General features: G+C 40.7%; 4 protein-coding genes across 9 annotated transcripts; all 4 read left to right on the top strand.

Annotated features, from left to right (window-relative positions):
• The first annotated feature begins 34,803 nt into the window (after positions 1-34,803).
• SLC30A5 (solute carrier family 30 member 5) lies at positions 34,804-54,183 on the top strand. The gene is made up of 16 exons (XM_079330306.1): positions 34,804-35,070; positions 35,258-35,380; positions 37,796-37,862; positions 39,115-39,200; positions 40,579-40,666; positions 42,405-42,492; positions 43,942-44,018; positions 44,586-44,756; positions 45,385-45,673; positions 46,011-46,219; positions 47,236-47,393; positions 48,012-48,141; positions 48,467-48,686; positions 50,043-50,269; positions 52,152-52,280; positions 52,891-54,183. Exons 1-16 carry the CDS (start codon positions 34,997-34,999, stop codon positions 53,059-53,061), a joined length of 2,307 nt encoding a protein of 768 aa, XP_079186432.1. The 5' UTR covers positions 34,804-34,996; the 3' UTR covers positions 53,062-54,183.
• Positions 54,184-58,318: 4,135 nt separating this feature from the next.
• Positions 58,319-65,139, top strand: CENPH (centromere protein H; the record flags this gene model as incomplete). The annotated part of the gene is made up of 10 exons (XM_079330384.1): positions 58,319-58,327; positions 58,469-58,581; positions 58,669-58,724; positions 59,984-60,032; positions 60,405-60,479; positions 61,090-61,146; positions 62,045-62,108; positions 62,393-62,444; positions 63,603-63,760; positions 64,992-65,139. 10 exons carry the CDS (start codon positions 58,319-58,321, stop codon positions 65,082-65,084), a joined length of 726 nt encoding a protein of 241 aa, XP_079186510.1. The 3' UTR covers positions 65,085-65,139.
• An 855-nt stretch (positions 65,140-65,994) lies between these two features.
• CDK7 (cyclin dependent kinase 7) lies at positions 65,995-93,695 on the top strand. 5 transcript variants are annotated; one of them, XM_079330772.1, is made up of 14 exons: positions 65,995-66,083; positions 67,113-67,176; positions 71,037-71,239; positions 74,937-74,996; positions 78,000-78,033; positions 79,812-79,879; positions 81,512-81,580; positions 82,891-83,001; positions 84,136-84,254; positions 85,268-85,367; positions 87,097-87,183; positions 88,894-89,043; positions 90,594-90,741; positions 92,046-92,200. In XM_079330772.1, the coding sequence occupies exons 1-14, from the start codon at positions 66,045-66,047 to the stop codon at positions 92,084-92,086; spliced, it is 1,293 nt and encodes a 430-aa protein (XP_079186898.1). In that variant the 5' UTR covers positions 65,995-66,044; the 3' UTR covers positions 92,087-92,200. The 5 variants fall into 5 exon arrangements, with proteins under 5 accessions (XP_079186898.1, XP_079186895.1, XP_079186894.1 ...); XM_079330769.1 differs by lacking the exons at positions 65,995-66,083; positions 67,113-67,176; positions 71,037-71,239; positions 92,046-92,200 and adding exons at positions 74,608-74,737; positions 93,528-93,695; XM_079330768.1 differs by lacking the exons at positions 65,995-66,083; positions 67,113-67,176; positions 71,037-71,239 and adding an exon at positions 74,608-74,737 and having other exon boundaries at positions 92,046-92,202.
• A 10,594-nt stretch (positions 93,696-104,289) lies between these two features.
• SERINC5 (serine incorporator 5) lies at positions 104,290-143,711 on the top strand. 2 transcript variants are annotated; one of them, XM_079330203.1, is made up of 12 exons: positions 104,290-104,496; positions 116,991-117,158; positions 122,488-122,666; positions 122,960-123,042; positions 125,886-125,979; positions 127,567-127,778; positions 128,544-128,639; positions 131,426-131,552; positions 133,130-133,196; positions 135,939-135,978; positions 136,664-136,811; positions 137,077-143,711. In XM_079330203.1, exons 1-12 carry the CDS (start codon positions 104,470-104,472, stop codon positions 137,222-137,224), a joined length of 1,389 nt encoding a protein of 462 aa, XP_079186329.1. In that variant the 5' UTR covers positions 104,290-104,469; the 3' UTR covers positions 137,225-143,711. The 2 variants fall into 2 exon arrangements, with proteins under 2 accessions (XP_079186329.1, XP_079186328.1); XM_079330202.1 differs by having other exon boundaries at positions 104,369-104,525.
• Positions 143,712-144,179: the final 468 nt, after the last annotated feature.

Here is a 144,179-nt window from a genome sequence, read left to right as displayed (position 1 = left end):
TAGTGAAAAAATTACCTCCAGGAGAAAGATGGTTCAGGAGTACAGGAATCTACTCCTGGCACTCAGCTGGTGACTCTCTCAGTCTGCTGACAGGGCAGCAGGGCAGGGTGCTTTGCCCAGCCCCATCAGTGCTCCCCACAGCCATCACAGCTGTGAGCCCTGCACCCTGAGAGGCCCTGGCACCTCCCACCCACCTATTTGGACAGCTCTGCTTTTACCTGCCAGCACCCCTGGCCTGCAGTCAAAATGCAAATATTCTGATGTCTGATGGTCTCCCCAAGGGCTTCAACATCATCAGCCTCACACGCAGCTCCAGATGACCAACAGCATAGGGCATAAGTGCAAAAAGTAAATTACTTATGCAAATATCAGGCTAAAGTTGTGTTTAATTATGTGCCTGTCTTGTCTCTAGCTCCTGTCAAATGCCTCAACAGCCAATGTTGCCACATGCTGGCAACCTTCCTTGCAAAGGGCAATGAGCCTATCAGACCTGCACACCAAGCCAACCTCACAGCTGCACACAGCCATCTTCCCTCACCAGAGATTCCGTCCAGTTGTTCCCTTTAGGAAGAAGTTTCTAGAAGGTCTCACTCATCACCAGCTGATGGACTGCCCTGCTACATGCTTAGAAATCTTCTTTAATCGCTAGGAAGTAGAATATTTAAACCATTCCTTTTATGATTGTTTCTTTGCCAGCAGTGCAATTTTTCTTTGGATTGTCTATACTTCTTTTTCCCCCCTGAATTTTATTGTTTTCTACCCATCCCATCCAAGGGCAGGTGTTAAAATCTCATATTTGGTGTTACTTATGGATATGTTTCTTAAAAATAATAACAAGCAAAGAAAGTAACCTCATACATAGTATCAAAATGTATCATTAACTCAGAAACATAAGTGTAATTGATAAAGATACAAATTTATTTCTAAACAAAAATCAGGAAAAGGGTTCCTTCTAAATTGGAAGTGGTACAGCAGCCTCAGCAGACCAGCAAAATGGTTCCCTTGCTGAGCACAGGGACTGGGAAGCAGGTCCCTGCAAGGCACCTGGCTGTCTGACAACCACATCAGGAGGAGGGGGTGTCTGAGCAATTATTGAGGTGCAAATGGAGCCATGGTCCTTCAGAGGATGTCTTTGAGTAGCTTCAGGGACAGTTCAGCTTATAAATTCAGTTTATAAAAAACACTGCACCAACTTAACTTGGACAATATTTTCTACAGAGGATGCTGGGCAGGATTACATCCTCTACCTACTGAGTGCCTGAGACACCCAGGATAAAGAGAGCCTGCACCTCCACCTGACCTGAGAACAGCCGGTTTTGGCCTGACTGAGATATTTCAGTCTGTCTGGACATCCAATCTTGTTATGAAAACATCAGGAAATAGAAACTCCGTCTTCTGCCCCCAGGGTTTACCCCAGAAATATTACTCTCCCTGCTCTACAGCTCAAATCATTTATGCCTTTCTCCATCGCATTAAATTCTCTTTCAATAGCTACTATTCTTTCCCCACAAGTAAATCACCTGCCTGATAGATAACAAGAGGGCAAATTCTTTGATCCCATATTCTGCACACATTGAAGTGAGGTGAGCTTAGTGGGAGTAGCTTCTCCATAACATTCTTTTGAGAAGCCCCTTGGCTTGGAATCACTACCTTAAGTTTTCTCCGGTCAAATCTGGTGTCCGATGTGTCCCATTTAGTAGAGGAAGTACAGAAATTGGCTGTCTTTGGTGATGAATTAATTTTCATACACTAAATCTTATGTAAACAGGATTCTGATAACAGTGCTGAATAATATGAGGTTTAGGACAGACCTAAGTATTACAGCCACCCCAATTCTATAATGCTTCCCCATGACCAACCTTCTTTCCAGACCATTTTGTACAACCCAATTCATGAACTTTCCAATTTTTTTTTTTTTTTCCAAAAATGACAGATGGATTAGAAGACATTGATGGACTGTGAAGTCAATCACCTACATCTTCAGTGCCAGGCCATACAGAAGTGCCTATCTTTACATCAAAAGAGAACCTCAGAAAATCTTAACTAGAGATATATTAATCTGAAGCCATCTTTGGAAATTAAGTGTCTGTGACCGTATTAATGACCATTTCCTCTGCTTCCCAACAAGACAGGAGTGAACAAGTGTGTCTTTCTTTGCTGCTTCAGGTTCACCAGAAGATAATTAAAGTCCACACAGAAATTAGGACTAAATACACAGAAAATGCCTACACCCCATTCCTATATGTACAAATAATCTGGTGAAAATACACCAAAGCTCTTCTTGCTGCATGTTGCTTCAATCCACATTTCCTCAGAAGTAGAAACCAGAAGAAAATACAAATTCCTTTCCACCAAATGGCTCTCTTTGAGAGTCAAGTTTCCAAAGACAGAAGTCCTCACATGAGTCCAGCTGGAAGCACTGCCCAAGGGCTCTGCCAGCTCACACTAGACCCACATGGCCAAAACATTCATGTGTTATCAGCCTGTTGGTAAGGCTTTCCCTCATGTATAGAAAGTGTCTCTTCACACAGTGACGGAGGAAGAATGGTATAATTTACCATGAGCTTTGAATTTAGGATTTCCTGGCCCACAATAGCACTGTGATCTTCATCAAACCACTTATTAACTTCCAGGAAATTTTTCGATCTTTAAAAAATGTATGGATAAAAAACGCTCTTTAGTCATGGTATATTGGAAGGATAAACACAGCTCAGATGCTGAAATGCTGAGATTCCACAAAAGTATATGTGCAATGAAAAGGAAATGTCTCATGACAGAAGAGAGGAAACAGGTAAATCTTCAAGGAACAACATATGTCAGTCTAGTAATGTTCCTTCAGCTTATTCTGTTTCTGCCATGAATGGACTAAAACTGTGGCCTACTCACATCACCTGATTGCCATCAAAGCAAGAATGAATAGCAGTGAATAGCCTCAAAAACTTCAGAGAAGATCTTAACTAAAAACCAGTAGTAAAGCCTGTTACACAGATGCAATGGTGCAATAGAGAATTACTCATCACAGAACCAGCTGTATATCATGATCTCATGAAACTTCAGTCAGGAGAGGGCCTTTGTTGTAGAGGAGAGGATTACCCAGACACAGCATTAAGGCAAGTCGTATCTGCCTACTATAATGGCTGGGTCCCTGTTTGCCTTAGCTACAGAAATATTTAGGGCATGTTTTGAAAGATGAGAGATGCTAGAAAGACATGGAGTTCCTGGCAGCCTTTATAATACGCAAGTAAAATTTATAATGCTGGTAAAAACGATCTCAGGCGCATCACCTTGGGTCTTTTTGTCCAAAAATTACTTCTGGGTTTATTTTGTTGCTTATTGGCTTAGGTTATCCTGAGTCCTTGCAGTGTTGTACATCATTCAAACAGTGCAGTGTCTATAGGTTTGACCTTTACAGTGGAGCTATTCCACAACTTCCCAGATTGTCCTATTTGCTCTGACATTCACAGGATTTTAATAGTGATAGAAAAATTGTTGTCATGACTGGGGATAAGAGTCATGTTCTCAAACAAAATGGCCTGTGACAGCAGATACAAACAATAGATAAATGAAAATTCTGTTAATAATAATAAGAAAAATTTTATAGCAGAGCTTATGCAAATTAATTTTCAGGGGCCATAGAAGATAAGTTCCTAGAAGTTCCTATAAGAACTTCTTATTATAAGCCCATGAAAATAGACAAAAAGAATTTTGAGATAAACATGATGACAAAGTTCAAAAAACTTTGCAAACAGTAATAAAAGAAAAGTATTTGAGAAAGAGGTAAAAAACAAGACCACAACTGGTACTCCACTGGTACAAAACTGTTCTTGCAGGAAGAACATTAAGAATTTGTAGAGCAAGTCTGTATACTGATTGTATATATTGAAAATGAAAGGCAAACAAACACAATGAATAACAGCACAGAACACTGGACTTCATACAGCCAGATATGAACATTCACATCCAGACTGTTCCTGCAGCTTGAGGCTCCTTAGAATACACTAGCCTCACATTATAGATTGTGTAAAGAAATACTTTTGCTCTTCTTCTGTTTTTATCAGAAAAATGCAAGAAAGTATCAGACAAACAACAACACTTCTGGGAAAAGCAGAAGTTTTTCTTCTTACTTACTACTCTGCACACAAGAACATAAATTCTCTTGCGAAGCAGATGTATTTGGATCACATTTTTTCCCTTTCTTTGAGGAGAGGCACTTAAAACAGCTTAGCACAATTTTAAAATATATTTGTCATCTGTTTTTTTCCAGTTTCCCTTAAACTTTTTTTATTTGTGAAAATATGTGCATAGGAGGGATGCTTTGTCCTGGGTAAAGAAAGTGCCTTTACAGAGATTCAGGCATGGCCCCCTCATTCACCCATGCCTCAAGTTCATGGCTTCTCCCTAACAGAGCTCTTAAAAAACAATCTGGACTGCATTTTCCCCTTAATTTTTACAATAAGGACTGAAAATGCAAGCAAATAACCCCCAATCCTCAATTCACACAAATCTTTTGTTTACATATTTCTGTAATTTTAAAGGCTATTTCAAGTGGGTTGTTATTTAACATTTGCTGCCTTTCTAGCACACATTGCTATCTGGAGCCTTAAAAAGACTTATTACACCTCCATAAAGATGTCCCTCTAGATGAGCTTTCTGATCTTGTTTGTGTTGGTGATTGAAAGCCTTATGTCCCCAGACTGCAAGTGTAAATCATTAAAGTTTAATTATCAAAACTGTTTTCTCCTCCTCATAAACATTGCCTAAACAAGTCTATGTGACAGGTGAAGAAGATGGCAGCTTTTACAGACTACATACCCAGGTAATGTGGACAGCAAGCACACCTGTAAGACTTTTATGCCAGGAAGGCCTACAGGATCAGATCTTTGTACAGGAACAGGCAGGACATGGTGCACAAGTCCAGCACAGCTCCTCTGTCTTCAGAGGCTCTGCCAATCAGAACTGACCTGATCTTACCTAAATACACCTGCATGAGGAAACTGCTTTGTGGCTCCACCGGGATCGGATGCAGATCTCTGTGTCTGTGTTCAAACTGAGGACAACAAACTTAGCACTGTATGCATATCATTCAAAAGTTAATGTGGTCTGCAAGAAAACCAGCAGTTCACATCTGCCACATAGACAGCCTGAAGTGCTGAATCTCTCCATTCAGGAAGTCCAAGGGCAAAAAATGTGTATATTTGCTAAAACTCTCAGAATATTTTCAGTTAACAGGTTGCATTAATGTCTAAAAGTTAAATTATAGTCTTTACACTTTCTCTGCCTTTCCTCAGAATACTTAGCTCCATTTGTGCATGTACAGACAAGAGAGATTTTGAATTAATAAATGTGGTATTATGGTATGATCCTTTAAGCAACTGAGAGATGAAAGGCTGATTTTTGCTTTATTCCTAAGCACACTGACATCAGGGGTAAATTTGGAGATTGATGCAAGAGATTCAGCTGTGCAACTGACATTAAGGCTAATAGCAGCCACAAGAAAAAAAAAAACCAAAACATTTTCTTCCTTGGACAAGAAATTAAATACAGATTACAACTTATTTAAAGAGTTCAAAGTCGATTACTTTTCTCAGTGAAATCAATGAGAGGGACTTTCCATTTCAGTTCATCAGACTTCCTGCCAGCTGAGAAGAGTGACTTTATCAGGGATCTTTATCACCATTTGCCTTCTTGGGTTGTTGGATTTTCTTTCTTTCTTTGCCTGATTGATGATTGGTCTCATAAATACAACATTCTGGGTTTTTTTCAAAAGCAATTCAACGGCTTCCAATAACTAAATGCTAGAATTTTGAAAAATCATTAGAATTTTCCTTTAAGAAACTGTAAATGCCACAATGAAGACCAGTAACAGCTGGATGAATCATCCAAAGCCCCCATTCCATTTGCCCCAACAGGCCTGTGAAGTGTTGCTGTGGATCCGTAGAGAGACTCTGACCGGATAAACTTACATCTAGTGACATCTCTTAAAACAGAGCTATTTGGTCTTGACTTCATTTGTTTGCTTAAGGCAGGTGTCACTTGAAAGGTCCTTATCTTGTCCTATCAACAGTATCAGTATGCACAAGGGCAGAGTCACTTACAAAACCACTACAGAACACAGAGTAAATGTGCCTGGGGGAGATTAAAGTGATGGCTATGTTCAGTTCATTCCAAGATGTCAACACTATCTGTTTGCATGTACTGATCCCAAATTTTGTTCTAAGAGACTTGGTTTTGGCATCACCACCTCCAAGATCTGGCCTGGTTCCCACACTGACAACTGTCATTCATTCTTAAAACCAAATGTCCACACAACACAACCAAGACTAGTATAAAATTAGTTACCTCCCATATTATGTACAGCTACACCAGAGAACCTGAGGATTCTGCAGCCAAATCCCAGGACCCAACTTCAAACATTATTTAATAATCATCATAACATTTAGCTGCTAAGTGGCCACAGTGATCACATTGCTCTCAGATTCCCATGCCCTGCTGTTATCCTGCTCCCAGCTGCCATCACTCCACAGCAGCTCTGCCCCCTGGTATCACCCTCTCAAGCTTGTGCTTGTAAAGATGGATGTTTAAAATGCAGAGCAGATGCGTGTCCTGGTGGGGCAGGAGTGGGAGCAGGAGCTGATGGTGCAGCTATCCTGAAGGAGCAGGGACATGGGGAAAAGGGGGTACATGCAAAGTTTGCTATCAGTTAGCTGAAGAAAACTATTTATGTAAGTGTGCCTGTGAGCAAAAATTTCTTTCACTATATACTTTCAATATATTATTAGCAAATGAAAATATTAAGTTTAAAAGGGACAACGGCTAGATTACAACAGTATCCCAGGGGCCATTAACTCATGAGATTTTTAGAGTGTACCATTAGACCAAAATTACTTTAAATGTCTGATATACCATAAACAGTGTATCTCAGCAGTGGAAGAGAGTATGAAAGATAGTCAGAAGCAGGTAAGTGCAAGGAAAATAGCCTTCCCACTGTGGGAATCCTTAAAATCAGAAAGTTTTGGGAAAGTTGGCAAAAAGCAGGCCTCAGAAACAGCAGAACTGCATTTAGAGCTAAGTGGCAGCAGAGATTTGTCAGCACAAAAGTTATACGAGATGTAGAAATCAAGGACAAATAAAACAATGGTCTATGTATTAAAGCTTGACTGGAATAACACCTTAAGCTGCAGAAAAGTGTATTTAGCAAGATATTAGGGAAGTCTAAGCTTAATAATGGAGCGCTGTGCCTTGTATTTTAAGGCTCACAAGCAGGTATTGTATTTGAAATAAGCAAGCTTTTTAACCGAAGGTGCATGTACTTATAGTGGTTGGATACTGTCAATATGCTTTTGCTTTTTGGAATTGGTCAAAAAACTTTTAAAGTGTGCTGTAACATCACATTCTGTGGCTGCTGCTCAGGACATAAGCTGTTGGCATCTTCCCATTGTCCCAACCATGTAATGAGACTGATGCTGGAAAACAAACAGCTTGAGACGCATTCTGCAGCAGTCCCATCCCGTTCAGTATGCAGTGTTTGCTCTGTGTTAGCATTAGTAGTTACTGTGACAGTGCAAATGTTGTGTCCAAGCTGTACCAGCTGAAGGGCTGGAGTAATCACCTGTTGGGTTTCCAGGGTGGCAAAGAGAGAGGAGACCCCATGACAACTTCAGTGCTCTGCCAGCTGTCAAGGGGGAGGCTGAGGATCACTGGGGCCAAGGTTCAGGGGCTCCAGGGGACAGTCCTGCTCCCACTACCCTCAGCACCCCTGGCTGAGTCACTAGCAGATGAGCCACTGGGAGCAGCCACCTCTCCCTCTCACGCTTCCTTCAATGTTCGAGGCACTTGGGCTTTCTCCCGGGTAAGCTGGCTGGAGTCCAGGTCAGCTTTGGAAAGATTTTTCCCACAGCGGGTTTTCCAAAATCCTGTTCTCTATCCCAACAGCAATCTCAAAAGCTGTTCATCCCAGGCAGGCAAAGCATGAAGAGAGCACAGATCCCATCACCAAGCACAGCCCCCTGACTTCCTAAGCTTCCCAACCAGAGAAACAAGATCCACACACTCTCAGAGAGCCAAAGCCCACTTCGAGCCCACAGCTGCCCTAAATCCTGGGCAATTTTTACCCTTTACTTTAAATTTCATGATAACATTGGTAGAGGAATACTCCCAATCATAATCATGAGGGAAACCTCATGAGAGACAAATTTCTGGCTGAAGAAAAAGAAAACAACATTTGCTTAGGTTTCTTTACCCTGTCAGTAGATCTGTAAGGTCATACAAAACAGTACCCCTTCATAACTATATTAGGGGGAAAATGACATCTAAAAATCTGTGTGCTGGGAAGACAGTGGTGAAGGAAGTCCCCCAGGTTAGGAAAATCAAGTTAGGACAGTTTGCTACTGATTTCCTGTGGCAGATTTAACTGCTGAGTTAAAACCCACTGACATCAGAGGTGACATTAAAATGTAAGTCACTTGAAGGTGCTGCAAGAGGCTAGGGAGCAGAGGAGAGGACAAATTTCCCGTTCCCTACCCACACTGATTGTCCAGGTATGTGCATGATGAATAGCAAATTCACATACAAGACATGAATCTGAGCTTCCATTTGTGCCACACGGATTGTCTCCCAAGTGTTGGGTATGAACACTGCTTTCCCCCGTCTGCATTTCAGCACACATAGGAGTGTGCACATTCCATTAAGAAAATAGCGCCGCCTTTCAAAATTTAGGATTGAAATAAACCCAGGGGACAACACACATACAATTAGATGTAGTCTGGCAATGATGTGTGGCTGGAAGGTAATCAGTGGGGGGTTCCTCTCGGAGGAAGGAGGATCATACCCAACACAGCTTTATCGTAATCCTCTCTGGGATTTTGCCAATATGGTCATTCAGTTATCCATGACATATGACACAGAAAGTGAAAAGCATGAAAAGGGGTGAAGGATGCTGCACTTCAGGTTTTGCTATTAGCTTTCTCTAACAAGACCATACTAATATAAAAAAAAAAAAAATAAAAAAAACCAAACAAAAAATAAACCAAAAAAAACCAAACCACACAGAGAAACACTACATTGTTGATATACGGCAAGGAGAAGTACATGTGGGACATACTTACAATTTGTTGCAGTTTGAAACTGTGACAAAATATAATTATCTGAGGTAAAAATATGTTATTAATAATTTGCCAAGAGGTCAAGCACTCTACAGCTTCATGGTTTCCTTGCAAAGCTCAGCAATAAAAAGTGAGAATAAATTGTGTGAAGACTTTTTTCTCACTACGACCAGACTTTTATGTTCACATATTGAATTTTAAAACACTTAATTTGGAGAGGGAGCCTTTATAAATTGACCTATTCTCTGCAATGCTGGTTTCCTATTTTTCATCTTTACTAATATAATCAATAGTAAAGGACTGTAAGTAAATTGCTCATGTGGGTAGTCAATAGACTGAGAGGATGTTTAAAATATCTTAGTAACAACTAACATCTCAGGGAGGGTGCTGCAGCCATCAGTGGGGCTGGTTTAATGCAGTGTCAGCAGGAACCATATCAGTTAAGCCACACACCTCTGCAACACCACAACAGCACCACTTCTTGGTTTTTCAGAAAATGTAGTGCACTAGGTATGAATTCAGCAGTGGTTAACTTCCTTTGTCCCAGAGCTTATTCCAGAGAGAGGAGCTAATTCACACTGTAGAGAGGATAGGATAAAAGAGGCAAAAGTATCAGTGGACCTCAAACCACCCACATCATGAATAGTCATTGCCAACTGGACTTTTACAGGGTACCCTTCCTGATCATCCTCCATTAACCACACCTTCCCCTTCAGTGGATTTGTGAAGAGATCACCAAACCATCAGAAATTATCCCCAGACCATGAAAACTCCCTGCCAGGGGCCAGCACACAAGTTTCTTTGATCCTTCAATTGGGCACAAGGCTGTTTTCATGTCTTCCAGGAATGTCAGCCACACCTGACAGGATCTGTGCTGCAGGAAAATACCACAAGCCTCCTTTTCATTGCCTACACTGGGAGCCCAGATGTTCATCTAAGCACCATTTGCAGGTAGTGGACTATCTTTTTTTAAGTAATCTTATTCCTAGAATTGCAGTAGAGACCTCAAAATTAGTTTTATCAGTGTAATTTTATTTACTTATTAAAATCCAAAGTTTGCACTTAAAATAGAGAATGCTTTCAAGCTGTCAGCTATATTCTGCCAATTTATTATTCATAATCTGATATTAATTTTTTATATGTTAAGCTATTGTTCCAACAGCTGATTGTGATATTTTGGGAGGGTGGGGAATGGAAAATAATGCCTTTGGAAAAGGCTCAGACTCACAGTACAGGAATTGCAATTGCAAGGACCCTCACTGCTACTTACTGCTGGCCTACTTCTCTTCTGCAATGTGATTTATTGTATCCAGCCTTACCCAAGAACCTCACTTGTACCCATTTGTCTACCAATGCTTGTGAAAGGGACAGAACTTATACAAGATTACTTGGCCTCTGCTCTGGAAAATGAGTTACCAAAAGACACCAGACTGGAACAGGTTACTTCCACAAACTTTCAGCAGTGCCATGTAGTGCTGATGGGGTTTTAATCATCTCAGTGACATCACAGTAACATGCAAGGAGTTAGCAGAGCTGTGGCTTAACTATGCTCCAAGAACTGAGAAACTGGAAGGGTTCCACACAAGCCTCCTAAGAACTGGAGATACTTGGTGCTGCTCAAACAAATGGTTGTTGCACAGACATACCATGGGGAACTCACTTCTGCACCTGAACCAGTTTCATTTGGACTTTCTTTTTCCATTTCTTGGTCTTATTTTAGCCAGCGTGTTCCAAACTACCCATTGCTCTGTGTGACCAAGAATTATCACGGAAATAACCACACAAGAAAAGAGATATTCAAAAGCACAGATGACATGGGAATCTTGTTTGTGGCTTTGAAAATTTCCCTCATTATTATTACAAGCCTGTCTTGAGAAGGATGCCTGATAGAGTCAGATCATATGGTGAAAAGAAAGAAAATATTCAAATAACAAGATGTATTTAACAGAAACCAGTGCAGAGGCCTCATCACATTATATCCCAGGTGTTAAGTGCATTGACTCAGGCAGTCTCTGCCCATACACTTCTGCTGTATGTCAGATCCTTAATCAGCACCTTCTTCAAAGAGAGAAATGAAACCTCTAAGAAAGGCTTGGTGAAAGTTGCTGAAGAGCAAGAATGAAAGCCTTGTGAGACACCTAGGATCAGTGTTGTAACACAGCAGTGCCACCCCTTTGCAGTGTCTCCAAATGCACCCAGAAAATGCAATATTCCTCTTGCTTACTCATCCCAGTTTCTACTTGCTCTATGAAACTAAAATTTCATTTCTACTTGTGCTTTGCTCTACAATTCACTCTCCAGTCTCTGTTTAAAACATGCCAGATTGTAGCTATAAACTGCTTCAAATATCCTGAGAACTTCTGCGAAGCACAATGCAAATTTGAAAAGTTCAAGCCTAGTGCTAATGCAATAAAAGAAGACAAACATGATTCCAGATATACAGTTGGTGTAATGCCTTTAGGAAGCGCTCCATCAGTTTGATTTAGAAAATTATTGCATTATGTTAAAACAACTAAATTGGATAAGGGGAAGAGGGATTTGTTGACATAAATCTTGTCTTTGGGCTTCAAACCCCTCCAAGTAAATACAAATAAGAAAATATATACTGAGAGAATTGCCAATTTCCCCTGAAAAAATCTGTTTTCAAGGAAGTAAAAGTCTATATTGGAAATCAATTCAGTTAAGAAACCTCTATTGAAAGTCAGTAGGAAGGAAGATTTGAAGCAAACCATCAAATAGCAGAGAACAAAGTGAAAAAAATGACCAAACTACATAGCTAAAACTATTGTTTTCAAATAATTCTATGATTCTGGCCTCATCTGCATTAAATGTGGAATAATTTGGCATGTGGACACCACCAACTCAAAGGAAACAAAACACGATGTAAGAGTAACCAGGAGCAGCCCAGTAGTTTTAATAAAGGTTGCCCTGAGTGATCAGGGCAGGGAAGAAACAAGGCAGAAACAACTTTACGCATTGGAAATCATCTGAATATTTTGCACGGACCTGATATGGTGAGCCAGTGTTAATCTTTAGTCTAACAATTGATTGAGATAGTAATTCACTTTAATACTTCTCCTGCCAAAAGAATCCTATCAGTCTAGTGGGAACAGGGGAGCATGGGCACAGGCCAGGGTAGGAGATGAAGGATTTGCCTCCCTTCTGCTTTTCCCTGTCCCTACAGCTCCACAAAATTGTGAGGAAGGCAAGCAGGGAGCATAGCCTGATGGAGGCACCTTTCCACAGTCAGCTTTCATTTAACCAATCAATTCTTCTTCCAGCTCAGCCTTGTTTGTCTGCAATCTCCTCTTTAAATAGGTAACTGAATATTGCTTGACTGAATTAAATAGAATATCTGGGATATAAGTGCAGCTTCATGATGTAGAAATGACAGGAAAAATTATCAATACCTGCATCTGTGAAATGCTAAACAGCTGTCAATAAGTGAAAAGAAACAAATCTGAAAAGCCACTGTTATACATCCTCAAACAAAATTAATTCCCCTTAACAATTACTGCTCCTTTATCTGTTACACCAACAGGAAAAGATTTGCTAGGTGATGGATTAACTCAGAAGGATTATTCAAAGCTTTGATTGTTGAGCAATGGTCAAAGGCTGGTCACTATCCTCAATTCCAAAGGCTGGTGTGACCATAGCAATTGATGACAGTGCTTTGTCCAGTTGGACAGCACTGGCAGTGATGGTGGACAGCTGCTCATGCTCAGTGAAGGAGCAGGCACAGGTGAGGGGAACCTCAAGCCATTCCTTGGACTTGGGAGAGTCGGATCCATTTTAGGAATTGCCAGCCTGGAAGTTCCTGGATCCCAGCATCAACTCACCCTTAATTTCAACGAAGTCTTCACACAAGAAAATGTGAATAAAGTAGTCATACATCTCAACGGGTAGCATGACTGCAAAGTTATTACAGACAGAAATTGATAGAAATGGAAAAAAATACATGCTTTATTTCCTCATATACAGAGTGAAATCACAGGAGCAACCTGCCCTCGCTGTGAAGTCAAAGGACATTAGGGATTGTGGGAAATGAGGTGCCTTGGTCAGCAGCAGTAGTGAACCAACTCTGGTGCCTATGGCCACCCAGGCACCATTTCAGCCCTTTCCCCCACTGAGTGTCTGCTTTGACTTCTCCAGAATTGTTCTCATCTTCTTGACAGACTGGCATTCTCATTTTCTTCTCCTACTGTATTAGTACCTACTGCAGTGCTTGACTAAATCCTGAACACACTACTGGTCCACAACAGAGTAAAATCCTCTGTCCTGCTTGGCACTGTAATGGACTGCCCATAATGCTTGCCCTACACTGAATTAGACATTGTTTCTGACCATATAGCCTAGTGCCCATATAATTTTTAGGTGGGTAAGGCAATCCCTGTGCAGAAGAACTGAGAAGAACTGACTTTTGAGGAAAGTAATCATTCTTGTAGCAACAGCTCCTCACCATCTCCTGCCCTTGCCGTGGGCAAAGTCAAGAACAGCAAGAGAGTGTGTCTCTTCATTCTCTCTTAGTAACATACTGCTCAGTCTTAGACATGGAATCACACCTTAATACTGAGACTCTGGTCTGCTGAGGGCAGGGATGAAGCTAAGGACTAAAGATCCTGCTGATCAAACTGTGAGAGGAAAGTAAGGAGGAGAAAGCAAGCTGCCTATCTGCCTTTCCTCAGACTTCTCAGGCCAGGAGAGGTGCAAGGTTTCTTCACAGAGAAGGTTGCTGAAATTGAAGCAACTAGAGATTAAAAAAATGACCTTCCATTCAGACAATATTTAGCAAAGGATTTTCCCCTTGAAAGCCAGTTCTCAATGACACTTATAGATATTCTTGCATTGTCAGCTCATCCTTGCCAGGGGACTGAGACAATCTTACTAGCATTAGATAATTTTGTCTTCTACTAACCTGTTCAAACTGTGGCCGTTCCACAGCATGAGAGTACAAACTGCAGATGCAAAGGAGCTGCTAAACTCACTGCAGGTCTCATTTTCTTTCCACAGAAAGTTCTGTGGGAAGATATCATGTCATGCAAAGGTTTGTCATTTAATTTTCATTGCAGGAGAGGGAGTTGGTTGGCATGGCATTAGCACAACTCAATTTTCCCCTCAGTATGGTCTTAGCTTCCACCAGCACTTGTTCTCTAATCTTACACTACCCTGACAGTCTGCTTCCACTCTTGCAATGTCTAGGATCAAAAATGTCATGATTATCCTCTGAGATGTAAAAAGGTTTCTCCTTGCATTTGGAAATCCATAGATCATTGGTACATTGCCATGACACTTCTATAAGGGAAACGTTTATCCAAAATCCTCAGGTGCCAGAAAGAACAATTTCCATCCTAGACCATCCCACTGTTGCCTTAGCTGCCAAAAAGAGTCATTGTGGCACTGCACATGGCCAGTTTTCATTCCTGATAGTGAACGTTTTTCCCAAAGTCACCTGCTGGAAAATCAGAAATAGGAATTAGACATCCTGACTCTCAATCTTACACTTCAATCATACGGCCATTGCATGCCTCTTCTGCCTTTGCCAGTTTTATAGACTACTACTTTCAATGATATTCATGCTCTTCAGCACCTCTCTTCTCCAAACAAAATCAATAGAAGTCACCGCTAGTTTAAAAAATTAAGGAAACAATATTTTCAGTACCTCTATTGCTCAGAAAGCAAAAAAGCACTCCAGACACCTGCACCACATCAGGCTTTTAGTAACTACTGTTTTGGGACTGATCCTCTTCCCTTTGCCTTTTCTGCCATCAGAAAAAAAACCTGAGATATAACACTTTACTTGACGTGTATCAAGATCTGTAACAGCCTTGCTAAAATATGGAGGTGAAGTAAAATAGGTGTAATGATCAGCTCTATGTATATAGCAGCCAGCCCTACACTGCTGTATAAATATACCTTATAAAATCCCTGGGAGATGAGCGAATGCAGCAACCACGGCTTATCTGTATGGTATTTGATAAACGAAAAGAAACTAAATAAACAGTGATTTCTTTTTGACTATCTGTTCTATTTTCTCTTAGTACTTAAAAAAAGAAAGCAAAATGCCTATTTTTAGATACATCAAGTTCTAAATGTCAATGCCCCAGTGCTGCATTCTGGGCAGCTGCCACTCACCAAAAGTTTGGGGAAGGACAGTGAGCTGCTGAAAGGGCTGGGAGCCTGGATCCCTGCAGCACCCTCACAACACCACCACCACTGCACCAAGATCTCCCAAGGGCAAGAGGCAGAAGGCAACTGACAAAACCCCTAGAAATTAATGGCAAAATTTCTACTGATTACATACAGGTGAGCATGTGTGTCATCCAGACAGTTTTGCAGCAGACATTTCTGATTTCTCACATTTCTGACTTCACCTATTTCAACTAATCCTCACCTCACCAGCACATCATGTTGTCTTGCTTGGCACCACAGGTGAACAGGGTAGAGCAATCCACCTTAGGGATGAGGAAGATTCTGCTGGCAGCCTGGGATGGAATCCACACTGAATTAGTACCCACATGTCTGCATGAGACAAGATCAGAATTCCATAATAAAGATAATTAAATTCTCCTCTAAAAGAAAAAAAAAAAGGGAAAAAAAACCCAAAAACAAAACAAAAAACCCCACACCAAGTTAAAAACACTGAAGTACATAGAATTCATGCCTGCCCTTTTTTTTTTTTTTTTTTTTTTTTTTGTGCTAAAAGTCTGGTTTCAAGGCATGTATAATGATGTAAATTAGAAAAACTCTGTTTGGATGAAACAATCTCAAAAAATCCCCTTCATATTAAAAATATGTGTCTCTTAAAAACTGAGAACATCCTCTAGAATGCTATTTTGTATGCATCTCAGTCATTATATTATTTAGATGCAGTTGGAGATGGCAGAACTTCTCAGGCAGAAACCAACACAAGTATTTTAAGGGTTGTTCTTTTCTATTTTTTTCTTTACTGTTTTCTATGTGCAAAACATAGAGGCTTGTTTTTCTCTTTGATAGGAGAGAAAAAGATGATCCTGATTCAAAGCAGCACTGAAGTACAAGGCTCTGCCAGATGTTACATAAACGATGATGTAATGCTGAAGTATTTCATTACACATGCAGGTCTGTTCCTCAGCCCAGCAGTGATTTATTACATTTTGTCAATCCCATTTTATGTACCCGCATCATTTTTAGATGATTTTTCTTCATGGCATTGTTACATTCTCACAGAAGCACCTAGAGATAAGATCATAACAGTGCAGCCAATGAAGTTAGCATTTTACAAATAATGTTACTAATAAATAAATATACCAGTGAAGGGAAAATGGTCTTTCTGAGAGAGTGAAAAGCAAATTTACCTTTGAATAATCTGACGGGGGGAAGAGGCCATAAGTCCAATAGGAAAATTGAGTTTGCATCCTCTCGGAGCAGCTCCTGCCTTCATGCAGAACAGTGAGGAAATGCTGTTCTTGCCTCTTTTTTGTTTAATCTCACATACCCTTTGTTCTCCTGATGTGTTCTGCCAGCTAGATCTTATGCACCAGCTGCTTGGTTAAACAGACACATCAGCAGGTGAAAGAAGATCAACATATAAAATCTGTTTTGACCCTGAGAATATCAAGCCATTGGACACACCAGCTTTTATTCTTGAATATCCATCTAGATTTATTAGAAAAAGTACACCCAACAACATTACTTCTTAATGGGAGAAAAAGAATTCCAGAAACTGGAAGTTCAAATGATATGAAGGTTATGTCAAAATAATGCAGCAGGCTATTTAAAAGATGCATTCCTACCAGCAATATTGTTAAAGAAAATAATCCTTCTAACAAGCAGTTTGCCAAAAATCCCACTAGACAACTGAAACAGAGAAATCCTCTTTTTTAGCATTTACTAACCTGCATCAAGCAAAATGTTGCACTGAGAACCTGCAGTTGAAAAGAAATTAAAATTTTCTTCTTCTTAACAACACAGAGCCAGATTTTGGTTTTGCTGAGTCAGTGGAAAACAACAAAAAAAAAAACCACCCTTTATTTTAATTTTTTTTTCTTGACATTTTAAATAGTAAAAGGCAAATCCCTGGTGTTTCCTAGGTGACTTTTTTTTGAGGGAAACTGAGGCTCCCATGTGCCAAAAGGTGCCATTCCACAAGGAAATCTGCTGCCTCCCTGGAGCTGGGTGGGAGATGTTACTAGTAGATTCCCTGAACTTCTATGAGTCAGCACACTGATTATTATTAACTGTTGTTGCCCAGGTTGGCAGTAATGACACTGTGGAGATAAGTCCTAGGGCAATCAGAAAGGACTTCAGGTCACTGGGATAACTGGTTGTAAGGACAGGTGTGTAGATGTTGTTTTCCTCAATTCCCTCAGTCAAAAGAACAGCTACCTGATCAACACATTTGATCAACACTTTAAGGAGTGGTGCTACCATTGGAATTCTGGGTTTTTTTCCTCATGGGGTGTTCTATATGGTGCCAGGCATGCTGGAAAGAGATAGTACTTGCCTGTCTAAAAGAGGGGAAAAGATTCTACCCTGTGAGTTGGCAGGGCTGATTGAGAGGGTTTTAAACCAAGTTTGAAGGGGGAATATGATAAAACCAGGCTCAGCAGATATGAGCCTAGAGCAGGCATGGCAGCGTTGGGATTGAAATCAGTAGCTCAGCTGAAGAGCATCCACAGCAGTGCACATAGTACAGGTAACAAAGCAACAAACAGGAGAAAGCCATTGGCAGGAGGAAAGCTGTGACAGTCACCATTACTGAAAGGTGGGATGACTCACATGGCTGGAGTGCTGCCACGATGGTTATATTGGCTCTTCAGAAGGGACAGGTGGGGACACAGGCAGTGGACTGTCTTTGTATATTAGGGAATGTTTCACTGCACAGAGCCCAAGGACAGTGATTCCATGGTGGAGTGGCTATGGGTAAGAATCAGAGGGAAGGCTGACAAGGCAGATATACTGGTGGGAGTCTGTTACAGATTACGCAACCGGAATGAAGAGGCGGATGAAGTATTCCATGAGTGGCTAACAGGTCCCACAAGTGCTGGCCCTTGTTCTTGCGGGAGACTTTACCTTGCTGGATGTCTGCTGGAAACTCTACACAGCTGAGGCTGCAGTCCGGGAGATTCCAGAGTCTGTGGAAGATAAATTCCTGACTTTATAAGTGAGCCCATCAGGGGCAGTGCCCTTACAGACATGCTGTTTGCAGACTAAGAAGGACTGGTGGGAGATGTGTATAATTTCAAAGACCATGAAATAATTAGGTTGAAGTGAGGAAGGGTAACAAATCCTCTACCTCAGACTTCAACCTGTTCAAACATTGGGTCATAGAAACCCCTGGAAAAGAATCCTTAATAACAAATGGGTCCAGGACGGCTGGACATACTTTAGGAGGAAATCTTAAAGGTGCAGGAGCAGGCCATCCCTATGTGCCAAAAGACAAGATACTTGGGAGGAAGACTGGCCTAGCCGAACAGTGAGCTTTTGCATTAATTCAGGGAAATAAAGAGAACTTTAGACCTTTGGAAAAACGTAAAGGCAACTCTGGAAGTGTATGAGGGTGCTTTTAGGACAGGTAGATAGAAACTTAGAAAGGTGAAAGCTCAGCTAGAACTCAATCTAGTCACTGCTTTCAAACATGATAAAATGCTTTTATAAATCCTTCAAACAAAAAGAGGTATGAGGAAGATCTCCATCCTTTATTAGACAGGGGCAACATTTTCACCAAGGATGAGAAAAATGCTGAGATACTTGATGCCTTCTTTGCCTCAGTCTTTTACAGAAAAATCAGCTATTCTCAGGGCAGCCAGTCCCATAAGGTGGTAGGCAGGGACAGGGAGCAGAAAAGATCCCTGAAATCCAGGAATGCGTAGTTAGTGAACTGCTTTGAATAGTGAGCTATTCAGATATTCGTAAGTGTGTGGTACCAGATGAGATTCATCTAGGGATACTGAGGTAGATGGCAGATCTCGCCAAGCTGCTCTCCATCATTTATCCGTCCTGGCTAACCAGAGAGGTCCCAGATGACTGAAATCTGGACAGTGTGATTCCAATCCACAAGAGGGGCCAGAAAGAGGATCTGGGGAATCCAGCTTGTCAGCCTAACCCTGTTGCTGGTGTAGGTTATGGAATAAAGACCCTCTTGTAGGTGATCATATAGCACATAGAAGACAACCAAGGGATCATGTCCAGCCAGCAGCGGATTGTGAAAGGCAGGTCCTGCCTGACCAACCTGATCTTCATTACAACCAGGTGACCTGCTTGGTGGTTAAGGGAAATAGGTATTATCTCCCTGGACTTCAGTAAAGCCTTTGATACTGTTTCCCATTGCATTCACCTGGAAAACTGGCAACTTTGGTGGATGCAGGCTGCTTTTTTCTTCTCATCAGAATTTTAAAAAAAGTTTGTAGTTCAACCAGCTATGAGATTTAAACTGGGAAAATAGGAGTTTGATTTCTTTTCACATAAAAGAGATGTTACAAATAAGAATTTTATCTTGCATGGAGGCATGACAAAGTATGAGACAGAATCCTTCTTGATTACAATCTTCCATCATTTTGATTTTATAATTACTGAATGGAATCAATCAGCTTTCAATTGTTACCTTGGTGAAAGATTAAAACATCAGTACTTGTCATACATATTTCACACTTTAGCAAATTTTAATAAACTGAATGCATGAGAAATGTTCATATTATCTTTCATAGTACTCGGATGCTAATGACATTTCTATTGATTTGAATTGACCCACATTTGTTGGTAAAAATAACTCAGATTCAGGCAAGGCATGGACTTCCACTATCAACACTAACAAATGGAGACTGCTGAGCACTGAAATGGCTAAAATAGAATCATTAATCAGAAACATCTTAAAACAACTGGCAATGTGCTATGGCAGTCTTATCTTCCTAATGACCAAAGTTTTTGGTGTATTGATGTGTTTGTAAAGGATACATATTGGTGATCTCTTCATAACAGCACTAGGGAGGAGGTAAAGGAGAGCACTATGAGGCAGACAACACAAGACAAGCAAGGGAAGCTATCTCAGACACAGCTACCATCAGCCACAAGAGCCTTCTTCCCCACCCTGGTACTTCGGTATGAAGACAGATGCCTTCCTGGGAATCTGGCCCTTGCTTGCTATGGCAGAAATCTTTTCTTTCTGGTGCTCATCACCCAGACCAGTCAAGACAAATCCTTGGACTTGCCATCACTGTGCCTGCCAAAACCACGACTGATGCTAGCACCAGTCTTCACTGTGACATTGTGATGATCAATGTCACAACACTGTGTATATGCCAGGTCTAGTTTATGCTGCTCCAACCTGGCCAACATAGGGTAGCAAAGACTCTTTCATGAAGAAAGTGATGGGGAGCAAATCTGGAAGATTTTTGTGGGTTCTGAATACAATAAATACAAATTGCAAGATAGTCTGCTCTTCTTACCACAAATACTGCAAGTAAATCAAGACTCCAGGTTATCCATTTAATTTAAATAACCCCATATATTAAGACAAGTGAAAATACTTGCTGCTCAATATTCCTAAAAGTTTTAAAAAGCTAGTGCAACTGGCACTTTTTTGCTGAATCATATTTTGCTGTTTAAACTTATATTAGTGCTCTCTCTTCTAGTTCTAAGCACAACCTAACAGCAAGATGATGTAATCAGATCTTGAGAATTACTCAGACTTCATTACTATTATCAATATGTTACAGAACAGTTACTAATATACTCTGAAATATTATAAATAATTAAAACTTAAATACATTTGTTGAATTAATATGATACATTTTGGGATAAACTTTTTTTCTTCTTCTTCTATGGTCCAATACTGGGATGCTATTAGCCTAAATACCTGCAAACTTTTATAAACAATTCATCTCTAAGCACTTCAGAAGTGCCATTAATAGCAATAGACATAGACACAGCCCTAAAGCACAGCACATGCAACAGTGATTGGAAGAACAAGATTTAACTTTATTGTCTCCTACTGATCTTGAGTTCCCATGTCAGTCAGTGAAGGAAGCACATTTACCTTTCAGTAGGACAATCCAATAATACTATTTATGGTTTCAATGCATGCACTTACAGGTATATTTATTCAGTATATATAAATACATATGAATATGTATGTATATGTATTCAGCAGAATTCCATCAGCCACAGAATGCATTAGCAAAACTGCAACTTAGCTGAATTACCAGCTGGTTTCCAAAACTACCATCAGAAATCTTAATTGTCCCTCTCCCTGTTTATCACCATCTTCATGGGTGGGTTTGTCATGATTTTAGCATGTAGAATGCAAAACACTTTATTTATCAGTATACCTCCTCTACCAGTGCTGTGTTCTTTCTTTCAGAAGTCTCCAACATAGAACTATGGATGTGATGTTGTATCTCTGTATTATTATACCCAGCTTTACCAGGCATGGGGAATGCACAGCCTCTGTGGTAACCTTTAAAAACCATGCTCATCCTGTCACATAGTACATGCACACACATACATGTTCAACAGTCCCATAAAACTTGCTAACTCATTTGCAATGCATCATCCAATAGCAGATAGAGTGGTTTACACATATCATTTACTGTAGATCATTTAACTCCATAAAGGAAGTGAGATAAAGATATTTAGAAAGCAAAACTGATTGCAAGCCAGGGATTTAGGCCCACTTCTACAGTATACAATACTGAATAAAATCCAGAGATTTCAGGAGGAATGGATAAGACTTCTTTGAAGTTTGGCACAGATGAGTAGGTATTTATGGAATAAATACTGAAATGCAAGAATGAGTTGCACAAAGTTGCACTGGCTGAGAGTTTGACTTTCAAGGGTTTTAAAAATGCATCAGAGTGAGTGCATATCACTGAGTCATGTTACAGGCTTGGGCACCACATTTCAAGATGGTTCACATCAAGTTTTCCTGATACTATATCCCTCTTCTATCAGACAGAATTGTTGTGTAAAACATTTTCATAAGCAGCAGACACATTATAAAAGCCTATTGCAAATTACTATTTTAAGATCTAAAAGATACTAATACCTTACTCTACTAAAGGTAAAATACTTGTGTATATACCAGGAAAATTGAGCTGAGCTTGGAAGGCCTAATGAAAGGAATCTCTGAAGCAGCAACACCAAAAACCAATGGACTGCAAATCACATTTTAGGATCACAGAATTCTGACTAGGAGGGGATCTACAAAGGCATTCAACTCCAGGCCTTGCACAGGACACCTTCAAGAATCAAACCACACTCCTGACAGTGTTTTACAAATGCTCCTTGAATCTGGCCAGCTTCCTGTCATGACCACTTCCCTGAAAGTCCATTCCAGTGTCCAACAACCTTCTGGACAAAAAAGCTTTCCCAAAATACTCAAACCTAAACCTATTCCGACACAGCCATTTCCTTAGATCCTGTCTCCCATGATAAAACATAATTCCTTAACTCCCTGCACCTTTTCAGAATGGGAGATAGGATAACATTCAAATGTTTTTGCAGAAGTTGGGATTTTGTGTTTCTTCATGCTTAAAAATCAGAATTCCAAGCAACACCACTTGTGCACTTGCTTCAGTTCAAGGCCGCAGGCAAAATCTCCTAAATAACTTGCTCACATCCGTAAAATCAAGATATTCCAGTCTCTGAACTTCCTTGCAGTGAGTGAGCAGCCAACAAAACATTCTTTGATATCAGCCCACAAGACTTCACATGCTCACCAGGAAAGCTTCATACCAAGAAAACCACACTAACTCCTAAGGAAATCAGCAGCAATTTTCTTCTGATTATATTGTCTCAGAACAATCAAGCACTGTCCCTCACATTCAAAGACAAGAAAAGGGAGACTTTTATCTTGTTGATGATTTGTTGATTAATGGCTTCCAAACAGTTGAGGTCATTTACTACATATCCAACATGACTGATGAAACCCACTGTGGTAATAATCTCAAATCAGAGACATCAAAAATGAGCCTCAAGGACAGAATTCTCCCTCTTCTATTCCCACATAATGGCCATTTATACAGCTACAATAAGCCTCAAAGTGCATGGCAGAAACACCAAATTTAAACACAGGAGGCTGACTTGCAAAGTGAAATGAATGTAGAAGATTTTACTTGCTATATGTTTTAGCTTAAGAGGCCTCTTATGGAATCACTGTTAAAAGAAAAAAATCAATAAAATTATGACAGTGACACAAAACCAATAAAGCAGATAAATTTGGAATCAAGGAATCACTTTTACACTGTATCACTCCCTAAGAGAACAAAATGTGTTGCTAAACTAAATCCCCATTAAAATGCCATCTACTCACCCTGTTTTTCTTTCAATGGGCACTGTTTACCAGGGTTTCTACTTCTTAATCAGTTCATTTTAATATCTTGCTCATACCAAGGGAAGTATTAGCTTTAGAGCCTCTGTTCACTTTATGAGGACCAGGACCTCACACTAGGATTTTATTGGGCCTTGGCTTGCCATGACCCTGTGGGAGCGCTGCACCTATGCCCACTACCTCCCCATCCCAACCCTCTGTCCACCAGATATCTCCACAGCTTCATCATCAGCAAGAAATTCCTACCTCTTACTGAGCACATGTACTTACATATGCATGTATGTATATGGAAACAGAAACATATACATAAATATCTGTATGTTTATCTATGAGTCCAAGAAGATGAAGTGTATACAGATAAATTAAAGATTTCAAATATGTACAGGTCCCACTGACCTATCAGCTCACACAGTTGTCCTGCCCAGCAACCCAGCTGCACAGCCTAGGTTATACTGGAGCACCACTACATTGCAGAGATATCATCTCCTGGTCCCCCAGTCTTCTCTTCCCCCTACTTTAAATTAGGTGGGAAGTGGACTGCAGAAGCTGCAGGTCTGATATGTGGTCAGGATTGTGGGTATGATTCCTGTCACCAAGGGTCATGGTTCAGCTGGGGCTCTCATGTTGAATAGTCCTCTACTTGCCTGGTTGTAGACTGACACAGGTGAACTATCACAGGGAAGAGAGAGACATGGATTTCAAGGCTTGGGAGGGGTTGCAGGTGTTTGGGATTCTCTCTTGTAACCTGCTGATTTTGCCCTTCTTTTTTACAACAAAATAGACTTTTAACATCTTTACAGATGTATGTGGAAATGTGAATTCCACATATTGTTGTTATGTATTGGTAAGGAAACTGTAAACTTACAACTCAAGAATCTCTAGCCAGAAGAGAAGAGCTTAAAAATGGAACAAAATTGCTATCTACAATTTTAATGAGCAGCTCTCCCACTGAAAAATGCTTTTCAATTTAAACTCTATTAGCAGGAAATTAGGAGATCACCCATCACAGTTTTTTTTTTAAATTTTCAAATGAAAAAACTAAGAACATCAAATTGCTATCAGCAGAAATGTTTGATGGACCAGAAATAAATTAAACCATTTTATTACACTTTTTTACCCCCCATGTTTATGTTATAGTCCCCAGCAATTTAAATTTAATAGACAAAAGCATTAAGAAGGTGGCGTAAATTGAGATTTTGGGCCAACTCCTCATTGTTCTGGAATCAAGACAGAACTGGCACTGATTTCTATATGATGAGCATTTAGAGTAGGATGTTTGTATTGACAGTACATACACCAAAAAAAGAGGCTGACCCTTGATTCTTCACTTGACCATTCTCTGACTGGTGTCAAAAGGAGAACACCACAATGACTCTGTGTTACAAAATTCTTTCTAACTTGCTGTTTCAATTCCTTTGTAAAATATATGTCTAGATATGCATGTATCATGTATACATTTTAGGGATTGTGTGTAGTTGTGAGTGCAGCTCTGTATCCGCCCGTATGTCAGTGTTAAGTATTGCCCTGCACTGCCCAGGTGGCAAAAAGGATGTCATGTAAATGGGAATTTAGTCCATGTTAAATAGGTGCATGTGCAATATATGGCTCAGCAAAGCAGGTAGTACAATATTCCATCATAGAGAGTCCTGTGACTTTATTTGCAGAGCAAACAGTATCTGAAGCATAGTTTTCAAGTGTCCAAAACTACTTAATTTAGAAAAATTACATCACCCCATGCCTTTTCTTCCAGGAAAAATTCTGAAAATACCTTCTTCCAGCTTGGCCAGAATTACAGTAATCTTTCTCATAATTCTTGACTTCTTCTGTGGTAATGTCTGAAACCAAGAAACATAAGGTTACACAAAAAATGAGAAAAAAAAAGCACTACCCAGAATTTTGCAAATCTCAGGAAAAACACAAACTGCAATTATATTCACAATCAAAATGTTTCAAAACAGTGCATTAAAACAAAGAAAGCTTGTGTCTTTCTTTGGTTGAGTACTTTTTATTTTCATATGAACTATATTGGCTCAGTCCTTCCTTGATCTAGTTTCCATCAAAGTTTGTTTTTCCAAAACCGTGTTTTTAGAAAAGAATTTCCACATGTTTACAATAAAGAAACGTGACTTCTTGCAGTATGAGGCTGCTTGTCTTTCTAGTTCATACCCCTTGTCATGTGCCCTGAGGGCTTGGTCTCTGTGAACCAATGAAACCCCAAAGAGCACCAATAAAACCTGACAGCAACTAACATTGTCAAAATATGCAGGCAAACGGAACAATGCCCTTCAGTGAGCTACACTTCATAGGTGCAACCCTAAAGAATGTAGGATGGGGTCGGGTCTACCATGCCTTCAGAAACAAAACCTGCTCCATCCTGGTCCTCCTCTCCCTCCTGGCTGCTTCCAAGCCCAGCTCACAGCTTACCTCTGGTGCAGCAGTACTGCAGATGAGGTGAGCTTCTCTGCCTAGTTCAGCTCCTGCAGGGTCAGGATCCTTAACAATTGTGCCAATCTCACTCTCAGCTCCGCATGCCCACTAAAAAGAGCAAGGGAAGGAGGAAGGGAGAAGCAGCACTGGAAATCACTGAGCTACTGGTGTCTGGTTTCCTGATGCTTTGTCTCTCAGGCTGGGGTTTTCCAATCAAACACAAGCTCCAGATAAAGATTTATTTTATAAGAAATACCAAAAATATACCTTCCACATGTAAGTTTTCTATGAAGCTCAATAAAGGGTGAACACAGAGAAGCACAGGCCCTTCAAAGGTGCCCCCCATGGCATCTCTTCTCTCTATGCTGGCTGTCATTTCTAGTAAAATTATTTTAAATAGGTGCTTTTATATCCCCAGCTGAAATTATTCCATAGGTCCTGATGAGAGGTGCAAGCATACAGATATTAATGCACTCTGCATGGGTAAACAGGCCAATTTTTGTGGGGAAAAGGTGCAAGAAAGATTGGTTTTGGCTATTATTGGTAACACTGCCAAAGTTCCTGAAAGAAACACATATATTGCTGTCTTAGCACTGCAGAGGATACAAAGCTACAGCATGTATAAATTGTCCCGGTTACATTCTCAGCTTTTCTTCAGATTCTCTTGTGGAATGTGGCTGCCATCAGAGCTGAAATCTCTCTCGTGGCAGCTCAGATATCTGTACTCCTCTGTCACCCTCATCATTGTATCCCCTCTGAAGCTTCATGTTTCTCCAGCAGCTACATCTCCAGAGTTTACAGGACCAACACATCTCCCTGGTGAGATTCGATACTCCTCTGATATCACCACCTTCACCGGTGGAATCTGAAGCAGCTGGCAAGACTGAAGCCAGAGTCGTACCAGCACTGATATGTCTACAGGGTAGATTGAAAGGAGGAACAGGCCTGCTTTATCTTCCTTGGCCGCAACAGGTTGGGAAGGGTGTGGTATCAGTAGCCTGATGATTAGCTGAGCAAGGATCCTTCTACATCCATGTAGCACACTCTTGCTCTGGCTGAGCCTCTGACCACAGCATGCTAAGGTTGAGCTGCTGGATACCCAACCAGTTCTGAGCACAGGCAGAGGTAGCATTATCCCCACAGTCTGCCTGTGGCTGTGTTTTTTTATAGCTTGACACTCAAGCTCTCCATGTCATGGCAGACTTTAAGTGCTTCCAGCTGGTTCAGTCATGAGAAAAATGAGCCTTCTTAATAGAAGGACTGAGACACACCATTTCCCTTGGTTCACAATCACAGTTACTGTTTATCAGGAGACACAGAGAAGTTTGATTATTTCCAGTGAGGACTAACTACTTAGCTCAGTGCTTTTTCCTAAGTTCTGATAATCTCCTTCTTCCACATCCTATATGTTTTGTACTCACTACCAAATCCAAATTTGACACAACAGGCCACTCCCTTGGTTTCAGATGACCCACACTTGCAGATGCCAGTGTCAGATCCTGCTCTTCATCATCCATGATACTACAGAGCCACCCATCATCTGCTGCTCTCTGACTACACACAAAGCAACTGTTCAAGCAGTAGCATCCACTCTGAGTGAGCAGGTTGTTTCAATAACTCTTACTAAAATCCTTTCTCCTTTTCTTTGCTAAATCCACCTACTGAAAGAAAGATCACTTCAAAGGGAGACACTTGTTCTGCCCGCCATGATGGCATACTGAGATAATTCAGAGCAGTTATGATAAATGTTCTGACTACTGCCATCAAAAAACATACAGTGGTCTCACAGCAACATAAGATTAAACACGTTTCCACAATTATCTGGGGAATTGTCCAGCTGACCATACCCCTTTCTTGATATTTTTTACTGCCTGAAACAAAGAGAGTACCACAGAGAGTTGTGTGAAATACAGCTGCAGTGCTTTATACTGCCCCAAAAGTCAAGGAAGCTCTGTTAGAGAAGGATTGTCAACTGTCAAGTAAGAAAGAATGTTTGTGGCCCCATAGAGGCTTGCCCCACTTGGTCCATGAGGGAGAGAAGAGTGCTGAGCAGTATTTCCTGCAAGGGCTAATTTTCGCTGCTGAAAGGGTAATGCTGCACTATTAGCTGGGTGGAGGGAGATACACTCAGCCAGGTAGGAACAAGTCTGGGTGGTAAAAGCCAAAAGGATTTGCAATGAGAGGAAGCATGGCCTGCCAAGCCAGAATGCAAAGCAATCCTTGATCCCAGCCACCAGCTGTGCCAAAGAACCTAGTACTCTGTAGCCCAGTCATGAAAGCACTCAGCCTTGCCAAACAGCAAGTGGGAGCAGAAGAAGCAAGCTGAGATGTACAAAAACATGATTTCAGAGCTGTAGGCAGGATCAGATTATGAAAGAAAAGGAAGCAAGTAGTCCATCAGAGCACCTCCATTTGAATTCAGCTGTTGATTCCCTCAAGATGCTCCCCACCCCCGCAGTATTTCTTCTGTTTGTTTCCATTTCCATTGTTTCTCCAACAAGAACTTACCCCTCAGGCTCCCTTCCTCCCTCAAAATTATGAGAAGACAACTCATTTGGTCCCCAGCAATTCCACATATTCCCCTCCCATAAGCAAGTCAGCCAGCCACCCTCCATCATACGAACCCATGAGATCTCACAGAGTGAATTAGCTGTGAGCAGGCATGTTGATGAGTTCCCTTGAGGCTAGAGCCAAACCCATACCTCAAGAGTGCCTGGCCACATGTGCGAGAAGCCAGTCAAACCATCTCACAGCCTAATTTCCTAGCTAGGCTCACTGTTGCTGGGTCCCTGAAAGTCTTCACAGCCAGGCTGGATGGGGTGACCTGGTCTAGTGAAAGGTGTCCCTGCCCATGGCTTGGAACAAGATGACCTTTAAGGTCTCTTCCAATCCAATCCAATCCAATCCAATCCAATCCAATCCAATCCAATCCAATCCAATCCAATCCAATCCATGATCTTCTGTGTGTTTTCCTACCAGACTGCTCTCCCAAGTATTGTGTACAGGTAATTTCAGTGGCTTTGCTTTCATCTCCTCCTAAGATACTTTCACTTGTTGGCCAGCCTTTGCTACTGATGGATCAACAGGAGTTCTAGAGACATTCAGTTCCCAGCATTTGTAAAAATATGCATCCAGGTGGAGGAGAGAGATCTAGACTGGTGTCCCAAGAGGGAAGTCTTTACTTTGAGTTTGACCCAACTACCAGACAAAATAGAATCCACACACAGCAAGACCATCCTAAATGCTTCAGTAATAAATAAAGCTTCATTCAGGGTTAATTGATGATTAATTAGTTAGAATGTCATTCCAGATAACCTGCTAGTTATTACTCACTTGGTTTTGGCAATAAAAATGTTTCTTTTTTCACAGTGCTTTTTTAAATTGCTCTTCCCTCCTCTCTTCACATTACCTGCTGTCATAATTAGGTTTTTAATTTAAAATAAAATAGAAAACTGTATGTTCCAATATGAACAAAAATGCATCTTCAACCCAAGTCCTGGTTCTCCAGAGACCAAGTCCTACTATACAACTTGTCAAAACAAGACCTGATGAATACCAGTATGGATGTTAACTAGTAACAGTATGGAAAAAAAGTGTGATATATCCCAGGACAACATAAAATGTAAAACACCCGCCTGTTCAAGCAGTACACATACATTCACACAAGAGCTCAGCAATGGTCAGATACCTTCCACCCTCCATCCTGATAAAGTAGTCCAGCTGTCCCCTTGGGGCCTGCAGAAGAGGAGATGAATGTGTAATGTGAATTCTGCCTTCAATTTATGACTTAATTTTAAAATAACTGGAAATAAAACATGAAGAGGAATATCATCCACAGAGAATAGTCTGAACTCTGCTTTCTATCACTTTTCTACAGCTTCCATTTATCTATGTCAGTATGGATAGCTTTCTGTATATTCCTGTACTGTGAGCTATGCATTGGACCAGGCTTGTTCTCAAGGCAGGGCTTGCCCACCATCCACATCATGTCCAGTCCATACATCTGTAGTCCTCTGTGGCCAGGAACTGGAGGTCCAAGCAGTTACTTGTGGGTCATATATGGCTGGCACCAGCACAAAGTCAGATGCAGTGAGGCACAGTCAACCAGTACAAAGTCAAATATAGGGGGTTTAAACCATATTTTATTATATTTTTCTGCAACACGTGTCAAAGAGCTTCTTTTTTAAGCCCCTGGTAGTTTCTGGGGGAAGGCAAGAGGCTGGTGAAGCAAGTCACAGGTTTTGGATTATCTATTGCCATAAATTTACCACATCTCCACCATATCCCTGCCTGCATCTCCAGCTCTCTTCAATTTTCTACTACTTTTAGAAAACACAGGTGAGCCGACAGAAAATAACCATTAATATCTCTGTATCCTCCTGGAGATTCAAGAAGACAATGCTTTATTGCTAATGTTTACAAGATTTGGAACCCATAATTGATGCTTTCAGTCATGCTGGGAAAAGGGGAAATTTGAGGCAAAATGCCATAAAGGATGTTTATGTTGTTCCCTTTTTCAGCAACACAAATTTCTTATCACCCAGGTCTGGCACTGGGAAGACAATATAAAATGAGAGCTAACTGAAGCTTCTGGTTTTAGACAGGAAGCACCATGTATTTGTCTGTACTCACACTAGCCATACTCCATGGGTTTCCTAAAGCAGAACAAACTCCATCAGCAAAACAGAACATGTGCTAACTTACATCTTTAGAAAGCAGTGAATAATTTCTAATGATTCAGTTGCTCGACTCATAACACCTAGTTAATTCAGACCAGAAAGTTGCAAATAATTATCTAAGACAATTCAAGGTATTTATTTCAGATTCATTATTAAATAAGTTTAAATGAATGAGGAATTGACACACATAATTTTGTGTGTGAAATCACTGGCCTACAGTGGAGGTAGTCATCGAGATCCCTATGAAACCACATCACTTACCTGGTGCTCGCTATATGGGTTCCTTTCATTAAACATTTATAAAACCACACACATGACCTTGGTAGATGCTTGGCTCTCTGCATGCATCACCACTATCAAAAGGACAAACCCTGAAGGGAGAAACACATAAGATGGGACTGATCTCTGGGGGCTCCTGCTTTCCAAGGGGAGAATCCAGGTCAAACTGCAGAAGGGCTACACACCTGAGCACAGAGCTAGAAGGAAGAGGCTGCCTGCCCTCTAACACAGCAGTGGTGGAACCAGCCAGATCCCCACCAGTGGCTCCATCTGTGCCAAGCATGGCACAGCCTGAACCACACCAGGAAGATGGTGTAAGGCTGCAGCAAGCACAGGGTGAAGAGGGAAAACTACTGCCAGAGTAGTAATCTGTGTTAACAAGTGCAAGTAAAAAAGGCTGCTTATATCTAAATTCAAACATTCAGATGATGCAAAATTAAAGATTCTGCTTCTTCCTGCTGACAGGCAGCAGAAAACATGATAGAATACAGCCTAACATATATTTTGGTATGCTTTATGCAAATTTGAACAGGCACCATCCTCTGTGAATTGTTTGATACAGAACACAACTCTCATTCTAGCACTTGTATCTGTTTCCTTTATTTTCTGCTATATTGACCTCAGCTACTAATTTCCCAGGAAAAATACATTAGGTGGTTTATGTCACATTACAGAAAAACACAAAAGCCTCTAAAGTGACCCTGATTTTTAGGCACTTCTGATTTTTTACCAGCCCTTTTTCCCTTTTCATAGTTAATATTGGAGCTTTATAACAGAAGAAATTACACTTTTAAGTCACAATTAGGATTTCTTGCTGTATCATTTTCTCTGAAATGTTACACCAGAGGTTTTTTTCACATTCTCCTCTATCACTATAATTTCACTAGTTTGTATAGAGATATGTATATACAAAAGCAGCAGCACAAGAAGAGATGGAGATTCACAGCAATCTGAGTCACAACGTTATTTCAGAGATAGCTGTGCTCCTTTCCTCGCTTCCTCAGACACAAACCATCTGAAATTTTCTGCAAAACTATTTGTGTCAGTTTAGTATGATGATGGGAACCATGGATATATGTGCACTTCCCAATAATGCCACTTTCTACTTAGTTGTTCTCTGCTAGCTGAAAAATGAAGCACCACAGCTCGTGCTAGAATCAAAAGAAGTGCAGAAGCAAGTCTTAACAAAGTCACTGTTCTCCCATGCCGAGTCAAAGAGAAAAGACATTTTCTGCCACTCCAATTACTCAGTTAATTCCAGTGAGCTTTTCCTGGAACAGATATCTGTGTCACCATTACTCAAGAAACACAAGCCTATTAAGATATTTTCCAAACAAAACTCTTCATAAAAGCACGACTTGAAATAAATGCCCATTGTCAGCACAGCTCTACCAGAGCTCCCTCACCAGGACATTTGGCACTATCCTGGGTGTGCCTCCTCATAGACTAAAGTCCAGAGCCAACTCCAGGTAACTCCTGCAGTTGGTGGCAAATGAAGACATCATTTCTTTCAGTGCAGAGGGAAAAAGCTTGATGTCTCTTGACAGACCAGAAGCCCAAACTTAAAATGACTGCAGCTCTTCATTGAGCTCAAGTTTGAGTACTTTTGCTTTCACAAGGAGGGGAATTTTTTTCTTCTAATGTCCTATAGTTCACTGTAATCCCCAAGTAGCAAAAAGTAGTACATTTCTTAGAAAGTGAACTTTTTTACTTCCTTAGATTTTGCTCCAAGACTTTATTTAGTGGAAAAAATGCAAAATTTATCCTCCCAAATTCCTCTGAATCTCCCTTCCAAGTTTCCCCTGGTCTCATTAGGTTGCAATAACAACCAGCTTTATCATTTCACAAGAACATCTGTTAGGCCTGTACTATCCTTACAATATCACATTTTCACTGAGGAGAAACACAGACACCTTAGGACCACTGCTAACACTTCAACTACTCTTTTCCACAGATTTATAACCTTTTAGATACTCTGATTTCACAATTTAAGTATTTGGGAGCATGCATTATTTTATGTCTTGATTTTCTCATGTTTTCTGCATGTTTTGCAGGGTTTAAATAAGAGTCCTTTCAAATCCTATCCAAGAACCCCATACCGTGCACATGTCTTCTTTTTCAATTGTGAAGTCTGCAGGTTTAGGTCTATTCATTCTGGGAGTTCAACTTCTCTCTCCTTCAGCTGTTCCTGCAGACACCAACTTTGCTCTCCTTAGTAGTCACTCATTTTCATTATTCCCTTGAACAACTTTAAGAAGTTTCTCCATGTGGTTTTTGATTCTGCAATTTTTTTAGGTATCTGCCCCCCCCCCATCTTTGCAGTGGGATAGTAACCACCTGAGTGTGCAGAGGTGCTCCACTGGAATGTATGAACATCCACATCTGATAGGCCCTGGCAGGTGTATTTTCAAAACTAGTGAATTTATTATATGTTTTCACACATAATAGAGTTCACATCCTGACACCAAGACACCTCTTGGCTAAACCTATTTTCAAAACTAGTGAATTTATTATATGTTTTCACACATAATAGAGTTCACATCCTGACACCAAGACACCTCTTGGCTAAACCAAGTCCAACTGCACCAGGCTGGCAGGCCAGGAGTGGATTTCTGGTATGTCAAAATTACACCAGGTCTAAGTTAATGTTGGAGGCATGTTTATGTATGTACAGGTGACACAGGATTGCTGATGTGGAAGGACACGTCCTTCCAGGAGTTTCCTTTGAGCAAGGGGTCCTGCTGGGGTGCAGAGCCTCAGCAGGGATGTTGTGCCACTAACTCCAGCCTGGGATCCCCCAGCAGCCAAGAGGATGTCACAGGTGCTTGAGTCATATGTTGGGGAGGCACTCGGGGGAACCAGTTCAGTGAACTGTAATACCACAGGGCTTGTACGTGCAGGAAAGCCACAGACAGGCAGCAGCCTGACCCAGTATGCCACATATACCCACCGTGAAAAAGCATTGAGGATGCATGTCTGCATCCTCTGGACTTGGCAATGCTGTCATTTAATTCACACTTTCGCTTTTTGTGTTTTCCCCGTTTTGGTCCTAGAAAGCGCTCCCTTGTGCCTTACTCTTCCCTTTTGCCCATGTTTCTTGCCCAGAGTGCCGATTCTCACCTTCTGCCCTCTCCCGCAGCCCTCGGTCTCCCACACGGCTCCCGGGCCATGCAGCTCCCCGCTCGCCCCGGTGCGCGGGCAGGCCGGCGCCGCTGGCCAACACCTCCACCTCCCGGACACAGCGCACACGGCACCAGCCACACGTCTTCTCTGCCCTCCCCTGCTCACTAACGTGTTGGATCCACGGGCTTCAGGGACTCCCAAGTTGTTAACTGAAGGGTTTGTTGACAGGAGACAAGACCCGTGGATTAAACTTTGAAGGGATCTTCACAAGACTGCTGGAACACTGAGACGGCAATACGCATGAGGTTTGTGCTTGCCATGCCGAGGTCTTCACCTGCACAGGGAATAATATGAAAACCTATAAATAAATTTATAAAATCTTTGATCAATGAATTCTGAAAATTTAATTTGCTAGCACTCATACGCCTCTGAATTCCTATCCCTTCATCTGTTCCTAACTAAAGTCTGTTACAAAGAAATCCAATGTGCATCTGACCATTGCTTAGCTAATTCAATACATCAGTACATTCTTGATTTCTTTTTCCTGACTCAGTGCTGAACTATGTACCAAAATCACGTGCTGGGAACCAAAACCAGAGTTTAAAACACGGCTGGAAGAGAGCAGCCAGCTCACATTACGGACATTTCCTATTTTCCGCCTCAATTTTCCCATCAGTTTCAACTGGACGTTTGAAGCCCTCGTCAGCGAAACTGCCTCCTGGGAGCTGATACTAACCGACAGCCTTGTGCCAGAGTACAACAAAGCAAGCTGATTTGCTTTAAAGAGAGGAAAAATTTCCACTAGGGCCGCCCCGCGCCCCGCCCCGAGGGGAGGGACCCGCGCCCCTCAGAGCCCCGGCCCCGCCCCGCGCCGCCTGCGCCCCGCGCACGCGCACGCGCTCTGCGGGAGCTCCCCCGCACGTACTTCCCGTTCACCGGTCGCGGTGCCGCTCCCCTCGTTCCCAGCCCGCCGCACTGCCCGCGGGCGATGCGGTGCTCCCGGCGCAGGGCAGGCGGGCCGCGCCTGAGCCCCTGAGCGCTCGCAGCCGTTCCCCGCAGGAGCTCCCTCCCTCCGTCCCTCCATGGAGCAGCCGTACGGCGGGCAGGCCCTAGCCGGCGGCGGCGCGCTGGGGCCTGTGGATGTGCCCAGCGCCCGGTAACGGCGGCGGGGGGGAGCGGCCGCCCTGCTGGCTCCGGCCCGTCGCCGTCCCTTCTTCAGGGGGGCAGCGGGCATCGCCCTGCGGCCTCCCGGGGGCGGAGGGGCCGGTGGCCTTCGCTGAGGCGCCGGGGCCGGGCCCGGGCGGCGGCGTGGCAGGTGCGAACCGGCCTCTCTCCTTCTGCAGGCTTACTCGCTACATCGTGCTGCTGTGCTTCGCCAAGGTTTTGAAAGCCGTGGGGCTGTTTGAAGCCTATGATCTCCTGAAAGTGGTCCACCTCGTGCAGTTTATCTTCGTAGTGCAGCTGGGGTGAGTGTGCAGGGGATGGAGCCTTGTCCCCCACGCGTAATACTTTGGGTATTCTTTGAAGCGTCAGGGTTGTAACCCGGTTGTTGTTAATTGAGGAGGAGAAGGCATAATAGTGAATCCAGGAAGCGCTTTGTTCATAGCAGTGTTTTTTTCTTCACATTTCTGTTCAGTGTAATTTCAGTATCTTGGAATATCTCAAATTGGAAGTGACCCATAAGGTCCGTTGAGTCCAACTCGCTGCTTCTCACACAGCTACCTGAAACTGAAACATGATCAAGAGTGTTGTCCAGACACTCTTTGAGCTCTGGCAGGTTTGGAGCTGTGACAGTCCTGGAGAGCCAGTTGCAGTGGCTGTCCGCCCTCTTAGTGAAGAACCTTTCCATAGTGCACAGTGTGAATTTGCCCTGATGCAGTGTCATTCCGTCTCAAACCCTGTCATTGGTCACCAGATATTACATCTGCTTCTCCCCTGCTCCTCTACTGTAGAAGGTGCCACAAGGTCACCCCTCAGCCTTCTCTAAGCTGAGCAAACCAAGCAGCCTCAGATGCTCCTGTTGCCCTTGAGACCTAACACCATCTTGGCTGCCTGCCCCAGACAGAGTCTAACAGTTTGATATCCTGCTGATACAGAGGCACCCAAAACTGCACACAGGACCTCAGCTGAGGCTGCATCAATGCATTGCAGAGCAGGACAATCACCTTCCTTGAACAGTTGGTGGTGCTGTGCTTGAATGCAAATGCACCCCAGGACACAGCTGGCCCTTTTTGTTGACCCATATTCAACTTGCCATCGACCCAGATTTCCAAATTTCTTTCTGTGAGGCTGCCATCCAACCTTTTGTCCCCTGCTTTGTGCATATAAGCAGGGTTACCCCACAACAGATGGAGAATCCAGCACTTGTTCTTTTCATATCACTGGCAGTTGTCCAGCTCTGTAGTCTTTCCACATGTTTCTCTAAGGCCTCTCTGCCCTCAAGAAACTTCAGTGTTTTTCCAGCTTCAAAGTTGGGCCTGTTTTGATAGTGCTATTGTTCATGGTGTGATTGTTGCTCCAGCTGGAAATCCAGTACCACACAAATGTGCTCTCACCTTCCCCCACCCCAGGGGGCTGGGGAGGAGAAGGAGGAGGAAAACAAAAAATAAAACTCACAGGCTGAGATAAGAAGAGTTTAATAATTGAAATTAATAAGGTAATAAATTATTGATCAGTTAATAAGCGAAATATAGTGATGAAAGGAAGGGAGAGAGAGAACACAATAAAAACAAGTGATGCACAGTGCAGCTGCATCAACACGATGATACTTGGCCCATCCCCAAACTACAATCAGTCCCCTTCTGGGGACTCAGTTTATATACTGATTATATGTTATTTTGGTATGGATCATCCCTTTGGCCTTTTCAGGCCAGGTCTCCAGGTCTCCATTCTGCCTCCCAGCTTCTGCATCTGCTTGCTGCCAGGGCATGGGAAACTGAAAAGTCCTTGACATCACATAAGTGGCACTAAGGAACGGCCAAAACTGTGTTATCAACATTGTTCTCACTCTGAATCCACAACAGCACTGCACTAGCAGTAGCACTGAAGTAGCAGCTACTGAAAAAAAGTTTATCTCATTTCAAGCTGAAACCAGGATTCTCAGAAATGTCCAAATTTTGTTAACAAGGGTGTAGAAGAAAAGTTTTCATTAATTTCTACAGTTTGTTTTCCTGAAGTTCTTGTGTGGTTCAGCTGCTGTTTTTCCCAGATTGAGGGGTGAGTTACAAAAAGGGATATGAAATACACAGAAACAGTCTTTGCAGGCAAAATCCTGCTTCCTGTTTACCTGATGAGATGTGAAAGAGCATTTATGTAATAAACTTGACAGAGTTGAAACATTTGGAATTTCATTTTTTCGTTTTATTTCATATTCATGTGCATTTATGGGCTTCTCTCTTGCATGTTCCCAAGCACCATAGTTTTTTTTTGTCCATCACTTTTGATCTCACTTGAGTAAGTTATGTGTCTTCTACTCCTACAGGACTGTGTATTCAGCATTGTATATATGAGTAAGCCTTTTTGTATACCTATCTTGCTAATAAAAATCAGGATATTATTTCTCTTCAAAACTTCTGAGGTTGCCTATTTTGATTTTTGTAAATTACAAGTCAACTTATCGCTAGCGATTCTCTCAAGTACTGGCATTTGAAGTACACCAGAACTAAAGTTCATTTGTCATCACTGTAGTACTGGTATCTGACACTGGTAATGCAGCAGGAAAAATAAAACCAGTGACTGTGTCAGTATTGCCTGTTAATGAATAAAATGTATAGGAAGCCATTAAACTGAACCAGATATGAGATACCTAGTTGTTTAGATCTGGTTTGAATAAAAAGCTGACTGCTAATAAACTAATAGAGAAAACTTTCTCCTTTTGACAGGTCTGCTTTTTTCATGGTTTTGTTTCAAAAACCATTTTCGTCTGGAAAAGTGGTAACCAAGCGTCAGGTGAGTCGATATAAGTAAAGAATAACTCACATCCTTGTAAATATTATTGGCAATATGAGTCTCGCCAGAATTGAAAGGCAAACAAAGATTATGCCAGTTAGAAGATGTGGCTACAGATTCTAGAGGATACAGCTAACTCAGTGTCTTGTGGGCTAAAACATGCAGTGTTCTTAGTTTTTCTCAGCTTCTTTTGAGAGTGTAGTGAGGAAGCTTGTCCTTATTGCCAGACAAGCATCTGCTGTAAGGAGTGGATTTTCAAAAACAACTGTCTACTTAGCTGACTTGAACAGTTAGATGGGCAATTTCTGAACTGCCAAAATGGCAAAATGCTCCAGTCTTGTCCCTCAGAACAGAATAGTCACTTCTGCACCTAATGAGGGCCTAAGCTAACTGCTCATCAGACCTTTGTGAGTTTCCACTATCCCAGGGAGTTTAGAGTAGGGCCAGGTTGGAACTGATTCGTAGTAAATAAATTTTCTTCACCTGCTTCATACTTATCTTGGGTTTATGTAATTCTGTGCACAAAAACTTGATCCAGTGCATGCACTAACTAGACAGAATCTGAAGGATAGCCTCGAAGTATTCCTTCATGACCTAGATGTGTGTAGCAGAATTTTAAAAATGTGAACGGCAATAAATGGCATATTTGATTTGAATTCAGAAAAATCTGTTCATATGTGTGGTTTTACTTTTGCTAAAAAATATCACGTTCTGGATTTTGAAGGTGTTTGTTGTAGGTACTGCACCTTGTTTAGCATATTTCCAGAAATAATTTATTCTAAAACTTGCATCTGAAGTTAATAATGTATTGAATATCTGAGTTAAAGCCTGCTTCCTGAAAAAAGAATATAATACATAAATATTTGTAGGCATAAGGTCTTTGCCTGAATTTGTACATTTTATCCAGTTCCTTTTATGTTTATCCAATATATACAATAGATTACAAAATAGGTAAACGAACACCAGATTTTTTCAACCATTTTCAGGCAATTTGTTAGAGAGAACTCAGATGATGTTACAAAACCTAGTACAAAGGTATAAAAAAATCTGGTTCATAGTATGTCCAAATAAGTCTTAGTTGCCTGGCAAAGTGTCTAGAAAGATAATCATGCTTTAAATTATAATTATAGGACTTGCAAAGCACATGCTTTCCCCTCAGTTTCTTCAGCTATTGCACTAAAACAATGCTAGTAATAGAGTGTTTATTTTGAAACTCCATAGAAAATTATAATGAAATATCTTTCTTTTGTAGTGGATCAAAATTTTTAAGCATGCTGTTGTTGGATGTATCATTTCACTCTTGTGGTTTTTTGGCCTTACTCTTTGTGGACCACTGAGGTAAATATGTATCTACTGTAAATACTGTTTTCCTTTTGTGATTCTCCCCTGTCTTGCTCCTTTGTTGTTTGTTTTCTGTTTGTCGGACAATGCTGCTAGCCACTTGATGTGTATCCAAAAACTCACTGAATTTTTATGAACTTTCCTGTGAAATCTTTAGTGCTTGAGAAAAAAGTACATATAATTTCTGTAGAAATAGTAATTTTCTTCTACCAGAAGAACTACTTTTATGAGATGCCAGTGAAATTCTTGATAGCACTTGAAGATTTGATGTGAGTGATACATCAGGGTCACTTTTTTTGCTTCCCTACTCTCATTAATATAATGCCAACTGTTTATTTACCTGCTTGAAGTCCATGGCTTGATGGCTAATGGTAGCAGCTGGTATTCCTCTGATAGGTGACTAGAAGCAATTTCTGCACTTGTTGCAGAGTACTTTTTTATCTGGTTTGCTGTGTGTTCTGTGTTGAAATTGAGTAATGTTAGTGCATATCCAGGTAAAACCATTTGTGCTGTGTGTTAGTACTACTGATTAACTACAGCCTGGAGTACCTAGACTTCCAGAAATGAAAGTTAATATACTGGAAAGCATGCTTCACTAGAGAGAGGAAAGTAAAGCCTTAAATGATACATTTTATGAAGGTAAATTTTTATCATCTACACAAGAGAAGGCATACCTGAGACTAATAATACTGTGATTAATTATATTAATGTGGTTAATACTCTCATGTCTTTTTGGATGCTGGCAGTCTTCCCTAACAGAACCAGTTACATGGATCCCAGCATGTTCTATTGCTATGCGAAGATTGCAAAAGCATTTGGTAAACTTGAGAGCAATAATAACTTTCATGTTCTGCTCAGGAATACAGCTTTTTAGTTAGCCTTTGCTGTCTGAAGGAGGTAGCATGTAAGCTCTAATTTTTTGTTTTCAGCAATTAAGAGGTTTTGAAATGCCATAAGCTATTTAGTGATCAGCACCTCAGTGAACAGGACGCTGTACTACAGAACAGTACATCTTCTTTTCTTTCTGGGAGCAGAAACTGGTTTGGAGGAAATATTGTAGTGGGAATAACTCCATCTTGAGCAAGTTGGTATCTTGTTGTGTTGCTAGAAGAAAATACAATTTAAAGTTATCTATAAATGAATAATTTTAATCTGTTCCTTGAATTAGGAAGTTCTTATTTTATAACATATAGTTGTCTGCAGCTAGGTCTATCCTGATGAAGGCAAATTGATTTGTATTTTCTCTTTTAAATTAACTCTGGTGTTATGATCACAGGATAAATCTTTGTTGTGTCATTAGTTTCTGCTGAAGTAGTGTATATCAAGGTTGTAGGTAAACTCATCATAAATGGAGTATTTATTTCATTCTTTATAGGACCTTGTTGCTGTTTGAGCACAGTGATGTGGTTGTGCTGTCACTCCTTAGTGTCTTGTTCACAAGCTCAGGTGGAGGACCAGCAAAGGTACGTAAAAATATGTTTTACCAAATGTAAAACATTCTGTATCTTATAAATTCAAGTATGTCTTTGCCTGGAACAAACTGTGGTTTGGATCCACATTCAGAGAAAATGTGGTTTTTTAGTTTAATTAGTGGTAAAATTCTAAGATGTACAACTAGAAACTATAAATACAGCATTGAGAGAGAGAAACAGTAGGTGAAGCTTTTGAATATCCACAGCAGATACCTGAGAAGTTTTTCTGTTTATAGGCATAGAATAACCTTGAGAGCTATTTTTGCACTTCAGCATTCTTTGTAATGGGATTTTGGATTCAAACTGGTGAAAGAATACCTGTGCATGTAGTGGTTCTGACCTCAGATATGGAAGTCCAGCAACATTGTCTCCAGTTCCTGGCCTGGAATCTTCAATGCATTTAGCTTTTCACATACATTGTTTCTTTCTGCCAGAAAGTCTTCTAGGTACTTCTATGTCTGTATGAATCCTGTGTGTGCTGAATACTTAGGCCCTTTCATTTAATTGTAGACCTGTATTTGAGGCATGCTCTGTCTCAAGTCCCATTGCACATACTTTTGTAAGATGTTCTCTAAATGTGCCCAATCTGCCCTATATGGAATGAGCTTATTCCAATATCTAGCACTCTTGAGCACTTTCACTCAAAAAGAGTAACAGATAGAGGAAAATGCCTCCTCTTATATAGCTAAGCCTAGAAGAGAAGTCCCACTTTGGTGCCATCTCAGGCTGGGAGTTCTGAAATCTGCATCTCATCACTGCACTGGAGTTCTCTAAGCACTTTCAGGCAGCCCTGGGAGTAAAGTCACAGTCAGTCATCTGTACTGATACTATGTGCTCACCCCCTGCAAATTGAGAAGCTTAAGGCTTCCAGCATGAACATCATACTGAAGAAGACAAGTTACTTTCGCCATCAGATTTCAAAAAGGATAGAAAAAAAAAAAAAGCTTCAGAGAGATTCTTTGTCACTCTCTATCTTAGTGGGCCACATTTGGCAATTAAACTGCATATCTTATAGCAGCAGAAGCAAGGGAGCAATAATGCTTTCCTCTGAATGTTTCAGCTTTATGAAGTGAACTGGTCAACTGACTTTCTGCAACAAGAATGTGATAGGTCTGTTTGCCTTTAAAAGATCAATTGTGATAGTATTTTTCGGACATAGAACTCAGTATCTAGCTAAGATGATGAATTGCAGTCTGGGTAGTAAAAGCTCTAGGAGCTGGGATTTCATAGCTACCTCTGTCTTTTCCCCACAAAAGCACAGGTGTTTTTTCTCATATCTTTGCATAGTTCTTTAGCTTTTAGGGTCCTGTAAGACAAAATTAAACAGTTTGTACAGATCTTGTTTGTGGCTCATTGATGCTACAAAATATTAAATCATCTGGCTGAAATAGCAGTGCATTCTGACAGGCAGAAATACACCATGAAGAAAGTAATCACACATTTTATAAGATATTGGCATCTAGCTTGCTACAGTGGTGATATGTTCTAAGTTACGTGGTAGTCTGAAAACCAGGAAAAATATGAAATTATATTTTCGAGGTTACATTCTTTAAAATAATGGGGGTTCCTTTCATGATTTTCTTACTGAAGTACGTTGATCAGGAAACAGGGAAGGAGGGGAATGATTTCCTAAATTTTTTTACAGTAATCTGTTGTAGTAGTTTAGTAATACTTGGGGTTTTTTGATGTTTGGTTGTTTCTTGTTTGTTTGTTTGGGTTTCTTTTACAGACAAGAGGTGCTGCATTTTTCATCATAGCTATCATCTGCTTACTGCTTTTTGATAATGATGACCTCATGGCTAAAGTAGCAGAACATCGTATCCTTTCTTGTTATGTGAAAGAGCAAGTGACTCTTAGTACTGGAGCAGAGGAAATGTGTACTGAATAAAATTATAATTAGAAGTAATTTAGAAGTATGTTTTCAGTTGATCACCTCATCATAGTGTACTGACAAAAAGTGGTACATTTATAGATGGGCAGTAAAAATGAACAAGGAGAAAGTAAACTTTTAAAAGGAAGAATAGAAACATGGAATAACAGATGTAAATAGTATATTCTGGAACCTTATTGATGAATTTGCTTAGTTTTCAGTGAGTAGAATCCTAAAATAGAATCATAGAATGGCCTGGGTTGGAAGGCACCATAAGATGATGATCAAGTCCAGCTGGTTACCGAGCACTGCCAAGCCCACCACTAAATCACATCCCTAAGTGCTACATCTGTATGTCTTTTATAAACCACCGGGGTGTTCAGCCACTTCCCTGGGCAGCCTGTTTCAATTCTTTATAATCCTTTCTGAAGAAATTCTTCCTAATATTCAATCTACTGAGTGCTAATTCTAATACCTTATGTGACTTACAGCCATTTCTTCTTGTCCAGAAAGAACTGACCCCTACCTGGGTTCAGCATCCTGTCAGATAGTTGTAGAGAGTAATAAGGTCTGCCCTGAGCCTCCTTTTCACCAGACTAAACACTCACCTCCATCAGCTGCTCCCTGTAAGTGTTCCCCTGCTCTGTTGCCTTTCTCTGAACATAGCTCAGCATCTCAGTGTCTTCTTGTACTTAGGGCCCCAAAACTGAGCAGGATTTGAGGTGTGGCCTCAGCAGTGCCCAGGACAGGGGGACAATCCCTGCCCTGCTCCTGCTGCCCACACTATTGCTGATCCAGCCAGGATGCCATTGGCCTTCTTGGCCACCTGGGCACACCCTGGCTCATGTTCAGCTGCTGCCACCAGCACCCCCACGTCCTTTCCAGCCTCTCTGTCCCAGCCTGTGGCACTGCCTGGGGCTGTTGTGACCAAGGCCAGGACTCAGCATTGGCCTTGTTGAGCCTCACACCACTGGTCTCAGCCATGATCCAGCCTGCCCAGATCCCTCTGCAGAGCCTTCCTGCAATCCAGCAGATCAATAACCCACACAGCTTGGTGCCACCTGTGAACTGACTGAGGATGCATTTGATCCCCTCATTCTAATCACTGATAAAGATACTAAACAGCCCTGGAGTCCATGCATGCACAGCTTTTCCTCCATTCACTAGGCAGGTCACTTCATCATAGAAGATCAGGTTGGTCAGTCAGAGCCTGCCTTACACAAATCCATGCTGAGGGCTGGGCCTGATACCCTGGTTGTCATGCACGTGCCAACACACCATAAAGCTCAGTTTGCTTACCTCTGCTTTCTATGTTGTGCTACCTTTGCCTGTTCTTGTTCTTGGTTAAAAAAATAAAATAAAATTTATTGAAACTCTTCCTTAATTTTTAATTTAGCTGAGGGGCATCATGACAGTGCTCTTACTCATGTTCTGTATACAATCATTGCTTTCCTGGGAGTTGCAGATCATAAGGTAAATAATATGTATTTTAGAATCTTTATCTTAAGTTTTGCAGGTAAGTACACCAATTCACCAGCTCAGAGCTAATCCAGGCGTGAACCAAAACCTAAAGGTTGAACATCCCCACCCGATATTGGAATGGAGCTAGCACTGTAATTTTTGCACACTGATTGACATCATAGGAGTTTCAATACAGCAAGCCAAACCATACAATGTTCAACCTCTATAGCTGATAAGGACTTTGCTGTAATGCAATTAACAAATTAACAAATCTCATTAAAATTACCATTAAATACTCTGTCATCAGTGTTCCGGGTGTATATAATGCTTTGCCAACAACCGCTTCTTTTGGGATTGATGTTTTGTTACTGCATCTTTGGCTTTCCCCAGTCTCTCCTTTACATTAGACTTGTATTTGAAGACACAGATTCTGATACTTCTCAGAGAGATAGTCCCATTGTAATTTTGTTTCCAGTTTAAGAAAAGCACATTAATATTTTCTCCTTTTAAGTGTTATTGTGTTTGGAGTTAGGTTTTTGGTACTTAAGAAGTGCTAATGGAATCCCTTTCTATCTCCAGGGTGGAGTACTGCTTCTGGTACTGGCACTGTGCTGCAAGGTTGGTTTCCACATGGCATCCCGAAAACTATCTGTAGATGTTGGTGGAGCCAAGCGTCTTCAAGCTTTGTCTCATCTTGTTTCTGTCCTTCTGTTGTGCCCATGGGTTATTGTTCTCTCTCTGACAACTGAGGTAAGATAATAAGTACGAAGATAAATCTTTTTCTGTAATGCCTGTGAATTGCAATTTAAATCTTTCCTTTGAAATATCTCTAAAATTACCAATGTTGCTGTCTTTATTTTTGTAAATAGTAGTAAGCTTTGTTTGAAATTTTTCCATTATGCTTTTCTTCTGTATTTTTTTATCTGTGTGATATTTAATTTCTTCTTTTGTATGATAACTGTATTTCATCCTTCTAGCTGAGATGTTATTTCTTGGATTAATCTACTAATATTGCACAGGGGTTAATGATTGCATAAATACAGTGCTCTTTTATCACTAAGAAGTAGATAATTTATTGTAATTTTAAAAAATGCTCTTTATGCTTGTGCGCATAGGGATTGTAGGCCATTGCAACCATGGCATTGTATATGGAATTCCTTTTACAAACACTAAAGTATTTAAAATACAGTATTTTAGTGCAATTTAAATATATGTCTCTTTATATCTGGAATGATGTGTTTTTATGATAAATTGAAAGTATAAAAGTATTTATGTTTTATAGATCAGTAAAAACACTTGTAATCCAAGTGAACTACATTTAATGCTGTGAATACTCTTTTAGTAAGCAGTCCTGTTTGAAATCTGTTTTTTGTTGCAGAGTAAGGTGGAGTCTTGGTCTTCTCTCATCATGCCTTTCGCAACAGTCATCTTTTTTGTTGTGATCCTGGATTTCTATGTGGAGTCCATATGCTCTGTGAAGATGGAGGCTTCCACATGTGCTCGATATGGATCCTTTCTCATTTTCATTAGCGCACTGCTTTTTGGAAACTTTTGGACACATCCAATAACAGACCAGCTTCGAGCTATGAACAAGCCACCACACCATGAAAGCACAGAGCATGTTCTTTCTGGAGGGGTGGTAGTGAGTGCAGTCTTCTTTGTTTTATGTACGTATTCTTGTCTAAACTGTAGTAAATCTGTAGTCTATGTAACTGGGAGGCCAATCAGAAAATTGAGGTGTGTGGAATTATTTTGGATGAGCTTTTGTGGACTATTTTGAGTAAGGCAGCCTGTAGGTTTTTGCTTTTCTACTGTTTGTTTACAGAAAAAAAGGGAATGTGATCTGTTGTGGAAGGGATGATCTAATAATAAACCTCAAGATGAAGCTGACAGTCAATTTGCTGCCTGAACATTTCATGTAAACCTTGATTGCTGATTAGACACGTTTTAAAATAGCTGTGAAGCTTAGAAACAGCAACAAAAACTTCAATACTTCCCTTGCAGCTGCCAATATCCTGTCCTCCCCCTCCAGGAAAGGGCAGAAGGGTACCCTTATTGGCTATTCCCCTGAAGGCACTCCTCTCTATAACTTCATGGGTGATGCATTACAGCAAAGCTCCCAGTCATTGCCCCGGTTTATCAAGGAGTCACTGAAACAAATCCTTGAGGAGTATGATTCTCGGCAGATCTTCTATTTCTTGTGCCTAAATCTGGTAAGTGCATGTTTTTTTTCTTCAAACCCAATTACAATAGTGCATATATAATACAGAAAGAAGAGTTATTCTTTGAAAGATTCCTATAATCAATTGGTTTGAAAGTGACCTTTGCCAGAGCAATTTAAGTAGTGGTCACTGATTTGTTGTCACAGTGCAGCACTGGTTTTATGTGTAAGGGTTATATTAAAAACTGAATACTTGTATGATAGTATGTTTAAGGTTGAGATACCTCAATGTTGCCAGCAGATAAGGTGAAACTGATAAGGCCTCAGTTAAACTGATAAGGACTGGGACAACAAAATAGAAGGTGTGAGGTTGATTAGTGTCATATTGGAGCAGGTTAGTTTTATTTTTAGCTTCTCTCTTTCTTGAATAGGAAAAGATGATGCAGTAAGTAAAATTGATAGACCTTCATTTACAAATATCTCCAGAAAAATAAGGGGAGAAACTCGAAGTATCTGTATTAACTGTAAGGAATTCCACGTTGGAATATTAAAGATTGGAAAAAAGTTTTTAGGCTGTTGGATTAATAATAGTAAAATGAACAGGGTAAATGTAGGTATTAAAAATGTTTCCCTGTGTACCTTTCTCAGAGCCAATTCCTAAGATTTAAACAGTCAACTTACTGGTGAAGAAAATGTTAGCATAACAGATATATAGACAGCATTACTTTTACACTAATTATGTATCAGATCAGAGATCTTACATTTTTAATGATAAAATGCCTGGAATTTTGTCTGTAGAATGTAATTTCAAAATTCAAAACAAAAAATTTACTCCTGTAAAGAACTGGTTTTTTATGTGTGAGGCTTTAAAGCAGTAGGTTCAAAAACGTCTCTTTATAGACTTGGAATGTATCACCAAAGAAAGGAGAGAAAAAATGTCTAGAAATACTTAGAACAATATCCTTGAAAACTGGTTAGTATTCTATGAAAAGAATATCCTTCCATCTACCAAAACATTAGTACACAAGTTGGTGTTTAAGGAAATCTTGAAACTCTGTTTTGTTTTAGGCTTTCACTTTTGTGGAGCTTTTTTATGGAGTATGGACCAATAGCCTTGGTCTTATTTCTGATGGATTTCACATGCTTTTTGATTGTTCTGCATTAGTGATGGGGCTTTTTGCAGCTCTGATGACAAGGTGGAAAGCAACTCGTATATTTTCATATGGGTATGTATCTTGGGTTCTTTAAGGACCATTTAGAGCTTAACTCTTCTTGCTCATTTTCAGAATGTCCCAGTATGTGTGGGATATTTTACTAGTGCATGTTTCTGTAGGTTTTTTGCTTTGTCTGTTCTGTTCCATTTGTGCTCATGCTATTATTTGCTTACCTGTGCAAAAAATGTGTCTGAATTGTAACTTTTATTTCTACAAGTAAAACCTTTATCACTGAATATTCTTTAGAATTACCTCATGCTAGGCATTTATGTCAAACAAAAATCTATGTTAAAAATCAGTGTCCATATGAAGATTTAGATTTGGCTGATACAATTAAACTTTATATGCTAATTTAGCAGTTTGAAGCCCTGAATGGACAGTATATATAAGAGAATACTTCTATATTGTTTTATTATAATGGAGTTTGGAGCTTGGACGGTTGGAAAGTGGCAATCTCTTGATCAGAACAAAATAACTCAGAAATTGAGGCATGATTCTGTGACATTGAGGAGAAAAATCACAACAATCTTAACGTTATATTGAAAGAATTATAAACTTATTTATTATGACTTTGACATTTGTTCAGAGTAGCCATTCTTCATTCTTAAAAGCATATATGATTATTTTTAGATATGGACGTGTAGAAATTCTCTCTGGATTTATTAATGGCCTCTTTCTGATGGTGATTGCTTTCTTTGTCTTCATGGAATCAGTGGCAAGACTGGTAGATCCTCCAGACATAGACACCAATATGCTAACTGTAAGTTTTGCCCTTCTGTTTCAATGTAGTTTTGCAGCTAATGGTTAATTTATTTTTTTTGCCAGGGCATTTAGTGGACAAGGGGAAATGGCTTCAAACTGAAGCAGGGTAGGTATAGGTTAGATGTTAGGAATAAATTAGATATTAGGAAGGAATTCTTTACTGTGAAGGTGTAAGGCACTGGAGCAGGTTGCCTAGAGAAATTGTGGGCTTCCACAGTTCTCCTTAATTACATGCACGGCATTTTTGGTTACCATGTTCTAGAAAATAAGTTTGAATACGTGTGAGGATGCAGTGAAGTTAAAGACTCTTCTCCCTGTCACAGCCGGTCTCTGTTGGAGGGCTGATTGTAAACCTTGTTGGTATCTGTGCCTTCAGCCACGCTCACTCCCACGGGGCTTCTCGGGGAGGCTGTCCCACTCATGATCACAGCCACTCTCACCACAGCCACAGCCACGGGCACGGCCATTCGCACGCTGACCATGGCCACAGCCATGGACACTCCCATGGATCTTCTGCAGGAGGCATGAACACCAACATGAGAGGCAAGTACACACTGTTGAATCACTAGTGATGTATGTGATTTCTAGGAGACTGAAGATTTTCAGGATCAGATTTATGCAGTATTATGCCTCAATCTAAAAATGCTCTCAAGGAGTAGTGTGACAGACATTAAATGCCCTATTAATTATTAAATTAAATGGCCCCAGGAATTGCTCAAACCATTTATGAATTTAACTTGAAGAAACATGGAATATTTCTGTGCATATGTGTGTAATGCATAAGGAACAATAAAAACAATAATCTATAGTACTCAGTTATATTAATAAAGGTCACTGTAAACCTTATTCAAAAAGCTTTAAGCCCTTGTTTCTAAGTTCAAACTGGAAGTGAAAGTACAAGGTCTCTGTCTATAAAGATACTACTGTTCTTCTAGGTGCCATGTCACAGCAGGTTGTAAAAACAATAGGAAGGGGATAAAAATCAGGAGAACAAATACAGACCAGCAATAAAATACGCTTTTATTTGTGATTCAGAAGATGAAGTGGTAAAGAAAACCTTTCAATTCTGAAATAATAAGCTAACTAAGAAGGGCACTGTATATGAAAGTTCAGCATAGAATTTTTTATTATTTACCAGCTGTCTGGATTACAAAAAAAAAGACCTTTAAAGTAATGTTTTCTATGTAAACTTGTCAGAATATGGTGAATAGTCTCATCTTTCATAGGTTATTTTATATCTTAACTCAGTTGGTTATTCTGGTTTTCCATATTAATTACATCTGTAATTTTTTTAAGTCTGCCTATACTTATGTTTCAATATTCTTTAAAATTCTTAGCTAGCACTAATCACTTAACTAACACTAATCTTAAAGTTGAAGAGTATTTCCTGTGCCCATTGAGAATGAACCCACAGTTAAACCAATAGAAAGTGAAAAAAAATCATAGCAGTAAAACAAAGGTGATTCTCTTGTAAAATTGGAGTAAAATTAGCATACAGAAGAACAACCAGTACATTCATGTGTGTCCACATTAGCAAGTCAGTGCATGTACACTGATCTTCTAACTCTCTGTTAGGGATCAATGAGTCCTTATAAACAGAGTTAAATAATTATGCTATTTTGTACAAATTCCCACTAACAATTTAAAGACTATTCACATATACTTTAGTCTGTGGATGCCTACCTAGATCACTGCCCCATAGTTTAAAAATTTTTTTTAATATTGATTTGCAATTAAATATTAGACCGGCTAAATATTTACTGTATTTTGTCCCAGGCAGGGCAAAGAGTCATCTCTGTTTAGCTTGAGGATTTAGTAAGCTGCACTAAGTTTCTGCTATGGAATATATACATGCATTTTAGATAGAACTGTTAATCACTCTGTTTGTTTTGATTTTAGGTGTGTTTCTGCATGTGTTAGCAGACACTCTTGGCAGTGTTGGTGTTATCGTATCCACGATATTTATTCAGCAGTTTGGATGGCTCATAGCTGATCCGCTGTGCTCTCTCTTCATTGCTACACTGATTTTTCTTAGTGTTATCCCACTGTTGAAAGATGCCTGTCAAGTGCTTTTGTTGAGGATACCTCCAGAACAGGAGAAAGATCTGCATGCTGCTTTAGAAAAGGTACAATTATAAATGGTTTTGTATGCAAACATAAAAAGCTGTAACAGTTTTTAATGATTATTAGACTCAAGCAGTTCAGTCAGATAGCTTCTGTTGTCTTACACAACTTCATGTCTCAAGTTGTTTAAAATCTATTTTGTGAGAAGTAACAGGATGACTAGTTCTAACTATAAAAGTTGGTTTGCAGCTAAAAAGACTTCCACTGGTTTTTTGCTTTTATGGGTAGCCCATAATTTCAGACACATATGGTAACAGTTTGGTAAATGTACCACACTGTGGTACTGAGAAAGTAATACAGCAGTCCCCAAACCTGCAGCCCTTTTAAACTTGTTACAAACATTCAGGCTACAGGATTATATAATGAGCTTATGATTCCAAGTTTTCTGATTTATCCATATCATGAAGGGTATACCAGTTCACAGGTGGGATGGCAAAACTTAAGATTTTTTTTCTGATTATTTTCTCATTCTAGACTGTTCTCTTCCTGTCTGGTGCAGTATGGCATCTGCTTTGAGGCTGTACCTAGTCTTTGCTGTTGCCTCATTTTAAGTTCCTGCCCAGAATTGTGGACCTGCATATGCAGAGCTCCTCACTATAAAAGAATGAGTTAAAAGTTCTTTGAGGGTGTCATCAACTAGAGGCTTCAAGGAAGACTATACTTATGGTGTCCTGTCAGATACTAGACAGGAAAATGTGTTCTTGTCTGCATGCAAAAGAAGAGAACAAGTGGGAAGTCTGGGAGAGATTCATGTAGTGAAAGTAACATGCAGTGTGATTTCACTTTTTGATGGAGGAAGACAGTAATTCTGAGAGACTGGGGGAAAAGAAAGTGGTTTTTTTGAGAACAATCCAAGACCAATTGATTAAAATAGCAAAAGCATTTTAAAAATTACATTGCAATACAACAATATGCTTGCTGTAGGTTGACGCCATCCAGCAGCCAGGCTCCCTCCATACAGCCACTTGCTCCCTCCCTTTACCACCATCACCACTGCCAGTGGGATGGGAGCACAAGCAGGAAAACTCTGAGAGTAATATAACAGGTGAAGAAAGAACAGTGGAAAAAATTTTAAAAAAAAGCAATGTACCACCTCGCACAAGCAAACTGATACCCAGGCAGTCCCCAAAGAATGGCCAGCCTGGAAGCCAAAATGTCCTTCATCCACTACTCCAATTTTTACTGCTGAGCAAGATGTTACAATGGTATGCAGTATTCCTCTGTAGAGCTTGGATCAGCTGCCCTGGCTGTGTCACCTCCCTGCTTCTTGGCCATTCCCAGCCTACCCACCTGCGCAAGTGGGAAAAATATAAAACTTGCCACTGCCTGGTAGAAAAGAGAAAGCCTGAAAAGTTCAGCAACAGCCAAATCATTGGTGTGTTATCAAAATTATTTCAGGCAAAAATCCAAAGCACAGCGCCTTATCAGCTGCTCTGAAAAACCATCACAGCTAACTCAGAACAAAGATTAGTTTGAAAAAATTATATATTATGAAAAAGAAATTGTGTCTCTGAATAAAGTTCAGCTATGATAACTAAATATAGCTGTTAAACAATTAGGTAACAAGTGCCCTGGTAGGTGCCAGAAGAGTATTCTGATTGGTCTATCCATTTATGTTTCTGTGATCTGTTCATTAAATCAGGGATTTTTTCCTCATCCTATTTAGTTTTGCTCTTCTGAGGTCTTCATTTAGTTTGACTTTTGCCTTCTAGAATTTTACAGTAGTATCAAGGTAATCTTTCAATACAAGATATTTCTGAATATAGCTTAGTTGGAAAGCTGCTGTGCTACAGGTTTTTTCCTTGTGAAATATTATCCACCAGTAGCCATGTGCATGTACAAGTGTAAAATTACTTAATTTTTGCTAATGAAATTTCTTCACAGATTCAAAAAATAGAGGGAGTTATATCCTACAGAGATCCTCATTTTTGGTGTCACTCAGCAACTGTTGTGGCAGGCACAATACATGTGCAAGTGATATCCGATGTGATGGAACAGAGAATTGTACAGCAGGTAAAATGCAATGTTTTTAGACTCTTAATTTCTTAATTTCCTACTTGGCATCTCCCTTTTGGCCACAGACTGAAGTTTTAAGTTGACATGTATGATTCTTTTTTTGTAGCTGTCTGTTTTTGTCTCAGCTCTGTAGAGCTGTATTGTCTCTAACGCTGTACTGCCCCTTGCCTGCTAGCTTGAAAAAAAGAGTGTAAAGTGTAAAGAGTTGTTTGCTAGAACATCTGCCAAAACACAGACTGAAAGTGCCACTACATCTGCTCTGAGAAAAGGAGAGGTGTAAAAAAAGGCCTACAAAACAGGGAATAAACAATAGAGGTATCTGGATGCAAATCACGTATCTTAAAATTGGATTACCACTACCTATCTGCCATGTGTTTTTCTTTTCCTCAAAAAGGTACATATTTCCTTATGTTAGACACTGACAATCACCCAGTGTGCAGAAGTTGCAAAGCCATACCCTCTTAAGCTACTTTTTGCTTTCCAGAGAATTGAAGTCTTCACAATAATATGTTGGGTTTTTTACAGCATTGCAGAGCCAGCATATGGCAAGTTACTATGAGATACATGTGAAGTGCAGTACTAATGTTACTTGTACCATTCTGTTCAGGTCACAGCAATTCTGAAAGATGCTGGTGTAAACAACTTAACTGTCCAAGTGGAGAAGGAAGCTTATTTTCAACACATGTCGGGACTCAGTACAGGATTTCAGGATGTCCTTGCAATGACTCAGCAGCTAGAATCCATGAAATACTACAAAGATGGTACTTACATCATGTAATAGAAAGTTGTATTTGCCAAAGGAGATGTAAATGGTCAAGCTGTTGTATTCCATATGTGTATTTTTGCCGGGAGATCTTGCACATACATGTACAGAAACAAATGAACTATATATTTTAATTTTTGTAAGTATACTATCTTGTTAATTGGATTGAGATGCTTTTATAAAGGAAATAAGGACTTGAGTACTTACTGTAAATGTGAAAATAATCGAAATCTTATATACTACTTGTTTATTAAACAGAAGTCTTGAAACCTGTAGATGAGCACAGATATATTCCACATTTTCTCTAAAGTGGGGAACATCAGTATTGTAATTTCTTGTTAGCAGTGGGAAATAGAAGTAGTTTATATTGGAATGTAAACATAATCAACTAGGCACTGTTTTTCTTTCCTCCAAGGATAGCTTGAAATTGAATGAAAAAAACCACTTTATTTGGGAAGTAAAAAACATCAAGTCCTGTGTTTTGCATACTTTGTTAGATAATAGAAATATACAGTTTTTATATTATGTCTCGGCATACAAATCTGATTTCTACATTAAATGTACCAGAACAAATATATGTTACCATTTTACATTCGTATCAAAGTACTTTTTTTAAAAAGCAAAATCCACAGATCTAACAATGCGAAATAGGGAAGGGGCAAAAAATGAAAACACTTCTTCCTGGGAAGACTCAGAATCGTAACTCAAACCACTCTGTAAAATAAAACTTCTTGTACTTTTTGTATGAATAACTGCAAATGCAGTATTTGAAGTCTAGAAATAAATCAGTAAGCACCCTAGCATTCAACTAAACTTCATCTCTTCAAGATATGTTATCCTGTACTTTGCTTGTTTTTTTTAGTAATACCGTGACAGCTTCAGGTGCACTGTAGCCAACTGTGCCTCCATGTATTACCTGGGGAAGAAGCTCAGGTTTAGAATTATAAACTGTGACAGTAGTCTTGGACTTGACAAGTTGCTGAAATGAACAGTAAATTGAGACTTCTTGACTGGAAAGTGAAAGAGTGCCCTTATGTAAGAATTATGGATGTTGAGGACTTAATACTGCAAAGGAAACAAATCTCTGTGTTTAGTGAAAATCTATCCATGAGGTAATAAAATACATCTTCAGAGGTAGTTGTGCTGGCATCTGTTTATAGGCTTCTAGTGCCCCCTCTACTTGTCTGTAGCATGTCAAATTTTTCCTTGGAATTTAAGAAATTAATTCAGTGGTTAACAAGAACGAATACATCTTTGATCGTCCCTTCTATTATTGTCATACTGGTTTCTTTTTTCTGGTATTCAGTGGTTCTTGAATACCATAATAATAAGAACAAACTTGGTATTAGTGAAATTATCTAAACATTCCAAAAACCTATTTATCTACATTCTAAAGGTTTAATTTACACTTTACTAATTTTGGTAGCTTGTTTCCATTCCCTCTGTGTTGGCAATTTCCCCCAGGGGTTAGAATTCAGCACCTGAGACACCAGGGTCTCACTCAGGAGTCTTTGAGACCCTCTCCAGGGGGGTTTTGAGACCCCCAAGGAGGCCAGGGGTATGCCCTGGGCTCCTACAATCCAGCCCTCTGATTATTACCCACTGCTGGTACTCCAGGTTGGCAGTGATGAGATTGAAAAGAGTGTCAGGGCAATTAAATGGGACTTTAGGGCACTGGGTCAAGTGGTTGATAGGACAGAGGCACAGGTAGTCTTTTCCTTTCTCAGTCCCCTTAGTGGCTGAGATAAACAATGAAAGGAATAGGAGAACTCATATCATTAACAAGTGGCTTGAGGGTCATCGGCAAAATTTCGGATTTTTTGATCATGGGGAAACTTTTATGGCACCTGCCCTGCTGGAACTGGATGGGCTCCATCTCTCTGTTAAGAGCAAAAGGTTTTTAGCTCATGAACTGGCAGACCTTGTTGAGAGGGTTTTAAACTCCTCCTACACCCCCTGCTGGCTGGGTCTGATCCCCTGGCCATCCTGCAAGGGCTGTGTGATGACACTTAGTATAAACTGTTCTATTACCATACTGGGTATTGGGGTCAGGCTAACTGGCCCAGGATCCTCCTTCCTACCCTTTTAGTGAAAGGGTGTCACATTGGCCAGCTTCCAGTCACCTGGAACCTCCCCAGCGAGCCAAAACTGGTAAATGATGGAAGGTGGCTTCACAAGCTCATCTGCCAGTTCATGAGCTAAAAACCTTTTGCCCTTAACTGAGGGATGGAGCCCATCCAGTTCCAGCAAGGAAAAGGCAGAGGTGCTTAAGACCTTCTTTGCCTTGGTTTTCATTAGAAAGACAGGTTGTCCTCAGGACAACAACTGTCCTCCTGGTTGGTGGATGACGCCAGAAAGCAGAATGGTCCCGCTGCTATCCAGGAGGCAGTCACAGAAATGCTGAGCCACCAGGGTCCAACCCTGCCCACCTCCGAGCCAGCCCACTGAGATCCTTGCTGGAGCCCTGTCCAGCCCTGGCCCTCCTGCACCATCCCCTCAGTCGTGTCCAGTCCCTCCTGCCCCATCCCCTCACCTGTGTCCTGCCGCCTGGCATGCAGTGGGCACTGCCCCGCCCCGTGGATGACGATGGCACTTCCCAACCTCCAGTGGTATCTTTTTGTCTCGGCCTCCTCTCTTTCTCACTCTCTCTTCGCCCCCCTGTCATTCCATTCCTTTCCCATTTTTCTTCCTCTTGCTCTATCTTTTCTAGTTTTCTTTAGCAGTGTCACTCCCTTTGATTTTGTTTTTCATTGTGAATAAATGATTCTTAGATTCAGTGTTTGTCTTGTTTGACTTAATTTTGTTCTTCACCATCTAATTTTAAAAGAACTCCTTGCAGTTTCCCACAGTGGAATGTCACTGATACTGCAGGTAACTGCTAGACTGCCGTTGAAAGGGTGATTCTAGACTATGTGCAGCCCAATATGACACAGAAGTGTTCTGTGATTAAGCCACTTGAATTTCAATTCTGTACTCTGAAAGTGTTCTGTAAGGAACTATTTCTTCCTGTTTACCTAAACCAAGGCTTGACAGGATGCTCTTGCCCTGGAGATAGCCAATATTCAACTCTGACTTAGTGCAGATAAACTAAACAAAACATTCTGGCTTGATGGAGTTGTGCATTGTGAATTATGGCATGGTTCACTTCCCTCCATCCATGATTGCAGCAGCTGCCTTCTGTTTGTCTCTGAAACTCCTTGATGTATGTTCTTGTCTTCCTGTGGACCACTAAAAGGGTGCAGCAGTAGGGCAGTATCTTTGAAATCCTCCCACTGTGACACAAGAGGCCGTAATTGTCCAAGCAAAACTGAAGATGAAGAGCCCAGTGTACTTGGAGTATTCTAATAGGCTTATCTAATGGAGTCCCTTCCTTTCAGTTATCACTTCTGCAGTGCTACACATCTTACACTGAGAGTGAGATTCTCTCAATTATACAGTATATGACCAAGAATGTCATCAATATGGACAAGTGTGCTGCCAAGAAAATGTAAGAATCTTAGGGTGTAGGGATGTGGGGGCAGTATGTGTAGTTATGTGGCACACTGAGGCTGGTTCAGTTGAGTCACTGGAGACAGACTTAAATAAGAACTGCTCATTTCTGAGCTGAAGACCTTCATCTTGCTCAGGTGGGTGTGGACCATCCAAGAATAGCCTTTGTGTACTAGGATGGGCCTGGCTTGATCACCAAGCCTTAGATGAGCTGAAACAGTGTTAGTCAACAGACTAAAGATAATCAACCTGATTTCTCTGCAGGCAATCATGAAGAAATATGCCACTATTTCCAGAACTACTTTTGCTGTTATACTTCCTTCATATACATTCATAGCTCTGTAGATTATTGTTGTACATAGTTCCTAGCTAACCCCCAGTACTTCTCCCTACCTTGATAGGCAGAAAAACAAAACATATTCCAGAGGCTCCAAACCCTGGAGGTCCAAGGCCCCTATCCTAACTTGGTTCTTCCTGGAAGCTGAGGTTGAAACTAGCTCTTTGAGACATGTTTTCGAACAGAAAATTTAGCTCCTATCTAAAAGCAGGGAGTAGGAGAGGATTCAGAGAAGTTTGAACAGGTGGGAATTACTTCATAGCTTGTGCTTCTAATTGAGAATTCTTGTCAGTTATGTTAATTTGCTAAACTTATAAAACTGTATACACCCTGGGGCAGGGTGGAGGCACATTTTTCCATGTGTGCCTCTGGAGGTCTTCAATAAAGATAAGCCTTTATATTATGTCCTTTGTATTATTAATATTTTACTGACATTTCCTCAAAAGTGTATTGATTAATTTCTAAGTCTTTAAGACATCACCACCACCAACCCCAAGATAAGCACCATTATACTCTCCTATTATATAGGATCTGGCTAAAATTTTTAACTCTAAGAACTTAAGCAGAATGCTGCTCACTGTATATACAAAGTACCTTATTTGTATTAAACTTATTAAAGCTACTATAATTTTTTGATTTGTCTTTTTTTGGTGGGGAGGGCAGCACAGTTACCCTGCTCGCACAGCTGAGGCATCTTCCCGGAGCCTGTGACTAGTGCTGAGAGTTTGGTGAGCTCTGGGGCAGCTCCAGTGCTGTGGCGGGTCACGCAGGGTGGTGTACGGACAGGAGCATTGTATGGACATGAGCCCTCCTGTTCTGGTGGTGGACTGATTAGACTTGGGGGCAGCTGTGTGAGGTGGGTATCTGCTCAGCCTGGTGGCAGAGCTCAAAGAGGAAGGAGAAACTGTTGAGGACTCCAAGAGACTGGCTTGTGGAGCTGTACTCTCCCCTCCCTTAGACAATTACAGAGGCTGCCCAAGGCAGTCAGATGTTGGAATATGCTGTCCAGAGTTGTGCGGGGGTCACCATCCCATGGCACGTCAAAAAAAAAGTGTGAATATTTTGAGATCATGGTTTAATGGTAAACAGAATCCTTGTGCTGGGCTGACAGCTGCACTTGCTTTTAAACCCCATAAGTCTTTGGTCCATGCAGTGGCTCTCTGCATTTAGTGCTTCCATTTTGCAATCTATTTTTTAATCGCGTTAGTAGACTGCACCTATTGTTTCTATCTCCACGCAAGCACTAGGTCAGACGGAAGTATTATTGCGCTTTACCTAGTGCCCTGCCAAAGTTTTTTTTTTTTTTTCCCTTCATGTACTGGAGCAGAGCCGCTGAGGGCTGGGGGCTGAGCCGCTGAGGGCTGCGCCTTCCCGCCCAGGGCCGCTGCTCTGCGCAGGCGCGGGGCGCGCGGGCCGCCGGGAGCCGCGCAGTTTGAAGGTGCGGCGATGGCGGCGGTAGAGGCTGTGCTCCCTGATCAGCCCCCGGCCCCGGCCCCGGCCCCGGCCCCGGCCCCGGCCCCGGCCCCGGCCCCGGCCCCGGCCCCGGCCCCGGCCCCGGCCCCGGAGCTCAAGCCGTCACCATCACCGGCCCGGGAGCTCGAGCCGTCTCTGGCTCGGGCGTGCGCCCATGGGGGCGGCGGCGACGGCGACGGCGACGGCGATGGCGACGGTGACGGCGACGGCGACGTGAATATCCTCACTCTGCTCCAGTTAGTGCCGACGGGACGGATAGCAGCTGAGGGGTGGGATGAAGGGATGCGCAGCCTCTGACCGTTGTCTCTTTACTCCCACCACAGCATGAGAGACCAATTGAAGGAGCAGTTCATGGAGTGCAACACTTCTGTTCTTGCCGGTAAGCATATCCCTCCTCGCAGTGGGATGTTGGGATGTTGCCCTAACAAAGAATGCGAAGTGGCATATACATGTATATACATATATACAGATGTATATGTATATTTTAATATTTTTAAATTATTTATCAAAAGCGCTCCTTACGATGATGATGTTTTCTTTCCTGACTGTAGATTTTAACGTGTTTTCTAGGCAGCTCTTGAGATTTATTTGAATGTTTACAAATATGCCATAGAGTTGTTGGCCACTGCCGTTTCCCTTCTTTACTATGTGTGAACTTTAGACTCCAATGACGCGTGGTGTTGGTTTTCAGAAATCTGGTCATTGGTATAGAATTATTGCCAAAAGCCTGCCAGTATTGCTCCTGTTTGGGAGCAATACTGATTTAAGGTGTTTCCATTACTTGTAGAGTCATGAGATGATTTGGGTTGGCAGGGACCAACACATCTGGTTCCAAACCCCCCACTATGCACAGTGACACTTTTCACTAGACAATCTTGCTCAGAGCCCTTTCCAACCTGACAACCTGATCTTGAACACTTCCAGGGATGAGGCATCCACAGCACCTTTGGGCAATCTCTCTACTAGTGCCTCACCACCCTACAGTATATCTAATCTAAACCTACCCCCTTTCAAGTACAAGCCATTCCCTCTTGTCCTGTCACTACATACCCCAGTGAAAAGTTCTTCTCCAGCTCTCTCATAAGCTCCATTCAGGGACTGGAAGAACTCAGCAAGATCACCGTGCAGCCTTTTCCAAGGTGAGCAGCCACTGTGTCAGCCTTTTCCTCATAGGAGAGGTGCTCCAGCCCTCTGATCATCCTCATTGCCCTCCTCTGGACCTGCTCTAACAGATCTATGTCCTTATGTTGGGAATCCCAGGCCTGGAGGCAGCACACCAGGCGGGGTCTGCCAAGAGAAGAGTAGATGGGTAGAATCACCTCCTTGACCTGCTGGCCACATTTCCGATACAGCCCAGTGTACAGTTGGGTACATGCTCTTCCAACTGAGCCATCCAGTGGCATATATAGACAAATGTCATGAACCAGCTCTAGCTCATCTAAAAAGGGCTAAATTAAAATATTTTAGAGCCTGATTATTTCTCTGATACAGCTGTAATAATTAACAGTAAAAGATAATAAAGCTTAGACATAGGAGTAAGAAATAACTTGTTCACACCAAAAATGCTAATCCTTTATGCTTTTAGATTGTATTTGAAAGTCTCTATTATGCTTGTTTTAGTGGCATTCTCTTTTGCAGAAAAAGAAAATTTCCTTGATTATCCAGTTGGAGAAAATTTTATCCAGAGGTATGTCACTGGATAACTTCAAAATTCTGTTCTAATTTTTCCTTCTTTGTGAATTGCTGAATTGACAATCAGTACTTTGGAGAAGATTGGTGAAAATAATGGAAAGTAAAAGAAAATGTGGGGAAGAAATGCTTTATTCATTCTCCCAATGTACTTCTGTATCTGATGTGTCTTTTAAATTTGCAGTTCTTTATGTGATGGCTAGAATTCACTAATATAGTTCCAATGCTAAATTACTCCTGGCCCTAGTTATTTGTGGCTCACTTGAAAAATTCTTACATTAGATATGTAGAAATCAATTAAAATGTGATGCTTTTAAAATCGGTTATCTTCGCACTCAGGTTGTCTGCCTTACTGCTTTTTCTCTTTCAGTGCCACAGAAGATTTGCAAAGAGATATAGAGGAAGTAAAAGTCTCTTTCCAGAACAAGACATTGGCCTTGCAAAGGTAGAATTTTCTTCACCCTTTATTTGGAGGTTTCCTCTCTGTGTGTGCATACATAGATGCATACATACATAGGTCTGATTAAAACAGGATTATAAAATTATATAGAAGATTGGGGAGATTATAAGTACCATTGAACAATAGGAATGCAGATGGATATGCTGTAGAAAATGAAACAAAAAAAAAGCCCACCAAAACTAAAGACTTAACTGTTGAAATGTGTAAACCTGAAAGTTCCTTTACAGTTGGGAAAGAGTGACTGTACAGATGAGTAAGCATATTTCTCGACAGTACTTTCCAAATGCCCAGCTTCCTTTCTGCAAACTCTGTGATTAATGGTGTCAAAATACGTTGATCAAGAGGAAAAGTAGTTGTCACTCTCACAAATAATTATTGATTATTCTTCCTTGTCCTGAGAGTTAAGCGCCATTATTTAAGAAGAGTGATATTTAAAAGGTACTGTATGTTTTGTTTATATAATTCCAGTGTGAAAGTGGAATCCTGAAAATTATCTTTTTCTATTACTTATTTGAATCTGTTTCTCTCTGTTTGCTGCTTCTTTCCATTTCTTTTGAGTTCTCATCAGTCACATGTTATTTCTTACAATACGCAGAATCCAAATTATGGATGCCCTGAGAAAGAAATTGGAACAAAAAGATGAGGATTCACGGTAAGGTGTTCTTGGAGGTCAGATAGCTAGAAAGGAATGAACTTTGCACAGTTTATTTCTAGATTATTTCATTTTACCTCTTGTGAAAGCAGGCTTCATTTTTCTAGATTTGACAGAATCATACACTGTCTACGTTCTGGCTCAAATCAGCATGATCACACCTCATACACCCATGGTAGATTCACAGTTGGGCTCTGAAGTCACCTATCTTTGATTACAGAAATCATAACTCTTGATTCACTAGTGAGAACTGCTTGTAGCTAAGAGAGCTTTCTGTCTTTAGTTACCTAGTTTCTGCCTGAGTTACCTGTGTTTATAATAGCTGAGCACTTATTACAGGGTTGTAACAGGGCCTTGTCTCTGATTTGGAGCCTTTATTAATTAGCTGTGTTGGAGCAAATTGTCTTGAAAAAGAACTGATAGCTTAAACATATTTAAAAGTAGCTTTTAATTTCCTACCCATTATTAACAGGTGAATGCGTATGAAGTGCAATATGAGAAACTTAATTTCTGTCAGAAATACAGCTAAGAGATTGCATCTCTATGATTGAGGAGCTTTAATTCATAGCCATTTCCAGATGGCTAGGCTTTCTTGATGCCCTACAAACTCTGTGATGTAAAATGCTGGACAGATGTAAATGAAATCTTAGGGAAACTGAGAGATAAGTAAGGGAACTCTTTGGCCTCTATAACGATACTGGGTATATTAAAGAAGTGTGCAGACATGTAATATTATTTTGCTGTTAGGATAAATGAGAAATTCTTTATTTAACCCAAATAGGGTTGATTTAAACATTTATGATATTGACTTATATTAGTGGTCTTAACTAATTAAGTAAAACTGATTAAGACCTACTTATATTAGTATGCCTTAACATTCAACTGTTTGCTTTCTTAGGCAGATCTTGGAAACAATGAAACACATACTGTTGCTTAGCCGGACAATAGTTGAATATCAGCAGGTAAGTGGCAGTTGTAGCTTCTCTTACTGTTATGCCAGTCAACCAACCTCAGCCTGGGCAGGAGTGCATTTTGAAAGCAGCAGGATTGCACAAGTCATTCACAGCTAAATATGTGATGACATGGGTGCAGTTCCTACTGCTGTCAAAACTATTGAGTGGATTACTTAAAGTGAGCATGTAAGTAAGTCTGTTTTAGAGTTGCCCTTACCTGTTTATGTTTATTGAATTAGCATCTTTCAGTATTTTTGAAGACAAGAGTCTGAAAAATATTTTTTTTCTTTCAGCGAGCACATGAGAAGGAACAAGAGTTGATTGACATTAAAAAGAAAAGACACTGTAAGTGCGTTATCTGTACTGACTTTGGTTTGTATTTTAATGCAGAATACCTATAGTTCATATTTTGAAGTTGTTCTTGTAGCAATATTAATTTACATGGGAAGTAACAAAACTCAACATAGTTATAACACTTGATAAAAACACTTGTAGAGATGAGCTGGGGTGTTCCCTACTTGAAGGTGAGACTGACATGTAGGAATGAGATGCAAGACAACACTCAAAAACAATGTGGCAGCATTTTCTTATTTCATGTAAGCTCATCAGAAAGTTACACATTGTTTAGTCATTTAAATCAACCCTACAGCACATAAAAAATGCTCTTCTGTCATATTGCACATTTATGAGGTGTTTGCTTAATAGGGAGGGGATTTGCTTAACAAAGAAGTGTATGTATGTTGGTATTCACTAGTTCTTGTTACAGTGGATCAAATTTAGATGTGACATCAGTATTCAGAACTTCATATGGCATATATGTTCTTTGAATGCTTGCATGACCAGGTTTGCCACCAATTTTAACAGCTGATTCAAGATAGGGATTTGTGTATATCCTGACAGTAATGAACAAACACAGTTTGTTGAAATAACTGTTCACATGGGAAAAATGGACATGTTTGATATCTCAATATCTTTGCAAATAAAAGAAGGAATGCCCTGCTAGCATTCTTTCAACGTATGAGCTGCTCGTAAACACTTTTAATCAGTCTAATTTTTAGCCTGGTTTCCTATAAAAATAGTAATATTCACTGGTCATGTCCATATGCTCTTTGTACAACTTTGGAATTTAGTTGCAGTGAAAAGGGAGTAAAGGTCTTTGGGAGGTATGAAAAAAGATCTACAAAAGTTGTGGCACTTGAAAACAGGGTATGGGACAGAGATGCAAATTGGTCCCTGTGTGAGGGAAATGCAGGCAGCATATCATATGTATTTTCTGTTTTGCTGTCGGCCAAGGAGCCAATTGATATAGTTTGATACCAGGTAGACACACCATATGTTGCCTCTTTCACAAAAGAAATATCTTGAGGTATATTGGAGAGAAGGAGTGGAGTGTGAAATTAGGGTTATTTCAGTTGGAAGTGCTTTAGGCGGCTGTGAGGAAAAAGAATATCTTCAGCTCTATTGTTCACCTAACAAAGGTTAATTTTCCTAATAATGTAACAGTACTAAAAAACAAAGAACAGAAACTACAGGAAATGCACACCACGATGCAAAAGGAAAAGGAGAAAAAAGAAAGTGTGAATGACATTGCAACACAGGAGATGCATGAAACATTAGAGAAAGTAAGAAAGAAAACTACAATACTCCAAAATGTGCTCCAGGTAAGGTTGTGTGGCTTTTAGAGCCAAGTTTACAATTTTTCATTATACTCAAGATAGCATACTATGTGGCAAAAATTACTTAGCAACACAAAACCTTTAACAGTGTTAATGGAAGAATGTATATAGAAGGAAGACTTCTATTGCTTTAAAGGCGAGGAGCACGAAATTATCACAAGCATCTTTGCATTAATTTTTTGCAGGGTTTAGAAACAATCTTTCAATCTTTGTTTCCTTAAAGGTAAAAAAATAATGCATCTTTCTTGAAGAATGTCTGTCACAGTAGTGGTTGTATTTTTTTTTTTTTTATTCTGAGTCACCACTGCACCCTACCAAATCAGTTTCCCCATCTCATAGTTAGAAAAAACAAATGGGTGTTAATCCCATTCTACCAATGAGCCTCCATCTGTCCCTTCTGACCACAGGCCTTCTCTGTTTGTGCCACCCCCTACAGCCCTGTGAAAGCCTTGGCCTGCAGCCACAGCCAGTCTCCAGATCCTCTCAGCAGCCTAGCGTTTGCCCTTTTGGTTATCCATGTGTCAGGGCCTGCTAACTGGTCTGTATACATGCAGCTGATGATAGGCACCTGGAGTGTGGAGTCATGCAAAGTGAGGAAGAAAACCTCATGGTTTGGGTTAAGGTAGAAGGATCTGTCCGGCTGCATAGGAATGTCAAGGACGAAAGGAGTGTTCTGACCTCTTGCTCTGCATGCTATGGCTGCTACTATTTTGTGTTGGTAATACTGTTACCAAATTCAGAATGAGAAATTGAACATTTTACTGGGGTTTAGATTAGAGTCTAAAACTACCTCCTCCTGGTTTTGTATTCCTGAAATTTTCTTAGCCCTAAGTAGAACAAATCCTCTTTGGTTAAATGTAAATTCCCATTTTCAATCCAGAATGGCTGGGTAAGAAAGTTAACTCTGTTATTTTGTGTGTGAGGCAGACTTTATTAAATATTCTCTAGGTTTCTTTGTTTAAAATAGAGGTAGTATGCAAGCCTCTCTAGGAAATCAGAAGACATGGATTTGGGTTTTTTTTTGCCTATTTATCAACAATATGATCTAAACCAATACTTCCCTTTCTCCTTTTTCTCCCCTATCCTACTTCAAACACTTGTGAATTTCAAGGCCTTTCAAATTAAAAATTTAAAAGGAGACTTTCTTTGAAATATTTTACTAGGAATTGTCCTTTGCAAGGTCTTATTTTAACCTGTAACTCTTTCTCATTTATAGAGCATCATATTTGGAAGCACAGTTAACTGGGCAGAAGATCCATCTTTAAAGGCAATTGTTCTACAGCTTGAAAAAAATGTCTATCTTCAGTGAGTCAGGAGACATGTTATATTTATAGGTTTATTTTTAAAGTGTATGCATTTTAATTGAACTCAATAGATTGAAGTGTTTTTGAGATGCACAAGAATTTTAAAATTTTAATTTTCTGAAAGGTGTTGTTCTCTCTAGAGAACTAAAATGTGTCGAAGCCATTCTTTGAAATTAAATTTATCTTCTGGTGGAACAACAAACATTTGAATAGGTGGTGGAGCTGATGAAAAGAAACTACCTGAAGACTAATTTCTCAAGCATGTCCTGTCTGAGCGCTCATTTTCTTCTAAAAGGCAACAATAACACAATAAAGGTTTCAAGGTTTCATGTAGAAATTGACTTTAACTGAGGCTTTGCTGTACCCTTTTCCTGGGGACCAGCAGGCCGTGGAGCTCAAGCAGGATGCACGACCCTGCTCTGTCCCAGTCAAAAACTCAATCTGGAAAATTTATTAGCAAGTCCGGAGTTGGGATTATTTTTGTTTTTAAGGCATTTTATATAATTTTAAAACGCCACAAATTTTGTGCTCTTGTTAGCAGTGACTCTTATCTGCAAAAGTGAAATCGTGCCATCAACTGTGCAGCTAAGCAATGTTTTAATTATATGTCTTGACTAGCATTTGCGCTTTTCTCATTTGGTGTTGTTTGATGTTTGAAGGAAGTGGACTCTTGGGATGTAGCACATTTTGGGAGTGTGTAGTGTACCTTGTTGTCTTTGTTTCTGATCTTCATTTTTAACTTGGTGAGTGATCACTTTCTATTTTTTAGCTGGGTGCGTTGATCTTATGATAAAAATAAAACGCCTATTTTCCTTGTTTTATTTGGCTTGGAGGTGTTTTTTAATTCGCGATGAAGCGATTTATCCGGCAGGCCGGGCCGCAGCTGCGGGCCCCGCCCACAGACGGAGGCCCCGCGCGCGGCGGGCTGTGGGCGGGGCCTGGGGCTGCCCCTCGGGCTCGTCACCATGGGCAGCAAGATGGCGGCCGCCACCAGGGCGGTGCAGGTAAGGACGGCCCCGGGACGGCGGTGCCTGAGATAGCCGGAGCCCTGGCTCAGGCCGCGGTGCTCGCTTCTCCTGCTGTCGCCGCCGAGCAGCAGATCTGAGGCGGTCGCGGCTTGACACGGCGCCGGTGCGGTCGATGTCCTTGGGGAGAGCCGTGCAGTGGCGTGCACGCTGTGTCGCAGGTGCCCGATGCTGCGATAGCAGCGGGTGCGGAGCTGGCTGGCAGCTCCTTCCTAAGATGAGTCTCTCCAAGGTGAAAGTGCTTTGTACAGGCAGAGCACAGCTCGCGATTGCGTGTGCTAAAGCGCTGTGGAGCCATGGCATGATTTGCATTGGAAGGGACCTCCTTAAAGGTCACCTAGCTACATCCCCACCCCGCCCCCCCTCCCGCAGTGGGCAGGTTGCTCAAAGCCCCGTCCAGCCTGGCCTTAGACACTTCCAGGGATAGGACTGCCACAGATGTTCTGGGCAACTTGTGCCAGTGCTTCACCACCCTCAAAATAAAGAATTGCATCCTAAATCCATATCTTTCTAATCCAAACCTGCTCTCTTTGGGTTATAAGGTCTCCCCATAGCCTTCTCCAGGCTGAACGCCAGCTCTCTCAGCCTGTCCTCACAGGAGAGATGCTTCAGCCCTCTGATCATATTCATGCCCTGCTCTGGACTCACTCCAGTACGTCCATGGTTTTTTTGCTTTAGGGACCCCAGAGCTGGACACAGCAGTCTGGGCGGGTTCTCACCAGAGCAGAATGCATTGTGATTGCCTTCATGCAATGGCAGTGGCTCTTTCTGCACACACACACACACACTGATGAGAAAAGGAAGACAAAGCCTGTACCTGCTCTGGACATCAGGATGCAGCACTACTTTTTAAAATAAAATTCTTCCTGGGGTGAACTTAGAATTTCAATAAGTAGTAAGTGTATCAGAGTAGTGGTGCAGAGAGCAGCTGTTGCTTGATACATTGTACATTCCATTATATTATTCACAGTAACCTGTGTCTGTTTCTCCTGCCTGGTCTTGTTCTAGGTAGTCAAGCCACATACTCCGTTAATAAAGTTCCCAGACAGAAAAAGTGGTCCCAGACCTAAAAGTAAGTATTTTGGGATATAGCTTGTGCCACATTTCTCTACATGGACTGTTTTATTTAAGACCCAGGATCCAATTTCTCTCTTTCAGCTATACAACTGAACTGAGTTGGAGTGGATTTTGAAACATTCTTGATTTAATTTGAAGTCAACTCTTGAACTTTCTTCACAACTTCTTTTCTGTACAACTGTGTGTAGACACATAATGCATGCACATCTTTATTTTTTTACTCAAGAAATATTCACAAAGATTTCCAGTGTTTGTTTTCTACTTTATGTAAAATCACATTTTCCCAAGTACTAATATTTACTGAAATGACTGTGCTTGAGTCAGTTTGAAGCAGCTTTAGTTATTCACTGATATTTGAATAAATTATGTCACATTTTCTGTATTTTTTCTTAGTTGAAGCATGTGATGCATTTTCTGTTGTATTTTCAAAACATGATTATAGCTGGGAGATCCAGCCCTCTGTACATTTTAAGAAGTATTTTCTTTGGTTACTAATTAATGCTGAGGGAAAAAAAATATTTCATTGCAATCTTTGACATTAACTCTTACACCTATGTTGATATTTATGGTATTCCCAATACTATTATATTTAAATAACACTTTTATATTAGCAATGTGTTAGTTTAGAAGTTCTTTTGGGTCAAAAAGCAGCTGAAAGAAAAGTAGGAGTTGTCTTTAAAAGCTCTGTTCTGTTATTCTCATTTCTGACATTATACTGTGCCTACAGTATTTGCCACAGCACTACCAAGCCTGCAGTTTAGCTTTGTTTAGTTTAACATTTGAAAGCCTTCACAGTTCATAGAAATGCTTCTTCTGACTTACCTGTGAACTCTTCAGGAACTATTTTCTGCAGTACTTTCTGTCAAAATTCTATACATTTTGCACAGTTCAGCCAAATACACCACTTCTCAGGCCAGTGAACTACTTTCTCAAAAGCCTGAAAATGTGTTTCTGACCTCTTGTTTATTTCTGTGTCAGAACATTCTTGTGACTGTATCTTCTTTTAAGTACATTAGACCTTCATAGGATCTGTCATCTTGTTAGTAAACTGCAACCTACTTTGTCTTGCTTGAATGCTGTAGCAAAATCTGCATTTAATTGTACCAGACTGTTGCTCTCACATAGCTAAATGGCGCCTCAGGGCAACTAGGGATGTGAAAGGCCAGTCAAATTCTAGTGGGCCTATTACTACTGCAACATTATGGTCTCAGGGAAGAGAGGGATATGGTAGAAACTGATAGAACTAATGCAGTAGTAGTAAAATTTCAAATTACTGCACTCCTGATGTTTTTGAGTAGCTAATGAGTCTACTCTGACTACACTTCAGACTGAAACATACAGTAGAGAAAAATCCTTGATAAATCTCTAGACTTTTCTGCACTAGATGAAACAAACTTGGAGAAAGTGCTGTGGTGGGGTTTTTTGTGGGGTTTTTTTTGTTTGTTTTTTTAGTATCAGGTGTAATATTTTTTGAAACAAAAATACTTTGTCCCCTATTCACAATATGCTGCTTCTGATGGGCTCACTTCTGCCTTGCTCTATTTGGGATCTTCAGTTATTTCTGAACCACCTTGGGACTTTCAGACCCAGTCTTATGACTGACGGTTTCCCAATATGCCTCTCAATGCTGGCTTGGTCATAGTCCTGCAGGTGTTTGATTGTTTGTCCCAATCCTGCAACTACATCAGACTCATTAAAGCTAAAACTGTCTCACTCTACTTTGTGGTGATTGGTCTTGCTAGAGCTAGGAAGGACAAAGCCAAGCAAAACAGGGGTGTTGTAGCAGGTCACATGCTTTGTTTCATGCAGTTTTCATGCTGCATATTTTATAGTTATATAGAGCCCCTGTCCAGCTGTTAGATGTTGCACTTGTCTTGCTTATTTTTCTGGAGCACTGGAAGGACTGCTGTGGAAGTATTCTTTGTTACGTGTTTTACCATTATACAGAATGACTAGGTTGGAAGAGACCTTCAGGATCATCAAGTTCAATGCATGCCCTAACACCTCAACTAAACCATGGCACCGACTGCCACATCCAATTTTTTTTAAAATGCATCTAGGGATGGTGATTCCACCACCTCTCCAGGCAAACAATTCCAGTACATTATCATTCTTTCCATAAAAAACTTTTTCCCAATATCCAAACTATATTTCCCATGGCACAGCTTAGGACTGTGTCCTCTGGTTCTGTCTGGAGAAAGAGACCAACCCCCACCTGACTGCAAGCACCTTTCAGGCAGCTGGAGAGAGTGATACGGTCACCTGTGTCTCCTTTTATCCAGGCTGAACAACCCCAGTTCCCTCAGTCATTCCTCACAGGGTTTTTATTTTTGCTTCTGCTTCTGTTCAAGCCCCTCACCTTGTTGCTCTCCTCTGGACATTCAAGCATCGAAACGTCCTTCCTAAACTGAGGGGCCCAGAATTGGACACAGCACTCAAGGTGCAGCCTTGCATTTTCCCATTCTTTCTCCAAGGGGAAGAATTAAAAAAAAAAAAAACTGGCCCCAGCACAGACCCCTGTGGGACACCACTGGTGACTGGCCACCAGCTGCATTCAGCACCGTTCACCAGCCCTCTCTAGGCCCAGACATGCAGCCAGTTCTAAACCCAGCAGAGTGCTCCTGTCCCAGCCACAGGCTGCAGCTTTTCCAGGGAATGCTGTTCCAGACAGTGTCAAAGGCTCTGCTGGAGTCCAAACAGACAACACCCATAGTCCTTCCCACATCCCCCAGGCAGGTCACCTGGTCATAAAAGCAGACCAGGTTGGTCAAACATGACCTACCCCTCCTACACCCTTGACCTACCCGGATCTGATCCCATCCTGTAAGGGCTGTGTGATGGCACTCAGCATCAACTGTTCCATTACCTTACCCAGTACTGGGGTCAGGCTGACTGGCCTGTATTTACCAGGATTCTCCTTCCTACCCTTTCAGTAGATGGGAGTGACACTGGCTGCTTCCAGTCACCTGGAACCTCCCTAGTGAGCCAGGACTGTTGGTAAATGATGGAGAGTGGCTTCCCAATCTCATCTGCCAGCTCCCTCATCCCCCTGGGATGGATCACATCCCATATTTAGGTCTGAGTGCTGAAATGAACATATTGCTGTGATCTCTGTCCTGCCCAGTGGATCAATTGCATACTTCCATTGTAAAATCAGCTATAGTGGGACAGACCTAAGGTGACTGTGACAACATAGCCGTTTTGTCATCTCTTCTATCTGTACAATCAAGGCAACTTCTCTAATATGAATTCCTGAAGCTTAGCTCCTGATCCTCATCTGTGAAGAACTTCATGCACTCCTCGCTCTTTGCATTTCATTAACGTTGACTGTTGATGCCTGATTCTGCACATTATTAACAAAATGTGATAGGATGCCATTTTGTAATATTAAAAATGAGTACAGCACTGCATTGCATGTTGCGGCCTGCTGTGGTTTAGAGTTTTATCTTTCTATAAACCTCTAGATCTTTTATATTTTGTCCATTTTTTTCAGTTGCAGTAAATTAAATATGTCAATTCAGTTATCTTTCTACATAACTGCCCGCACACAAACATTTACATAACTTTATGATTTTTTCCTTAAGTACAGTGGAGTGAAAAAGCCATTGTTAGGGTATGTGCTGATACATCTTCTGTTTCCACATCAGTGTTTCTGCCGTTCAAACTACTGTTAGAATTTTTTGATTCTGCACCTCATATATTTAACAATAAAAGCAGGTTGTGAGAAGTAGAGTGACTTCATACTTTTAGGTTTTTGTTATAATGAGTAAGATTTTCAAGCAATGGTAGATTATATTGGCTGCTTATTAATTTTACAGTCTAGTAATATTTCTGGTTTTGAAATCTGGGTTTCAGTACAGGAATCTCTACAAGCAAGTATGCCATCTCCCCTTGCTTCAAAAGCACAGGAATCTGTAGGAGGCATATCACCGGCCTTTCAAAATATTTCACCTGTTAGTAGAGTACAAGGTACACCAGACACTTCTGAATTAACAAGAACCTTACCTCAGAAATACAGAAGGAAACAAATGTCAGATGAAGAGATTGAATATATTCAAGTAAGTTTTAGTTTTTAGCTTTTTTCTACATCCTCTGGTGTGGTATTAGATAGTAATTCTGTGTAAGAGTGCTCTGGGCTTTTAGTGGTTTTCATATGCAATACCCAATGTACCAATACAGAAGGTGTCCAACTTTCACTGTGGTACCACTGAGTACAGAGATTTGGACTTAGAACAGATGTGCAGGTAAGCTGGTGATAGTTACAACCTGCATTAACTACCTGTTTTATAACAGCTGTTTAATGTTTAATTTGACTGTGCTGTGCAGGAGCACAGACATCTGTTCTTACACCAGGAAAGGCTATTACCAGGTGATCCAAGTCCAAAATATTTCTCAAACTAGTTTTGTAAGTTATGTATTAGTAAATTAACTCTTGTGTTTCTAGTAGTCGAAACATTTTATTAAACTAGACATAAATATTTTCTGCAATACTTGTAAATATGGCATTGTACATGAAAGGCAAGAAAAACCTGCTTGTGTTCTGTAACAATTCTCAGTTGTAAAAACTGGTGATTTAAAAGTGTGAATGCACAAAATGTGAAGAATTTGTAAGGTGATTGTGAGTTTGAAATGAAAAGATGGTTGCAAAGCTTTACTAAATGGTAAGGACATGTATAAGGTAACCATGTTACTAGAGGAAATCAGTTTTCCTTCATGCATGCAAGTAGGGTGCATGTATATAGTAGAAATAAAATTAGTTATTTCCCATAGAGATACATTTCTTGACTTTTTGTGTAAGTTTGTTTAACAGTGAGGAAAGTTGTAAAATAATTCCGTTGGGAAAATAATCAACTGAATACCTTTCTGATTTCTCATTAGGATTGTAATGACTCAGCCTAGATTTGTTTTTACATTACACTTGGAATCTAGGCAGTGAAATTATTTTAAAATTTGTGTCTGTTAGCATTGTGTTTGTCAGATATTTTTAAGGTTAAGAGGCAGGTTTCTTTAGATAAAGACATGGAAGCAGCTGTAATTGTAGGAAACGTGTTAATTTTTTTGTTTTTTTCCTTGAAAAAAATGTTGCCATGACTAGTATATGCTGATATTCGATGCTCTATACCTGAAATTAAAACTACAACTATGTCTCTTAGTCTATAACAGTGCAAAAGATAATTTGATCTCAATTCTCCATTCTGTTAATGGAATATATTTAACTGTATGCTTTTCTTTTACAGCGTGGAGGTCCAGAATAAATGCAGAAGATAGTTTCTTGGCCATCATTGAAGAATGATCTATTATATTCACAATAAAGGCATTTCCTTAATATTAAAAATTACTATATACTAATAGCTTTAATAAAATCCCATATGATGGGTGAGAAGATTGACACAACATACAAGATACTGATTTGTGACTGAGAAGGATTTTATGTTGATGGCTAATAGCAATTGAACATATATGATCTCTGCACCATTAAAATATTTTTCTAATTAGCCATTTGAAAAATCAGCAATCTAACAGAGTCATTTTGTTTTTCCACTGGTTGAGATCACAAAACCACATAATGGGTCAGATTGGAAGCAACCACAGTGGGTCATCTTTTCTGACCTTCCTGCTTAAGCAGGGTCATCCCAAAGCAGACAGCACAGGATTGTGTTCAGATGGTGCTTGAGTATTTCCAGTGAGGGAGAATCCACACCCTCTTTGGGCAATCTCTTCCAGTGCATGGTCATGTGCACAGTTACAAACTCCTTCCTCATGTCTAAGTGGAACTTCCTGGACATTATTATCTGCCCATTGCCTCTTGTTCTATTACTCAGTACCACCAAGAAGAGCCTGGTCCATCTTCTTGGCAATTTCCCTTCAAGTACTAATAGAAATTGATGAGGTCCCCTCTCAGCTCTTTCCCCTTGAGGCTGAACAGCCCCAGCTCCCCCTGGCTTTCCTCATAAGAGAGATGCTTCAGACCCCTCATCATCTCTGTAGCCCCTGCAGCCCCACCCCAGCAGCTCCATGTCTCTCCTGTGCTGAGGAGCCCAGACCTGGACACAGCATTCCAGGTGAGGCCTCACCAGAGCTGAGTGCAGGGGCAGGATCACCTCCCTTCCCCTGCTGGCAATGCTCCTGCCAATGTCCCCCAGGATCCCGTTGGATTTCTTGGCCACCAGGACACGCTGCTGGCTCATGGGCAGCTTGTTGTCCAGCAGGAGCCCCAGGCCCTTCTCTGCAGAGCTGCTCCCCAGCAGGTCAGCCCCAGGCTGTGCTGGTGCCTGGGGCTGTTCCTCCCCAGCTGCAGGACCCTGCTCTTGCCTTTGCTGAGTATCACAGGGTTCTTTGTTCATCTCTCCAACCTGCTGAGGTCCTTCTGAAGGGATGCACAGCACTCTGGGGTATCAGCTGCTCTGCCCAGCTTTGTGCCCTCTGAATTTGCTGAGCAGGCATCTGCCCCTTCACCCAAGTCATGGATGAGTAAGTTAAACAGCACAGCATTGAACCTTGAGGGATAGCACTAGGGACAGACTCCACCTGTGGCCAGACCCTGTGCCACTGATTTTGACTCTCTGGGATCTGCTGTTCAGCCAGTTCTCCATCCACCTCACTGCCCACTCATCCAGCCCACACCCTGAGCATCTCTATGAGGATGGTGGGAAGAGATTGTTGGAATCCTTACTGACATCAAGTAGACAATACCCACTCTGTCCCCTTAGCCATCCAGGCAGTTGTTTCCTTGTACAGGGCAATCAGGCTGGTCAGGCAAGTCTTACCTCTAGTGAAGCCATGCTACTATTCCTGATCACCTCCTTGTCATCCACATTGAGATGGCCTCCAGTACAAGGCATGCCACCACTTTTCCAGGGATTTAGGTATGACTGACTCACTTGAGTGTTTCACTGGCAATGATTTTACACGCAGGAAAGAGACATTGAAGTGCTCTGAGATGATGGCTGTTCTTAGTTATACAGTTTACACAGTTAAACAGTTACACAGTTTTGTTGATCTTAGAGACTACTTTAATAAATAACAGCAAAACGGGCATGTAGGGAAATTAATTTTCAAGTGAGAATTTCTCCAGTATTTACCTCTGATGGCTATTGAATGGTAGTTTTAAGTACTATACTGTAGGTGATTGTTCATAATGAAGAAACTATATAAGTATAATTAAGAATTTCCAGTAGAATCTAACACAGTGCCTGAGAGCACGCTTTCTAGAAAATAATAATTATTTAATTAAAACCTTTCTCTCTACGCAGAGAGCATACAGAAGTGTCCCCGAATGTCAGACGCGAGGGCAGGCTCAATGCAGAAACAGCGGCTGGGACGAGCCGCCGCCCGCCTCAGCGGACATGCGCAGTGCGCGCCCCGCCGCTCCGGAACTGAGGCGCGATCCGCGCGGGAACTGCGCATGCGCCTGGCCCGGGGCCGCGCCGGCCGGAAGCGGCGGAGCCGCGGGGTTAAAGCGCTGAGCCGGCTGCTCCCATCCGCATCCCGCCGGCATGGATGCGCGGACCCGCGCCAAGCGCTACGAGAAGCTCGACTTTCTTGGGGAGGGACAGGTGAGCGACTGCGCCGGAGGCTGCCCGCGGGGCTGCTGTTGCCCAGCTGGGCCCGGCCCGTGTCGCCGCCCGCCCGCGGCGCGATGGGGACGCGGGGGGCCGGGTGGTGCGCACCCCGGGCCTGAGGAGGGCTCGGTAGCCTCTGTCTCGCGTGATCTGTCAGGCCCTGCGCACGACAGCATCTCTCTCTATTCCCTAGTTCGCCACCGTCTATAAAGCTAAGGACAAAACGAACAATCAGATCGTGGCTATTAAGAAGGTAAGTGTCAGAATGTCTTCTCAGTGTCTCACCAAGTGTCTGGTTGCTCTTGACCTACCTAACGGCTCTTTTTTTTTTTTTTTTTGCTACCTTATGAGAAATGTCATAATGCACATTTTTGTTTCTAGAGAAGTTTGTTTAAATTATCTGGTTAACCTGTCTCTAATACTCACCCACCCCACAAGAGGGAGTGGCTTTGCTGTATTTCTGAGTTTCTGAAGGGATGTATGGTCTGTGACTTGAAATTCTAGTTATTTGTTAGGTTTATTCAACAAACAAACCAACACACACACATGTCCAAACTGCAGACATTACTGTACCTTGAGAGTGGATTTTTTCTTTTGTTTTATATCTTTCCTGTTGCTGTTCCCAATTTCCTTCAGTTCAAAATGTTATCCTTTATGAAGTTCCTTAAAATTTATAGAATCATAGAATATGTTGAGTTGGAAGGTACTTACCAACGTCATTAAATCCAGCTCTCATCCCTGGGCCTGAGACCACTGTCCAAACATCTCTTGGCTCCTCATGGCTTGATGCCATGACCACTTCTCTGGAAAGTCTGTTCCAGTGCCCACCCCCTCTGGATGAAGAATCCTTTCCTATTATCCAGCCTAAACCTCCCCTGAATCAGCTTTATGCTGTTACCTCAAGGCCTGTTATTTTTAGACAAATGGTTTCCTGAATAATTGAAATAGCGAAGCCTGATTTCCTGCAGCCTTGTCCATGAGGCTGGCATCTCATGTTGACTCCCTTTCTAATAAATACTGAAATAGCAAGCAGCAACTCTGTATTCTTCCCATGTTGCGTGACCCTGCTTCCATTTTTACCTTACATTCAAGAGGACATCCCTGTTCAGCCAAATTGGCCTTCCGCCTCATCCATTTGACTTGTGTCATTTGGGCGTTGCCTCATCTTGTGCCCTTAGGAGGTTTACAAAGTAGCCAGCACAGATGGAGCCCAGCACCTGTAGAAATGTTGTCCCAGGGTACTTTGCTTACTAGCTCCTGAGAAGCTTGAAATCTGGTCTCCTCATGTCCAGGATTGAAGTCTTGCTGGCACTTTCCTTTTGTCAATAGAGATTTTAAACTCAATGGCTGTGTGATTGCTGTGGCCAAGAAGGCCCCAATTTCCACTTTCCTCATGAGATTCTCTCTGTTGGAAAGCAGCAGATCAAAGAAGGTGTCTTTTTGAGTTGGTTCCCTGACGACCTTTTCCACAAAGTTGTCCAGTTTTCAGGAATCTTCTGACCCAGACTGTACCTGTTGTGTGATGCTTCCAGTTGATTTCTGGCAAGCTGAAGTTGCCCATAAAGACAAGGACAGTTGGTTTGGAAGCATCCCTTTATTCCTTAAAGAAAATTCATTGAGGTCGTTGTCCTGTCTGGGAGGTCTGTAGCAGACTCATACAATGACATGCACATTGTTTGTCCCTGATTCCTATCCAGAGGCTCTCAACTGCACCGTTGCCAACTGTGAGTCTTGTATATTCCAGCCCTTCCATTACATGTGATGCCACCCCCCTGCTTCTTTATCCTGTGTGGGTCTCCTGAAGAGCCTGTAGCTGCCCAACAAGCACTCCAGTCACCAGATTTCGTTTAAATCAGTGATACCAAATCTCTGGGACTGAGTCAATGCTTTCAGCTGCACTGGTTTGTTCCTCGTGCTGGATGTTTTGAGAGAGAAGCATTTCAGGTGTTGTATTTTGTATCCAACACCTCAGGAGGCAGATTGAGGTAACCCTTTAGTGTTCACTTCCTCGAGTTTTGACACACCATCCTTTGGATCACCACTGGTGAGCTGGGTATTTTCCTTTTCTCCCTTCCAAGCCAGTTTAAACTCTGTCAGTGAGCCCTGCTAGCTCCTGTGCTAGAGCTCTTTTTCCACTCTGAGAAAGATACGGCCCATCAGGTATAGTGAGCAGGTGCTGAATAGATTATCCCATGGCCATAGACCCCAAAGTTTTTGTGATGGCACCAACCTCAGAGCCACATGTCAGTCTGATGGGTCTGCCTGTTCCTGTCAATATTATTTCTTGATACCAGAAGGAAATCACTATCTGTGCTCCATATCCTTCTGTCAATTGCCCAGAATTTGAGTGCCCTCAGTCTTTTATTTGTTGCTGTACTGCTGCCAGCTTGAAAAACCAATAGTGAAAATAATCAGAGGGCCTTACTAGACTGGAGAGTTTTCCAGTAATGTCTCTTATCCAGCATGATATTTTTTTGATAAAATATATGACAGAAGTGATCTTGGATCTCCAGCAATGTTTGTTTGCATACAAATGATGAAAGTGTTTATGTTGTCATGAAGTGTTTCACTTGTTACCATCTGAAGGGATTGCAGGAAGTTTTTGTATTCAAAATGGGTCTTCAGTGGTTCTTTTTAAGGGATGAGAATGCATATTAGTTGTTTCTCTAGTTAAAGACTCAATGAGTTCAATTATGTCAATAGTAAATAATGTTGTTTAATGCACTAATCTCTTTTAGCATTGCAATACTTTTATGGCTGCTACTGGTAGAGGATGTGGTGAAGAGCATTCTTTGTTGCATCAGAATATTTTCTTTTATCATATGGAAATATCGATGGTAGGATTCTGGACTTGATATTTCAGCATTGGATGATTGAGACAAAGGTCCTAGAGTCAGCCCAAGTTTACAGCCTATGCTAATTTTACTAGAGTCATTTTAAGATAACTGTCAATTACTTAGCTCTCATTTCTCCCTGAGGAGAAGCTCATTAGTGATATAATAAAGCTTCATGGCTGCAAAGCACTTTATACTGTCAGTTTGCATTATGTCTGCTTGTAGTGCCATCGTGGCTATTTTTTGTAAAAACTAATGCTGTAGAGACAATTATCTTTTAAGGGGGAAATAAACACCAACTAAATTCAGCCCAGCTGTAAATGCTTCATTGTACTAAAACTCATTCTGTCTTGGAAGAGAAATACTAAAAAATGTATTTATCACCATCTTAATTTTACTTAACATTAAATGTTTATTTTCAGATTAAACTGGGACATAGATCAGAAGCTAAAGATGGTGAGTTTTAAAATAAATTCATGCTGTAGAAGTTGTGTTTTGTTTGCTTTGTTTTTGTGAATTAATACATTAATTTCCCATACCTTTGGCTGGTAAAATTGAGCTCAATACCTGCCATAAGGCTTTTGCTTCACAAACTGCAGGGACAACCAAAAGCAACATAGATACCTGCATGCATGGTATGTGTGTGAATATGGGTATATAACTTCCCATTTTTAATGGAATTCAAACATGAACGTAGCATAGAATAATAATTGCAACAGTACCAAGTTTAGAATTTGTTTTTGTATCAGTACATCTCTATGCCTTAAATATTTAGGACGAGAGTATTTGTGTCTGTTTTCAAATGTTTCCTTTGTTCCATTTTTGTGATATGTGCATAGGATAAAATGGATTGAAACAAGATCAAAATTCTTGTCCCTGTGTCCTTTATATGTTCAGCGTGGTAGAGCATTTTCTGTGACCAGCCCTGTGCCTCTAGGCATGGATATGGCAAATTGAAACCAAGTAATCTTAGTCTTCTCTCATCACCTGAGTGGTGCAGCTGAATTTTGTGTACAGGCTGCTGTCCTTCAGGACTCTTTCATTAGGTTACCAGCTTTCAAGTGAAGAGTCTTTGCTATCAACTCTCCAGTTCCTTTTAAAGAGAAACTGGTCACTGATCCCGGTGTTTCACAATTGAGCCAGCTGCCAGAGTCACGATCCACCTGGCCTTCAGTGGGTCTAATGACCTTTGGGAACAGTATTACTTTTGGCCTCTACCTTGTCTAGCTGTAGATGAAAGAGATTATTAAATGTAATGATCAGATCTGCTTTCTCTGTGTTATCTGATAGCATGGCATACTTTTTGGTTTTCCTCTAACACTGTGCCCACCCAAAACCAGCCTTTGTTCATTTGATTCCAAAACAGGTAATTAAAACTGGCAAAGCAGGAATGTGAAGTAATCCATGTGGCTTAGCCCAAAACTTTGCTAGTCTTAGCATTGAATCATATACTGGGTTTTAGGAGAGCACTATTTTTCAGCTCTTATGCAGCATCCTGCATTATATACCACAGGAACATTTGCTTACCGGTTTTCATACAAGCTGCACATACTTGCATTTTCGAAGGAGGAATTGGTACCCTGCAGGAGTCATGGTCTGATAGAGTGCCATCAGTTTGACTGCTGAAGGGCACCATTTTCTCACTGCTAGCCCCTGAATTTTTTGCTCAATAAAATCTGCTTATGAGAAGATTCAAGCAATAGTAAGCGTGCTTTAGTCACTCTCTTTTATGCCTTATATATGCTATAGTATGAACATAGAAAAATATGTGCCTTGCATTGTTAGTTAATGCTGTATCAAAAAGAAAAGAGATTTATTCATGAGGTTTGACAGTATACCTCCTTCTGGAAGTGAGACTTGTTGAGGGACAAATGTTTGCATAATGGAACTTTTCTTTAAAATTAAAGCAAGCCTTCCAGTACCTTGAAAAAGGTGATTTTTTTTTTTTTTGGCTAGGACTTTCCCTTTTTACCAAAATGTAGATGTGTTGCTTCTTAATCCAAGTCTGATTAGTATGGTGTGAAATTAATTTACTGTGGAAGAAAGTGTATGCCCGCTTCTATTTTGCAGCAATTCACTTAGTTATGGCAGTACCCTTGTTATTTAGCAAATTGTTGAGCATTAAGAATGTAATTTGTAGTAGTAAATAGTTTGTGAGTAGCAGAAGGACAGGTTTATTTGGAGTTTGATCCATTGTTTTGTTCATTCATCTTTTCTTCTTCCCATCCACATAGGAATCAACAGGACAGCCCTCAGGGAAATAAAATTGTTACAGGAGCTAAGCCATCTAAATATTATTGGTGTAAGTAAAATAAATGCTAGTTTTAGAATCAATCTTCAAATAATTTTAGTAGTTCAACAATTATTATGGCAAAGTGCATATTTCAATACCAAAGGCAAAGTATTTTTTAAAATCCTTTTAATTTTCAGCCAGGGCCTACATAGTGATGAAAGAATAATGGTGAAACAATTGTGAAAATGCAGATCACTTGATTTTGCATCTCTGATAGAATTCCTAATGAACACTGCTGGATTGACCTGATTGTTTTCTTCATATGGAATGGGTGACAGTCAAAAAGCAGGCTTTTTAAAGCAGTGGTAAAAGGGAAGTCATGGGGCTTTTTAATCATATGCTTATTTTTAGCACACAGATATGATGTTTAAAATCTCCTTTTGGAAGGAGTAAAACTAGTATCTTTTCAGTTGCAGTTGCATTTTGGTAGATTTACACCTGCAGATACCCAACTGGAGATAAAAGCATTTTAAAGTTAGCTTATAGGGATAGTTAAAAAATGTCAATTGTGATTAAGTACATGAAAGATGAATTTTCCATATACTTTTCAAAGTGGAAATGTGCTCCTCTTCTGGATTGTGAACCTACTTTCAAAGTGGTTGCTTTAGTTATTGAGGTTAGAGAGTATGCAGAGGATGACAACTAAAATGACAAAGGGATGGAGGATATTCTGTATGAAAAAATGAGGAATTCATCACTTTGGATGGGAAAAGGCTGGGAATGGGGAGGTATGATGATAGATAATATCCGTGCAGAACTGTTATTTCCAAACTCCATTGTCCTAGAAATAAGAGATGCATTTAAAACCTATTGGCAGCAGGGGTGGAAATTGTACTGCTTCACTCAGTGTGTTGCCATGGGCTGTGGGTTTTGGGTCTATAAGGGGCACAATCACTGCTGTTATGAACTATTCAAACAGATATGTTGCAATTGGCCAGTTCATGTGGTCATCACACTGAGACTAAGGAATGAGCTGCACCAGGGAGAACATACCTTCCTCCTCTTGAGGGAAGAATACCAGGCTAGATAATCTCTCGCTTTTGCTCAACATCACAATTTTGTTGTCTCAAACTAGAAGTGGATTGTGTCATTACACAGCTTCATCCTATGAAAAGGCTGTTTGGATATTCTCCAAAGAGTTTTACTTGTCTTAGAAAGCTAGCTACCAAAATGAGTACACATCTAGAAATATCTGAAGCTAAGAAACTTAAAACTTAAAGTTTCTAAATACTGTATGCTTACAGGAAACAGATACACAAAGCTGAATCCATGGTCAAACTTAGTCTTATCACAGTAAAGGGTAGAAATTTCATAGAACAGCAAAGTTTTGAAAACAAGGTGTGCATTACATTATGTGTTGTAGTTAACATGATAAAGTTAATTATTTCTCTTTTTTTCTATCTCCAGAAAGGAAGGGTAATCATGTAAAATGTTACTTCCATACTTAATAGGGATTTTTCGTGGTTTAGAAACTGAGTTAAAAAGCTAAACCAAGTAAGAATTTTTGTTCTACAAGTAAAAAACTTAGACCATTTCTCAATAAGCTGAAAATCCACATGCAGACTGCAATGATGTTGAATTTCAGAATACTGAAACAGAAAAATCAGAACATGCTTAATCATAATGTATTTTGTTTTGCAGCTTATTGATGCATTTGGACACAAGTCGAATATTAGTTTGGTATTTGATTTTATGGAGACAGATCTAGAGGTAAGATTTTTTTAAGATTTTTTTTTTTATTTCAGTATCTTAAGATGGTTTATGAAAGTTCTTCTTTAACAGTCTTGTATTTGCCCATATTAGAGAGAGGCGACTTTTATTATGTCAGTTGTTGAAGATCTTGTCTTAAAAGTAGCTTGAGTAATTTCAGTTTTTTGAGTTTTCATTTCATTTTAAATACTTGTCAGCATGATTTTAAAGAAACAAATTGTGTTTATTGTATTAGTTTTCTGGAACTCCAGTCTGGGTGTAGATCTCCTGGCACAGATCATTGCTTTTGGGATGCAGTTGATAAGCATAATATCAGACATAGGTGTGTTCACATAAGCGTAACACTAAAATATAGTAAGAAATGAGCTGATACTAAAATCACATCACATTCACTTAAAACATGTTTTCAAATGTAACAATGCTAGGTTATTGCAAATCAGTACCTTACAGGCTTGCTGAAATTTATGAATGCAGGACTTGAGAAGGTTAGGTCAGGTTTTTGCTAATAGGAGTTAATAATGAGTAGACTTGGAGGATTCATTCTGTTTGGATAGTAGTTATGAGAGATGAAGAAGATCAGTGTACACAGAAAAATTAAATACTCCTGTACTGCATGATACAGTGGTGTGCAGTCTTTAAACTATGTTGTGGTATCACTTAGACTGCCTCTGAGACTGCTGCCTGTTGTAATTAAGCATATGCTGCGTACATGAAATTTGTGCAGTCTTAGCTCTTCTGTAACTCAACTTATGGAAGGCTATTACTGGACAGGACAATAGTATTTAAACAAGCTTTGGGGCATTTGTGTTGAATTTTAACATTAAAAATCAAAGAATGTAGAAAACTTAAGTAGATTTTTAAAAATACAGTTAAGTGGGTACCCTCTGATCCTTTTGGAAATAGACGAGGAGACAATTGTATATAAGATTAGTTGCTTAGGTTGCAAAGAGAAAGAAAGAATAAGTGGAAACATAATTTCAAGTTTACTAACACATTTATCTTTTGTATGTGTACATCTTTGTTCTGGAAGTTTGAGCATCAGCATGGAACTGAGATTAAATACTAAACTTTTGTTTCCCACACATTTTTTCATTGTTGGGTTATGCAAAGTTCAAGGCTATCTGGACCCCCCCATTTCAATTTCTGATCTCCAGAATTGACCTACCTTTCTGGAAAAAAGATTAAATAGTAAAGAATATGTGACTGCCAATTTGAAGCCTGTCTTAAAGGCTGGAATAACTCTTGAGCTGAAAGAATAGAAATAAGTTTACTTGTGTGCTGAGTTTTACCATGACTTTAACACTTTGCAGGTTATTATAAAGGATACAAGCATTGTGTTGACACAGTCTCACATCAAGGCGTATATGCTGATGACACTTCAAGGATTAGAATATTTACATCAGCATTGGATTCTACACAGGGTAAGAATGTTCTAAATTGACAGCCTTCATCCTGCAACAAAAATCACATTGGGTGGATTTAGAGTCTAAAGCCCAATGAAGGTAGTTTTGGAATTCAGACATTCTCATTCCATAAGCATTCATATTTGCTGTTTCGGAGACATAATAGCAGTACCAGAAATGTTAAGATTAACTGATGTGATTATGTCTTTGATACTTACAGAAGATTACTTACAAAAGATTCTCCAGTTTGATGTGACTTTTCCTTATCACTGTGAACTGGATCTGCCTGGGATGGATTGGCCTTTTTTCACAGCAGCTGAACTCTTGAGCCTCTCTCCTTTCTATCAAGTGATGTCAAGGCTTTTTCTTTTTCTCACTCTGCTCTTGCCCTGATAAATAGGCTTGGGGCAAGAAGTAAGGAGGTGACATAGCTGGGGCAGCTGACCCAATTTGTCCATAGGACTACTGCATGCCGTGTAATGCCTTGGTCAGTGGTAAAAACTGGGGTAGAGAAAAAGGGGAATTTTGGTTTTCAAGCTGGCTAGTGTTTGGAGACTCTTTATCACTCTTTTGTAGGAGGTGATGAAAGATTTCCATGGCCTTGCTTATTTGCTTGATTTTTAGTTTTTTCCTTCAACTGTTAAACTGCCTTTATACTGCTCCTAGAGTTTTCTTGCTTTTAATCTTCTTTTCCCTTTACTGCTGAACATAGTGGATGGGATGAGAATAGAAAGAGCAGATGGCTATGTTGGTATTTTTCTGTTGGTCAGAGGTCAACCCCCTGTATTGAACTATGTGACTTCTGTGATTTCTGCCATTATTTGAAACATTGGCCCAGTCTCTTTATTATTCGGTAGGCAGCTATGCAGATAACTGCTATACCTGCAGAAAAGGTAAACCCTATCAAGAGGCTTTTTTAAACTCTGCAGCTTAAATATGTTAATATTCAAATGGATCTGTCTCGCTATGATTTTCATATATGATGAAATACTTCTTTCCTGGAGATTGTAAAATTTTTTGCTCACAATGTACGTTTTAGAATAGAATAAAATCTTTTGCTTTATAATACTATTACAATGTGTCTGCCAGGAGATTCATTTTATTCCTGTTTTTATCAGTACTGACAAATCTCTTTGTTTTCTATACCTACAGGATCTTAAACCAAATAACTTGTTGCTAGATGAAAATGGAGTTTTAAAATTGGCTGACTTTGGCTTGGCAAAATCTTTTGGAAGCCCAAATAGAATTTATACACACCAGGTAGTAACCAGGTAACATACTCTATTTTGTTTCTTATATAGAGATTGTTTAGTTGTTTTATAGGTGTTTCTTGAAATGTGTCATGTCAAATCAACATATTCAGATATCACATCTGCTCATGTGATGTGGCAAGAGCCACATTAAAAAAACATGAGGAAGCATTGTTTAATGAAGTCTCCATAAGATCTTCTAGATTATGCATCTGTGAGGGTGGTTCTCATATCTGTCAAAATTATACTCTTTTGAAGTGTGTGGAAATAGTATTTATCTGCTTACAAGCCTGGATTTTGGAGCAAGACTGTTGCTATTTTCTGCTAATCACAAGAACCTAGAATCATTTTTGGAACTAGTCACATTACCTGTTTTGAGACAAACACGTGAACCAATTAAAATATTTATACATTTTTATGGCATGCTTATTTAAGATACGCTATAAAAAGTGGGGCTGTAATATGTATAATATGTTGCTTTCTGACTTGTGATGCTAGAGCTATTCAGGCGAATCTGGTTTAATCTTTATTCAAAAGACAGAAATACTACCATGTCAAATGGAGTGTTGTTTCATTAAACTTGATTGTTCTTAGGCAGTGTGAGTAGTTGTTTCAAAACAACAGACTCATTTTGCATGAAAGTAGTCTCTATACTTAGGTCTGTTGATATGGAGATTGTTGGAAGATAGAAGGAATTCTGTCTTTCTGTGATTCAGTCAACATAGAATTTTAAGAAAATTTCAATTTATCTGCATATTAAGAACTTTCTTCCTTGCATGTCTGCAGTTCAATACTTGTAATCAGGTCAGTTGAAACTGCAGTTCATCTGTGATTGTATGTGACCCTACGGTGAGATGTGCAAAAATTTGCTCATTCTTTTTTAGACAAAACACTTTGCAGAATTCAGCTCTTCAGTATCTTGAAGGTATATAGGCAGAATTAATATCCTTTTTTTAACTTTCGCATTGCTACAATATATAGCATTTGATATGAGCAAAGCCAGGTAATTCTTCCAAAATGTGTTTTCTTTTCAGGTGGTACCGAGCCCCAGAACTATTGTTTGGGGCTAGAATGTATGGTGTTGGTGTTGATATGTGGGCTGTTGGTTGTATTTTAGCTGAATTGCTCCTCAGAGTAAGTATTGAAATGTAAACATTCTGTATTTGCCCTTCCATTTACTACAGCTCTTTATGGGTTTCTTCTTCCTGCTGAAAGCAGAAGGGGAGCTCAGGCTTGAAGAAACATTTCGAAAGCTTGTTGATTGTAATGAAAGAGGATTTTTGGAATAGACTGAGGCTTTATAAAGGTCACAAGCACTGGAAGTCTTTAAAAACAGCTGAGTAAAAAAGTTGCAACAAACTGTCACAGTCTTGCCTTGGGAGAGGTTAAGTAGGTAACTCTTGCAGACAGCTGTTTTAGTTCACTACTCTTCTAGAAATGTAACATCATAGATACATGCAGTCCCTTATACACTGTTCCTCAACTATAATCACCAGTACCTTAATCGTGGGTTTATTCGAAATGAATGGAAGACTAATGTTTTTCTAAACTGCAGTTCCTTGACAATTCTGGAATGAAGCTGTACGTTAACATTGGGATAATCCAATGGCACTCCTCAGTGTGGTACATAAATGTAGTGGTCATTGAGTATTTTCTACCGACATAGAATGTACAGCTCTTTGGTGGAGACATTAAAGTGTGAGGGGAGCAGTGGAGGACTGGGGTATAGACACAGCTGAAGGCATGAAGTAGCCTGCAGTGTAGTTTATCTTGCATTACTAAGTGGCTTCTACTTGTTTTCTGCACCTTTGTATGCTTTTGTGGCCATATCATAACCAGATGGGAGAGCTTTCTGTGTGAAAGCACCTACCTTAAAAGAAACTCTCTGCATTGACTTGTCACACCAAATAGGTGTGCTGGCTTAATTTGGTTGGCAGGTTGGATATGGAAATGTACAATGGCTCTTTAAGCAGCATTGATGATGGATACATAAATATGCATCAGACCTGCTAAAGTTGAATACATATAAGCAAAGTTAGTAAGCCAATAATTCTTGAATTCAGTTGATTCTTTAGTTTGTCACAAAACAGTAAGTGTATTACAATTCAGTTTTTATTGCTGTGATGTTTTGAAATGCATCCTTTTTCAGGACAATGCAACTTCTGGGAGCTTTTTATGAAAGTAGTTTATAAGCAAGGGGCTTTCATGATGCCACAATTAATATGCTTTCTACTAGGGATAATCCATTATGGTTTTTCTGTCCTAATCAATTAAACACTGCCTCTAATTCTTCATAAATTTGCTTTCATCACCAAATTACTCTTTACTTGCATTGTGTGCCTGATATGTGAGCTAGAAGTTGGTCTGGGTAGATATGCCCTTTTCAGTCTCCTGCTTTGTTAAAATGACACGTGATTTTTCTATCCTAGTGGGTCTCTATTCTTCCTCATAATTTCATTTCATAAGGCTAGTTTGTGTAATCCGGTTATGATTCACTTTAAATATATTAAAAGCTAACTCCATGACCAACGGACTTCAGGCTGACAACTGAAATATAAAATCTTAATTCTGAGTTTAGTAAATTTCACATTAATGTGGTTGTGGTGTAATCTTATGTTTAAGATGTCTGCTATCAACTCAATGATACCAAGCCCGAGTTCAGGAAACCTTCAGAATTTGAAGGTATAAGTATATACCTTATACCTGAGTATAAGTAGAATGCTGCAAGTATCCATTGTACCTCTTTGTGGGGAGATAGTATACAGAGGATTTTTGCCTTGTAATTATGAGGTATCACTCAAAGCTTCTATCTAAATTTGAATTTCAGAAGTTAATTCAGTCAAATGTCATGTCCTTCTTTCAGGTTCCATTTTTGCCTGGAGACTCTGATCTTGACCAGCTGACAAGGATATTTGAAACACTGGGCACTCCAACGGAAGAACAATGGCCTGTGAGACTTTTTGTTTAATGGATTGACATTGCTTTTACTCGATGCTCTCTTTTTAGCTCTTGAAATTAAATTATTATACCAGAATACTTGAACAGAATTTTTTAGAAGGTGGTTGCTTCATCTCATAAAGCAGCTGAGATTTGCTTTTTTCTTGGCAAACCTGTGGTCAATACCAACAGTATCAACATTTCTTGATCTTCTTTCTGAGTGCACAGTTTCCCGTGGCTACTGGTGTGAGATTATTGTTGCTGCTTAATGTTTTTGAGATGCTTGCTTAATTAGCACGCTTTAACCTAGAGGACTTTAATCACTTTCAGAAATAAGAACCATTTGTAGGGACCTAAGCTGGCCTTGGAAAATTATGGTTTGGGGATGGTAAGAAATACAGACCAACATCTTTTGGGATAAACAATTTGCCTCAACAATGATCCTGAAACAAATACAAATTAGTAGTAGAATTTTCTCTGACGTGATGGCAAATTAATTAACACCCGGCCAAACTTACTGTCAGGTTGCACAATGACCTACCTAACCATTGTTATTAAATGGAGTGACCAGAAGTGGGACATAATGTCTGATGAGCAACTTGCTGCAGCAACAACCTGCCAGGCACAGGAAGCCCTGAATTCCCTGGTCTGACTGTTGTCTTTTGTTGTTGAGTTGTCGAAACACTTGCTGGACTTGTTCACCTCTGCTCCCTTAAAGTAAATGGTGTTAGAATGCTATGGTATGTGATGAAAAAATGGAGCTGTAAACAAATGGAGAACTGCTGTGTGAGGCACTGCTGGCCACCCACAGTTCTGCTATTTCTCCAGGATTCTAAATGGAACGCATGAAGGTTTTTGCAATGACATTTCTGCTTCCTTTGGACAGGAAGATTTAAGATACATGTGGGGAAAAGAGAAAATAGGAGGTTGGCTAACATAACAAAGACTATACTTTCCCAAGCAGATTTCCAAACACATACATTTCAGTAATTGAAACTTTTACTATCAAGACTATAGCTGATTGAACCCATTTTTGACTTTGCGTTAATGTTTTACTTAGACAAACTTGAAGCGTGACAAGTAAGGCTTTAGATACTTAAAATGCTACAAAAGCATTATGTTTGTGTAATTGTCTGTCACAATTGTCTGTATAATTTTTATGCTAGAATGTGAACACAATGGGATTGATTTCATACCTAGAGAGCAAAAAAAAAATACACAATTAGTTTGTTATTTAACTGCCAGGTGCATATCTTCCTTCCCTCCTCCCATTGTCCATATAAAATTTCAGTTCTGCATTTAAAATCAAAAATGCATATGATGTTTGGCTAACTTTTATTAATGTAGAGAAAGTGAAGACTAATTTTTTGGTAAATATTTTCTGTCCCTCCATGTCAGTTCACTAAAAGAAGTTATATTTAATTTGTTGACCCAGTCTAAAATTTTTCATACTTCCTTTAACAGTTTTACCTTTTGACTGGTCAAAAGTAAAGCAAGGGAAGGACGGATCATTTGAAAAGTTGTTTTACTCTGTAACAGTTATTTTTAAAATGCTTTTATGACCTACTATTCCTATATTTATTTTATTTCAGTGACCAAGTCTTAGCAATATGTTTTGAAAGATGAGTTGCTTCTGGTAAAAGACAGCCATATTAAGTTCCCTTTCTGTGAAAAGCTGAACTCTTTTTTAGGGAAAAACATGCTCCATTTTTGGTTTTTGTAGGGGATGACAAGTCTTCCAGATTATGTCGCATTTAAGCCTTTCCCTGGAATGCCACTTCAACATATCTTCAGTGCAGCTGGTGATGATCTACTCAGTCTGCTTCAAGGCTTATTCACATTTAATCCTTGCACCAGAGTAACAGCTACTCAGGTAAAGTAAATTGGGTTATCCCCTAATGTTCATTACATTACTGTTAATATCAGATAAATGTGTTTTGAAGCCAGTAAACCAGGTTTGAAATGAAATATCACATACATTACTAGAAACATAATGCTATTGTTTTATAGACAGAACTGTGAAAGGCATGGACCATCTCCATTCCCAGTGTAGAGTTAAGGTGGACAACTAAAATGTGTATGAACCACAACCTTCCAATAGTCATATTTGACATGCTGAATTCAGTCACCTAAAACTTGAAGGCTTAATCTTAACATAGCTTATCTTTCTCCCTGGGTTTGAAAGGTTTTTCTCCTTACTTCATCTAGTCTCTTCTTCAATATTTTTTAAACTTCTAGTACTTTTTAAACATAAAATTCTGTGGTGATTAACCATCATTCGTTTCTAGTTATCTTTGCCTATGATACTTTTAATTTCATTACTCCCTGATGAGGAGAAATGAAGGACTTTGGAGAAAAAAATCTTGCAGAATGTTCTAGTTTGCAATATGGATTTCTGTGATGAGGAAGATACTCCAGTTGGCAGTTAGAAAACTGTATTTCTTTGTATGTCACTTTACACTGGTTAGATCTGAATCCAGGAAATTAGTGCATGTGTTATGTATCTTTTTACTGGAAGACTTCTTCAGAACATATTCAGGCTGTTTTAGCCACCATCTTTAAGAACATTCAGTATAAGTTTCCAGATAATTAGTTCTGCTATACTTGAGAAATCGTTGTGGTAGTTCATGAAGTAATTTTTCGGGTCATATTGTAGGATAGTAACTTGAATATATATTACTTTTCTAGTCTAAACTTTTTACTGACAATTCCACAGTTTAAGACAAGAAACAACTCCTGCTTGCTTAATGTATTGGCTTGATTTATAGGTGACATTGAATATCATGTAACTGGCATGAGTAATGATTACCTAAGAGACAGCCACTTTTTGTTAAACATGCCTCACGGTTTCTAAAATTTAAAGTAAGGTTTCATTCCACTACATGTAACCAATCTTGCTGACTGTTGTTTGTCTCCTGCTGTAATATGAGTGATGTCTTTCTCTCAGTTTACGGGGTAGGAAACAGTGCAGTTAAAGAAATATGGGGGAAATACCCATCTTAAAAGCTAACAAAACAGATGGTGTCTAGATCTTGAACCTGATCAAGACTTCAAAAATATTCCTTTAATTTTTCTTTATTCTTGCTTTCTTTTTTATCCTTATCTCATCTGTCTATTCAGAATGTAAATTCTTCAGAGCCAGTAGCCACTTATACAAGACTTGCAAAATAATCTAGTTTGGTCAGGATGTCTGAGCATTAGTTAAAAATAGGACTACACAATTGTCCCTTGCTTAACAGATCCTTGTGGGATGTATAGTAATTGTGAACACAACATTTATTTACCCCAAGGCCCCCCTGTAGTATAAATGTGTTCAAGTAGTTTTTAAGTCCCAATTAAAAGTGCTTGATTTTACTATAATCTCTTTATAAATGGCATTTCATTCACTAATTACTTGTTTCTTTTTTTTCAATTGTCATTAAGGCATTGAAACAGAGGTATTTCAGTAACCGACCAGGGCCCACTCCAGGTAATCAGCTGCCAAGACCCAACTGTCCTGCAGAAGCTGCAAAGGAGCAACAAAATGCACTTTTAAATTTAAAAAGGAAAAGAACGGAAGGAATAGATCAAGGTAACTTTGTAATAAGTCACCAGTTTTAAATAGGAGCTATGTGCTCAGAGAGAATGGGATGCTTCCAGTATTTTAGAAGAGCGCTCTAAATAAGCTAATTCCTGGGCACTGGCTGAAGCCCTTTAATGATATATGGTCTGGGGTCTTAGTTCTGTGTTCTAACAGAATTAGCACCAAAAAATAGCTTTTCTATGATGCTTAGAAGTCTATTAGGTGAAGTAACCCTATTCCATTAATTTCTGTAATGGAGAGTGGTATCAGTAAATTATAGGCTATTATGATGAACTTTTTTTTCCTGAGACATCTTACTCAGGTGGAAGTAATTTAACTTCATATCACTTTAAAAAAAAGAGGGAGAGTCTGAAATACAGCATGATATTCTGTGAAATGACAGGCTGGAGAGTGTAGATCAGATTCAGAGGAGAGATTTCTGCTCACTCTGTCTTAAGGTAAGGAAGTTAACAGTTAAGTCCACTCTGGGTAAGGAACATTAAGGATACTTCTTTGACTGAACTCCTGTATTCCCCATACAGGAGCAGCATGTAGCATGTATTTCATATCTTTGTGGCAACAGAAGTGCTCAGGACTCAAAACCTGTATCTGACACTAAATTACTCAGGCCTTCTATTAGGGAGGCAAATACTATTCTTAAACTTGGAGTTGGTCTGCCGTATTAACCTATGCATAACAGCAGAATATAGAATATAGAGTATGCTAGATGATAGCTGTCAGGTTAGCATCAGCTCTGTTATTGCCAGTATGAGACTCAGTTTTAATGAGTGATTTTTTTATTTTTTTTTAATGGACCTACTTATGCATGAAATGCACATGAAAGTGTATTTCCTCTTGACTTCAGACAGACATCTCCGTTATTATGGTTCATCTTCTTTTATAGGCACTTTGAATTGTTATTTCTAAGTCTTCATCAAATTAGAAGTAAAATACATTAGGTTCACTACTTTAAGTTTTCTATCTAAAAAAAAAGTAATTGGCTGACTACTTGTGCACTGTTTGCTGACCCCAGTAACATAGGTGACCTGGCATGTGGGAACTTATCAAGTTACAATAGCATAGGCAATGAATTTAAGCATTTTGGCTCCTCTTCCAAAGATCATGTGGGGGTTTGTGGTAAGTGTTTGAAAGTATACGCCCCAAAATACACCTTTTAACTAAAGGACAGGAAAAAGAGAGAAATGTTTCCTTGATTTCTGTGACTTAATGATTTTAATTCGTGCATTTGACAATGAGCAGAGTTCCCAGAGCTGTATCATGCTAGAACAATAATTGCTTTAACATCTTTCCAGAAGTCTCATCTTCAAAAAGAGGAAATCATTCTTCTGTATAAATGCTCGACGTTTCGAGATTGGCTTTAAATGAGGAATTAAGGATGTCAGCGTTAATTTTTGAGACCTTTGTATATTGGTTTGAAGAGTAATATAATTTTTACCATGTGGAAATAGAGACATGATATATTTTCTAATGTGGATTTTCCATAATGTTCTGTTATTGCCTTAGTTAGGCTGGCAGAATGAAACATTTCAAAGTTAGTTCCTCTGATGCCAACAAATGTTAAAGGAGAGAACCAATGATAGAGCTAGCAAATCTGCTATCCTGGATTTTATTTGCTATTCTTACGAAGCATTACCATCTAAATGTAAATTCTGAATAGTGAAGAGTAATCTTCCAGTCTTGGTTTAAATAAAAATTGGAAGGACAACATTGCTATATCGGTGAAAATGTGCAAGTGTAATTTTGAAAACAAATAAGTTGCATTCCCTGAAATTCTTAGAATGGTCCTGCTTCCTGCAGAGCACATTTCTTTCCCCTAGCCCTGTTGAGGTAGCACTTGAGGTTGGCAGAATAGACTGAGTGCTCACTGATAGGTACCCTCTTCAAAAATATTGGCATCAGGAGCTGACTGCTGGGTTAAAGATTCATGCCATCCCCATATTGCTGCTTTTCCACAAGAACAAACCCCTATAGCCTGTGGGGTGTGTTCACCAAACTTAACTACTTCTTAGAAAACAGCCTCTGTTCTCAGAGGAAACCTACCACTAGATGGGTGACTGCCTGTGAAAAGTATTAAGCATGCATGCTTTGCATCTACTGCTACCACTTATTTCTGATCAGTGAGGTTTGTGGAGATACCAACTCTGTGATGATATAACTGCCTATCTCCTCTCTGTCACTAAACTAAAGCAAAACTGCTTCCCCAGAACACCTGTTTCTAGTTCTATTAATAAGCATTCCTACGGAGCTGTAGCAACACGGAACAGGGATTATAAAGGATGGTACATTAAAGTTTTTCCTATGTTACTTCAGCATAAGGAATCCAATATCAAAACTATTGGATTGGAAAAAACCCAAAAACAGTCTATTGATATTTAAGTTTAAGAATTTGTCCTGGATTTGACAGCACATAAGAAAAATCCTTAAGAGTGTGTGTGTATGGTTGGACATGTTGAAGCTTTAGACCAGCTTGCTTTTCTTGGGTTTCAAAGTAGAATTGGATACCAACAGTTGATTGTTCTTTATGTGAACAAAGAGAAATATTTACATATATCTTAAATGCAATTAAAACATAATTTGTGACTTTTGGAAAATACATACTGATGGAAGTGAGCTTTGATTCTAGCACTCTCCTATAGATTTGTTAGAAAATGTCATCATGTACTGCTGTTGTTATAAACAGCATGTAGCAGTTAAGATTAGATATATCTTGAGAATACCTTGAGGAGAGGGCTCGACTTCTATACTTTGCTAATAATGTGATTTACATTTTTCAGGATTACCAAAAAAACTGATATTTTAATTGCTGTGGATGGTGAATGAAAATGAGTGAAAATGCGCCAACTCCCAGCCATTGATAAAATGCTGTAATAGTCGCTGGATGGTTATTTTTTAATATTTTGATATGTAAAATTTTAATATACTATTTCCTTACTGACACAAAAGTTTCAGTAACCCCTTTTTAAAAATAAAAACATTATTGAGAAAAAAATATTACTTTATCTGTTTTACTGTCTTGTTCTTTGAGTCGTGCTCTGAAACAATAACTGCTAGAACTGCCTGCAGGCTACAGGTGTAAACAGACTAGTTTTGCAGAACCTCTGTCTGAATCACACGCTATCCTGTATAGATACATATCCTAAGGGTGAAAACTACAAATAACATTTTCTTCTCACATGCAACTTAGGTGAAGATATATAAATAATAAAAATGTTTTTCTGTAAGGAAAAGAATACTGAGGATTTTTTTAGTTGGCTGAAGTATTTAGTTAGTTGGCTGAAGTATTAACAAATGAGTTTGCATATTCTCTCTCAGCAGTTGTGCATTAAGACTTCTCCAAAGATACATCGAGTGCCTTAAAAACAGGAAATAGTGCAGATTGAATATGAATTGTTTGGAGGGGGGTTTTTTTGTTTTTTTTTTTTTTCTGTTTTGTTTTTTGTTGTTTTTATTGTTATTCCAGTCTTGCAAGAAAATTACTTTAGAACATAGAAATACTGTTTCCTTCAAAGCCTTGAAGATGGCCATGAGAGACAGAGGGGGAAAATCCAGCTGGGGAAACTATACTGTACTAGTCCTTCTGTCAACCTGTGTCTGTAGAACAATCTATAGTGCAGACACTGCACTCAGCTTTGCCTGAATTCTAGCATGGAGAGGTAGCACGGTTTCTGCTGGGTAACCAGACTTCTGCAGTGGAGAGAACCAAGCTTATATATGCTGTTGCTGCATCTTACCTCTGTGCCCACTGCTGTTGTATAGTGAATCTCGGGGATCCCTGCTGAGCCATTGTCATATTTCTGCCTTTGAACCACATTCAATGTTCTCTTTTCTAATTTTGTGGTAAGTGTAGTAGTGCAAGACTTTGAGGCTTGTAGAGGAACAGCAACCATCTTCTTGGTTGTGCTCCTTCATTTTGCTGCTACTTGAGCTAATGTAAAGTATTAGGCCACGTAAGGGAGAAGAATTAGCATCTTCCCAATACCCTACTGTGTTTTGTATTGGTTGTTGAGAAGTAAACAGATTTCCTAAGATCTCTCCAGTGTAGAGGAAAGTTTTATCCATTAACATTAGTTGTATTAGGTTTTATTATCTTTCTAATCAAACATGACCCTCCTCATTGCAGGCTAGAGGATTAAGATAACTAAAGTCTTAATTCTCACTGGTACAGGTTCAAAAGTATGTTAATCTGAATAGGGAAGAGGGATTTAGGAGCACTGTAAACTTTTTTGCATTTGATTATCTAACTGGTGCTAAAAGCCTGGAAACCTTTAGCCCCTAAAACAGATATAGTCACTGAAAAATGCAGTATCCCTACTATTAAGTATAACAGATATGGTTTCCATGACAGTGACAATCTAAAGTATTCTGTCAGTTCTGCTTTGGGAGAGGAGCACAGTTTCTTTCTTGTAAAAAAACTGTATCTGTCTAGATTATACCCTTCCCTGAAGGAAACCTTTTCCACTAGAACAAGTAGCAATATTTTAAGCTCCCACTGGCAAAAGTTGTAAAGAAGGTATAGAATTAGATGCGCAGTCAGTATATTAATGTACAGAGTGTGGTTACTGTCCTCTGTAAGAGTGGGCTTGAAGTGTGATGTGCTAAGGCCTGAGCAGCAGGCTTCAGCTAGAATTGACTTACAAGATGAATCCTGGGCATTATGTGGCTAACACCATCAGTATTGTTTAGCTAAAAACAAATTACTGAGATGCTTGTGCTAGCTGTTTTAGAACTAGCTGTTTTAGAAACTTTCACATAACCTTGTGCAACTATCTGCAAGATATGTATCATTTTAAGGAATTTTCCCAGCTGGCATTAATAGAGACTTATTTGTAGTGTAGTTTAGAGATAATCCCCCCAGCCAAGGCCTGGCCTCTGGCCACGCCCTGGCCCCAAATGGGAGAGAAGTATGCCACCAGACCCAGGTGCTTCTGCACTAAAAATGTAATCAAGACACTTTGACTTGCTGATTTGGGCCTATAAAAGCTGGACCCCCTTTCAGGGTGAATTGGGAGATTTCATCTACAAGTGGATGCCCTGCATAGGATTTTCCCAGTTGCCAGGGAGGTTTCTCCAGGTCCTCACTGCAAAATGGGGCTCCCTGGCAATTTCGTACTCTGGATGATGGTAAAGTATTTAGGCAATTAGTGATATATCTTTCTAAATCATTATCCTTCCTCTTGTGTAGTAATGATTAGATGCATTACCTTGCTTATTTTTGCATGTTGCTAAAGCTGATCACATAGTAAACTTATTGTTTTATTGAATGTATCATTTTACTTTTGTGTTGCCTTAATTCTTGTAGTAAAATAAGACCATTTTTTCATTGGTGTCTGTGTCCTTTAAATTGCCCCCATCAACTGGCAAAACAAAGTGAGAGGATATTTTGTGACCAGTACTATTGTCTTGTATGTATGTGTGCTACAGTAGATGCTCACAAAGTGCAATTTTTTATATAATACAAGTTCAGAACATATTTGCCTCCAGCTCCCATACAGCAATTTGGGCTGTACCCTGTATGCACTTTTGGGCCCTGTTCTGTACCATAACTGTGTGAAGTTAGTCTTGTTTTCAGTTGAGTTCAGCTGAATTTTTTCAGTTGGATGGAGCTGAGTAAAGCTACCTACACCAGGGATTAAAATTGCCTTGCTCTTAGTGGTAGTGTGCACAGATAAAATGTATGTGCATCACAGAGTAAGATAAGGTTATAGATCAGCAGAACCTTTTTTTCTTAATCTCAGGCCTTTGGATGGTTTCATTTAACTTTCATGACAGGTCCGAACTCTGGAAAAAATATTTGGGACTTGGGGTGAATATAATATGCAATTAGTCATCTAATTTTTTAATTGTTTTATTTGTAAGCTTTATATCATGTTAATCATGCTTTAGCATTGACAATCTGTCTCTAATCACACCAAGTTACTGAATATGCAGCTGCTGCAATCTATTTGATTTCTGTTCTGAGCCACATCAATCAAGCACAGTTTGTCTGGAGCATGCAATGTGCATGCTTGTGCAAAACTCTCAGCTTTACACCTGAACAAATGGGAATGTAATGTAAATGCCTTTTGCCTTGGCTTAAGATGTTTCTTCTGCCTTTGCCATCTTTTTATCATGAGTTACTGCTGTTTCTTCCTGAAAAGTTAATTCTCCTCTTTGCAAATATGATGGCTTTTACCTCAAAACTTGTTGGAATTTGAATGACCTCTATGTATTTTACCGGTATTGTTTGTAATTAGAACTAGAGTGTTGTTTTCTTTTTCCACTTTGTTGCCACAGTAAATGTAGTAAAAATCATTGTATGAGCACACCATACAGAAATGTACTCTCTGTTTTAAACCAAACTGATTTCCTTTTCTTGTAGATGCTAGGCTTACTTGTGGTGGCATGGAGAATAAGAACTGCTAGCTATCACATCCTCCTCTCTCTCCCTGATTCTTGATTAATGCCAGTGCTGATCTCATAATCCTTTTTATTTTGGCAAAGAAGGTTCAGAGTTGAGTTGTAACATACAGTTACTGTATTGCATTTTTGGTATTTTTCTGTACAAGGTGTGGCCTTGATGTGCTCCAGGCAGCACTGCCAATTCTTTGTTTTTACCAGTCATTCTTGGGTTTTGTTACTGTTTTTGTTCTCTTGAATTACTGCATGTGCACTGCTCACTTAGCACAAATGTTTATGCTCCGTGTGCTCCAGTGTAATTCTTTTACAGAGGAGTTTCACCTGTGGCCTTTTCATACTGCAAGAGAAGGAAGGGTTCATTACAAGAAAAGCTATCACTGGGCCTGTTTTTCTTTTAATCTCTCTCCTTCCCCTTGCATTTTATACTCAGGTATGTTAGCTTTGAGTTAAGCTGTTCTCTCCACAAGCCTGTAATAAAATTACAGGATAAACCACAGATACGTCTGCATATGGTTCATCAAGTTGAGACAGAAAAACACAGAGAACTAAACTAAGTGCTTTGAACACTTTTGGCAGACTGTATTTTGCCGTATACCTTGCTGATATCCAGTACTGAGTGCCTCTGCAAAAGATGTGCACAGCTGCAGTCTCTCGGCTGCAAAACAGCACTGCCTAAGAAAACCTGTTGATCCTAATCTTCCTGAAAACCTGCTGGGAATTAGACTGACTCCTGTAGCCCACCACTAACAGGAATATTCCTGAAGCATCTCTGGTCTTGCTAGTGAGGGAACTATTTGGCCAAACTTTTTTCATCACATGATGCCAATTTCTCATTTTCAAGTTTTTTAAAGTACAACTTTGATGCTATTGAACTAGAATTGTATCAGCGCTGTGCTTCATTCTGGTGTTTCCAATCTTCTTTTCTTCTTGCCAATTTATTCAGGAATTTTCTATTTATTTCTTTTTAAAAACTCATTCAAATAAAGGGACAGGCTGGGGGAAAGGGTTCTGTCTCTTCCTTCCAAGGAATCAAATCCATGGCCTGCAGGTCCTGTACAAGTGTTTTTCCAGGGTCTTGCTGTGTGGACAGTACAGAGACCATTAGCATTGTAACCACTTTTTATTCTGCTGGCTCAAATTGTGCCCAGAAAGCTTCATAGTGACAGTATTCATTACTGTGATATGAGCAGAATGATCTGCAGAGATGGAAGCAGGAGATGAGGTGCTTTACTCTTAATTAGAATGCATTACTTTTGTGTAGTTTATTGCCTACCACAGGAGATTTGTTCCTTTGGCACAGATAGTTATGCTAAGCTCATTTATACAACAGGTATATATCAAAGCTATGTGCTTTGTTTTGGGGAAATCTCCTCTTTGGGCCAAGGTGTGAGGCAGGTACAATACTTATGGTGTCCTGCATGGACTATCATCTGTGAATTAATTTTTACGGAAAACATTCACTGTCAAAATTAACAGATAATTAATAGTTATTGCAATCTGAAAGTCCTGAAGAAGTCTGCTGCTGAGTTGACAAATATAAAACTGTCCTTTTCTTGCTACTCTAAATTTACCTGTAGGTTCAGGAACTTCCTCTGGTGTTCTCACATTAGCATCCCAAAGAAGTCAGCAGTCAACAGAAAGTGCCACCGGGTTTTTCATCTTTATATAGGGTGGTAGAAACTGATTTTAGTCTATTAGACTTAATTGCAGGAGTTGAAATTCTGATTTACAATATCTCATCTTTTCCTGCTGCTAGAGGCTGTGTGTGATAGAGAAATAAGGCAGATGGTCAGATAGGGTAACAACTGTCTGATCTTAACCTAGTGCTTGCTTGGCTCTCTGAGAGTCATCACTCTTCAAGCTTCAAGTTCCATTATAAGGATGGAGAACCAGGTTGATTACCAGCCTGAACCTATTTAACCTCATATTCTTGTAGAGCTGCTTTAGTAAGACCCTTTATATTGACCTTATCCTATAACTCAGGTATATCAGGCTTCTGTTCTTCCATCTGTCACTCATTAGGTTCAGTAAGACTCAGTTTCTCCCAGTCAGCACCACCTGCTGTTGGCTTGTTACCTGTCATGTCTGAAATGTGAAATATGTGGGGGTACACTGCTGTCTCCTTTTCTCCCAGCACACAGTTTCCTCAGCATCACCTAAGTTAAATGTCCATTTAACTTGTTTCTAAGGTAAAGGTATTAGTTGTGATTAGAAATCTAAGACATCACGTAATGAAATTCTGAGTAAGAAGGGAATGCATCCAGTACTGCATCCAGTGGCAGGGAGCTTAGAAAGAATAACGTAGCATTTGTGTGGCATTTCATGGCATTGTGCTAAAAAGGGGCAATGAGGAGCATGCAAATGCAACACTGGAGAGTTCAGTGCAAGCCTGTGTAATGTCACACTTCTGTGCTTCACTTACAAAAATTAACCTCCTCAGAAAGGTGTAATTGATGCATTTTCTTAATAGACAATGCGGATCTTAATCCATTCTAAATTAACATTGGACTGGAAGAACAGCTAAGCAATCAGTTTATTAAACTGTCATTCTCAAAAAACAAGGTTTTTAAAGCAATTTTGCCTGGAAGTACCAGCCTTGTGGGTTTTTAAAAACTAAATTCTTCAAATGCTATGCAGTATTTACTTTCAAGTCCGGTAAATTTCATTTGACCAGAATCCAACCAATTTGAATACTTAAATGCATGGGTTATTTTTTTAGAAATCAGTAACTGCTACCAGCTAGAATTTTTGTGTGTGTGTGTGAATTACAAAACACTAATAAAGTTGCAGAGGAATATACCACTGTTTAGCATTATGACCAACCCATTGTTCTGAAAGGAGCAGTTACATTTGTGTGTCAGGCCCCACATGCACTGATAGTCTCTGTGATCACTGCCCTTAGTTATAGTTAGAGGCTGCTCTTGCCTTGCACTGGAGATCTTTGGATGTTCATGCTGCTGTTGTGGTTGCTCACTGTGCCTCCCCAATTTCCACACACAGTCATCATAAGGGTGGTCATCCAGCCATAGCAGTAACAAGTACTGGGATATTCCAACTCTCTTTCTGTCAGGCCCACAGCAAGGACATACTGTGCTGTTCCAGCTGCTCCTGGCGTGATTCCTACACTGGCTTTTGGAAGATGTCCAAAGGCCGGGGCTTCTGGAAACCCTTGGCTACCTACAAGTAAGTGGAGAGATGTGGTCCATAATCCAGATGCTGGCACACACTTAGGAGCAAACTGAGAAAGCCACAACTTTATTATGGTCTTTAGCCACCCAGACTGCATGATGTTGGTGTTCTTGCAGTGACACACAAGTGAAACTACAGGTGATAAGTTGCTTCTGCTGTCTGATCACACCTTTGCACAGTGATTCCCTTAACTGGAATATCTTTTCCACGGGAAATAACTGTAGAAAACAGTGAGGTCTTTGGCTGTGTCAGATTCCAGCTGGGAATTTAAGTTTTAGTTTCTAGAACATGTGCGTGCAATGTATAGACATTTCTTCTCCTTCCCATAACCAAGTTTTTGCCTGGTTTCTTATCTACTAGGCTCAAGCAAAATACACTTTTTCTTAAAAAGCAATTTCAAGCCTTTTTGGTTTCAACAGGCATACAAGTTCTAAATTTGCAGAAATGACCAGCACAATATGTAACAATCTGGTTTTGTTTTCTTTCTTCTTGCATTTACATTTAGAAAAAAAATTCCATATTTAATTTCACCTGAAAAACAGCCAAGTTATATATTTCACCTTCTCATTAGATGCAGATATTTTGTGCTCTTCTTTTTGCCAATTGACACAAACCAAAACTGTTTAATTACTGAAAAAACTTGAAATTACATAACACTGCAAACATAATTCTGAATTGTAGTCTTATTTCAGAAGATGAGAACAAAACAATGCAATTCCTAATATTCTTATCCTAAAATACACTAGGTTAATTCATACTGAGGAAGCAGAGAGTCTTTGAGCTGGTAAGTTATGATTTCCCTATGCTATGCCAAAAAGCTTTCTGCTTCACCACAAACATCTCCTGAGTTCTCTGTAGAAGTGGTAATACTGCATTCTCACAGTGAAGGAGGATGGTGAGAACCTCTGTTTCTGTAACAATAGCCCATGTAGAAATGAGTGGGGGAAGAGTAAAGCAGATATGTGTAAAGGTGCAACACATGCAACTGAAACTCTGGTTGGCATCTGAGGGTTATAACACCTGTCCCAGTGATCTGAACAAAGCTGATGTGCCAGAGGTCACTAGTATGATTAAAAATGGGTTGCCTATCTTTGTGGGCTGCTTAAAGGTGCCTCAAAGTCACAAGCTTCAGGTTCTGCTGCTCCACTTGCACACATTCTGGTGAGAAGAATGGTTTGCTCCTAGGGCACAAGTGGCCAGGGGTTTTCCTGAGAATTGCCCCATGGTTACAACTTCTAACCCGGTGCTTTCCTTTCTTCTTTGCTCCCTGGCACCTGAATGAAGATCAGAATTTTAAGTCAGTTCTTGGGTACTTCTTGGCTGTCTTTTGTCTGTAGGGACACACCATGCCTCCATTCTCCCTGACTTACTAGAACTCTCTAAGTCTGCATGCATAAAATTCCCTATACAAAGCAAGACCAAGGCATCTTACCTTTCCCTAGTGATATTGTCACTTGAAAGCTCTGAATCAGACCTAGCATCTCTTCAAAGAGGTCCTGCCAAAATGGAGATTTTGAGGCAGGAATAACTACTGGTTGAAGATTCCTGCCCCGTAAGTCAGATCAGCCTTCTCAATTTCAGAATGTGTATTTGATGGATAAATCTTATTCTAAATGTACTGATAGTTTGAGAGTGACAGTTCTTTCTATGTAGTAACATCTGCACATTGCTTTGCTATTAGTCTGCATAATGTTTGCCAGCAGCACAGCAGGGAAGTTCAGTCCTTTCTGGTGATGAATTTTTTACTGAAAAAGCCAAGGCACACATCCCAGAGCTCTAGGGTGCTCTAACTGATTGGAAAGCCATTATAGAGCTCTGCTGTTTTCTTCAGTGCAGAGGCTGGATTTGTTCATAATAGCACTGGCTGGCATTAACAGACCTGCATAGAGCAGTGAATTAATGGTGCTCCCCATGCAGTGAATGTTTGTTTGCTGTTTCAGCCATGATGATCTGTGGTACAGCCCCTTTCACTATTCCATCATGCCCAAATATCACCTTCACCACTCTGTCTGATAAGACATTTTCATTTTTAAATTAAATCTCAGATTCTGAGATTTAATTAAGTTCTCCATGTATTTAAATGAATTCTCCATGGTTTTGCAGATGTGGAAATTAGGAAAAGCCTGATCAGACAGCTTCTTGCAATTGTATAAGCATCTGGAACAGAAATAGGAGGTGACTGCAGTTTTTGCTGAGTTCTCACTGTGTTGTGATCCTTGTGTTCCCATGTCTTAACCACATTCTTTGGGAAGCTGACTGTGTTTCAAAGTTAAACCCATCAGTGGTTTTCCACTACCTGTTGGCTGGTTGTGCTGCTTTCCTGATCGTTGTTCAACTCCTGAATCTTGAGGAAAGGAGCTGTAAATCAGAGAAGGTGTGCTGAGCCTCCCAGCCCAGTCCTGGCTTCAGGAGTCTTCACCTGAGGTTAGGATCTTTGCTGCTTGTATAAAGCAGGAGCATCAGCCACATCAGTGCCTGAACTGTGCTGGGGTCCTCTCAGATGCCCACAAACTAGTGTACTTTGCAGTTTAATTACCATCTGATTGCAGAATTAATCTTGTAAGAGTGCTGAATGCCTTGTCTCTAGCTGAGTATATACAGCTCTTGAAACACCGTTTGATTTTTTATTAATGATACCACTATAGTAACTGGTTTCTTCAGTCCCTCGTATAACACCAAATTATGTGATGCTGATTCATCATCATATGATGCACGTTCTGAAGCATCAGCTCCGTTTGTTTGCATATATGAGGAAAGAGGAAGGAGTTTTACATCCTGCAATCCATCCCAATTTCCCTGGAAGGTTTTGCTACATTATCTACACCCTATTCTATCTATCTATTATTCAGGATAATAGCTTCTAGTTGCACTGAATTCCTAAAGTAAGAGCAGTTAAGACTAGAAATAAAAATTAAAATAGTTATATTAAATATTACAACATACACACACACACATGCAGAAGGACACATAGAAGTCAAGACCAGAGAATCTTTCCATAGAGTCCTTTAATTTCTACTTTTCATAGCTTTGCAGTAGTAATTCCTATCTGTGCAGAAAATTCATGTTGCTACAGGTTAGTGTCCACAAAGGAGACAGAGGAGTCCTGTGGAAGTAGATTTTCCCATCATCAACACATCTCCCTAATATGTAGTCCTCCTGTACAATATACATGATTGTTAAAATTAGCTTTAAGTCCACCCTGGGCAGAGAAAGTAATATTCATAACTCTATTAAGTTTTTGTTTTTCTTTACAAAGTTCAGGAGTTTAGCACGACCTTGGCTGAACGGCAGTCTGTGTCAGTAAAGCTTTCTAAAATTAATGGGTTCTCTCGTTATTGCCTTAAGTAGAAATCTCTGGCCTTATCAACAAGCAGATTCAGGCAATGTGTTTGTGAAGACACATTCGTCGGATATGATGACGCCTGTCATATCTGAATCTGGCTTTGCAAGTTCCTATCGTCTCGTGGGAAACAGAAATCTTTGGCTACTGCCTAGCACTGCGCATGATTCTTAGCGACTGAGGCTGGAGAACGTATTTCGGAAAGACCGAGGAGAGGTCCTGTTAGGAAAGCAGGGCCTTACGGCTGTCTTGTTGAACAAACTTGGCATTTCCACGCAGGAACGGGTTTGTGCGCCGGCCGTGCGATGCGGCAAAGCACTTTGCACCGCGCTTGGTGCGTTACAGCATTAAACTTCAATTTGATACCCGGCCTCGTAAGATCCGCATGTTTAAATGCCCTATTCACTGTATTCATTAGATTCCAGATACTCAAAACCAGATGGTTTAGTGAGCATTTTAGCAGGCAAGTGGTCTCAGCAGCGTCCTTGCGAGCAGGACAGCCTGCCCAGGAGGGATTCCCCGCAGCTGCCGGCGCTCCCGCTGGCTCGGAGCGAGGTACGGAGCTCACACGCGGCTGACGACAGCGGAAGCCGGGCGGCGGGGCCGGGCCGGGCCGGCAGCCGGGCAGAAGCGGTGCGGCTCCGCCCGCGGCGCTCCTCGCTGTCCTGCCCAGCACAGGACATCCCAGCCCTGCCCATCCCGGGACAGTCCTCCCCACCCCGGGGCATCCCTGCCCTGCGCGCCCTGCATGCGGGAGCAGCGAGGGAGCCGCGCCGGCCCGCTCCGCCAGCATGTCCGCTCGCTGCTGCGCCGGCCAGGTGGGGCGGGGGCGCGGGGAGCGCGGCAGGTGCGGGCGGACCGTGCCGGGCCCGGCCGGGGCTCCGGGCTGGCGGGGAGCGCGGTGCGGGGAGCGACGGCGGGCCCGGGGCGGCGGGCACTACTCGGGGAACGGGCCCGGGGGCAGCGGCCGGCGGTCCCTGCCGTGTCCCGGGAGCGGGCCCGGGGCAGCGGCCGGCGCTCCCCGCGCTGCCCGCGGCTCGGCGGTCCGGGCGGGCTGTGCGCCGCGCTCCCCGGGCCATCGGCGCGGTACAGGACGAGCAGCCCTCGCAGCGAGCGGGGGTGCCTGTCCAGGCTTTCCCAGTGCCCACTGTGGTGCTCCTGCCAGTTTCCCGGGTGGATTCCTGTCGCGTTTCGGGAGGGAGGCTGGACGCGGGATGTGCCCCGAGGGCCGTGCGGACCGGCCGGGACCGCGGCAGGGCAGCGGCGTGAGAGGGGAGGTGCCGACCTGGAGAGAGGCCTTCCCAAAGCCCTGCACGGCAAGGAGCAGTTCCCAAAAGGGCAACAGATCCTTTAGAGCTGCGGGAGGCAGTTGGGTAGTAGCCACTGGCTGCAGGCGGTGGGGAGATGAGACCACATGGTATAAGAATTGGAGTGGTCTTTACTAATCTCATAGCCACTGGCTGCCTATCAGTCCTCAGACCCATTCGCAATCCCCTTTAAATTCGGCGTAAATTCAGGTGCTCGCAGAGGAAATGAGAGATAAGAACAACTGGTGGTGTTGGCTAGTGCAGGACCTACACTGTTTGGTGTCCTTGGGGTGGGGATTCACTACTCCTCATCTTGCCACGGTGCACCTGTTTTCCTATTTAAATCAATTCCATAGATGAAGGATCACGGCTGGAAGGAGATAGGCAGTAGTGGGGCCCTTTCCAGATCTCCTCCGTGGTTGCACTGAGGGGAAGGACTCCTATTCCTAATAGTTGCCTCTCTGGTGTGATGTTAGACATTTTCTCTGGGCATTTTATTTTCACAAATCTCTGTTTCTTCAATAGAAGCCCTTTACTACTTCTGTCTGCAACAGACTAGTCAGTGAGCTTATTCCTGCTGTTTTACATATTTAAACATGTTATGGGCCTAATTCTATTGATACTCCTTTTCCTTTGCTCACTCTGCCCACTCTTAGAATCTGATTATTTTCTTGCTCTTGTGTGATTTTTCTGGGAAAAATCTTACATCTTTCCTGTAGTTTGAAATCCTGGGCTAGACTGGGTCTTTTGTCTGTGGTTCTTTCAATCTTCAGTGAGACAGGAGGATTACTGAGGATGCATCCACAGGCTTACCCTCTGGAAGCTGCCTTGAGCTTCTCCACACAGTCCTGTGGACCTGGAGGACAGCAGTAACTACATTTTCTATGTGCCTCACTGCTGCTTTATAACCATTTTGGCAGCATGAGAAACTAACTGTGGAGCAACTCAACAAAGTGCAGTTAGTAGGTGCTGTTGCTACAGTGGTTCATGGCTTTTTGCATTTTCCTTGCACTTTTTTTTTTTTTTTTTTTTTTTTTTTTTTTTTTTTTTTGGTGTAGCTTCTGGAGAAGTAACTTAAATTACCAAGAGGATGGAACTGTTGTGATGCTCAGTGGTGAATTGCACGTCTTTAGCGTGCATAACCTTTGAGAGATTCTTAAAGCCTCTCCCTGCTGCATGTGGTAATCCCTGATAGTAATGTAATTTCATTGACACTGATGTGTCACTTTGGAGTCTGTAAATAAACTGAACTCCTTAGTGTTGTTGAAGATGAAGTGAAAGCCTTAAGGTGATGTAGTCATAGTGCCAGATATCCCTGGGAAGACTTATTCTGCTGGCTCAAGCACTAATCTTGATCTAAGACTTATCTATGCTAAATATGATGTATTGCTGGAGGTACACCAGCAAACATAGTGAGGATAACCTTTTTTCAGGCTAAGATAATAAACAGCATAAACCATGTTTCAATAGCATGCTGTGTCACATTTTTTAAATGAAAAATGGTCTTTGCCTTTTTTACTTGATTTATTCCAACCTTGGATGAGGACATGTTTGTATAACATGATTAATGCACAAGAAAAACAAAAGGGATAGAAGTTCTTCATTCTGTCTCATCTAAGCTTCCTCAGGCACTTTGTGGGTACTGTTAATCAAGCTGGAAAATCAAGAAGGAATTTGGCCTCTCCTTCAGTGTTTCCCTGAAGATTAAGTTAACCCTCTGTCTGAAGATGAAGTTAACTGTGTGTCCAGAAAGAGAGATTAAGTGCTTGAGGAAAGATGAGACTTTTATAAAAGTTATACAAAACAACACTCATGTTAGGTCCCTGATTTTTTCTTGAAATACAGTAGTTTATTGTGCATGATGTCCTGTAGCATGAGGATTTTTTGTGGCAAGTATTTGTTTATATCTTATATATACATCTCTCTGTGGATCTGCTTTCCTAGAACTGACTGACAACTTTGGTATTGTCTTTCTGAGCTATTTAAGTGCAGTTGTCGTTTGTGTGTAATTGCTGTTTGTCTGCAGCTGATACCAAAATTTTGTTGTGAGTTAACATGACGATTAGTTTTCACTCCTAAAAATTTTCCTGGTGTGAAGCAGATGATGAGTGACTGGTATTCTTTCTTAGTCAAACTATGCTAAATGTCTAGTTGATGGTGGCTGTCAGAATGAATGCATTCAGGTTTTGCAGCCTGGATTCCTGTTGTTACAGGATATAGCAGCAGGCTGACAGACTTCAGTGTACTTCGGTTATGCTGATCTTGCATTTGCAAAATTATTTAAAATCATCTTAGTGGACATTACTGTGTCACTTGCATCCTTGCCAAGTGGATTGTGGAAACTTTCTTTGAAGGAATTAGGCCATTTATAGACTTTAATTTCTGCATTTGCTTTTTTATTGGGCAATGTACAACCTTGCTTTGAAGACAATCGTGATATTTTGGTTTCTGAGCTTTAATAAGCTTGCTAAATGTTTCTTCTTTTGCTCCTGTCTCATTGATAGACCTATTTTGAGAATGCAGTGAGAATACAGTTTGGCTTGGGCCTCAACAATGCTTTTGATTACATAAAAACTCTGCTCAAACTGACAGGAAACAGGATTTTATATTTGGCTTTTCTTCAGTAGTGATTCTCAAGAGAATAAAGTTGAAATCATGGTTAAAGAAAGCAGCTGTTGCGGAAAATCTTTATTACAATGAATACGTTTTTTCCAGAGTTAAATAAATGTAATTTAGATCGTTAACATTCATTTTGGGCGGACAGTGTGTTGTAGCTGGGTTGTTCAAGATGATGAATTTTTCAGTTAAAGCTCGTAGCTTTTAAAACTTATGAAGCTGTTTTTGTAGGTTTGCTAAATCTTCAGAGATGTCCTTAATATTGTTCTGCACTTAGAAATCATATAATATAGTTTGATTTTTCTACCCAGAATTCTAATTCTGGTGGGGTATTTTAAAGAAAAAAAAAAGCGGGCAAAACAGTGCTGCTATGGTTTTAAGGTTGACCTTGATCTTATGACTTCTGTGAGTCATAGCTTTTGGGGGAAGGAGGGAGATCCCTGTGCACTCCAGGACTGCCTGCCTCTCTGGCACTGCCTGTTTGCACCTGCAGGTTGAGAAGGGGGCTTGCAGTCCTGTCCCCACGGTCTCCTCTTTTCATTGTGTGGTGAAAAGTGTGGTTCTGTCACCCTCATGCAGACATGTGTCCTCTGAGGTCACAGGAGCACTGCAGGATGTGTGAGGAGTGATGTACCACGGTGTTGTGGGATGGTGTCAGTGCTTCTGGCTTCACTCCACACAGTGCTCCCAAAAATACCATCTCTTGGTCTGCAGATGGTCTTCCTAGGTGAGAGGGGTTCGTTTAGTGTGTTTGACCTGAACATTTAGCTGCAGATATTTCCACACCTCTGCCATTGCTATGATTAATTGTGATAGAAGGTGAAAATAGTTGACTGAGGTCAGATGGAGAATATTGTAGTGTACTCCAACATGTTAGGAAAAAAGTGTGGTGAAGGACTATTTTCCTTGTTCACAGAAACATGGAGTTTTTGCCATAAATAAATGGTTTCCTGAATCACTGAATTAGCAAAGCCTGATTTCCTGCAGCTTTGTCCACTGAAGTTGCTATCTCATGCTGATTCCCTATCTAATAAATACAGAGTCGCATTGCAATCTTTTCCTTGCCTAGGGTTGAGAGATAGTTTTCTCTCCATTGAAGCTTTTGCTTATTTTCAAGGGGACTTTAAAAACTTATCTTTGAGGTTCCATCTGCCTGCCATAGCAGGATGCAAGTTACTGCTGGATTCAAACATGATCAAAAAGGGAAGAAAAAGTGACCGAAAGATGGGGAAATCTTGTAAGTGTTGTATCGTTTGACATTGCATTTCTAGGTCGGAATCTTTTTCTTGTCACTGCATGAGAAAGAGAAGACAGTCTTTCTCATTCCTGCCTGATTCCCAGTTGCTCTCTGCTTTTTTAGACTTTTTCATCCCATGAGTTGGTTGTATTGTGGGTTTAAAGAAATGCCTTAAATACCCATAGCTCTAGAGCTGTGGAGTGAATGCAGTATAAGAGCAGAGCCTTCACTTTTAAGGGCAAGGGTGTATTTTTCTGCCCAAGGATCTAAATACTACTGCTGGTTTTATTTTAGTTTTTACCAGTGTGCTTGTTCCAGGATATATATGTTTTTTCCTGTTACTGGGGCTTTCATTGCAATGGAAACACTCACAATTGTGGGTACAAGACATATTTAATCCAGGGATGAAAGTCTGAGCTGTGACTATGGTAGAAGATGAAGATCTTGCTGGAGCTAGTGACTGCTCTCACCCCAAACATGGTGTTTTCAAGTAATCCATGTGAAGATGCTTGGACTTTAGGTTGCCTCCTGTGTCCTTCTCAAGGACCCCAGTCAAGGGTGCTTCCATTTCTTTCTCAACTGTCTTAGCATTTTAAATGCCTGGCCTCCAAGATATTTAGGCTGCAACTGACCTTTATGGGATTTGACCTGCTGCCTCATTCAACTCATCCAGGAGATAAGCTTCAGCATCAGCATGTTACAGCATGAGGCAGTGAGGGACTGAGCTGTGGGGGGACTGTAGGGTGTGCTGGTGATGGCATGTGGGGGAGGTGGCTCTGTGCCCAATTTGAACGGAGACCTACACACCAGCGATCTCATCATCATTTTAATTAATCATCATTAATAGCTACACAGGAGCTAGTGTTTGCAGTTCAGTAATTGGATCTTCCATCAATTAAAGATGGTGTGTGCTCAAGTATTTAAAAATATGTTAACAGTCTGAAAACATAAAATTTTGCTCTTCCTTCTGTCCAGTAGTGCTGATCCAAAATACATCAACCTGTGATCTCTGCTACTGAGTTTTAACAGGAACTGTTCTTCATGTTTTCTGAAAAGACCTGTCTCAAGGGATTTTCTCTTGGCTTATTACAGTCACTGGCAAAACAGTGGTTCAGGAATACTTCCTGTGTCAGGAAAATATAGGCATTTTGTTTAAAAATGTTCATCAAGAAGCAATGTCAGGATGTAAGCAGCCTCTGCTTTGAACCTGCCAGTCTGGAAAAGTGTGTGAATGTTAATGACAGTGATGTCAACTGAAGCATCTTTAGCAATGCTTTGAACAAATAGAGTTTTGTTTTTTGATGTGAAGGGATGAGAAAGAGTTAAGACTTGGTACCAGTTTATGCCTTTTAATACCTTTTGTACTCCCCACCCTAAAGTCCTCTTGGACTCAGTACTGAAACCATTTTTTAGAGACACAGCATGTTTGTGGAACAGCTCAAAGCTGTCTGTTCATTCAAAAGCAGAGCAGCTGTTCCAGCTATGTGCTTTTAAGTCAATGCATATGAAAATTGCATTTTAACTGCTTCTTCACTCCACTGGTACATGGATTTAGGCAGTTACTGCCCTGCACTTTGCTCTCTGTACCTGGTGATGTAGCATGTTATACCACGTGCCATCCACCTCTGGAGTCCTGGTCTCAAACATCAGAGCTAACCTGGAGAAGATCTGCTCTCTGTATGAAGTGATGCCCTCAGTTGTGAGACTGCCACTGCTGATTTCTCTTTCACCTTTAAATTGCTCGGTTATTGTCTCCTCTGCTGTGAAAGTTTAATAAGTGACTGCAGCGTGAGCTTAAACTACCTGCAGGTGGGAAAACTGCGAAATAGGAAATTATTGGAAAGGACAGCTGAACCTGTCACCCAGCAGAGGCAGCTATCAGTGAAAAATGTCAAGGCATCAATGCAAAGAAGCTTCAGGATCAGGTCTGTTTTCCTGGGTGACTTGAGAGGATGTTTAAAATTGCTCCCAGAAGCACAAAGGATGAAAGGACTGATGGAGCAGAGATTACTGTTGAAGCAGAAGTAACCCACATGGCATGATACCACTGCAAATAAAATACAATTTTTAAAATAATGTAGCTGGTTGCCCACCTTGTATGTGGGGTGCTGCAGGGCTGAATCCCACCCCATTTGTGGCTGTATGATGGAGAGAGGAGTCAAGTGACTTGCTGGACTGTTTGCAGTTGGACTACCATGATTTTGTAGGAGGGACTGGGCAAATTTGAATTTTTTTCAGGAAGAAGGACCCTGAACAACTTAGATGCTGGAAGGAGAAGTCTTAAAGCCTTTAAATGAAACTGAGGATAGATGTTTTGGTTTCCTTTGATGAGGAGAGAGGAAATTAAAAGGCTGGCTAAGCTAGTGAAGAAAGCCTCACCCAGGAACCAGTGCCTGGGGAACTGTAGCAGACAAATTAGAAGGTTTCTCCCCCTCCTCTTTTCAGTGTTGGATTTAAGTAACCACAGGGATGGGCAGTCTGCCTCATACTGCTGTCAAATCCAGATGGTCTATGCTAATGGAAAATAGTTCAGTAGAGGAGATGGGGTGATATGATACACTGTGAGGCTTAGGTCAGACTAAACAATTGACATGAATTTTCCAAAACCATCGGGAGAGGAGCAGTGGAGCAGTCTTGAATTTAGACATTTTGCAGTGGTGCTGTTTTCTAATGCTGAGCTGAGTCATCACCCAGTAACGTTTGTGCAGAGACAGAGTTGCCCTCAGTCCAGCCTAACTTCAGCTCTGCCAGTGCCTGGCAGTGGCTCACCCACGGTTTAACTCTGAGCACAGCTTTCTTGCCTAGGTTTCGAGCTGCTTGGTGCTGTATGGCAGTTCTGCCCCGTGGTGGCTGAGGGCAGGAAACCCTCACCAGAATGCGTGACTCAGGCAGCGTCTGACTGGTGTGGCTTTTCTCTGAAATCTGTTTTAGTTTTGCACAGTTTGCAGTGTGAGATGTGCTCCTCAAAATGGGTCGTCAGTTGATTAACTGGTATGTTGGTTCACAAAGCCTCTTGGCTTAGGTCACATGGTGAGTCTGAATATTAAATAACAAGCAGTGGAAAGCCAGTTAAGTCAGACAAAGGGCAAAATAAAGCCTCCTTTTTGGTAAGTTTAGTTACTTCAGAGGGACAAACAGCTGTGCAATCATGTGACCTGTTGAAGAAGCTTTTGGAAAATGCATATGCATAACAGCACTAGGTTCTCAATAATAGTATGAGACCAGCTGCTAACACTCAGTACACCTGGCATCAGACATCTCTTGTTTTCATGAGCCAGTGCACTAATAAAATACTTGCTTCTAGATGTTCTTTCCTGAAACCAAAAGTCCAAGCAAGGGCAGGTGTGTAGCCGCTTCAGGATCTTCTTCATGCAAGGCTGGCTGCTTTGCCTGTCCAGCCTGCTTGGATGCTGTCTGTAGCTGTGAGAGTAAATGTTTGGATGTTTTTCATAGACACTGCTGTTAACAGCTCAGTGACTGCATTATCTGCAGATCTTATGGCCCAGATAATGCTGGTAGTCAAGTAATCAAGCAGTGCATGAAAAACTAAGCTGCTCTAGGCCCCCATGAAAAGAAGCTTCAGCAAGGCACATTCCTGTGCCTCTGTGGACAGGCTGCAAGGCATGCATTCTCCCCCACTGCTCTCACCAGGCTGTCAGTTAGGAAGGAAGAAATGAAAAGTTTCTAAGTCTTCATTTCGTTAAAGAATGCAGTTTTTTTTTCCTCATTGTGCTCTTATCCCCTTTGATTTTTACCATTTCTGCTGAAGTCTCCCAAAAGGAAATTCTTTGTTGTGATAAGCTTGATACTTGCCCATGGTTTGTATAATTTAAAAATACCATAGACTATTTTGGGCAGCGATCCTGAAACTCTTCACTTTAATGACTACACAAAGTATTTTCTAAACCCTTTGAGATCTTTTTGGAAACATATGTGGAAAATACATTCTTAAAATCTCACTGTCTCTATAAAAGCAGCAGGCAAGATAGGTTCTCTTACTTCTTGGTCTTGTATGTAAACAGTTACATGTGCTTAACATTTCTCTCATACCCCATTCCACTGATTTATCAGATTGCAGCACAGCTTGCAAAAATCAAGAGTTGAGTGTGTGGCAGATGTTAAGTGTGTGTCAGTGGAGTATTTATTGTAGGGAACCCACAGTTTGTGCGCAAGCTGGTAAACCTGCTTTTACCCTGTTGTGTTAACCTAACCCTTGTTATAACCATAGGTGCTCCCCAGGCTGTTGTAAGATGGGACTGTTCAATGTCCAGGCCTGCCTGTACTTGGAAAAGTGGTTTGCACAGGCTGGGGATGTTATGTATCTACTTACTTCTGCTCTTTACTGGGTGAATGTCAGAATTACTGCTCCTGGCGTTGGCAAGCACCTACAGCACTCAAATTGAATGAGGTGGTAGGAAAATGCCACTGGAAACATGTGTTCAGAGAAAGGAGAAGGTGTGTAGGGGAGCTGCAAAACATCCATCTCTGCTTTCCCCTCCTGCCCATGCACTGTGTCCTCCCATGAAGTGGTAGAACTGTTCCTGCTGTTGCATAATAAATCAGCAGCTGAGAAGGGTTGATATGTAATTTTCACACCTTGCCATGAGGTTGCTTTATTTGGTCACCCCCAGCAGAAGAAAGAACTGTCAGGGCTCATGAGGTGCTGTGCCAGGGGTGGGAGTGAGTGAGTGGCTGGCAGAGGGTGACAGATTGGTCTTAGTTGGAAGGGACCTACAAGGCCCACTGAGTCCAGCTCTTACGTGAATGGTACACATGGGGATCATACCCACAACTCTGGTGTCAGTGGGAGAAAGATTGGGTCAAGCTCAGGGTTGTTAAGCCAGCCTGGCACCCGAAATGAACTTTGAATATATTTTAACAGAAATACTTCCCACGCAGCTTTCCACAGCTGCTGTTGTGAAACCAGTCAAATCAGCCACCATCCTGTTGGTACAAATCCTGGTGCCGTCTGTTTTTAAGTATATTAGGCTTTCAGATTCTGGGGTCTCAGGTGGGCTGGCACTGTACTCTGAGCTCAGACAGATCAGCACTGAGCAAAGCAGGTGGCTGCTCTGCACTGTGGCACTGTGGGGTGAGTGTGAGGGAGCTGGCTGATGGTGAGTGTTTGTGGAAAGCATCAGTATTTGCCCAGTGTCTGTAATTATTGTCAGGCTGTGATGTTCACCCCGGTGAGGAGATGTAAAGCTATGAGAGCTGGGCTGGGTAAACTTGCTGCCTGACTTTTGGGAGCCTTTGGATTGAGAAGGACTTGAAGCCAGAACCTGCTGCAGGATGACAAACTCCAGGTAGACAGCCTGGCTTTCAGGTGCCATTGTGCTGGACTCTTGGAGAAGCTGGGCTTGGAATGATCATGAGACTCTGGAGGATCTGTACATACAAGGTCTGCCTGCTGGCAGTGGTCACAGACCCTCATTTTTGTCTGGACTGTCTCTGTCCTAAAAGCTACACAGCATCTTCCTCCTGCACAACCCCATTCTTTGGAGGAGCTTTTAATCATAATCTAAATCTGTAAAAGATTTTTCACATTACTTTCTTTTTTTTCTTAGTCTCTTTTTCAATAGCATGACAAAAATTTGCTGCTGGCTTGCAGTGGTTTTTGAGGCCCTGTGCAGACCATTGCTGCAGTCAAAAGGCAGAGGAGAGCTGAGATGGGCCACGCCTGCAGTAAAGGATGTGGCATCAGAGCATCTGTGGAGCTTAGCTGCACATTGGCCAAAACTTAACAGAGAACTCTGTGTACATGTGGGCTTTGAAGTCTTGTCACTCAAAGATAATATCTTTGAAACCTCTTGGGTCAGTAGGTTGTGGCCAGCATCTTAGTCTTTGGGACAGAGACTGTTCTCATTTGCTTTCGGATAACACCTTTTTCATTGTGGCCTTCTCTGGAATGTTAGAAGTACAGTTAAAAAAAGAAGAAAAAAAAGCAAACCTCACAAAAAAAACCTCCATACCACGAAATTTGGGGCTGTGGCTGAATAGTCTAACCAACTTTCTATGGTTTCCATGGCATTCAGAGTGCTTGAAGAGGTGCATGTGGAAAAAGATGGAAATACTAGTATTTTTCACAAACATTTCCTATTTATAGGGTATGTGCTCAGTATTAGAAACTATCATTAAAGTCTAAGAAATGTGGAAAAGTACATAAATGACTTACATATTCTGTTTAAGCATTTGTTACTTTAAGTAGCAGCTCTAGGGACCCAGGAGTAGAATAGCAGACGTTGCTGGATGTAGATGAGATTTTACTGGCAGAGCTCTCCAGCACCTGGTGTAGGAAAATGTTTTTCTCCTTACAGATGCCAAAGCTGCATACCTTTTTACTTCTATACTGTAGTTTTTAATGTTATGCTAAGGCAAACGGTTCAAGTTCGTTCTGGGTACTTTGGATTGGGTTGATATCAAATCCTTTCATATTAAAAGGACCTTTAATTTTAATTTTTGTTATTGTTACAATTCTGAAGTGGGTGAATGATACATTTCTGGGGTGGGTTGAAATGTTATCCTATTTGTTTGCTGAGTCAGTAACTTGCCATAGCTTCCCTTTTTCCTGGACTTGCATTGATGCTCTGAAAGGTAATGTAATTTCACTGCCTATAAAAAATAAAATTGCCATTCAGCCACTAGAGCCTTCTATTTTGAAAGTATACTTGCGTGATGTGCTTTTGCACATAGTATTTTTAATTTCCAGATTGGTGCCAACATGAATCCGCTGTGTTTATTCCCCGTATCTGGAGCTCTGTGTTTTGGGGAGGATTTCTGTTCTGCAGTAGCAGCAGTTTTAGCAGCTGCATGCTTTGAGGCCCCATCTCCTCTGGCATGAGATCCAGTGGTGAAGTGAGAGAAGAGCAGCGTGGGGGCTGGGTTGGACTGTCCCCATTTTATGTCTCCTGCAGCTGAGGAGCTGCTGTTGAGAAAGGGAAGGGCCTGTCTGCCACCCCCTTCCTGGGCTGAAGGAAGTGTGACCTTGGGTGTTGCAAGGATAGTCATGGCTGGGAAGTGATAAACTGGAAGTCTTCTTGGGAGATTTCTTCAAAATGTTTTGAGGCTCTTTGAACTAGTCTGGTTGTGAGATTCTGTGGAGTTGGATATATGTGTCTCCAGACACAAATGAAACCCCCTCTCCTTTATCAGACAAGTCTTTGATGCTGGAAGAGAAAGTTCCTGGGAGGAAAACAGTGCATGGTGCTTGGGTGCCTGGAGACACATACAACCAGTGACGTTTTTGTGGATGACTCAGAGGTGGCACCTGTGAATTTTCAATCTTATGGCAAGCATCCACCTTGTACAGCTGCTGGCTGAAAGCAGAAGGTCCTCTGAATGTTCCCGTGGCCCCTCCAAAAGCTGAGGAAACACCAGTAAGAAGCAGCCTTGGTGTGCTGGAGTGACAGACTCTGGCAACACATCATACCTAGCCTCAGGGAGGCCCTGGAATAGGGGGGAAGGGGGGTGAGGTTACTCTGGGCTGGCAGCAATGAGATGTGTGAGGGTGGCTCCCTGCTCCTGGCTGCTTGCTGATGTCCAAAAACCCCTCCTGTGGTCATGGCTGGTGGGTTAAGCACAGACAGGAACCATATGGAGCTGCTGCCTGTTGCAAGTAAGGGCCTGTCCATAAGCAGTGCTGCCTTATGTATATAAGTAAGGCTTACCTTGTATTTTATATATGACTTTTCTAAAAGTAGAAGGCAGGAAGGGTGAATCTATGTTCTTTGAAAGTCAGTGATACTGTTGACAGCTAGAAAATAATGAACCTCAATCCAGATCTCTTTCAGGATTTATTCAGTACCTTTTTCCTTTTTAAATAAAATAAGTACATGGGTATTGCTGTGTTTCATGGATTTTATCTTGGTGGACCCTCAGTTGTTGGTAGAAGGCTAAAATATGCAGGGAAATCTGTCACTCATCCTTAGCAAATCTGGGAAAACTATACACTGATGTGCCTAAAACTAGTGAGTTTTGATAAACAAGACAGTCTGCTTCCACTTAAATGCTGCTCAGCTGGGGAAAGAGGACTTGAGAAATTCTGGAGTTTTGCAACGAGTCTCCCAGCTTCCCTGTCTAACTTTTGCAATAGAAACCTTAAGATGGAGGGTTCTGGTGGGTTTTTGACTTGTGTTTTTGTGTTCCTTTTCAGCTGGCCTGCTGCTGTGGTACTGCTGCTTGTTCCTTGTGCTGCAAATGCTGCCCCAAGATAAAGCAGTCAACCAGCACCCGCTTCATGTACGCGCTGTACTTCATCCTGGTGACCATCATCTGCTGTGTCATGATGTCTACAACAGTAGCTAATGAAATGAAAACTCATGTAAGTAACAGGGATGTGGTCACTGCTGCCCCTGGAAGAAAAGGAGGCTCCTTCCACAGCTCTTTGTTACAGGGGTGCTCCCTCAGAAGAGGTGGTCAATTTTCTCCAGCTATCCACTTCTAAACCCAATGGGATGATTTTCCTTGCTCAGTCCTTTGTTTTTTCCATGCTCAGCATCTTCCTGTCACCCACTGAGTATGTTTCACAGCAGGAAGAGCCCAGCATCCTTCCTCTCCGGTGCAGAAATCCGCTGCAGTGAGCCCACCCCAGGTTTGCTGTGCAGGCATTGTCACTAGAGGGGGAAGCATTAGGGAACTTGTTTTAGTGGAACAAATCAGTTCCCTCTAACCTTGATTTTGTCTCTAGCAGCTTGTTTAGCAGCAGAAGCAGCAAATTAGAAAATAACTCTTCAAGTGTTACGGTTTTAATTCTGCCTTCCTGGTGTGACAGACTGCTGCAAAGCACAATGCTGGAGAGTCTCTGCGAGGGGTTTTCTTCAGTGTGTGAGTCATTGTGTTCACGTGGCCTCTCACCACAGCAAATATTGTTCATCTCTAATTGTCTTTTTAATTAGAGAGCTTCAAAAACATTAAAGGAGCTGTGGCTAAAGCTAGATTTTAAAACTCAAGTTTCTTTCAGAGTCTTAATATAACTTTCCTAAGCTAAATGCTCACCAGCCTGCTTGTGCTCACACACTGGTCCTGTTGTACCACATATTTGGTTTGGCTTCATAAGCCACCCAAGTAGCACAAATCCTCTCTCGCATTCACTACAAACTTAATAATAAAACTCTGCTTTGAACTAGAGGGAACAAAGACTGCATTGCTTAATTCATAAAAATGAAGGTTCTGCTCCAAATGCATCCTTGGGCCTGCTTTGGGGTGGTGTGTGTTCTTGCTCTGGAGGTTCAGAAGGCTTCCATCAGTGTGAGTATCTTGTTGCTTTGTGCTCCTCTCCCAGGAGAGTGAGGTTGCACAGTGAGGCCTCTTTCCTCATTGAACCAGTTGAACAAGCTGGTGTCCTGGTTACATTCTGCACTTGACTTTTGGTTTTCTCTGGAACACTTCCCTCCAGATCATCCCAGAGGCAGAAGCTGGTGGCAGCACCCCCTTCCTGCAGCACAGATGAACCAGTGGGTTTATAGCAGGCTAATTTGAGGGCTTCTGTGCTCTGCTGCCTATCACTTCTCTTTCTTCCCATTGTACCTTCTTTGTATGTTCCATCCTAACTTTCTTTCATTTAATAGCATTTTACATGACTTATCCTAGTGCCACATTTTACCCCAGGCCACCAGAAATTGATCACCACCCTGTAGGGGCACCCACTACAGACATGATGTTTGCCTGTGAACTGTGACTTAAAAACTTCTCAACATGTGCGTGCTGAAATTGCTTGCCAGGAACTACTTTGACTTACTAGATGCTTAGCTTGGCAATAAAGCAAATAACCCAAGGAACTTAAGTGTGTGGGAGACAAATTATGTGCTCATATCCAAATTTCATAAAGTTCTTTTCCATCAGTAGTGTGGTTTTAATGCAGCTTGTATCCCTAACAAAAAATACTCTTTATCCAACAGAAAAGTGATTCAAGAAGCCTTCAACAACATGCTTTTCAGTATTGCCAAACTTCTTTTCCAGTTCATAGTCTTGAAAGCTCAGTGTGGGAAGAAGTGGCACAAAGAGTAGCTGTTAGTTTGAAGTGGAAAGATAATCACTCTCTTAGTTTGGAACATTTGGGGTCTTTGAATGCGAAATGGACCATCTGAAAGTAGGCTTTCTTTATCTGCTTTCTAATTTAATTGTTATGTTAAGGGTTATTAAAAGTTCAAAGTCCCCTGAAGCTAATTCAGCACAGTTTTGATAGATTGCACCTTGAAAATGCTTATTCAGACTAAGCAGTCTCAGCTTCCCAATGGTGAGCTGTGTTTTGAAAGTGCTGTGCACTTAGTGATTCCTTTGCTTTTGTCTCAGTCGTGGAACACTCCCAGCTCCTGAAGCCAGACTGTAAGCAAATACTTTGCATGATATTTTTGGGACTTCGCCCTCTTTTTTTTTTTTTTTTTTTTTTTTTTTAAGAGAAGATGGATTTTGATTAATTTCAATCAGATTAAAAAATAAAAACCAAAAACTTTTGCATTTAGGCAAAGAATTTAAAATTCTAATGTAGTCCCTTTTAGAACTGCAATTTTGGCAAGGAGCTGTGTGTCTCCTTTACCAGTGTTGAGTTCAAATACTCATTCTGATCTTACATGGAAGGAATCTCTCTTTTGTCAGTGAGAGGTGTTTTTTTCTCTTTGGTTGTTTTCCTGTAAGTTCCCAACTTTCTAGAGTAGTAGATCTTTGAGGAAAGAAGCGAGAGGCAGTGGAGGATAGGGAAGAAGTTGAGGGTTATTTGCAGGAAAATTTTGGATAGGTGGGGCTTTTTGCCCTTGCTTTCCCACCTACACAGATTTTCATCCACTCTGTTTCTATAACAAAGTTTGCCTGCTGTGTTCTTCCTCCTTGGAAGAGGACATCCAGGTGAAAGCAGGGTCCTCCAGGGCTGTTTCCACACTGCTCCTCATTCCTGTTCCCCTGGATGCTCCTGTGCCAGCGCCTCTGTGGGCTGGCTTCCTGCACCAAGGGGTTCTGTGTGCTTGCAGCTTGCTGTGACAGGAGAGCAAATTTGGGGTGTCCTGCTTCTGTAGATGCTGCTCAAATTCTCAACATCTCTGAGGGCTTCAGTGCATTCTGGAAAATTGCCAGCTTTGCTGTGATAGCATCATTGCTTGCACAGCAGCTGAGGCGCCTTACTGCAGCTGATACTGAGTTTCTGCAACAAGAATGCTTTGTCCTCTACTCCAGGACCAAAGAATTTAGCTTCTGCAGCTTTTAAATGTACAAAATAGCTATTTTACTGTATCTTGGCAAATAACTAGTATGTGACTTAACAGCTATCAAAAATATCCAGCAAATGGTTAGCATGGTAAAGCACATAAGGTGGGCAGCCTTCTCAGCAGCTGAACATGTTTCAGAGATACATTGAAAAGAAAGTCTTTTCTTGTCTATCACTGAAGTCACATAAGCTTTGATAAATTGTTTGCAGCAGTAGGCCATCCTTTCACAAAAACATGGCCTTTTTATTACACCAGTCCTATTGTCTCCAGCACTGTGCTTGTGTATTTTATGTTAGGGTCTCCAAGAGTTTTTGTTTTGTTCCTTTGGGACCATGGGTCTCCTAAAAGAGCCACGGGACTGTTTCTGTGGCCATCTCTTTTTGTTGCATAGTGTGGTGAATACTACATGGTGGCTAAACTCTTTGTTGCTTATGTAGGGCAAACTGAGCTATTGTTCTTGTGAATCCATCTCTTTATTCTCAGCCAGAACTGTAATGAAGCTAATACTTACAGGAGGAAAGAATGTATAAGTTCAAAAATCCCATCAAGATTTCTGTAGAAACCTATGCAATTAATGAAGGTGCCTATTTATGGTTACCCAGAGATCTGTTTCTAATTAGCTAGACAGTTAATCAAATTCTGTGCTATTTTTGTTTTGTTGTGTTTTGTTCTGAATGTCTTGTAAGTGAAGTGAAACAGATCTTGTAGAAATCTGACTCCTTGGTGAGTACTATCATCTATGTCGAATAAGTAATTTTCTCAATATTTTTAGTTCAATATTATGCTGCTTTCTATCCTCTCCTGATCGATGGTTATTATAAGGAAAGAACAGAAAAGTGTTAACTGATAGCCCAGTTGCTTTCTCTGGCATTTTTGAGGCCCCTTGCCTTGCCCTGGCATCACTGTGGCATTAATAGTTCTCATAATTATTCCAGTCAATCCATTGCTCATTTTGTATGCTGGCATGTTTGCCCAGTCTGACATTTCATTGCTTTCCAAGACCTGGGAAAACTGTTGCTCCAGACAATTTCTCAGGAGCTTTCCAAATACTCTTGGATGCAGTTTAGCCACAGCTACTTGTTTAATGTCCAGCTTCTTTATGCAGTGGCTACTAATCTCTGAGTTGTGGCTGAGAGAGCAGCTTGGAGTGGCCCAGCTTGAATCCATTCTCGTAACACCACACAACTGAGACCAGTTTTCATCTCCTCAGCTGGTTCCAGCCCACTGAGGATTAGCTCCATGTTGTAGTTAGGTTTGCTATCTTAGCTCATTGTTTTTGTGAGCTCCTCTTCTTGAGAAACTGCTTAAGAGTGTTGTTGATCTCCTGACTGGTTTGGATTCCTGGAACAGGGATTGGAGTTGCATACCCTGCTGAGACAGGTAGGCTTTCAGAGCCTGGTGGGTGGAAGCTGGCAGTTTATTTGTTTATCACTTGTTTCCTGCCTCTCAGAGGCTTTTCTACAGCTGGGAATCCTGCCTGATGGCTAGCACCCATGCCCAGTTGTTCTTTCAATGAAGGGGTTTTCTTTGCCATAGCTGTTGATTTGTGCATGTTGTGTCCTGCTACATGTTGGGTTTTCTGTCTTCCAGTCACCTGTATGGATAGCAGCAGTCAGCTCCAGAGGGTTTAATAATGTTGTTCAACTGGTCTTACCAGCCTCAGCTGAAGGCTGTAAGCACACAAGGGAGGCCTTTCTTTTCTTTGAAATGGGCAGTGGTTTTCTAATTAAGTTCCTGTGTTTCTGTGCAGTGAAATGGCTGTGAGAGGCAGATGTCTACACAAAGGTGCCTCACAGCAGTGGGTTGTGGCCACAGACCTGTTTTTTGAGCACCCAGCATCATGTTCATGTGGTGAAACTGAAGCCAAAATGTGCAGCTGTTTGTATTCCCCTTTGTGGGGAAAGGCCTCAAAGGCAAATATTTAATGAGTCAAGAGAGGTAGGACTATTCCACCTTTCTGTTAATTTAAAACAAAATCAGGTCAACTGGCACAACTCCCTTTCAGAAGCTGTGATGAAGAGTTGGGTGGTTGCTGCCCCTGTGACACTTGGGTGTGCTTCAGTCTGCATTTCCAGCCAGGGCAGCACAAGCCCTTGGTATGTCTCATATCAGCTGAATTACTGAAGCAATCTGAGTCTTTGCTGTGCAGTGTGGGATGAAGGGAGGGAATCAGCAGTAATGGGCAGGAATGGCATGAAGCAGGAGAGCTGATAGAAGGTGGACTTGTACCCCAAGGGATCTGTAAAGAGTGGAGTGAAGGCTCTGGAACACTTCAGTCCCTCATGTTTTAGATTTTGTTATATCCCCTAAACCCTGAAATCCAGGCTGAAGAGGTATCAAAAGTCAAAGGTATTAAGTGAAGCTAGTGAAAAGTCAGTTGTGCACAGACATGCTTGGTTATGTGTGCTTTGTGTCCCTTCTAACAGCTCCTGTATAATGTGCTCTGCTTTTTAGATTCCCTTCTACGAGCAGATGTGCAAGGGTATTCAGGCGGGTGAGATGTGTGAGAAGTTGGTGGGATACTCTGCAGTGTACAAAGTCTGTTTTGGAATGGCCTGTTTCTTCTTTTTGTTCTTCTTGTTCACCATCAAAATTAACAACAGCAAAAGCTGCCGAGCATATATTCATAATGGGTGAGTTGTTTGTTTGATTCCCTAATTTTCACATCTCTTTACAAGTTTGAGACACAAACTTTTCACTTGGGTGTAGTACTAGGCAGAAAAAACAAAAACCCAAACCCAAAAACCTTTACTTAGGTGTTATTGTCAGAAGTAATGTGGTCAAGTGCAAACTAAATAAAGTAGTAATCGGTCATCAAAGGATGGGTTTTTTTTCTTGTTATACTTTAAACAGATTTCATGTGATACTAAAAGTGAAAATCTCTAATTCCTATTATAACCAGATTTTTTTTTTTCCTCTCATACAGATTCTGGCTTATTAAACTTATAGTTCTGGCAGCAATGTGCTCAGGAGCCTTCTTCATTCCTGATCAGGACACTTTCCTCAATGGTATGTCCTCTTGTTTTGTTATGCTTCTTTTGAGTGGTTAGAAATCTGAGTGGTCTGATCAACATGAATATTGCCTTGTTTCTTCAAGTAAAGCCTTTGTAGGCCAGATGCAGCTATAGTATTTGGAGCTGTTTGTGGGAACACTCTGTGTGCAAACTATGTGGTCTTCATGTGAATGTGCAGGAAAAAAAGCAGCATGTTTTTTTTTCTGACCAAGACCAGGCCAAAGTGGTAGGTAACAATACCACTGCAGCAATTCTTAAAGAATTATTGCCAGTTCATTAAGAAATAGAGAACTATAATGGTGCAGAAGGAATTTTTCACTCAAGAACACCAAGCTGCATATTAGTTTGGCTTGTGCAGGTAGCTCTGGCATAGTGCAGCAGTCAGGCTGCACAGTGGAGAGGTGCCCGTGCTCCAGGAGACACAGTAACCTGCAGTGCCCCAAAAGAATTTGGGATGTTGATTTTCAGGTTGGGGGCTTACATCCAGTAAGATAAAATTAGAGTTCTTGGGCCTGGTACATGTGCTTTGCTGAGGATGCCATGTCAGAAGCATTTCCTGTTTTGGAAGGAATGCTGGCCACAGCACAGGTATGCTGGTACTAGCCCAGTATTGAAGTGCCAGCTAGGAGGGGAGTGTATCACAGGAGTCTTGAGGACTAGGAGCAAAAATCCTGGTGATACCAAGATGAGTTTTTACTCTTACATTTGCAATAACTACATCTTTCAGGTACTTGTAAGCCTTTATGCTGGTAGGTCTGGACAGCTGAAAAGGGATGGGATCATTAGAGCAAAGGAGCAGTTGTGTATGCTGCCTGCTTCCACTAAGACTTGCTTGGTTACCTTGTTCTTAACACCCACCTGCTCTAGCCAGGGTGTTCAAAAGGGCAGGAGGAAGAGGTAACATGGGGAAGAGAGCAGAGTGGACAGACAGACCATGAGCACAGTACTCTGGGAAAGTGAAGTAAAAACCACTACAAGTAAACCATAGACAAGTATATTTCCTCATCTTGCTCCTGCTGTCTGTTTGTTTGGTCCTGGCTCTGAGGCCCCTTTTCCATCTCCTCTGTGAAGGTGTGGGATGGCTGTATGTCTTTGTCCTTAGGAGCCATTCTGTGTGGATTAGATGTAGCAGTACAATGCCTTGTACTCGTGAGCAGGTGAGACTGCCTGTCATCATTGCAAGTGACCCTTTTCATGGTGAAACCTCCTCAGGAGCTGATGTGTTTGCAGAAAATGAGAAACAGAAAGTTTTGTTCTGATTCTCAACACCAGTCTAGTGTAGTCTTGAGATACAGCTTAACAAGCCCAAACCAACTTATGACTTTTCACTCTAAAGCTGTATTCTGCTAACTGACCTTAGCTGTATCCTAAACTGACTTCTAGTCTGCCCCTGAAATTGGGACTACAGATGGTTTGGGTATAGTATGTTTGCGGGGTGGGGTTTTCTCCCCTCCTTTCATGAAACTTACACTATTATTTTGTTGGTTGGTTTTGGGTTTTTTTTTTTTAGAGGGAGGGGTCATTCTCCCAACTGCTTTTTTTTTCCTTGAAAAATAAAATACCTTGCCAAGTTTCCCAAGTGATTTGTTAATCATGGAAAAGGAAGACTATGTGCAAGCAGTAGGTTTCTGTGGGTTGTAGTGTTAAATACACACTGGCTATGCTGACCTTATCTGTGATTGATCCATAAATGTCCTGCACTATAATGTGGTAGAGGGAGGTCATGAGAGTCTGTCTATTTGATTATTATTGGTGGTCTGACTTTTCCTGCTGCTCCTCTCCCAAATATACATGCCACTTTGTGGCTGCCTAATTTTTATGTACTTTCTAACAGAATAATTTAATCCTTTTTTTTTTTGTATATTTGAAGAGTAGAATGCTTGTCAAGTGTACACATTTAGAAAACCAGAAAATGATATTTTTGCTTGCTTTTAAATAATGAGCTTATGATAGAGTAAGAAAAGAATAACCTCTACATCAGCTGCTAATGGAAATGAGCCCTGACTGTTCTGTTCTTCCACTTAAATTACATGTTTCCTTTTTCTAAAGGAAAGCACAGTGAAAGGGTATGGCTGAATTTTGCTGATGCACTTCCTTGGTCTTTTCTTCACTGAAATCAGCTGCACACCTGGAGTAATTTGTAGGCTATGTTCTTCAGAGTAGCACAAGCTGTATATACAGCTAAAAATTAAAATAGGTATCTATATTTCCTCAAATACTTCTGATGTTTAAGAAATTTAAGAAATCTGTTGTCCAAAACATCCAAGCAGCTACCCACATACAGTGCATGTATGTAGGTCAACAGTTAACTACCCAAATAACCTGTCTTAAAACCAGTCAGTAAATACTCAGTGTTCCTTGGGAGTGGCTCGAAACAGTGTTTGTGAATAGATAAACCCCACCTTTGTTTTGCTGTGGTACTGGAATCTGGAGGAGAAGAAATTGCCCTTTTTAGTAATGATTGGGTTCCAGTACCTTGCAATTTCAGGGTTTAGATTCCTGTGGAATGCCTTCACACAACCTCCCTCCTGCCAGTCACAAATAAAGGTTTCAGTATTTTCTGTCTGAATATAGTAACTCATAGTCTCCACAAAAATTTTCTAGGTTAGGGAGACTCAGTAGCTGTCCACTGAAAGTGTAGCAGGTTGCAAGCTGAATTCATCAGGGAGCTAATATTGAGTTAACTGAGCTGCCTTTCATCTGATATCTCTCATCTCCTGCTACATTTGTGAGCTTCAGATATTCATACCACATTACCAGCTTCTCTGCATAGACAATAAATCCATTTTATCTCAAGGGAAAGGCGTTTGACCTATTTTCTGCCTCTCTGCCTTGCAGCCTGGCGCTACGTGGGAGCGACAGGAGGGTTCCTTTTCATTGCCATTCAGCTCATCCTGCTGGTTGAGTTTGCACACAAGTGGAATAAAAATTGGTATGTGTCGAGCAAGTAGTTATTTGCTTAAAATTCTGATGGACTTCTGGCCAATACCTTTCTTGTAACAAAGAATGTAAAGTGTCTTGAATGTAATTTTTGAAAGAAGATGCATGAATGTTAGTCTATGAACATAGCTGTTCATATTTGCTTCATCTACTTTCTCCTTCCCCAAACAGAAGTGTTTGCTCATTTCTCACTTTTATTCTGCTGATTTATTCCTAACCTGTACTGGTCGGCTTCCATTAAGTACTATTATCTTGGGATGCAAAAATTTCTTACTTTAAGTTATTTTATATTTTATATGAAAATACATCTGCTTAGAAGAGTAATGCAAGAGAATAAAACTGGATTTGCAAAATGTAGTAGTGGGACTGTTCTCAATGTTTTGAACTGATAAATCCTGTTTTTTCTATGTCAGCTTAATGCACATACATTTTTTTCTTAATTTAAGAACTGCTAATTTGTGTTCAGCTTCTTTCTTGCCATCTAAATATGCAAGATTCCATTATCAACCTGGATAAACAGTATTTGAGCATTTACTTCATTTTTGGTTCAAGTATATTTTCTATTACTGTCCTAGCCCTTCACCTCTCATCAAATTAAAATATTTAAGTTGTCCTCCCACAAGTATTCTCCTGCCTGCACCTCCACCCTTCCTGTCTCACATTTCCTCCTCTACAAACTCTTGTAGTTATCTCTTGTTCCAATTAAAGTACTACCTCCTAAGAAAGAATTTTAGCAAACCTTTGGCTTTGTTAAATTCCAGTTTCAGGGAGGAAAAGGTGACAATTCCTTACACTGCAGATATTTTTTGTTTTAATTACTGTAGCTGTTTTTCTGTGGATGAAAGGCTTCTAGCACTAGCATTTAACTTCAGCTCTCTTTACATGATATTTTTTTAAAATATGTCCTGTTTCCACAAAACAACAGGAAGGAAAAAAAAATTAAAAGACTTTCCATCTACAAAACAGGCCAATGTTTCAAAACAACTGTTTTAGTTGCTCCTTTTAAACTCTGGTGGGCTTTGCAAGAAATGTTTGTAAGGTGAAGAAAGGAAAACAAGGTGAGCCACTCTTTAGCTGAGGGTGACTGGTGGTTTGACCCAAATGGAGAGGAGGCTTTTTGAGTGAAAGAGTAGTAGAACTGTCAAAGTAGTACAAGGAGCAGAAGAGAGGCCATGCCAAGCAATAAACCTCTGGTTTTATTGTGTGGAGAGCACCACTCGTTAGCCCAGCCTGGGACACTTGGAGTTGCTGCTGAGGAAACCCCTGAAGTGTTGTGCTGAGATATGCTGATGGGCTGATCCCAGAGAACTCCTGGGAATTCTAAGAGTCAGCACTGGGCTATAATTACAGAAGGAGCTGATTGTGATAGTACAGAACATAAACACTGGTGCTAAGGAATGTTTCCCTCTGTTTCATGGGTAGGAATCTTGCAAGAGTCTGTGCTGGCATAGTGACGCACACATACTTTGGGAAAGTAAACACTGTCTTTTGTGTGTGAGGATGTGAACTCTTCAGCTGTTATAATTTTATGTTCTGGTAAGGGAAGACAAAGATAAGATGCTTGTTTTTGTCTCGGCAGGACTGCAGGTGCAAACCACAAGCAGATGTGGAATGGTTTGCTTGCCTTGGTCACTCTCCTCCTGTACTCCGTTGCTGTGGCTGCTCTGGTCCTCATGGCACTCTTCTACACACGCTCAGAGGGCTGCATGTACAACAAGGTGCTGATTGGAGTGAACGGTGGCCTGTGCCTCTTTGTGTCCCTGGTGGCCATATCACCCTGTGTCCAGAACCGTGAGTCCACTGACCTTTTCTCCTCCTGGGTTTTCGGTGCTGCCACAGTTGTGTGCCTGGAGGTGTAAGCCATGTCTGGGCAGAAAGTCTAAAGATAGTTCTGAATTGGTGCTGCTTCTGACTCTTTACTACAGTGTGAAGTGCTGTTGCTTATTGTCAGCTTGACTGCTGAAACTACTGAAGTGTGAGACATTCTGGGTGTGCCATCAGGCACGGGGTGTAGAGGCCTGCCTGCTGGTGGCTGTCACTGTGTTGTGAGATTTACCTAAGTCTGGCAGTGGAAGATCTCAAAGTCACTACTGTTCTACCATTTGCTTTTGACTTCTTGAGTTTTATGATTTGTAAAGTTTGGGCTTGGTGGAGTTGCCAGCAGGATTTTATACTATGTGTGCTGTTAGTATTTGCATACATTGTTGCTGAAAATTGGAGAATGACTCTAACAGAGATTTTACAGGCAAATAAAATCATTGTGGAGGCTTGTCAATAGCTTTCAAAAAGCTGCTGTGTTTGGCAAAAGAACAGAGGTGATTCTTTACTTACACAGGAATCTCTAATGCCTTTCTAAAACGGCCCACAGAGCTAAAGGATAGACATTTTTCTCTTTATTGGATGGTGGAACTGTATCTAAACCGCCTCAAACACTTATTAACTACCTTAAGTAAAAAATAAAAGATAATGGTGTGCTGTTGTTTAAAGGATATAGTTTTCTTTTTCAATTTGCTCAAGTGTCTACAAAAATAACTAATTTTCGTTTTTCTTGTAAAGGCCAGCCCCATTCTGGCTTGCTGCAGTCAGGAGTTATCAGCTGCTATGTCATGTACCTCACTTTCTCAGCACTATCCAGCAAACCACCAGAAACTAGTAAGTTATCTAATGCTTTGTGTAAATTCTTTTAAACATGATGTGTATTAAAAGCATGAATTTATCAAACCTGGATTAACAGACTCAGGAATATAGAAATGCAGGGTTTGTTCTTCACAGAAAAAAATGCAAATGTTAGAAGTAAATCCATGCAGCCAAGAGACTGCAATTGGCAGTCTCCAGGTGTCTTAAATGCTTTGGTCTAAGGGTGCTTAATTTACCTTGGGTGAATTGCATCTGTTGCACCATTTCCTATGAACACATTTCCCAAAGTCTTGTAGTCTGTTTGTCCTGTAACAAATACACGTTCTCATAAAATAGAGTATGACAAAATGCATAATGTGTTAGATCACCTGATAAGAAAGGATTGGAACAAATGGCTCCTGGATTCCTCTGGAAGAAGCTGGGTGATCAGCTCCATCTAAAAGTTTACAAGGTTCAAGTAGTAAGTGCTGGCCATCAAAGTGGATACTAATACGATACTTTTTTCTCCTAGAATTAATCTGCTTGGTAGCCCTGGACTCCTAATGGAGCAAAAATTTGAGTATCACTTGTATTTTGTTTTGAAAGGAAATATTCCAAGAAAGAACTTGGAGTTATGTCTCAGTTATGATGCAGCTGAGATGATGCTGTTCTTCAGCAGAGTTCTTTAACTCCACTTGCCTTTCAGCCACCGGTGTTACAATTCAGAAGTATGGAACTCACTAGAGTTTTAAGTTCTTTGCACTACAAAACCAGAGCAAGACTTCAGAGCACAATTCAAACTTTCCTTTACCTAAATAAATGTCAGATTCCTGTGTTTGCATTGGAAGCATTCATTTCACTAGCAAAATGAAAAGATAGTTTGAATTAGTAATAAAGCACCCTTTCTTTATTATTGCCCAACTTTTAGTGTTCAACAGCTGAAACAACAATAACTAGAGAAAAATGAGTTCAGTGACAGGAAGAAAAAGTTTTTATGGACTTTTAAGGGGAGAGATGAGGTTTTGAAAAAGTATATCTACTTGTGTAGGAACAGACATACACACGAGAGTTTTCTAGAGTTGGGAAGTAAACCAGACAGTATTTAGGTGTAATATTTACTTATGGAACTTTAGCAGTGTTTTGAATTAACAGGATTTAATTTAGGAGTCCCGAGTTCATCTGAGTTACTCAAAAGTCTTGCCACAGTGTAAAAAGAAAAAGAAGGGGTAGAAAGTGCTAGGTGGAATTAAATAATTTGTCTTATGTTGCTTTATGCTTGTCACAAAGTCTTCAGCAGTTAAGTGAATGTTCTAATTTTTCTTGTATATATTGCAAGTGTTATTGCATTTGTTAGAGTATGCATCAAGCACACTCTTAGATCTTCTTGCCTTCCCATGCCTAAGAATTTTCATAGTTGTCATCTGCTCTCAGAGATGCTCCTTCCTCACGTGTCTGTTTGCTAAGGACTCCACATTTGCTTGCCAGCTTTCACAGTGGCATGTGCTGGGGAATGTGTGAGGTGCTGGCACTTACTATGGTGTCCCAGGCCCTATAACTCAGGTTTGCCATGAACTTACCTAACATTGACTCGTGTGTCAAGGAGGGATTTCCAAATTGCACATCTTGCATCCAAGGCCTGAAAAAAATGCAAGTTACAGGCATTTCCAACACCCTAAAAGAGTTGCCTATGTCTCTAGAAAGAATGGGCAAACAGAAAGTGATGTTCCTTGTTATGCTAATTACAGTCTGCCTTAGCTTCTTGGTGCCAGAGTTGGCTAAAACACCTGCCAAACTGTGGACCTGCCTGGCTGCAGACATGTTGTTAATGGACACAGGTGGGGGGAATCTGCACATCTCTGGCCAAGGTATTCTGTAAAGGCTGTAAATCCTGTAAATTCTGTCAATCCTTATGTTTGCTCTCCCCTTGGTGCTGTCCCTGCTGCGTGCTGATAAAGCTGTTTTTGCAGAGCTGTACAAAGTCCTCTCCCCCTGGGTCGAGGTTCATGACTTTGAGTTCATTTGTCTTTGCTGCATTTTTCCCTCTGCCCCTACAAACAGTTGTGCTGCCTCAGTAGGGATGCATTGTGGTTGCTGGAGGGGAAAAGGGAAGTGCCTTGAGCAGCATTGACTCAAAAAGCTCTTGATTTGATGTTAAGGTGCAGCTGTCATCTCTTACTTTGGGGTGGTGCTGCAGGCTGCTCTATGCCTTGCCTTGACTCCAGGGAGATAATAAAAAGCCAGATCCAACTTGGATCATCAAGGACTGAATAGGTTTCATTTCAGGGACCTAGAAGTAGGATTTGCTTACATGCCAACTTGCCTCTAACTAGTGCATCCTTGGTCTTCTGTGAGTCAGTCTGAGAACAGGGCAACTACTGACCACATTTGTTTTACTGTGTGGGTTTCATACTTGTCCTCAAGGCACCCTTGCTGTCAAAGAAATTTCTGTTCTGAGGTCTGTCCTATCTTGGTCTCACATGGTTTTGTATCCTTGAGTGAAGTGGCAGACTTCCAACTTCCTATTTCTTAGTTCACAAAACAGTTTGTTGGGTTTTTTTCTTTGTTTGTCTGTTGTGGTCAAACAGGAAATTTTAGTACCGTGCTAAGTTGCATTTTTGTTTTGACTGAAACACAGAATCTGCTAGGTCAGATTTGCCCATTTTTTCTCTGTGATCTTTCCAAAAGATAGAAACTACTGAAATTTATCTACCTACTGTCAGATAATAAAAAAATCAATGAAAACCTTCAGTCTGAAGATGACTTTAAAATGCAATGAAATGAGATCTGCAAACTGTTCTTTTTGTTTGTTCTATTTTGTGAAGTCCTGGATGAAAACAACCGGAATATCACAATCTGTGTACCTGAATTCAGCCAAGGCCTGCACAGAGATGAAAACCTGGTTACTGGCTTGGGTACTACCATTCTGTTTGGCTGCATTTTATATTCTTGGTAAGTCTGGGAGTTTGCAGTTACCTTTCTGTAAATGCAGTGTTGTGGTGCAAAGAGTGAAGGCTGATAGCAGGCCTCATGAAAAGTCACAGAGGGATGTGGAATAAAGCTGAGCTGGAAGGTTCATATTGTCCTCAGCTTCAGAATTGTAGACATTCTAGCTAAAAATACGATTTTTGAAACAAATGCATCTCCTTAAAAGCAAGTGGGGCAATTTAGATCTAGAGGCAGAGGAAAAAGAATTCCACCTGTCGATGATCCCAAATAATCTCAGTGCTAAACTCTAAAACTCTGTACAGTTACATTCACCTGAAAAATCTATCTGAAATGTTTGTTACCTCTTGAGAGAGGCTATGACTGTCCTTAAAGGTCTTTGAAACAAAAAAACTGTTTGGGAGGGTTTAGGGCTTCCTTGGAACAAATGATGAGCACAGTACTGCCATCAGGATTTGCCATTGATCTGCTCTAAGAAAAACCCTTCTTGTCCCCATGATGCTCAGCTTTGATGCTCATCTTGTATTATTGCAGCTCACTTCAGTAAATTAAGTTGTGCTCTGGGACAGGGAGTTACCAGTGATTGAAAGGTAGTGTGTCATTTATTTTGGCTATGCAGCTTGCCAAGAAGCAGTACTGCATGTCTGCTGCAGGTTTTTGGGCAGGTTCTGCTTCTGAATCGGTCCACTTCAAATTCACATGCAGAAATCCCTTCATATTTTTGAGAAGTGAAAACAAGAAACTTCTGTTTGTCAAATATGCATATGTGTTCAGTTTTGTTCTGATATAAAACACCTAAATATGGATATTATGGATCTAGTTCACATTAGAAGGGCACTTCCAGTGGCTCAGGAAGGCGTGTCAGCATGCAGACAATATTCATGTAGCCTGCCACTGAGCTGCACCATGTAGCTGGGGAGGTAAGAATACTTTCAAGGGAAGTGTTTTAAAGCATTGCTTGCCAAGGCTCAGTGTGTACACCAAAGCCTTCCTGTGGGTAATGGGAAGCTGGCATTTCACATCTTAAAGGGCAGGACTGGGCAAGAAGTGTTTCCTGTCAGAAGAAAGTAGAAAGGATTGCCCCCAAAAAAGTACAGTCATGCAAGAAAATAATTTCTAGGAACTGGTACACTGACAACAGTTGCTGGTAAGTTACTTTTGAAAACTGACTGCTGCCAGAGACCTACGAGTTTGCTGGCAAAGCCTTTACAGAAATGCTGAGCCAAAGTGATGGCTGTGAACTGAGTATAAAAGTACTGGTTTGTGCACAGCAGGGGAGATCTCGTTTTCAAATTGGAGCACTTAGATTTTGCTGCTGTCAGATGGTGGTAAATTCATCACCTTTCAGGAGTGACCTGTTTTTAAACTCATGATTCAGTCTGAGCTGGCCAATGGCTATCTGCCAGGCTGATTTATACCTAGTGCAGGACAAACTTCTCATATACTTAGTGTTTGATGATAGCATCCAGTCGAATGGTTAGCTGAGACATTGGAGTAGACTATTTGTGTTTGCTGTGATGTTGAAGAGTTACCCTGTTGGAGCTGATGCCCAGGGGTTTGACACTGTCTTCTTTTCCTCCTAGTTTGACCTCAACAACACGTGCAAGCTCGGAGGCACTGCGAGGAATATATGCAACAGCTGAAACCGAAGTGAGTTCTTGCCTCTTCAGACAGGATTTTTGTGCAGACTTTTTCCTATGCTTTTATTGCTGTTGTTTTTGTGGCCAGTAATCTGTAAACAGAAGCTGTTCTTGGGAGCATGTATTCTATGTGCCTCTGGGCACATCAGAACTTTTGTCCACATTGACCCATCTGTAGGTCTTGCTGGTTCTGTGGAGATGCCTTTAAGTACTGAAGCGATTTGCTGCTCTTCAAGTTTATTCAGCATCCTGCAGACTTCCTGTAAAACTTATGTTTGACATGAGCTCATGTCGTCTCATTTAAGGGAAGAGTGTACTGGAAAGCTTCCAGAAGAAAAAGTCGAGGCATTCTTAAACATTTTCAGTCCTGATTGCCTTTGTTCTCAAAGCAACTATGATCTCCGGTTCTTATATCTTATTTTTGTTTCCATACATAAGTAGTTACTTTCTTTTTGCCTGTAATTTAATCTCTGATCGTATTTCTTGTCCCTGTTTCAGCTGTATAAGTTTCTTCATTCCTGTCTGTTCTTCATCTGTCTGTTTCTTTGGCTTTCTTGTCCTAGGAACACCCAGAAAGGTCTGGGAAATGAGTGGGATTTTGCTAAGTAACAGTTTCCCCTTGTTTAGGCTTGCTAGCGATGCTCTTCAAATACATGTGTGTGTTTGGGAGATAAGTCTCCATCCCTAGCTCTCTCTACAATGGTGTTACTTGCATCTGCAGTTTTAGCTTCTTTAACCAGAGTGGGAGTTCAAAACCACAGAGGTATCTGCTGAGGCCTTTGGTGTTGGCAATAGCTGGGCATAGGGCAGCACTGCATGTTCCAGTGTGGGAGTGCCAGGCTCCCGGGGCGCTTCCCTGTGGCAGGACAGCCCAGCCCTCCCTGCCAGCTGGGCATGGAGCAGCAGGACAGGGCATGGAGCACCGAGACAGGGCACAGAGCACTGGGAGTAGCCATGGAGCAGGGGAAGCCGCCATGGAGCACCAGGCCCTGGCACAGAGCACCGGGATGTGTCATGGAGCAGCAGGAGCAGGCACAGAGCACCAGGACATGGCATGGACCAGGTGACCTGGCATGGAGCACCAGGACATGGTGTGGAGCACCAGCACAGGGCATGGAGCACTGGGAGAGGGCTTTGCTTGGCTTAGGCAGGTCCTGACGTGGATTTTCCACCATGTGTTGAAGGCTGAATAAGTGGTTCACTGAAAGACTCAGTCTTTTGAAAAAGAATGAGCTTTTTGGCTTTTCATGAGTTTATGAAACCAGTGAGTGTAGGTCACCAAGGATATGCAGGGTAAATCTTCCACTTGATTCTTCTACTTTTAAAGACTTTCTGTCTGGGAAAACGTGCAACCAGTCCCAGTAAGATGGGATAACCTAAAACATGAAATTTAGAAGTGCAAAGCATAAGTATTTATTCATGTGTATGTGGTGTCCAAACCAAACTGAGCCACCCCAAATGTGGTTTTACACAAGCGTCTTCTACTCTTCAGGCATTCACATGCAGCGTGATTTGACTAATCACTGGCACCCACACCATCATTACAAATCGTAATAAGACCTCACAAAGCAGCTGTATTTCTGCAGCAATCTTTGATTCTTTGCTCATCTCTTGATTCAGTCATCCTTTAAGTCAGTCTTGAGACAGCTGCTTATCTATAATGCTAGTATGGTTTCAGAAGTGTTTTAAAGGATGCTGGCCATAGCTTGGCTGTCCAGGGCCATGTTTTATCCTTCATGGACAGCTCTAAGCTTCCAAGAAGCAATGTCCTACAAGACTGGGCTGTACTTTAGTTTGTTTCACTTAAGCGTGAACAATACCAAAGTCTCCAGTAAAATTCCAGTGCCTTGTTGTATTGTACAGTATACTGTGAACTAATACAAATAAAGAAAGTTAATACACTTTTGTACTATAAAGACTGATTGATGTAATAGGGAAGCGAATTTTCCTAACAGGGTTCATTATCTTAATCAGGCCACAAGCAAAAGAAATCCCAGAGAAGGATATTACCACTAAAATAATATTTGAGATGCAGTACAGAAAGTGCTGATTTGTACTGTAGTCTGGTGCAGGAAATGGACTTATATTGTTTATTGGCTGGTCAACATCTTCTCTCCATTTGCATTACCTTTCAACACAGGAAGTGTCAATTACAGCTTTTCTTTCTTGACCAGGTTAAAAAAAATTAAATCTTCATTTAAATAAAATAGTAAAACAAGGTTTCTGTTTTTACTCATTCTTCTTGTGCTCATTCTGGCTCCATTTCAGCAAAATCTTGCAGAGAAGTACATTTCAGACTTACACTGGTACAGCTGTGATTTCCAACCCATGCATCAGAGCTTAAATGTTCCTTATGCTTTCTTCTTATTACAGAAATGTCCTAAAAAACAGTTGTATGCACATCTAAATAGATAAGTCCCCTAAATAAAAGTGTGCTTCATTGTAGCTTTTCCACTGTTTTGTCATAATTATTTGCATCTGTGTTAGACTTAGAGTTATATAAAATGGGTAGAGGAATTGTTGAAGACTGGCTTGTTTCTTCAGATTTACTGTGCAGGTTTTTCCAGAGCTTGGAAACTGCTGTTCTGAGCTACTGGGCAAATCTTAATTTAAGTTTTGTGCCAGTTGGAAATACAAACCAGACTTTTCTAAATTAGTTTCTGTGGTTTAGACATAACAGACCTTCCTTCCCCAGCTGATATGCTTTGCTGTAGTACAAGCCCTTACCCTGTTCCTATTTTCTGTTCCATAGGTAGCTCGTTGCTGCTTTTGCTGTGTACCTGATGGAGATGGTAATTATGTTTTTATTGCACCATTTACCTTATTTGTGGCTTTTGGACCAAAGCTGAGAGAGGAAGGACACAGCTGTGGAGGGAGAGCTGCTCATACCCTCCTTCAATTGAGTACTGGATGCAAACTGGAGCAGATGAAGTGCTCCAAGTTAGGCTATAGAGGGAAGCAAGAGATGTCACACCACCATTTAAAAATACTAGACTAGTTAATAATTCTTTAAAGTACATTTCATCCTGCAACATACAAAGAGTAATCTCTGTTTTTTGCCTGCCTGTGAGTGTAACTGGCTGCTGGACTTCTGGCTCAGCAGCTCTGCAGGGACTGTGGCTCAGGAGTGAGATTAGAAGGGAGTGTCCTGTTTGCAGACTTGGTACAATCAGGATTATCAGCTTGGACCTGCCAGAAAAGTATTACACAGGTAGAACAATTTAAATGCCCTCAACGCTCAAAATCTACTCAGTAAACCAGGAAGCTGATACAAGGCAGGATTTCAGTTTTTGGCTCAGGGTTTAGGCCCATGCCCTGAGGAAATGTTCAAGTGTTGCTGTGTTTCAGTCACTCTTTCCTGAATAACACCATGAATGTTTAGCTGTGTTCTCTGAGAAGCTGTCTTAGCTGTTCTCTGATCAGGGGCCTTTTTCAGTTCTCATTACATTTTCAACCTTTGTTTTCTGTCTCTTACAGCTGATGCTGAAGAGCATGTTGAGAAAAGGGGAGGCCAGACTGTGGTTTATGATGAGAAGAAGGGCACAGTGTACAGTTATGCCTACTTCCACTTTGTTTTCTTCCTGGCTTCTCTCTATGTGATGATGACAGTAACCCATTGGTTCCAGTAAGTATATTTCTGTCATGTGTTTCTTTAATGCCAAGAAATTAATGGCTCGCTGTGTTGAGAATGAAGATGTGAATAAGAAGTTCTGGTGTTTGGGTGTTTCCTATCCTTATGGTAGAACTTTGAAGAGACATTACAAATCTTTCTTGGGCATTCTTGAGCAAGATCTTGCTCTATAAAGGGCTGCTCTCCCTTGCTTCCTTTGTATTAACCTAGTTAAAGTATTTTATGTCTTTTTTTTTTTTTTTTTTTTTCCCTTTAACAGTTACGAAAGTGCTCAGATTGAAAAATTCTTCACTGGAACCTGGTCTATCTTCTGGATTAAGATGGTCTCCTGTTGGGTTTGTGTCTGTCTGTACTTATGGACTCTTATTGCTCCGCTCTGTTGCCCAACCAGAGAGTTCTCAGTGTGAACAGTTTAAAGGTCATTTTAAGTTTCTCTTGGTTCTTGGCTTGGTTTTGTTTTTGTTTTTGTTTTTTTTTTTAATTAGGAAACACCTATTACCAAGTTATCATAACGTACCAGTTATAATCTTTTTAGTCAGACAAAACAAATGATTGAAGACTATTTTACCGTTTTTTATTATCATGAACAAATGGGAACAAATCTGTTTCAAAACTTTACAATGCATATGTATGGTGTGTAGAAAACACAGTTGTTGCATCATGCATAAACTGGAACAAGTGAAATACTCTTCAAATAACTGACAAACCTTCTCTGGCTTCATTGACAAGAAAAAAAAAACTCATGGTGCAGATGGTATCTTCTTATTTCCCATGAATGTTCCCATGTATCTTCCAGCAAATACGCATTAATTCCTTTTTATACTCTTTGATTAACTGTTTCTTTTACAGTTTGCAGTGATGATTTGGATTGCTGTTTTGTACAGCATATAATTCTTGTAAGTAGTATCCAGATAACCTTTTTCCAAAAACTTATCTAAATACTTCTGTAGAAATAAGAGAATATATAAAATTTGACTGCCAAAGCATCTACTAAAAATTATCTAAGTTTAAATATATTAAGTTATTTTATACCTAGATTGAGAAAGGAATGTACCAATGATAGTAAAGTATTTATTCTATTATTACTTTAAAGGCACCTGGATATTTTATGCAATTCAGATTTAGTCCAGTTCATAACTGGAGGGGAGTTCTACACACAAATTCTTAAACTGAATTTTGTCCAATTTTGCTTTGCCAGGCCACTCAAAAGTTGAGTGTACTGCATGGGGATGTAAGATAAGGTACATTCTTTATTCACATTGTTTGCTGTTGAGAAAATAATAGTTTAGGGAGCACTGCCAGTTGCTGTTAAATTTAAAGGAGGGGTGCTCATTTACTTTTCTGCCCTGCTGTTTCAGTTTATATATAAAGGTGTCCCAGCTGTTCAGTTCTGTTTCCATGACTAGTGTTATAATATTTTAGATGCATTGATGGTCAGAAAAGGACTGTGGTATGTAATATATCCTTTTCTGCTTGAGTGTTGGTTGGGAGGTAGTTTTTCTAACTGCCATATTTTTATACTCCTCTGTTGATAGTTTTGCTGTTGGGATGGGATTTAGCCAACCAATATATTAATGGAGATGGAAATTATTTTATAGAACTCCAGTTCCAAGCACTGAAATAAGCAGTCAGAAAAGCAAAACCAGAAGACACAAATATAACAAGCAGCTGCCTTAGTACAGATGACTTGATGATATAAACCCTACCTTGTCACCTTTTTTATATCAATTTAAGCAAATGATTTCCTGGTAAAACAACAGCTTAAATGCCCTGAATGCTGAAAAAGGTTGAACACCCACAGTTCATATCTGCATTCTGGTGGGATGAATTTATGACTTGAGCTAGTCCTGGTGGCTTTTGTCTTCTCTTGACATGTATATTCTCACACATGTACAGTACAAATATCAACCAATTTAGCATCTCTCTTTAAAAAAAAAAATTATTGAGCCTTAAATCTTCATCCACTGCTTTCTCAAAATCAAGGAAAAGCACAACATGGAGGCCAATGGGTTGGCCAAAAGATTTGCATGCCTTAATTGTTCTGTTGTAATAATTAATGGCTAATGCCCATCTGATGAATAATCTTAACATATTGGATATTAATTCTGGTCTTGTTTTCATTACTGTTTTTAGTTGCCTTGTTGTTATGATATCCCAGGGCTTCTGTCCTGTTGGAGCTTTCTAGGGGTGTTACCTTCCCCACCCTGTGCACTCTTACCTGAAACTAAATATTCAGGCCTGCAGTCCTGTCTGCTTATGCTGCCTATCTCAGTGATTAGAGCCTCAAAATACATATCTGAGATTTGAGGAAAGGAGGAGTCTCTCCTACAGTGACTGCCTTGGTGTTCTTGTTTGCATCAAGAGTTTAAAATAGCAGTTGAAGCTGGGCTTTGACACTGAGTTAGAAAAGCAACAAATAGCTCTGGACAGAGAGGCAGGTTTTTCTTTTTCCCTTTGCTTCTGCTGGAAGGTTCTGATCCTGCCAAGAGCTCTGCTGCTGTGGGCACCTGTCAGAGCATTTCTGCCTGCATTTAGAGTCTTGCTACACAGATACTGCTGCAGCTTATAAAGGCCTTTATTAATGCTTTTCCAATCCAGAAGCATTTATTTGTCCAATCTCTAAAATAAGAGCTTATGGGCTGTGCAATGATGACTAACAGTTGTCCCACCTAACTCACAGCAGCAATGTGACAAACAGTTTTGATCCAGTGCTGTAATTGTGTGCTGGAACTTAAATAGTCCAGGCTCCTGCCTTGGCTGATCCTAAGAGGCATGCAAGAGTTGCCTTCTAGTGCCATATATGTTGTACTATGAGAAACCAAGTTTATTTTGGTTGGGTTTTGTTTTTTTTTTTCCTAAATTAGCCATGGTTTTTTGTAACAGAACAATTGTGGAAAGGAGTTTTATGGAGGAAGGCATGCACTATGTCAAGCTACAAGGCAGGGAGATGTTCCTGTTGTCTGGTTCTGATAGCAAGCATGCCAGTCACAAATGTGGACGATCTTAATATCAATCTTGGACCTTGCATGTTCTTGTTTACAGAAACTTATTTTATGTAGTATTTTCATCAGGGCTTTCTGCACTTCCTTGTGCTCTTGTTTTTTTACACTTTGTGTTTAGGGAAATAGCTTTTGCGCAGAGGAAACAAGGCTGTAAAAAGATAGTCCACATTGAGGTATGAGTCCATCCTTCTTACCCAGCACTTGCCTCATGAGCTGCTCCTTCATCCTACCCTACCACCAACTATTGACCTTAAGCATCTAGGTCTGTAGGTATGCATAGAGTGGGAATAGGGCAGCGCCTGTTTACACAATTTTGTCTACTTCGAGCACATGTTTGGGGGAAAACCCCCCAAAATAAATAACTTTGAGGGCCTGTATGTCTACAATGCCCCAGATCCAGCTGTGGACCTCCAGGCCTTTCTAAGGAACCAGTAACTGGTAGCACTTGGGTGTGCAAAGACTCTAGTTCCTCACCAAGACAAGGCTTCCTGCTGGCCAGGTAAACATTACAGCCTTAGTGTTTGCTGTAACATCTCTACTGTGAACTTCCATGTGCAACTACATAATAAAATCCTTGGCTCGGGTCTAGGAATCACATTCCCAGCCCATAGATTCCAAACAGTTCATGCAAATGGGCTTTTAAAAAAACTTTTTAAAGAAGTGCCTTGGTACCTACTGCTGTGATAACTATGAATTCAGGTGGCACTATAACTGGAAAACCTGGACTGAGCCTGTGACTGGGTGATGCTGCCTTGTACCTTACACCAGTGTGTATGAGGCACAATCAGACCTGAGGTGCATGTGGAAGACCAAACAATCTGCGCTTGACAAACCTTTGGGGATAAGACTGCTTCAGGTGTTACTGTGCAGTGGAAAATTAGGTGGGAAAACTCACAAGTAGCCTGATGCTTTTGTAAATAAATGATTAGTTTTACATTTAATCTGTAAACAGTTAACTTTCTCTCCCTGTACCTGAAAGTGCAGGTGACTGCTGAGGCAGTTCACTGCACAGTGTATATTCTGCCTTGTACATTGATTATTCATTGAATTTGCTCCCAGACGTAAGCAGTGCAGCACTTCTGGCTCCTACTGGTTTTGAGGTGTGTGAAGTGAGGAAGCTTACAAAGACAGCAGGATCAGAGGACATGTCCTATACTAGATTTCCTCTGTTTAAATTTGAATTAATGCTATCTTTAATAGACTCTTGGAGGAACAGACAGTGTTCACGGGAGTCCTGCTGGGAAGGTGAAACAATTTTATTGACTTTTTTTCTACTTTTTCAAATTTGCTATTGTAAAGATTATATGGGGCTTTGCTGCTGCGCTATCATCTGAGACTGGAACAATTTTTTCCTCATGAAGGGAACCAAGAGCCACAGTCACGACTGTTTGTGTTTGGGGTAAAATAAGTGGGACAGACTCAGAGAGCAAGTGTCTAAATCCGAGTAACTGGACTAACAAATGAGACAATGAAACTTTACTGAGGATGTGTGGAAAGCAGAAGGGTATGCTTGTTTGCTGTTTGCCACACAGTTCTCAGAGTGTGCAGGCAGCCCTTGCAGCTGGATGCCAAGTAAGGGGCTCCCCTGCAATCGCACATCAAAGGTATTGCATGTTTGTCCTGCTCTCAGCTTTCTCCTTCGAGCATTTCCATGAGGTTCAAACAGCTTGGATGTGCCTAGCTAATGTGGTAAATCCCGGCTGCCTTCCTTTGAAATGCAGAATTGTGTTGCCAATGTATGCATCGTCCAGAGAGAGGGTATCTCCCCGTGCAGAATCATAAACACTGCATGTCTATTTATTTATTTATTTTGTGTTTTAGCACCTTTTTACAAGTCTTTAAACGCTTTGAGATTATAAATTATGCATGTGTAATTGCTTTGTCAGCTACTGCTGCGGCCGTTTCTGGGCTAGAACATTGCTATTAATGAAGCAACCATTGCACTTGTGAAAAAGCTGTTTTTAACAGTTCTTTGGCTTTGAATGATGGCATCAGGAAAATTTGGGTACTTACGATAGCGCTGCTTGAACTTTGGCTAGAAGCCAACAGTATGTGGGCAACTCTGAACAAATCAGCAACAAAGTAATCCATTGAATGTTTTTAAACTGCGCTGTAAAGATTTTATAAACTGCTAGGTTTTTTTCCTAAGCTGATGAAACGAAGTACCACAAGACCGTACCTTTGCAGCTAGATGAGTTTAGATTATCCACAGCTAAAATTTTGCTGTCATTTTCCTTTTGGGCTTTAGAAGCAAGGTCTTTTGCTTGGATGCTGTATCTCCTCGTTTTACTTGCCTTTTTCTCGTTTAAAAGCATCTCCTTTAAAGGCAAACTTTCTCTCTTTAAAGGCACTGTAAACCTCCTTCATTCCCAGACAACCTGCTGCCTGTCAAATGGGATGTCTTTGGTGCTAGAAACTAGCAAAGACTTCTTTGCCAATTCTTACTGATCCTTTTCTTTTCACGGGAAGACAACCTGCAGCATTTAAGCAGAGACAAGGAACATAGTTTATTACATGGATCAGGTTTCCTCTGTGAAAACTGCTTCTTTGTTTTCTGAAGTGGCCTACGAGTTCTTGTGGGAGGGAAACACATAATAAACACCATGACATTTTACTTGTGTTTTCAGTTTTGTAAACAGTTGTTAGAATTCAGTGTTTCACATGACTGTGCAATTGAATGGTGGGGGTCAAGTGCTTAAAAAGCTTTAGCTTTTTTTACTTGGAACAGGATACATAGCTTGGGAACTGGTATGTGTCTGCATTTTCTACATCCTCATGGCAGAGTGCCCAAGTGCCCCAGGATGGGGATGTAGACACACTGTACAGAGTTTGAAGCAGCAGCTTTGAGAGGCTGGTATAATGACTGCTTTATAACGCCCAAGGGAATTCTGTAGGTTTCAAGCAGGCCTTAAATCCCATTTGTTCAGGGTTTTTTATCAAACCCGGATTTGATTCTTTCCACACCTGTTCAATAATGTTGTTTTCAAAAAATTGGAGTTTATTTCGGATTTGAGCCACGTTGGCTTCCCCGCTGCCTGCCAGTCTATGATAGTTCCCAGTGTGTAGTGTACAGACAGTTTTGCAGACTTGTTCAGAGCCACATTCAATAGCTTTGAAACCACTCCAGCAGCCTAAAGCTTCCAGGGCTTTTGCTCACCAGAGCTGCAGGGTGCTGCACTGCAGCCGTGCTTTTGCCAAAGAAGCCTCAGCGTGAAGCCAAGAAGAAAGTGTGAAGCCAAGAATTTTGGAAAACTACGGGGAAGTAATGGATCATTGGACATGCAATAGCTTTAGTTTTCCTCTTACCAATACAAGTCCAGGTGCTTAGGTGTCCTTTGGACATCCATGCAGACAAAGTGAGGAGAATTAACTTCCAGATAAAATCATTCTACTTGTAATATACAAGCTGAGAAAATATTTACTAGGAACATATGGGTTCAGTGTCTGCTTTTTGTTCACCACTGATGTGTGGTGTTCAGTCTCATGTATGCCATGTTCATAAACTGGATGCAAAATAGTCAAAATATAAACACATTTTCTTAATGGTGAGGGGATTTTAATTAGTCTTTTTCAAGGTTCTTAATATCTCAAGGGAACTTTTTGGTGTGTATGTGTGGTTTTATTTTATTAAGCTGTAGCCCAGTGAAGTGGAAGTTTGCTAGTCTGTTTAACTTTTTTGCAAGTGTTGTGGTCTTTAGTAAATGTAACAGTTTGACTTTTAAGGATTGGTAAAGATTCCAGAATTGTAAGATCTTACTTGTAAAATAGTCAACAGCTTTGCCTTTTTAGCATGTTAATGGTTTTTATGGACACTTCCTTTTGTATACTGAGTGAATGTATTGTTATAGATTTAATGTTTAATGGACCAATAAAATTTTTCTTACATTTGAAACTGTTGTGATACATTAAAGTTGCAAAGTCAGTTCATTCTAGAAAAAACTTAAAAAATAATCTTAAAACTTAAAAAACTTAAAAAACTTAAAAAACTTAAAAAATAAATATATGAGCTATGCAGTTACTGAGCCAGTAAAAGTAAATTGGTTAATCTTTTTTTTTTTTCCCACTAAATTTCAGTGTTGCTTAACAAAAAAATGCTGCTCTGTGAAATGTTAGAGTCCTTCAATGTCCGTGTTGTTTTTGTATTTCTCTGGTGTGTAATACTGCATGACAGCAGATTGCACAGATTTGTCTGTGGCATCTGTTCTGTACATCCAGCTCCTGAGATGTGTAAGATATCCTGGCAGTGCAAACAAAACATCTTCAAGGCTGATGTAGCACTGAAGCCCTGTGCAGCTGTTTGAGACACAGATCTCTGATTTTTTTGGTTTTTCCCCTCAGTTGTCCAGATGGTGGGGTGTGC

This window comes from Erithacus rubecula, assembly GCF_903797595.1.
Source record: "Erithacus rubecula genome assembly, chromosome: Z".
NCBI lineage: Eukaryota > Metazoa > Chordata > Aves > Passeriformes > Muscicapidae > Erithacus > Erithacus rubecula.
This window is presented reverse-complemented; position numbering and strand designations above follow the sequence as displayed.

Bases quoted from the DNA above. Each gene is read 5' to 3' on its own strand.
- SLC30A5 (XM_079330306.1), top strand. From the start codon at position 34,997: ATGGAGCAGCCGTACGGCGGGCAGGCCCTAGCCGGCGGCGGCGCGCTG. The intron at 42,493-43,941 runs GTATCCTTTCTT...TTTTTAATTTAG, and splicing joins GGCTAAAGTAGCAGAACATC to CTGAGGGGCATCATGACAGT. The intron at 48,142-48,466 runs GTAAGTTTTGCC...TCCCTGTCACAG, and splicing joins TAGACACCAATATGCTAACT to CCGGTCTCTGTTGGAGGGCT.
- CDK7 (XM_079330772.1), top strand. From the start codon at position 66,045: ATGGGCAGCAAGATGGCGGCCGCCACCAGGGCGGTGCAG. The intron at 71,240-74,936 runs GTAAGTTTTAGT...TCTATTCCCTAG, and splicing joins AAGAGATTGAATATATTCAA to TTCGCCACCGTCTATAAAGC. The intron at 81,581-82,890 runs GTAAGATTTTTT...AACACTTTGCAG, and splicing joins TTATGGAGACAGATCTAGAG to GTTATTATAAAGGATACAAG.
- SERINC5 (XM_079330202.1), top strand. From the start codon at position 104,427: ATGCGGGAGCAGCGAGGGAGCCGCGCCGGCCCGCTCCGCCAGCATGTC. The intron at 104,526-116,990 runs GTGCGGGCGGAC...GTTCCTTTTCAG, and splicing joins GGGCGCGGGGAGCGCGGCAG to CTGGCCTGCTGCTGTGGTAC. The intron at 125,980-127,566 runs GTATGTGTCGAG...TTGTCTCGGCAG, and splicing joins CACAAGTGGAATAAAAATTG to GACTGCAGGTGCAAACCACA.